The sequence below is a fragment of the Hippichthys cyanospilos genome, chromosome 11, assembly GCF_059441005.1.
Source record: "Hippichthys cyanospilos isolate Australia breed blue-spotted pipefish chromosome 11, RoL_Hcya_1.0, whole genome shotgun sequence".
Classification (NCBI taxonomy): domain Eukaryota; kingdom Metazoa; phylum Chordata; class Actinopteri; order Syngnathiformes; family Syngnathidae; genus Hippichthys; species Hippichthys cyanospilos.
Window position 1 is genome coordinate 7,957,258 of NC_142379.1, and position 118,082 is coordinate 8,075,339.

Here is a 118,082-nt window from a genome sequence, read left to right on the forward strand (position 1 = left end):
ATCAAACACCCAAAACATTCAAAGTTCCTCTCATCAAACATGTCAGGAAAAGAATATTTTGACTAATTTTCAATGGAGTTGCACAAGATTCATTGCTATTTATTTATAGCTCAATTATGGAATGTAGTCTGCTGCTTGAGGAAGTGAACAGAATAAGAATTTCATTGTATGGTACAACTATACTTATGACAATAAATCTCTTGAATCTTGACATAGTTCTCGTCGATGATGGGAAGAAATGCTTTGTGTTTTTTTGCTTAGTCTCGTGTGTTTAACATGACACAAAACGGCGTTTTAAAAGGAGTGTGTACACGTTTTATCTATTGCACATAAATCAGTGTAACTGGTGTCAAACTGTGCTTTTTGCATGCAGGACTGGAAAATAGTAGTACTGGATTCCATAACATATTTTAAGCACACATAACACTGAGTAAGCAATATTTACTGTATGAGCTGCAATATAGCAAGTCAAGTGTAATGTATTAAGAATCAAGTGTGAAGGTTGCTACATAAAACAACGGAGGCAATGAATCCACTTTCAATGTGTGGTGAATTTTGCGATCAAAGAAGCTTACTGACATTAGTCTGTTGTAGCAAATGCAACTTTGATGCTGCAATCACACACTGCTGAAGTTAACTTTAGGAGCAATGAGAAGAGAAAAGCCTTGATAGAAGCTGACATTCTACTTATGCTGGCAGTTTGATAGCAAACTCTACTAAACTTACTAACACATGATATTGAATTAGATTTTTGTTTTACTTTCCAGACAGAGCGGGTGGAATGCAGCATTATGTAGCACTTAGCACAAAGGGTGCATTTTTTTTTGGCAGCACATCCGCAGGGGGCACAAACGAAAATCCAGATTTCCATGCAAGCGCAAGACCCGCTGCACTGTTTTGCCAATTTGGCCGACCAGTCTTCAAACAAGCTGGGCCTTCTGGCGGAAGATGATGTGACTAGCAGAGAGCCAATTCGGTGCGGAAAGGCAATCTAAATTTACACTTGCTCGGACCATGAGTCTAAATACTGGCACAAAAGAGAACACTAGTTAGAAGTGAAACGAAATCAATTGGAACTGGAAAATTGGTTTTTCATTTAACAACTGTGAGTGCATTGCATCAAACCGAATCCAATCATTCCGCTTGAAAAAATACGGTCTGCTCTGGCTAAAGAGTGGCAAGATATAGGTTTGAGAAATGGATAAAAATAGTGAGGGTGTTTAAAATGAATGAGTTGGAGATTCCTGTGAATTTTTTCAAGTCTCTAATTGCATTTTTCAGCAGGCCACAAGTTAAAATTCCCTTCAAGTGTATGAAATTCACACACGTATGTTAACATGTTTTTACCAGGCTCATAGTGAGTCTTGATGCACCTGCAAATATGGTCTTAAAATCCGCAAAATTTTTTCTCTCTCACATCAGGTCACAAATCATTTTGGCCGTTGAAGGCCTGCTGCAAAATGATACTGCAGAGGCCCCGTTCCAGCTCCAGAGAGACGGAAACGCAGCGTTAAAAAGACAAAATGAAGAGAAAACAATATAGCGATTAGAAAGTATTTAAAACAGTAAGGAGTAAAGACTAAAGAATGATGTACTTTGAAATTTCTTCTTGAATAGCTCCAACACATTGTTCTCGTCGGTATGCTTTATACCCTCCAGCTTTACCCCTGTTTTACATTTCTGTATACTAAAAACGTGTCGACTGCAATGGCCCAGTTTCTCACAGTAGCATTAACATGTTCATCCTGTTCTGTTTAACTTAATCTTTCCTTTAATGTATCTCCCCTGCAGTTTGAATTTTAGAAGTGACGTCCCTCCTTGAGCAGAATTCCAAATCACTGCAGATACACTCACTTTTTGTAATGACTGATTTTCTTGCAATGTTTAGGAAATATTTTATCCAAAAGCTCCAAAAACGACATAACGGTGAAGATGTTGAACCACTTTGTGAAATCAAACCAAAATGAACTTTGAAGCAATTTAGCAGAGAAAGATGACCACAAACGTGAAAGAAAAGTGTCGACATGGATAAATTCAAGCACAGGAGTTTTGAATCACTTTTGATCAGGATCCATAATAGTATTCAGTTGATTCCTAGGACAGGACCCTCCGTGGGGCACTGCAGTGTTGGTGATGGCGGTTGGTGCAGAGGTGCGTGAGGAGAGAACACCACTTGGAGAATCCAATACATTTGACTCAACTGGCTCATTGTCCAATACTCTTTTCCCATACACACATGCGGACACCAGGAGTAAAGCAGAGAAAGAACAAAAACCATAAAAAAAAAAAAAAAAAATGTGGCATGCCCAGTGGGGGTGGGGTGGGGGTGGGGGCAATGCATCAAATATTCAGCAGCCTACTTGTAGACCACAGTGGAGAAATACAATGGGGTCTTGTGTAAGAGTTTATTTTATAACAACACAACAAAACATTTACAGTAAAGCTGCTATAGGGTCTGTTTGTTAACTTTTTGAGATATTGAAGTAGTTCAATCCGCTCTGGATGGGGATTTCAGAAAAATGAAGAGGTTTAGACATTTTTGATTGAACAAAACTATCCCGTCTTATAAACAGACTTGGCTGTGAAGAGCAAGTGTGAGATTGGGGTCATATTCCGATCTACTAATCTCTGTCACAAACAGCAATGTTTAATAACAATTATGTTCAGCTCATTTTAAACCGCAAACATGTTTTACCTAAATTTATCACACGCTGATTGATAGAAAAAAAATGTTATTCAAATCTGGCATTGTAGTTTAATTACCAGATGACCAGCAGAGAGAGCAACATAACATGGAAATTTTACATCTTTAAGACACGGTTTCATATAAATGTACTGTCGAAGTTATTATGAAGCATATTGATTTAGGTAGAAATAAATATGATGTCACTGAAGGCCCAGGTTTGCAACTCACGGCCTGCCACTGAATTTACTGATCCTACTTCCGATTTACACATAGAATTTGTTATCACAAATTTGCCTTGCCATTGTGACTCTGTTGGGTGTTCAGCAGCAGGATGATCCTCCGATCATTTTATTCCATATCATGAAGTAAGAAACTATTGCATCACTGGAAATTAATGAAATTACAGGGCATTTTAAGGCACTGCATACATATATTAAAACAAAATACATCCAATAGTTAAAGGCAATAAGGAGTAGAATTTTTAGGAGGAGGATTTTTACTGGTCAGCCGGGAAAGTTTTTGTTTTCATTGTTTATGTTAGGCTGCGAAAGAAACAGACACAATGGGAGTGGTACTTGGAACAGAGCATTAATGATGCAGTGATGAGAAGAGCGCAAGTGTCACACAGGGATGGACTGGCTGCTGGAGTCCACGTGACGGAGGGGAGCGGTGTATGTAAGATGAAGATACTCCATAGGAGGAATTCTCGGAGGAGGATGCATTATCGGCAGCTCGGTGGAGCAGTAGTTAGCACGTCCGCCCCCCCCTGTTTGGGGACCCGATTTCAAATCCACCTTGCTCTGGCCTTCCTGTGTGGAGTTTGCATGTTCTCTTTGAGCCTGCGTGGGATCTCGCCGGGTTTCTCTCACTCTCCAAGAACATGCATGGCAGTTGTATCGGACATACTAAATTGTCCCTTGGTGTGATCGGGTGCGGGGATGGTTGTTCGTCTCTGTGTGTCCTGCGATTGGCTGGCAGCCAGCGCATGGATGGATGGATGGATGGATGGATGGATGGATGGATGGTTGGATGGAGGAGCTTATAAAATGTCAGCTACTGTGAAAATCCTATTTTGACAGTCAAAGGTAAAAATCCCAAACAAAATATGTAAATAAGATGCACATGTGTGTTAATGTTTGTAGAGAGAAATAAATGTAATGATAAAGTGTGAAAGAAAAATCAACAAGCAATGAGAAGTTAGATTTCACTGAAAAGCACACAAAAATGACTACAGAAATGCAAGTCAGTCATTAGTCACCGACGTAAAGCCGCCTTGTGTTTATGGCCGTGAGTGTATCTTCATTTCAGAACAACAGTATTAAATCGTACTTCTCTCGTGGCTCTGGGAGACTTTGGGAGGCTCTTTGCTCCAGTAAAATTGTGATACCTCTGCTCCAAAGCAGATAGAAAGCCTGTCCTCCTGTATAAGGACAACTCATATAAAGTGATTCCAAAATAGATTCCACAGGACCAATGAAGTACACTCCCATCTGTATTCCCGCCGGACATGACTGCAATCATCCTGCTTTTGAATCATGAACCATTTTGTGCATTTGCTGCTCCTGTCATTGGCAAGGCTCTTATTTTCTTGAGGAATCTGGAGTTTCAGCTGGTTTGGCAAAGCTTACACATTGTTCTGAATAAGCACAAAATAATAATAATTTATGAGATTAAGAATGACATAGCATTTCAAATGAAATTACATGGCGCTCTGGTGGGAAAAAAAAATAAAAATAAAAAACTCAATGAGACCCAATGGATGAATGGTGTATGTATGGATGGGATAAAAGGGGTGTCATTGTATATGTTTCTCTAATGTTATCACTGCTCTTTTTTTATGTATGTTTCATGTATATACTGTATACATATACAGTATATATATATATATATATAGATAGATAGATAGATAGATAGATAGATAGATAGATAGATAGATAGATAGATAGATAGATAGATAGATAGATAGATAGATAGATAGATAGATAGATAGATAGGAGAGAGTTTTGAATTTGATTAATTAATTTCATTTCAAATGAATGCTCAAATGATTCAACTAAAAACCATCTTTCATGATTATGTACCATTAACATGGGAGACTGTCTGAAAACAATATTTTCATTTTGCAAGCATCTCATTTGAGGACTGCTTCCCAGAGTTGTTGTATGGAGCTGTAATGCTGTCTGTTCTAAAAAATGATCCTTTTAAAGATGATTGGGGAGTTTTTCTTTTTTCAAACCAACTGAAGCCACCGCTTCAATTTTTTTATTTAATTGTGGGATGGTGTATTGTCTTCCATAACAATAATTCTTATACAAGAGCTCAAGATGATGCTCTAAATTTAAAGCAGGGGTGTCAGTCAGCCCTTTGTGTAATGAAAGTATACAGCATTGTAGTGAATAAATCTCTGACATTAATTCTATAATAAACTAAGAACAGCATTCAATTGAATGAAGGCCAAAAAGTGATTACCAGGATCAACAACAAATTTGCTGCTGCTATACAGTGGCACCCACAATGCATTCCGTCATTTCAGTCATCTCCTCAATTTAGTTTTTTTCATTGTCATACTCGCAACACATCACAACACAACAATTTGTTTCTTTTAGCGCCTCGACTCCCCTGAGAGTACATCTCCTGTTTTGTCTTGTACACGTTTCATGTTTTCGCCCTTCTCCTTCCCGAGCTCCCAAGGCAATTCCCCATCTGCGTATCTTACATCAGACCAGTTACAGTACTTTGTAAACGTACAGCTGAACACTTCTATGAAACGCTCGGCAATCTCACGTGCACTCTGCATGCAGGGCAGACAGAGTATTTCAACAAAGTCTTTTTTTCCATATATCTGCAGGCAGATTTACATTTGCTATCTTGCTATCTGCAAAACAAACCCCACTCGTGATCAGGCCCTGATCCTTTGGGGGTTCAACATGTTGGGTTCCCAGTGGAGGAACAACCAGATGATCCTGACAAGAGACGTTTTATTTAATCTTTTAACAGCGCTTCCAGAACCCCACCCTCATCCCCATTTGGTAGACTACACATGCATCAAAGTCAGACAGGCAGCCTCTCTGGCGGCACACTGACAGTCAACCCCTCTAGTGGCAGTAAGCACTCAAGATAATAAGCTCCTGGTCCTCCTTAAAGATGTCACTGGATTGAACTGGATAAAACCATCTTGTTGCTTCAGTAGGGGTGTGGAGGGGCTGCCATTATAAAGACTGCAACCTCCTTTTCAATGAAGATTCAAGCCCTCAAATGGCATCTTGCTTTGACTCACCACGTCACACACATTTGATTGCGGCAAGGATCAAAGACAATGATTAAAGGCTCTACTGAAGTTGTACACCCCCCTCAGCAGCCTTACTGCTTGATTATTGTGCTAGGGCTCCAGTTAGAAATTTGTAAGATATGCATTCACTTGCATCATCTCACAAGTTAAACAATTTGCTGTAAACATGAAATTATTAGATTAAATATTAATATCCATGTGTTGGGAAGCAGATGCTAATGAAGTTCACTAACAGTGAGTAGGAGAGTTTGTTTTTTCTGAAAGCCCAATTAAAGTACTCAAGAAATAGTGACAATTATACGCTGCAGTCTAATTTTGAAACTCAATATTGATTGATTTCTTGAAACTCTGGTCAAATAAGTGCAAAATCATACATGATGAAAGGTGCATCCAGAAGAGACATTTCAGACTGTGTGTTTGTCTAATGTATTGTATTGTATTGTATTGTATTGTATTGTATTGTATTGTAAAGTACAGTATAATACTGCAATCAAGAAATATATAAATCAGGGATTTACAACTAATTGTTCATAGGTGAGAATGTGAGTGTGAATGGTCCTAATGGTTATCTACAGTATATGTGGTAGAGTAAATGTTCACCTGGGAAAACATCAACATGAGCAAAACCTTTGCAAAGTCTAACAGAAGTCAGGTGAGAGACTGGTGGAACATATGTTGTTTACCAAAAAAAAAAAAAAATCTAGTAAAGTTTGCTATGGTGAAAGAGAACACAAATGTTTGACCCCAAAGAAGATTTCCGGCTGCCACTTCCTGTCCCAGTAAGCTTTTTGAAAACCAGAACTGCTGTCATCTGTGATGCAGGTGACGTGACAACCACTTCCTGTGCAAAGACAGAGCCAATGTCACCCAAACATACTTACATTGAAATGAACAAAACATTGTGTGAGCTGGATAGCCTAAGTCAATTTTAGCTTTTTCTAATAATACTAGAAGAAAATGCCGATCTGTTTGCGAAGAAAAAAAAAACGTTTTTTTTTTTCTTTATGTATATATGCTCAGTCATCCAGGTCAGGGAAAAAGTTTGACTTTGTTGAAAGTTTTATCTTTTGTTTTCTAAAAACATTAGAAAATGACTTGCTCTTTGATGACGATTTGTTTTTGTGCTGCTTTGATGTATTGTTTGAATCGCAATCATGACTTATTATGAGCAACTGTATATGAAGAAAACTGATGGCCTCTTTCATCATTGATACAATATTAAAACAACAACTCTATAAACTTTCACTTGGCTGTTTATTGACATGACATTTTACAGCTCATCGAAAATCTCCAAGTTTTAACAAAACATAGTAAGCAAAGTGGTCGTGTGCCACTGGTTACTCTGGCATGGCAAACCACAGGCGCAGTGTCATGGCACAGTTGATGGCGAGCGTCTTGGCAAAGACAAGGCGAAGGGCGAGGACGGCCAGAGAGAGAAGATTCACCGTCTTATCTGCCGAAGAAACGCATCTTTAGCGCACCCTGGCATATTGTGCGTCTGTGTCTCGTGTGTTCAACACCAACCTGGCACCAATGCGGCCTGGCACCGCCCTGGTCCACTGTCACCTTTGGCGGCAAAACATGACAAAGGCACAAGATGGTTGATCAAGCCTCAATCAAGGCTCCGTGAAGTTAGCCGAATTAAGCTAGCTGGAGGCCACACCCCTCACCTTCCTCACATGTGTCGTTGCGTGCGTCTGATATCAGCACCAATTGATTGTATAGCATGTCATCCGCTATTCGCGTAGCAGAAGATTTTCTGAACGTGTGTCCTTTTCCTGACTCCACTATGGCATTCTGTCGACTGAAGCCGGTGGCGAGACACGCAAACAGGTTGCTAGCCTCAAGTTCGTAGAAGGATGGCTCAAACTCCTCCCCTAATCCAACATCAAACAAATTCCCCAAATCACCACAATAAAACATACTGCAGTGACAATTGAGCAAAATATGAGCATTTTCTCTCCCTGGCGATGAAAGTCAGCACAGACCTGTTTCATAAATGTCTCTGTGATTGTTTTATAATGAGGGTTGTTTGAAGTGTGATTATTCTTTCCAAATTAGGTCCATGAATAATTTCTGTGAGTTTTAGTCTGTAAAAAGTCTCCCAAGATATTCACCCTTGTTAAAAATGCAATAATAACAATGAAATGATTTTACTACTTGATGCAGTGTAAGATCTCCTTGGCAGCAAACTGACTTATGTCAAGTTAATATTATCAAGGTTTTATACAGGTCACAGTTTTACCCACTGAAGGCCAAATGAACAATTATTTTTCAATATTTTCAGTAGCTATCACGAGAAGTTGGTGAGATAGGGTTTCAAACAAAACAAGTCACTTGAGGTCTGACATGGAGGACCCATGTTCTGCCTGAAGCTGAACAGCATTCTGACGTTGCCACTCACTAGGTTTCACACTCAATCTGGTTCTATGTCCAAACAGCACTGCATACATTCACGCAATGTAAAGCTCATGCACAAAGCTATTTTACTAGTTTCACTAATTTCCTGGTTCATCTTAAATGCAAATGATTTTTAATCAATAGATCTATTTTGATCTTGAAAAAGTTTGTTTCCACTTACAGGCCTCCACAGTCAATCTGGTGCCTCTTCCAAAACGTAACCTGGTGTTTGATGATGTCACACATCAGTTGTTTCCTTAGCAAAAACCTCATGAGATGTTTGAAGAAGCAAGATGTGATTTCAAGCATGAGAACCCTTAAGAATCGGCGTGGTTCTGCTGGTAGATTGGGAGCTTCCCAGCCTGAAGAATGTGGGTCCAATTCTGAGCTCTGGAGACCACGGTTGAAGTGTTCCTTGGGCAAAATTCTGTTAAAGCTTTGAGTCCCGTGTGTCTACATGTGTTGCCATGGGACTTAAGCATTATCAGGAAAATACTGCAATCCAAGAAGAAGAATCAAGCAGGGAAAGAAAAACAAAATATATTCACAAACAATGACGTCAATAAAAATGATAGGAAAGAAAAAAAAAGCTACACTTCCTATGAAGAGTCTCCTGCTTTTGAGTGACACATGTCCAAGCCCCAAAACATCTTATCGCTCCATCCGCAACAAACTATGTCAAAATGCTACAACTTCTTTGGCCACGCCCACCAACTGTGCTTATTTTCTTCAACTGATGAACACATGTTGGCTCTGTTTAAAGTTCAACTCAAAAACCACTCACATATAACATCGTGTCACCATGTGGCAGTAGCATTTGAGTTCTTGTTTAAATGATTTCTCTTCAGGAATAGGATTGGTTTACAAATACCAATTACTGTATGTCATTATGAGTGGATAACAACATTGTGTCTTTAAAATTGAATTGGGTTGGACATTAATGATAATGGTTGCACTCGTCCATTATGAAGTTGTATTGAAACACCATGTCCCTTACAGATGGCTGACCGGCAAATATTCTAGAAATTTCTCAAATGATAAATACGGTGAAATTGCATTCCTGCTATTCTGCCTAATGTTCTGAATTACTAATTTTAACACGTACTACGCAAAAGACTAACATTTCTTCCCATGAATAATGGCTACACAACAAGACATGGATTCCCCCAAGAAATAAATATTTGTGTCTGCATCTATATCTGTACTTTACTACACTGTAAAACATAACTGTACTCCTCAATAAAAACAAAAAGTTAACACAACTCAAACCTTGAAAAAACATTTAGAATGACTTACTCCAAAAACTCAACCTGACACATAAATGCATGTTTGTCATAATAACTCAGTTGTTATGAGTATAATTAGTATTATTATTAGTATTATTCGTATTATTACGATAGAATCAAATTAATCCAAGTCCAAAATCTAAAACACTAAGTAGCAAATAAAAAAAAAAATGGTTCCAGATTTACATACAGGTACTTGACTATAAACTGGATTGTAACAAAAGTAATCCCACAAAGTCTGAAATTATTTTTTTAAGGGTTAGTTTAACTTTGCAACTATGAATCATTTTAAAACAATAATTACACAATTATTAAGCCTTTTTTAAATTTAATTTCGGCTATTTGAGTTTATGAACTGAATAAGCAAAGCCAGACTTCACAAAACCAGCCCACGACTGTATCAGGGAGGAGTTTCAGTTACATGATGATAAGCAGAGCAGACTTACAAGAAGTCCATTCAGCATGTTGCTGTCACCTTGGTTCCTTCTCGTCTTCACTGTGACAGGCAAGTGTGTCTTGCTCAAAAATCAAACGACCGAATGCTCAAACTCATTTGTCTCATTCTTCAGGCACCAGCAGTGAGCTGGTAGCGGCCAGCAGCGAAGTGTTGGCATTACAAGGTGCACGGGTGACACTGTCGTACATTTATGACAACAAACCCACTGTTTCTGATTCTTTCTTTTGGTTTCGACAACTTCCCGGACAAGCACCTCACTTCCTGCTTTCGCTTTTGGGAAACGGAAAACTGTTAACTGCCATGCCGGGAATGTCGGTAAGCATGGAAAGTAACATCAACCGAGTGAACCTGCACATCGAGGATGTTTCACTTGAGCACTCGGCAGTGTACTACTGTGCTGTGAAGCCCACAGTGACACAGGCACCACATTCTAATGACAAAAACATATCCTGCTCCTGAACTCACGCCTCACTCTGCTTTAGAAGAGGAATAACTTTACCTCGACCTTGTCTATAATCACCAAAAAATTAACACTATGAGTAAGGTGTGGGAAATTATGAGCACTTGGCATGTTTTTGTACTTCTTCCTACTCCCTTTGAACATGCAAATTACACACCTGCAACATCCATTGATGATCTTTTTTTCTTCTTCCCTTCTAATGTACTTTTTAAATCATGTACTGTATTTTCCACACTATAAGGCGCATCTAAAAGCCTTTTTTTAAAAAAAAAAAAAGCTGGTGGTGCGCCTTATAATCAGGTGCGCCTTATATATGGATCAATATTGAGATTGGGATTCGTAGATGGGGAATGAACTGATAAAATAAGCTTTACCTGTTTCTTTTGTGTGTTTACAGTTGAACAAGGTTGGTAATATTGACATTTCGTTATTAGACTTATTGTTATTACTTTAAGTATTACTATATTGTGATTGAAAAAGTTTTAAAATATGTCATTAATTGAGGGTGAGCCTTACAATCCGGTGCGCCTTATATATGGACAAAGTTTTAAAATGTGTCATTAATTGAGGGTGCGCCTTATAATCAGGTGCGCCTTATAGTGCTGAAATTGCGGTAATGTGTTTATCTTATGCAGAAAAAGAGTGGGCCCCCGGGTTACGAGATTCATCTGTTCCGCGGATAGGCTCGATGATTATATTGAGATATATTCTCTTTGCAAAACCCCAAAACAGTACTATAAATGAATCAGTGTCTTCCATACAGCATGAACATCATATCACAGTTTACACCGGAGGAAAAAAAAAACAATTGAAAAACAAAAACAGTTTCCTTTACAACGTGTAAAGTTAACAGGATCGACAACGTGAAAGGAAAACTTGATGGATTGTGGCACAAACGCTGCATTTGGATCACTAGCCGGCATTAAAGTGAAGAGTTTGAATCGCTTCCATCAAGCAGCGATGAGGACGGGGCTCCGCTGAGTGTCAAATCTCGCTGCTCCATCTCTGAGAAGCTTGCTGACAATCACTTGTACTAACATGTCAGGTATCATCGATGATGAAACACTTGGAAACTGCGCCCTCAGGGGCTGATCTGTACTTGGCCTCAACAATTTTAGGCTGTGAAAGACAAAGAAGAGGCGGGAGATAATTTAGTATGGAGAAAGTGGATATATTATAAGAAAACAAATGGGGATTAATAACGGAGAATAAGACTGGAATCTGGGTGAGAAAGCAAGATTCAGAGTCTCTGCACGGTAACTCTGTTGAAGGTCGGAAAGACGAATTTGATCTTTGAATAAAACAGTTTGATTGCACACAGGTAAAGTCGAGCTGAAGGTGAGCACCGAGGCTCTGAGGACCAACTTGATGTGTGGCAACAAGGTGGCTTCTGTCCCTGATGCGGGCCGTATTGACACTGTGGTCCGCAGCCTACTAGTGGAGGTCAGTCTTAGAACCCTACATCAGTTCAAGGCATAATCGAATAAAAGACAAATGGACTCCAAAAAATGGTCACAGAAAGATTATGGGTTTTAGGTTTTTGTCTTAAGAAAAAGCCAAAACAGGACCATTTTTGATAGCAAGTTGCAATTTTCAACAATACATATATTATTTGATCAATTCTTTAAAGTCAGTTATTATGCTCTTCTTTGTACATTAAAGGGACACTGTAAGATTTAGACTGTTTTTCACTAAGAAGGAATAAATGAAATGTTTATAATCTCAATGTCAAAAATGTGCAAATGTGTTCTTAAAGACCAACAGTATATTTTCAATAAAATCGTAGGTCTAGTTATCATTAATTTACCTTATTTTCCCCATTATAAGGCACACCTAAAAGCCTTAATTTTTTTTTTAAAAAAAGCTGATGGTGCGCTTTATAATCCAGTGCACCTTATATATGGATCAATATTGAGATTGGGATTCGTAGATGGGGAATGAATTGATGAAATAAGCTTTGGCTGTTTCTTTTGTGTATTTACAGTTGAATAAGGTTGGTCATATTGACATTGAGTTATTATGCTATTGAGAGTTACAAGTTATTATTTGAGTTATTGTTATTACTTTGAGGATTACTATATTCTGATTGAAAAAGTTTTAAAATATGTCATTGACTGAGAGTGCGCCTTATAATCCGGTGCGCCTTATATGTGGAAAAAAGTTTTAGAATATGTCGTTAATTGAGGGTGCACCTTATAATCTGGTGCGCCTTATAGTGTGGAAAATACGGTATGTTACGGGGTGGGGGTGGGGAGCACTTCTCCGGAGGCTGCCATGTTTGTTATAGCTACGGACAGTGGCAAATGCAGCACCCTCTGTCAGTAATAAAAAACGGTCTAAATATTACACCCTTTAAGTGATACTTCTTACTGTCATCAGGCGTAACTTGGGCAAACACAGTAGGAGATGGGACAGAAAAAGGAATGAAAATACTGCATGCCTAAGGGCCTACTTCTGTGTTCATAAGTGAAGTGGAGCAAGTAAAATCATAAGTCTTTTAAATGCAATAGCTGGCAAAATCCCTCTCAGTTATCAGAAGATGATAACTTCTGCATTTTTCCTCATTGAAATAGTCAATCTTTTCACTTTATTTCAAACGTCACCATAGGTACTGCATGCGTGCAAAAGGCAATAATTCAGCAAAGCCCGCCTGCTTTAGCTGCACCTAAATAGTCCCCTGATGGCGATGGGCTGCAGGTGTGTGGTTGGTGGCTCCGCCCCCTAATCTGCAGCCAGGACAATACATTAGGGACATGGACTGTGACAAAATCATTTCAATCATAAGAAGGAATTTAAATATAACTGACAGTAACAATTCAAGTGGAGTTATACAACATCATAATTATATTTCTTGCAATTAGCTTTAATACTTGTTGTTTATTGCAATCTTGATCAATATAGCACATATGAGTTATTTCTGTAAAGAATTTGAATTGTTAATGTTCCTGTGGCAGGGGGATCTCGCTACTGAAACTGAGAGACTGGACTGGATTCTCTGGAGGAGGAGATGACTGGGCCGGATCTGCCAGATTTTGGACTGGACTATAGCTCTGGCAACGTTCGCTGGCTCACACAGCAGCAAAGTCAAACATTTTAAAAGTGTTTAGGAGGTATAACGTCATCAATCAAGTGCAACTAAGCTATGCCTACCATCATGTAGTGCACAAGTGTCAAACTCAGGGACTGGGGGTCAGATTCGGGTCGCCACATCATTCTATGTAGCCAGCGGAATCCTGATTCTACTTCAGGTTTCTGGCAAAATAACCAAACTTGCAAGTTGTCTTCAACTTTTTAAAAAAATATGGGAAAAAAAAGCATTTTTTATAATTCCCAATCTCACTTTTCAATACTTTTTACCGGCCTCTAATTTCAAAACTAGGTAACTGTGGCAAACACACTTCAAATTTATTTGACTTCACTGTCATATAGGCCCTCTGACAGAAAGCTTGATTACAAGGTGGCCCACGATAATATTGAGTTTGACACCCCTGGTGCATATAATATGGATGTTACAATTACAATCCACTGCCCACAAAAATTAAGGGAACTCTTTTTTTTTTTATTGAGCCTGGCATAAATTAAGCCTCTCTGATCATTTTCTGGTTGGTTAAGCAGCCGAGGGCCTGGTTAATCAGTTTCAGCTGTATTGGTGTTCATGGAATTAACAACAAGTGCGGTTAAGTGGCAACAATTAGAAAACCCTCAAAACAGGACAAATGTCTTTGTTTCTTTAAAGTGCTCCTTTGATTTTTGTGAGCAGTGTATATATAAATAAATATAAATATAAGAACTGGAGTGAACAAATTTGTATATTATTTATCCACATTGATATGCACTAGGAAATATAAGACATCTAAACTCAACCGAAATTGTACGAAAAGATGCTGATAAACATCTAGTCATCAGGGCAAACAGAAAGACGCGATCAAAAGTTTCCTGCAGTGCAAACATTAGAACAATACTCAACACTTTGTACCATATTCATGAATAGGCACGTTCACAGATATGTATTTATTTACAAGAGTTACAGATAAACTCTTAAATCCAGAAAATGTATAGCATTGAAAGCAGAGTTGAAAAGAGTTATTTTGAGCCTTGGCAACCCAGAAATTGAGTGGCAGATTTCAGGAAAAGTTAATTTGACCTCATCTGAACTTGTGAAATGCACAGCCAACTGTTCTGTTGCCCTTTGCAAAAGCGCAAACTGGATGTCAGAATCCGCAATTTGAATCCATGACATTTTCCAATGATGTCCATTTCTATGACAACATGATGATGACACTGTGCGACACACTCTAAGCTCAAGTGACCACTCCTGTCTGAGAATATCCTGTTTGAAACCTATTTTCAATGGCGAGGTGATGCTAATCAAACAATAAGGCGTCGTCTTGGTCTTATGATGTCAAAATGGCAGCAACCTTATAAAGAGGACTGTTTCATTACGGCCTGTGACGGAGGATTTTGCTACTATCAGCTAGGTAAGAGCCTCTTCTGTTGTATTTGTGTCCATGCCTGTCATATTTTTAAGTGAAATACAGGCTCATAATTCAAACGTTCTTGTATAAAATATGTTGAACATTTTTAGTCCCTATTTTTTATCTTTGTGCTACTTAACCCAATATTGCTGCAACGCTTTAGTTTGCCCTTATGGCATCACTAAGGATGATCTCATTTTATCTGCAGCTGATGTGACTGTGACAGACTACGCTTCCCTCTGAGAGTAAGTCACATGGATCTGTTTTTTGTATGCTCTACTGGAACTCGAAACCCTGAACTTGGAATTTAATACATTTTAAGAGAAAATATGCTAAGCCGCTGTTCAGAATAATGCCTGGTTGAAAGGTTTAGTTGTTTTTTTGTTTTTTTTTGCCTCAATACAAAGTGCACTGGCTCCAGATGTAGTTTGGACCTCAATGCTAACTGGATAATCACAGATCATCCACTCCTGAACTAAACTATTAAAGATCTGCAAAAACTTTTTATTTATTAATACTTCTCCTGCCAATCCTAGATGATGCGGATGAACTCCAGTATGTAGATCAGCTCAAATACGAAATCACAATTGGTTTTGTTCCCAGCGTTTAATGCCACTATTTGTTTCTTCAACTCGGTTGCTTCCAAAGCCCTTACTACCTTTGGTCCAAATAGTTTCTATTTATCGATTTTAGTGCCAAGTGTTATGGGAAAAGGAAAGCTCTAGAGGGCCAGTATATATAGCATTTTCACTCATTGTTCCAGGCCAACAAAATATTGAGATATATCTATGTAAATATAGGTGGTATCGTATGAAAGATTGACTTCCATTAGTTTGAAGTGCATGTAGGTAATATCTGTGTTGTATTTGTGGAAACACTGCCATTCAATGGGCACAGTTATGACTACAATTCTCAGTTGGCCTATATTAGGTAAGCATTAGTCAAGGGTGTCAGCTACCCTCAATAAAAAAAAAAAAACACACAAAACGTATTTGACCAGAATTTTATTATCTATAATTATTCAATATGTCAAAATTGCTCTATATGTAACTTTGACGTCAATTCGAACCGTATGTTCAATCATCTTTCCTGGGATTTTGTTGCACAAATTTGAAAGTGTGTCATGGTCCACACTAGCAGAAGGGTTGTCTCAATAAAACCATTGATTCCAGCATTTTGAAGTCCTTGTCAGCTGTAATATTGCTATCCAGGCTTCCACACCAATGTATCTGTAAAACCTTTTTTTAAATACTACTTTGCTTTTGTAATGAGCTAAACCAAGATTTGATTTTGCATCACCCTGTTCCCAGAAAATTTTAGACCTCTGAAACCAACTTTTTAAATTAAATAAATAAATAAAAGCATTGTTTGAATGCAAACCGGCACAAGAAACGAACTTTATAATCTGCACAAAGACAAATGTGGCTGGTCCCTATTTAAACAGCCATTGGCTCTGTAGAGAAAAGAAAGTCAAAACCTGAAGGGGGACAATTTACAGTATACTACTTTTATTGTTTTAACACTTAATACTGGCTATAGTTCGAACCTCAATTTTAATTGGATAATCACTGATCTTCCGTGAGTTTTCTCTGCGCATGTATGAAAGAATTTCATAATCTCCAGTACCATAGGGGTTGTCCCAATCAAACCATAGAGTCCAACAGTCTTCAAGAACGAGTGTTGATAAGTTACCTTCAAACCATAGGACTGCTATCCAGAAATAAAACCTACCACAAAAAAAGAAACCCCTCAATGCTTTTTAATTGCTAAAACCTGTTGTGCGTTTTGCGCAAAATTACCCTCTGGTTTGCATAATTCAGGATCGCACAAGACTTTATTACTTTGTATGTGCAGCACTTGTGTACCTGAACTCGATTTCAACAACTAAATCATTTGTGCATAAGACCAATTCCTTTTATAAACCATTGCTTTTATAACCAACAATTCAGTATAGCTTTTGTTACATTAAGAAAATGGATTGACAAAATTCTAGATTACTATTCTGAAAATGTTGCCACGTGAACCACATTTGGCCATTAATAAATAATTATGGGTACTCCTGTGTTCCAAACGGATATTTATATATAGCCTTATGCAAGTCCATGGATGCCATGCCTTAAATTCAACAACTCTTACAGTACATGCAAAACAAAATGTGTAGCCTGCTTATGAGCACTTCTGCCTTCCACTTGATATCCACTATTTTACAAGGTTTTTTTTTGTTGTTTTTTTTTTTCAGAAGAATCATTTTTTTAAGGTTGTATTTTAAAAAAAGATCATAGCTATATGAAGGAGCACAAATGTGATATTCAACTGCAGGAGAAAATGGAGAATAAATCTACTGTGCATAAACAGTGTTAAATATCATTCTGCATTCAAAAGGGGAATTAAACGGCAAATAATTTATTTTTAATAATATATTCAAAATGCCCTCACTAGTCTCAACACGGCATTCTGACAATTACTGTATCTGCTTTGTGGATTTGGGCAATCAAATGTAAAATTGCCAATCCTTTTTTTTTTTTTTTTTTTTTTTAAACAAACACCAGGGAACTGCCTTAGTCCTGTATCGCCCTCTGCTGTCAACTGACACCAATAAAGTCCCCTCAGGTCGGACAAATGGGGAGCACGTGGAACATATTGCAAAGAAAAACTGGAAAAAGGTTTATACATTGCTAAATAGATCATTGTTCTATATATCATTGATACAACAAGGCAGCGCGTTTCCCAAAGAGGAAAAAAATATTCAAAGAAAAACATATTAGTAGTTAAATTAATTTGCATGCAAGAAAAACACATTAAAAAATGCTTACGGTTCAGGATGGTGATTCAAGCGGTGACGTCGGCCCTTTCGTTCAAAAAGTGGAAATCTACTCATCCACATAGTTCACGAGTTTCTTAAATAGAGCCTTTCGCACTATAATATGCGACCAAGTCTATGGATGTGTCTAGAATGACAAGTTCTGTTTGTTAGTTGATTGATTTTAAAAATGAATACAAAATTAATTAAAATAATTTTAATAAAAAAGCTTATTACTATTACCAATTTTGGCCCCATGGGCAAGGACTGGGACTTTCCCCACTGAGCAACCTGAAATCCCAGTAAGGTAACTGCAAATGCCAGCAAATCTCAGAGCCCACCATGTTAATTATTTGAGAATCCCAACTAGAAATGTCTAGAAATCAGCCTCAACCAGCTCCGTGCTGTGAATCAATACAAGACATTGTCTTTGGTGGCGTACACATGTGCTCCATTCTAGGGGACCTGAGGTGCTACCCACAAGGGCAATCAAAACTAAGGCGGTCAGTGACCGCCAGTCACTGATTAATTTTACTCCATTTCCCTCTGTGGCATGGATTATATTATTCCCTCTGATATACGTTCAACTTCAAATTAAAATCACCTCCTGACCAACTGGTGCAGAGACATTCAGCATACACAAACTCCTACATAACCCAAAAAGGATGCATGATAAACATCAGGCAATAGGCCCATCACTCACTCAGTGGGTATTCACCGACCCGGCTGGTCACACAAGCCGATCACCCTAATGGAAGATTTTGGTATGCCGGCATGCCTGCCTTGAAAGTGTGACTGCAAATGACTTGGTGCCCCAAGGCAGGGACTGGGACTTCATCTATGCGAGATCTCAATGCCTCGTGTGAAAGCAAGAACCAGCTGAACCAGAGTACCACCTAGATCAGGGGTGGGCAATTCTGGCCTTCAAGGGCCAGTGTCCTGCATGTTTTCCAGGCTTCTCTCCCCAACACACCTGCTTTAAGCAATTAGCTCATCAACAAGCGCAGCTTAAGCTTGAAAAGAATCCTAATCATTTGAATCAGGTGTGTTTGAGAGAGAAAACTAGAAAACATGCAGCACACTGGCCCTCGAGGGCCGGAACTGCCCACCCCTGACCTAGATTATGGATGTTTTTTGTTTTTTTTTAACAAAGTAGTGCTTGGCCTTTCTTTTTTCTGATGAACAGGCTGTTAAGAATTACATTCATTGGCCATTCAAACAAACCTAGTTTCACACCAACAAGCAATTGCAAATAACTTTTTGTATATAAATCATGTCTACAGGGAATCGTTGAGAAACGAAGGATGCCACTTGCGCGATATTACTGAACAATGACAATTGAGAGTCATCATACATCAAAGAGTTGATTATGAGTCAACTTTTAAGGGAGTTAATGCCAAAGGAAGATGCTATTGTACTGTCTGCTGGCTTCAGTGGTTTGATAGCACTTATCAGACGGAAGGAGCTGGAAGCGATGATGACAAGAAATGGTGAGAGCCCAAGATTAGGGTTGATTTAGTCAGTCTGAATATTGCCAAGAGTGAGTAGGGGGATATCCATTTTGTTCTTTTTATTGAAGGCACCGCCAAAACAGACAAAGTAACACAGGACTTATTAAAGGACTTGTAGAAAACTGCCTTGTTGGCATCATTCCCTTGGCAGGAATTTTTGGGATTTCCTTTCAACTTGACACGGTGATGAACGTAACCCCATCTGTAAAGTTACAGAGTTTGCATGTGAGTGACATCCTCTTTCTCAGGAAGTTGTAGATCCATGTTCGTGTCAGTCCATTCTCTTTTTGGTTCCTGTTATGTTCAAAACCTCTGAGACTATGACATTGTGCTCTATTGATTGCAAATACATAAAATCAATAATGCCAAACTGGAGTGTTCATTAGCTTAGTAAACCAGTTTAGACTGTCAGGGTGAACTCCTTAACCTGTAGTGAACTATTCTGTCACATGACAGGTCAAGCACAGACTATTTTAAATTGAGTAACCCGGCTGGGTCTTGCTGTCACCTGAGGCATTCGAGTCACATATATGTGAGGTACCAGTCCCTGCCCAGGGGGCCCAAATCATTTGCAGGCCCTCTGTTAAAGAAGGCCGGCTACGGATATTATCCATTGAGCAGATCAGCTTTTGTGACCGGCTAGGATGGCAAATGCCAACACTATCTTACATTTTAGTGGATCACTCTAGCACACACAACACCTCACATTTCAATAATTCATCTTAAAAAAACAAATACACCCCGAAACAAGTCTTTTTTTTTTCAGTAGCTTGACTGAGAGCATGCAAGTGGGTATTTTTTACAGTAGTTTGACTAGTTTACCTTAATTGGTACCTGTGTTGACCTGTCCGTTCATGAAGGGGAATTCCTCAAATGCACATAGTTTGCATGTCTCTTAAATAGAGCTTTTCACATGTTTAACTAGTCAGGTGACCAAGGGTATTATGGGATGGTCTGGATGCAAATGTTTATTTCTTGGTTGTTTGCTTGCTTTTACATTTAAATAATGCTGTATATGAATAATATATGTGCTCAGTGGCGCACTGGTTAGCACGTGTGCCTCAGAGTTAAGGGACCTGAGTTCAAATCCAGACGGCTCTGGCTTCCTCCCACAATCCAAAAACATGCATGGCTGGTGTTTTGGACATACTAAATTGTCCTTGGGTGTGTGAATGGTGTACTCTGTACAAATGAATTATGCAAAAATGCATTGTAATCAATGCATTTTTAGCCTGAAGGTGAAGGTTTTTTTTTCCCAAATTCGCCAAAATACAGTGAGATCAGAGGAGAAAAGTCTGAGGCAAAATGTTTTCTTTGTTGATATCTACTACAGCATAGATGAGTGCAAAATAGCACCAGTAATTTGACAAACTAGAGCAGAGCCGTAGTAGTGTGAATTTAGCGAAAAGAAATTACGAGGATTGAGAGTGGGGATTAAACAAAGCAGGCAAAATGATCAATCTATCGCCTAGCGATGCCTCTTCGACCTGAAGAGGTTAGGAGAGAGTATGTTGTGCGTGAAAGATATGCTTCCGCTACGCACAGTGGATTTGCCAGTGTTTTGAAACCTTGTCCGGGAGATCCCTGTTACAACTAGCAATAATGACAAGGTAATCTAACACTAATTTTCACTGTACAATCACTATATTCTATAAATAGTTCTGGTTAATGTATAGCAAGATGAAGCATACAAAAACTCATGTTAAACAGTAAATTAAACAATGACGATGATGTAGGCTAGAGTCTAATCTTAACCCTACCGAAGCTATTTTTGAAATGTCTGAATTTGAATTTTAATATTAACATTGAAATTGTGGAATGCACTGACTGCTTCTGCCTAAAGCATAAATGATGCATCACTATGTTGTGAGGCTATGTAACAAAGGGATTAAAATAAAAAAAAAATAAAAAAGGCTTTTTTTTTTTTTTAATCAAACAGCAGGACGCTGCATTCATCACAGTGGGTGACTTCAACTGCTGCAACCTCAGGACTGTTTTTTCTAAGTACTATCAGCACGCAAGCTTTCCAACAAGGGAAAATAACATCCTGGACCAATTCTACGGCAATGTGAAAGGTGCTTACAAGTCTTTGCCCAGACCTCATTTTGGAAGAGCTGACTACATCCCTTTTTTCGACCTGTAGGAAAGACTTCAACACAGAATAGACAGGAGCAGTGCAGTCATATCCAGCCAAGCCATACTGCCAGATGAGTTGAATGAGTTCTAGAGGAGGATGCTGTACATGGAGTGTGCGCATGGGACTGTCCTTAGTGAGACCAGCAGATGTGCGCATGGTTCTGAGCAGAATAAACCCACGGAAAGCAGCTAGTCCAGATGACCTCCCCAGCCGTGCACTTGGGGTTTGCTCATCAGGACTATCTTATGTGTTCGCTTTGTCTTGCATAAGCCTCTATCCCCACCTGCTTCAAGTCCACCACCATTGTGCCTGTCGCCAAAGACACTGTAACCTGCCTGAATGACAGTCATCATTTGGTGCAAATTGTATGTAACTAAGTGACTAAGCAGCACCGTATACAGTATGCATTTGCAACCAGTAATGCCATTGACTGATTACAAAATATACATATTAAATAGGTAAATTACACCAGGTACCTTAACTCAGTCAAAAAAAGACAAACATACAAACAAATTAGTTTAAACTTCATTTATTTCACATTAGCCAAGTTTTGCGCAGAACTCAATTGGACATGTGAAACGAACTTTATAATCAGAGCAGAGTCCATTCTTCTGGTCAGCATTTTTACAGATGAACCCAGTAGTATTGTCCAGTCTGCAGAGAGGAAAATAGGAGCAATATAATTAGGAGTATCAAATTGTTGCAAGTAACTGCTTTCAATTAGCCTTCACAGTGCCTATTTAGCTGAAATAAGACCAAATTGCACTAAATTGTAATTAGTGCACCTACTGCAACACGCAGATTCAATGTCTTGACAAGTGTGTATGGACTTAGCGCTTACGTAGCTATGACTTCCCCCGTTGACTCCAGAGGCTTTCCATCAACAGTTTGGACCTCAATATCAAGAGGAGCTGGACAGATTTGACGGGGGTTTTCCGCACGGAGGCTCTCAAGCACTTCATAGTCTCCAGTTGCACCGGGGTCGTCACGATTGAACCATTGAGTCTTGCAACCTTGGGGGTACGGGAAAAGAGTTTGATTCGGAAACAAAATATTTAACCTCAAACGATTAACAGGCATCCAACTGCCTAGGATTGGCTGGAATTTTAAAAAATACATCATGTGCAAAATTACCTTGTTGTTGGCAGAAATCAGCGGGACACTGAAAACGAACTTTATAATCTGCACACTGACCATTGTATGGCTGGTCACGATTTCTACAGATAAATCCTGTATGCGTGTCAGATCTGGGGCGGAAAAAAAAAAAAAAAGTCACTCTAAAGCAGGGTGGATTTCATGTAAACACTTTAGCTTTTACTCACGTATAAATGACATTGCCCGTTGAAGCAACACTAGCTCCAGATGTAGTTATGGCCTCAATTTGAAGTGGATTGTTGCAGATTTTCCATGGGTAGTATTTGCGTAGGTAGAAAAGCAATTCAAAGTCTCCAATACCAGAGGGTTTGTCCCAATCGAACCATGTAGTCCAGCATCCTAGAGCAATCATACGTACATAGCAAGGGTCAGCAGAATTTCTGTCACGGTTAAAGCTACATTTAGTACTTTGTTTCTTCAGGAGCTAAACAATGTATATATTTAAGTCGCAAAAAAGTCCCAGATGAACTAATTTATAAAATCAACGCAAATTCCACTGTGTCAGAACTTTGCAACCGACCCGGTTGCTGTTTGTGGTCAATTACCTTGTGGTTTGCAGAATTCAAGCGGGCAGGAGAAACGAACTTTATAATCTGCACATTGACCATGATATGGCTGGTCGCGATTCCTACAAATTAATCCTCTCTGCGGGTCAGACCTGTAGGGTTAACAGGCAGAATCAAAAATCAGGTCAAAGTGAGATGAGAGGACTAATGTTTACCTTATACTTACACTTCAATCACGTCGCCTGTTGAACTAACACTGGCTCCAGATGTAGTTATGACCTCCATTTGAAAAGGATGTGGACAGATTTTTCCTGGGTTTTCTTGGCGCAGGTCGGAAAGAGTTTCAAAGTCTCCACTAGCGGAGGGGTTGTCTCGATCAAACCATTGAGTCCAGCATTTTTCTGAAGAACAAGGGGCGGGAAGTTAACTGGAAAGTTGCATAAACTGATATCCAGCATTGAGTAATATTTTTGAATTTGATAATATAAACCCACTATTTTGTGCAAGATCAACATTTGGTTGGCAGAAGTCAAGTGGGCAGAAGAATCGAACTTTATAATCTGCGCACGGCCTATTATGTGGCTGGTTTTGAGTTTTACAAATGAATCCTCTTTGCACATTAGCCCTGTGGAGACAACGTATGAAAACCAGTCAGTAATTCAGTGAGCTGGAAGGACATTTGTCGGTCATCTTATATATTTACACATCAATCACGTCGCCTGTTGAATCAACACTTGCTCCAGATGTGGTTTTGACCTCCATTCTAAGTGGATATGTACAGATCTGCCCTGGGTGTTCTTTGTGCAAGTCAGAAAGTGTTTCATAGTCTCCAGCACCAGTGGGGTTGTCTCGATCATACCACGGAGTCCAGCATCCTTGGTCTTCTATTTAGACAGTGGTTCACAGTAAAATTGCAGGTTCAGTAAATTACTTTGACAGCATCTAGTTGCTTGACTCAGATTTGATTCCACATAATTGCCCTGTTCCAAGAGCCAATTAGTCAAACATTCAGATTTAGTCTTTTGATCAGTCGTACATAGCCAGGGTTGAGGTATACCATTTGCATCATTCATGAACCCTTCCTGCTAAATACATATTGATTGAGGCACTGACAAAGTAGGGGGAAAAATGATTGAATATTAGTTTCCACCAGATGAATTTTATTTGATGTCAATTGGGTACGGATGTTATTTTCTGTCAAGGTCTGGCACCTAGTGATTGGTAAGCCTCCTGAACCCCTTTGACATTTTAATTTGGCATCTTGGTATTGAAATCAATGTACTTACCGCCCTACCCTTTTATATTTAAAACAAAGAGCAATACCTAGTTTGTTTGTTTTTTTTTTTAACTAAAATAAAGTGGTTTGAGGTTTCATCGGATCACTGCTTCACCATCAATAGGGCCAATATCATAATGTGCATTAAGCCATGTAATGTTAACAATTAACAAATCGGCTTGCAATAGACTGTTAAATGTTTGGGCTCTGTTTCAAATTTATTGGCCTTTCACTTAGATTTTACTCAGTTTGTAATATGCAGGACATAAAACTTAAAAACAATCTAGATTACCTCTTGGTTGGCAGAAGTCAAGAGGGCAGGAGAAACGAACTTTGTAATCCTTGCATTGCCCTTGATATGGCTGTTTTTCATTTTTACAAATGAATCCTCTTCGCACATCAGACCTGTAGACAACGGATCAAAACCAGTCAGCAATTCAGTGAGCTGGAAGGACATTCGTCAGTCGTCTTATATTTACACGTCAATCACGTCGCCTGTTGAAGCAACACTTGCTCCAGATATGGTTTGGACCTCCATTTTAAGTGGGTATCGACAGATCATCCCTGGGTTTTCTTTGTGCAAGTCAGAAAGTGTTTCAAAGTCTCCAGAACCAGAAGGGTTGTCTCGATCATACCATTGAGTCCAGCATCCTTGATCATCTATTTAGACAGTGATTCACAGTAAAAATGCAGGTTCAGTAAATTACTTTGACAGTATCTAGTTGCTTGGCGCACCGATTTTATTCCACAATATTACCCTATTCTAAGAGCCAATGAGTCAAACATTCACAAATGTCTTTTTTGATTTGTCATTCATAGCCAGGGTTGAGTTATAGCATTTGCGTCTTTTAGAAACCCTTCCCACTAAACACATTTTGACTAAGGCCCTGACAAAAGGAGCAAAATAATGCGGAGCGGCCATTAATCCCCCCCCCCAATTAATTTCAATTGGTGACAATCGTGCATGGATTTTCACTCTGTGGTCAACATCTGGCACCTAGCAATTTGTAAATCTCATGAACCACTTTGACATTTTAATTTGGCAGTCTTGGTATAAAGATGCAGTAGAAATCCAATGCATTTATTGCAGTAACATTTTATATTTAAAACCAAGAGCAAAATGTGGTGCTGCAGTAATACTACACAATTCTTATTCTGTTCACTCCAGAGCAGATTACATAATCGAGAAAATAATCAAGTAGGCAATAACAAAACAACAACAAAATAACAATCAAGATTACCTCTTGGTTGGCAGAATTCAAGCTGGCACGAGAAACGAACTTTATAATCTGCACAAGAACCGTGTCGCTGGTGAGAATTTAAACAAACAAATCCTGCCTGTGCATTGGATCTGTAGAGAGAAAAAAAAAAAAGAAAAAGTCAGCATCTGAAAAGTTATAAGGGGGAAGGACTCGATATCACTTTTAGTCGTGTACTTACAGATAAATCCAATTGCCTGTTGAAGCAACACTGGCTCCAGATGTAGTTTGGACGTCCATGTTAAGTGGCTGTTTACAGATCTTTCCTGGGTTTTCTTTGCGCAGGTCTGAAAGAGTTTCATGGTCTCCGGAACCAGAGGGATTGTCTCGATTAAACCACGGTGTCCAGCATTCGTCTGAAGAACAAGGGATGATACGTTAGCTTGAACGCCATAAAACTGCTTCTCAGCATTTATGAAATTGACAAAAAGGTCATGGAAAAAAAAAAAAAAAAAGACGCGAAAATTTCATATGATCAGCCTGTTTGAGAATGAAATAACCAGCTATTGGGAAAAAATAAAAAAAGATTGCCATTCGATTATTTACATATAAACCAAGACAGGCATTGTGCAAGATTACCTTTTGCCTGGCAGAATTCAGGAGGGCAAAAGAATCTAACTTGATAATCTGCGCACTTGATGTTATGTGGCTGGTTTTGATTCCTACAAATGCACCCCCTTTCCACGTCAACCCTGTAGAGACAAAAGGATTGAAACCAGTCAGCAATTCAATGAGATGGAAGAGTATTTGTCGTTCATCTTATATTTACACGTCAAACACGTTGCCTGTTGAACTAGCACTTTCTCCAGATGTGGTCTGGATCTCGATTTTAAGCGGATGTCGACAGATCTTCCTTGGGTTTTCTTTGAGCAAGTCAGGAAGCGTTTCATAGTCTCCAGTACCAGAGGGGTCGTCTCGATCAAGCCATTGAGTCCAGCATCCCTGAACTGTCATAAGTGAAGTGTTAAAACGTGAAGTAAAATTCTACATACTGTACATCATTGTTGTGAAATTGAAAAAATAAAATAGCTTCTGTGTGCTTGACTCATTTGATTCACCTGTTTAAAGAAATCCAATGAGAACTGAAGCTCATGAGTAAAATTAGGGTATAAATTGGAAACTATTTAAAAGTTTCCAGTACTAGAAGGGGTTCCCATTCATATCAAGTAGTCTAGCATACTTCAGACGTAACCATGGCAGGAGTTGAGGCATAACATTTCCTACATTGTTTAACCCTTCCGGCGACCAAGACAAATGAAGATTGCTAATTGAGCAAAACACGAGTTTTCCCCCAGATTAATTTCATCAAGTCAATCATACATGGATTTTCGCCATTCGAATTCAATGCATTTTTAAGCACTTTAAACCAAGAGCATGATTTAAAAAATATAAACCTGGCTGCTTGTAAAAATGAACATTTGCACACTAATTTAAGTACCATAATAAATTCCATAGTATTCAAAGTCAAATGTTACTCACTTGTATACAATTGCAATGTAACTTCATAGGGAGCACAAAACTTGAAATAAATCAGGAAATCTCAAACTACTTTGCCAACTGGCACAAACAGGTGATTTCCTTTTTTTTTGCCTTTTTTACTTGACATGTTTGAATCAGAATTACACTGTTCCAAGCCTCTGTCAATTTGAGCTGATTTCGGCTGCTAATAAACAAACAAAAGCATAAAAAATACTAGGAAGGTAGGAATTACTGTAAATTTTCAAAACAAGTAGAGGTTCTAAATGTCACCGTATGTTCACTCCTAAATGCTCGCAAACTGAATTTATTTGACTGTGACCATTGACACAGGACATAAATGCCGAAGACCTAAAACCGAAGTGGATTTAAAAGTGCAACCAACTTAACGGCATTTTCACAGGTAGACCCAATTATGTTTTGTTCATTACCTTCCGGTTTGCAGAATTCATACGGGCACAAGAAACGAACTTTATAGTCTGCACAGTAGCCATTGTATGGCTGCTTACGATTTCTACAAATAAATCCTTTGTGTTCGTCATACCTGTAGAGACAACAGTCAGAATCAGTCATTGAGTGGTGTGTTAAAAAGGTGTATTTGTTAGTCTTCTACTTACATATCAATCACATTGCCTGTTGAAGCAACACTAGCTCCAGATATAGTTTGGACCTCCATTTTGATTGGACGATGACAGATCTTCCCTGGGTTTTCTTTGTGCAGTTCCTCGAGAGATTCATAGTCTCCAGTACCAGAAGGGTTGTCTCGATCATACCATGGTGTCCAGCATTCTGACCGGTCTTTTGTCATGTAAAAAAACATGAAATTGGCACACTTTTATGCTGATATTTATTCCTGTTGAACTCTCATCCATTTTATAGAACCTCTAAAAAAACCAGTTTGCAGCCCATGCACCTATTTCTGTTACAGCAGGCAAGTCATAAAATTGGTTAACATTGTAGATCAGCAGACTGAAAAGTAAACTGCTTTTGTATATTAAAAAAAAATGGATATTCTGATTTACAAATCAGATCCTTATGCCAGTCGAACACTTGTCCAAATGGGAGTTACCCCTTATGTTTGTGAGTTCTTAACGTATATGAAAAAGAAAATATTTACCCTGCTTACCACCTTTGGTGGCTTGCACTTGATATCCTAGAAAAACAAGTACAAATATATATGTATCTTTTTACAGATATGAGAAGCATTGTGCAGATCAAGGTAGTATTTATTAAATAATAAATCATACCAGCATGAAGGAGCACAAGTGTGATACCCAACTGTAGGAGAACACGTACAGTTAAAAAAAAAAAAAAAAAAAACGTACATTGACTATGTTCAATTTCATTTTGCATTTAAGTCGGAAATTAGAAGGCAAAGTATGTCTTTGCAATAATGAATCCAACATTCCCTCAATACTCAACATGGTACTCTGACAATTACTAATATCTGCCTTGCAGATTTGGGAATGGGAATATTAGTTTTTTTTTGTTTTTTTTTTTTAAGGATGCTAATAAAACTGTTCATCAACGCCAAAGCGCAGCCATTGTCCTGCACTGCCCCCTGTTGTCAATTGATAGCAACAAAATTCCCTCAGGATCATTTTGCAGACAAGTACTTGTAACATATTGCAAAGAAAATGTTTACCTCAAGTTCCTCTTTAAATTGGGAAAATATTCATACATTACCAATTTAATCATTGTTGGATACATCATTACTCCAGAAACTGAGGGCTTGTTCTAGAGAGGAAAATATGTTTAGATTGTTTAAAAAGGCTGAACAGTACATGTTAAATTTATCTGCAAGGGGGGGGGGGGGGGGGGGGGGGGGGGGGGAGTAAAATGCTCACAGTTCAGGATGACGCCGGAGATGTCCTGTCACTACTGGAAACGACCGGTGGATGCGATCTTAAAAGACAAGCATACAGAATTCACAAAGAATACAAAACATCCAATTAGAGACGGATAAGAAAAGATTAGCTATTTAATACGTCTGTCAATAAAGCTCAACACAGAGCCTGAAAATCATCACAAAGCATTGCATGGTTCAAAAGTGTCAATGTTAACAAGTGAAATTTCCATTCTTGAGTCAAAACCGCAAATATTGGATGATCTCAAAAGGACAAGCAGTCTCAGAAAGCAGTTTTCCCCCGCTTGAAAGCTTATTCAAATTGATTGATTTTTAAGAAGAAGAAAGCCACACTCTTGGGCATAACCAAACTTCAAAAGAATATTTTATCCATACCGTTGATCATAAATAAAATAAATAAAGACATCAATGAATTTCTCAAACTGATGACTTGAAAAGTTCTTCACAATCCTTAGATCAAATTAAACACTTAAAAAAATACAAAAATGATCAAACTGTGAATTATTAAATCCAATTTAAAAACGGACCAGATACAACCAGTTACCATCAGAAGTCAATTAGTGAAATGAAATGCACATGTAGCCAATTAGGTCATATGATCGATCATTAAGGAAAAATGTAACTTGTCAAAAAGAAAATGAAGACAACCAGAAACAGGTGCATCATCAATATTTCAACATCAACATTTCATCTCTTATTTTTTTCTTTTCTAAGCAAGAGTTTAACCCATAAACGAGAAAATGTATCATTTTTATCATTTAAAATTTCTGCTGCAACAGAGCACGCAAATGGCTAGTTTTACTGAACATCTACCATATTTTGACTGTGATTTACCTTCGAACCAGTGGTGACCATTCAAGCTATGCTTGAACGGTAATGTTGACCGCTCTGTTCAAGTAGCGGAGGTCCACTGACGCACGTCGTTAACGAGCCCCTTAAATAGAGATTTTCGCGCGTTTTACAGGTCAGGTGACCACGGGTATTTCTGAGTGGCTTTAAAATGCTGAATTTTGTTTGGTTGTTGAGGGGATCAAGAATGCCTAAGGGTTTTTTTTTTTTTTTTTTGTACTACTACTACTACTACTACTACTACTACTACTACTACTCATCATCACTGTCATCATCACATTATTATTATTATTATTATTATTATTATTATTAGTAGTAGTAGTAGTAGTAGTAGTAGTAGTAGTAGTAGTAGTAGTAGTAATAATAATAATGAAACCTATTAATTAATTGAGTTCAGTTTTGTTATGGTTCATGGACCGATTCAAATAGTGCAAATAAAATCATTTTTAAAGTTTTGTTTTAATTTTCTTGACTCAAATGTGAAACGGGGCATTAATCGTCGGGGGTATGATAAAGTAGGAATGAGACGTGACCTTCTGTGACGTCTCGTGTTAGTGGACATCCACTAGATGAGAAATGAGACCACGACTTTCGATTAACCGAATGGATACTTCAAAACTTCGGGAAATACCACTGCTGTAATGAATTAATTTCACTCCTTTCTCAATTCACTTACATATTAGTTTCACTTACACGGCCCATTCTCTCATTAAATGTGTTGTCATATTATAATTTGTTCAATGTTTATGATATAAAAAGTATATTGATCCTTCTCGAAATTAAAAGCCATTCCGTGCTCTACAAATTGTATCCATTTACCGATCAAACGTGTACTGTTTCAAAATATTCCCAATTTTAAAGGTGGAACGTAAAGCACATTTTTGGTCAATATTCTCTATGCCCATTGCACATTGTCACTTTCATTTGACAGCAGAGGGCGGCACTGAACCAGATGGCAGCGCCCTGGCACTGACAAAACGAATTTATTAACCTGCTTTATTATTATCCCATAAAGGAGATGATATGGACCAGATGTAGAGTGGCTGGGTAGTAAGATATAACGATGGGGGAAAAAAAAAAAGTCCTTCTAAATGTAGAATAGTAGATTTAACATGTTCCACAGCGACTGAACCATTTCATGCAGAACAAATATTAAATCAATAAATAATAATGAATGTAAATTGATCTGGAACACAAACACAGGAACAAAAATATCTTAAACATTTTAACCTGAAGGAAAAGGTATAAACCATAGTAGGGGTTTTTGTTTTCTAAATCACATCAATCATTCATGTGACTTAGGAGAAAAAATGTTCATAGTAATTTAAAAAGTTTAAAGATCTCATGCGTAGTTTGACAATGACACGGCCCCATTACCTCGTTAAAGGGTTACACGAACAGCATCCGGCATTACATGGTGACCCCTAGCAGGGCTCACCCCACTATTTGAGAGGGAATGGTCTCGATTAAGTGTTCCTCCAAATCACATTTTGCTTTGTTACAAATGACAATAAAATTGTCAGTGGCTGTACTTTCTTGAACAACATCCTATGCAAGATCATCTCTTTGTTCACCAACACGCAAAAAGCACAGCTTGGGGTGTACTTTTAAATATAACTGAAATATATCTTAAACAATACAGCAAAAGTAAAGTACTGGAGTTAATTAAGCAGAAATAAAACAGAAAAATCAAAAGAAACAAAAACCAGAAGAAAGATTTTGCCATCATTTTAATTTTATATCACAACATGTCCTTATTTTTGTTTTAACAATGAGATTTCTTAAAATTACAACATCACCTTTACATGATAGTTACAAAAACCATCCATACATTTTATGACAGGTTTATCAAACTTTCCTGGTGGAATGTGCCCCACCACAAACAAATCAACAATAAGAATTACCAAATGTGCCTTACAGTGTTGGATTGAGTTGCGCTGACCAAACCAGCCTGTCACACAAGCTGCCTGTCCAAAAGAAGACAATAGCATGCCAGTTGCCTCAGGACAGTACTGCCTTCCTGAGACAGTAGAGCTGCAAACAATCTTGGCCTCATGTGCAAGAACTGGGACTTTCCTCACTGAGCAACCTGAAATCCCAGTAAGGCGACTGCAAGAACCAGCAAAGCTCAGACCCATCCAGCCTTTTATTTCAAGAACTATGTTGCCACCTTTTAAAAGAGTCCGTGGGCCCATTTCGGTGGCTTTTGCTTTAAGGTCACTTACTTTTTTGTGCTTCATTCTAGGTAATCTGAGGTGCTACCTACAAGTTCAATCACTGACTTTTCTTATTCTGTTTGTCCTCTGTGGCATGCTTTACATTATCATAAATGATATGAGACCAATTGATTTTGGTCCACTTCAAATCAGTCATCTACAGATCAACTGCTGGGCAGAGAGCTTCAATCATAAATTAACATCTACGTTGCCCAAATGGGACACTAAGTAGTTGAAGCCCTACTCCAGCAGTGTGGGGGAGAGGCGGTGGTGCATGAAGGTATTTTTTTGATGATAAACATCATGCAAAAGGCCCTTTACTCACAGTGACGGACTAGGTTGGTAATCCCCCACCCAGCCAGTCACACAAGCTGGTCAGTCAAATGGATGACTCTGGTATGCCGATCTGCCTTGAACAGTTGGGCTGAAGATAGTTTGGTCCCCCTGGGAAGGGAGGGACTTCACCTATGTGTTATCTCAACGCCTTGAAGGAGTTCAAAAACCAGCTGAGCCTGCGCCACCAGGGTACCATTTGTGGAATCATCATGGACTCTTTTACCGAATTGAAAAAAATATTCTCTGCCTTTTAAGATGGCAGAATATTGCTACATGGGCTTTGATGGCAGATGGCGAGTGCTTAGAAGGGAGCAGTCCAAATATCATTATATTGAACACAAAGGTGAAGACCAGTCGAGGCTTTCATAGATGACATGCAGCACCATGTTGACTGCAAGATCCAGCGACCTGTTAGCCTGGTAGGAAAACCGCTGAAAGTTCAACAGGATACATGCGATGCTTTTTCTACGGTTCAGCACAAAACATTAAAAGGACTTTATAACCACAGTTTTTAATCTCTTTCTTGGAGACCTATACAAGGTAGAGCATTTGAAGCGGGATGGAACTTCACAAAGTAAAGATATATTAAACAAAATTAAGATTATGGATGGTGATGGTTTTTAACATGGAGTTTGGCGAAGCAAAGGCAATAATGAAGTGATGGATTTGGAAGTGTTGTGGAAAGAGGCAAACTAATATCGAATTGAAGTCCTCACTTCAATATCTTTTTATTTTCTAATCATGCACATTTAAAACACACAATCTTACACATGATTGGAGAACTTCAGTCTACGTCTGTTTGGATCTTAAATTGCCTGGCATACATGGGATTTTTTTTTCCCTTATTCTGCATAACATCATGGTTCAAACTTGTGGCAGCGCACCTAAAAAAATCATAACATGGACCATCTTCTCCACTAAAGATGTCCAGTATCAAATTGCACAGTACCCAAAACAATGTAAAAGTGATGAATACAAAACAAATTAGGGGGGTTGATGTTAAATTGAATTTAATATAACCTACAAAGGATTAGGTAAATGTTAATTCAGACTACCAATGAATTTGTGGCTTGTTTATTACCAAGATGACAAGTACAGAATATGTTACAGTTCAAATTACACCATGTTTTTACATTTTGCTCAGTGTTGCCACCTGGTGCCATGTGAGATGCGGCATGTGGAGAATGTACTGCATGTGCCTATATTTTGTAGGGTTTGAGTAAACAACAATGTAAAATGCCTTTTACCGACCTTTTACCTTGTACGGGTTTTCCCGGTCACACAAGCTGGTTCTGGCCAATGGCAGACATTGGTATGCTGTCCATCCACAAGCAAAGGGGCAACAAACAATTTGGGCAATCTGAATGCCTCTGGCGACTACATTCATCTAGAATGATGAGCACTGTTGAAAGAAGGAGGTTCACAAGTTGGTCAGCATTCCCATCAACATGTTTACACTCAGCAGAGTCACTCGAGAATTTAATTTGTAATATCGAATGCCTCTGGAATGATAATGTTGTATGTGGTAGTAGTCATCATGATTTATGCATATATCATGATGCAATCTCACATAGGGTTGACCTTTCGTCCCACCCACATCTCTACATCTCGCAAATTCCTCATTATTGGTGGATAGTCGGTAGCAGGATAATCCGGTTTGAAATTTTGGGTTGTGAAGCTTGTTTGACTGAAATTTCGGGTTGTGAAACTTGTTTGACAGCAAGGTGGAGAGGACAGAGAACGTAAAGGCAGTGGTCATGAAGGTGAGGGGTTGCGATGGATCAATAGAGTATAAAAGTCCAGTAGCTTTGCCCCCAATTCATCAGTGTCCTGGTGCAAAAACGCCTCTGACACTCAGGGCAACGTGCCGTGTGCGCAGTGCAAACATGGCACCTGTCCTCTACTCGCTAGCGGTCATATTTGCATCCGTCTTTCTGCAATGCGCATCGGCTCATCTCAATGACACGTAAGTAGAGTCTTGACCTGACTGATTTTGGTCATCACGACAGGGATGCTCGTGACGTATGTTCTGCTTTATTAAGAGTCCAAGTTTTGTGACAATGTGCAGCTTTCTATAATTATATATTTAAATGACGACCTTCCTTTAATTGTGCAATATCAAAGTGTGTGTTTGAACTTTTGAACATTAATACTTTATATAGCTTTTAAATTTCCATGAGACCTTTCACTATTTAATGATATGCTGTATTTGATGTCTAAAAACATTGTAATAATGTGACACTTGAGTTGTTTCCTAGCACAATGTTTGTATTCTCTCCATCTGTGCAGCATCTTTGCCGTGACCGTGAGTTCCCAGGCGACTGGGGGGTCGCAGGAAACGCTGTGTGCCCTCATCACTGAGCCCACGGAGCCCATCACGTTGACTATCACTATGGACACAGATTTGGGCAGTTCTCTCATCCTGAAGGAGGCAGTCAGAGGGGACTTTTACAAATGCCTGAAATTTAAGGTCTGTTTGTCATTGACTCAAGTACAGTATATCTTAATCCAGTCCAATCCATCCATCCATCCATCCATCCATCCATCCATCCATCCATCCATCCATCCAAGCCAACTACCTGCTGGCCCATTTCTTTATTTATTGACTTGTAGTTCAAAGACCTTTGTCTATTGAAGACCAGCAATGTATCTGCATCTTTTTTTTTTAATTAAATCATAGGTCCCAGAAGTGGAAACTGAAACTGAGGGAACCATAAATGTCACTCTTAAAGGGAGGAGTGACACCATGAACAAGGAAACCAAAATCCTCATTTTGCGTCCTGCTTCCATTCACATTGTCCAGACAGACAAACCTGTCTACAAACCTGGACAGACTGGTAAATACCACCACAATCGAAATGTTTTATTCATTGAGCAACTGTTATGGGGTAAAGCAAGAACGTTGGAATTAAAACTAAAAAAGAAGTGACTATACTTTGCTTCATTTGCATTGCAATGAGGAATGCACATTTTATTTCCTTTTCTGCAGTAAATATTTCCCCATAGTTTCAATAAACCTCCTGAGACCGAAATTAACAAAATAGCTTATTGAATATGTCAGCGCACGGCAAATGATTGAACATCTAATTAGTTGCATCTTTTGTCTATGATTGGTTGGCTTTCCTTGGGAGCAGTTACTTCTCAAAATAAAGGCCCTAACGGGACCAGAGAGGGCTATTTATTATTATATCTTCAAATGTATATTTTCACCCACAGACAATTTTGCTTATTGCGGCAGGAGCATACATTGCTTTATTCTGATATTTTACCTGTATGCAATATATTTGAAACGAACCTTGAACCTTTTATTTTTTGAATAATTTTCTAATTGCCTACATTTCATTACAGTGCAGTTTCGAATTGTTTCCCTGGATTCCAGTTTCATCCCTGTGGACCGGCTGGTAAGTTTCCAATTAGTTTTGAAGATATGACACAATATTTGTACTAGGCTGACAAAAATAAAAAGCATGAAAGCAGGTGAGACAGTGTGAGCCTGAACAAATGTGCTCAAGTCAACTGAGACTTTAACAGCTTTTTGAGAGTCAACCAATCAGACCCGTCGGCTCGCTTGCTTGACACTCAACATTAAGCGATGGAATTAGGGGATTAGATGACCAAATGATTCTCCAATGCAGCACTGCTACTCTTCACCGTTCCCTCATAAGAAGGTGTCAAATTTTAGCACGTGTATGTGTGTGTATGTGTGTTTGACAATTAGTGGTACTTTAAAGGGACAGTGTGTAAGATTACGGACAGCAGGAGGTGCTGCAGGCGCTGCATTTACCATTGTCCGTAGCTATAACAAACATGGCCGCCATCAAAGAAGTGCCAGCCCCCATGTAATATCATTAAATGATAACTAGACCTACGATTAATTTTAAAACAATACTGTTGGTCATTAGGAACATATTCATTTGCAAGTTTTTGAAATTTACAATCATCTATTATATTCCTTTTGAATGAAAAACGGTCTAAATCTTACGCAATGTCCCTTCAACCTTTGTCATTAAGTCTAAATGAGTTGAAATGCAGGACAGTACTAAAGCAAACATTGATTATTTATTTATATGTGTATTTATTTATTTATTTATGCTTCAATCCCTGCAAATGATAGTGTAACTTTCCAACAAGATTACACTAGAGTCGTTGGCACCGCATGCTGCATGCATACATGAGCAACTACTGATTTTAACTTTTGTATTTGTTCTCTTTTCAGTACACTTTAGTGGAGCTCCAGGTAAGAATCCCATTTTGAGCCTCTGCTAATTTACCTCCACGCATATGCACAGTTAGACTGCGTTTTGCGCTAGACTTATCACTTGAGTGGCTGAGGCTATTTTGCCACTTTTGAATCCAAATATTCTGAATAGGGAATGTGTTGCTTGAAAAGGAACTTTACCGGTCAATAAATACACTTCTGTCTATCTGTTAATGTAGGATCCCAATTCCAACCGAATCGCTCAATGGTTGGATAAATTTGTTTCCGCTGGAATCCTTGATCTTTCCCACCCCATAATTCCAGAGGCACCGCAAGGAACCTATGTCATCACTGCCACCACAGACAAAGGAGAGAAAATCTTCCACAGATTTGAAATCAAGGAATATGGTCTGCTATAGTTGTTGTGCTTGCTTTTCTGTACCTTTTTGTTAATTTTCATTAACTTGTACTGTATATATATCTTTTTAGTTTTGCCCAAATTTGATGTAACCATTCATCTCCCAAGTGTGATTTCAATCTTGGACAAGGAGATCACATTTAAGATTTGTGGAAGGTAATGTTTTAAAGATAAAAATACATTTTAAAAAATGGTTTTACAAAATGTCTCGGAAATAGTCCAAAGATCATGCTATATTCCAAGAACTAGAGTTAGAAATCGTGAAGATAAAAACATCCGCATAAATTAACGTTGGCTTCTCCCTGCAGATACACTTATGGAAAAACAGTTGTTGGCTCAGTCCAAGGGTCGTTTTGTAGACATTCTTATGAGTATTACTGGTCTTATTCAACAAAGCCAAGCCTCTGCAAGGCATTTCAACTGATTGTGAGTAGTCGAAACTCCTATCGTGTTTCGTCATATGAATCCACGAACCCTTTCACGTAGTCTAAAAGTGATGCTTTTACAGACCGATGGCAGCGGCTGTGCGACAGAAACAATCAGCTTGGCCGACTTTGCCCTCAAAAACACTACGTATGCTAATTTTGAGTTAGAAGCTGAACTCGAGGAGGAGGACACTGGTAAGATGGTAAAACGTTTCACCTATTTCATGTTACTTGTACGACTTGATTTCTAGTTATTTACAATCATATTTCCCATATAGGGGTGGTCCAAGTGGCTAGCAAGGAGGCAGGTTTCAGTGCTGTGGTCAGAGCAATCACTTTTGAAGATGTACCGCTAACATACAGGCCTGGGATCCAATTTCAGGGAAAGGTAGTTACTCTTTTGTCTTGTTTTTTCTTTGTTTCTTTTTATAGAGCCAAATTGCACTCAAAATCTTGGAAGTTTTATTTCAAAAGTTTAACTTGTTTGTGGGTTTTGATGCATCACTTCAGTCTTCAGTACACACATCCATTCATTAATTACTTTAATTTCCCCTCTCTGATCAATAGAGAATGATTTTATTTGGAGAAACATGCTTGACGATTATGAAACTTCTGCAATAGCATATTTGTTGTTTAAAATCCGTCGTGGTGTTATATTTTCATGATTTGGTCAATTTTTGAGAATTTGTGGGTCAATCCTACTGAAATGTTCTGCTGCTTTATTTTGATTTTTAGTTTTTCAAATTGACATTGAGGTGTAGTTGCAACATATGGAATTACCATGCGATTATAAATCATTAATGGGAGTCTCTAGAGGAGTTAGTTGGTGAAAAAACAACAATTAATATTGTAATGTTGTATTCGCTGCTTTTTCTAGCAGCTCATTAGAGTATCCTGCTCCCACGATACCAAAGTACCAACCAGGCCGAGCCGTACATTACTTAAAGTTCTAATATTAATTATTGGCATGCGTGACATGGACGTGTTTCATTTAATTTGCTATTCATTTGACTATTTTAAGGCTGAACATTTTCATCGTGTTTGCAGGTCAAAATGACGGGTCCACACGGGGAACCTGTGGCCAATGAGCCCGTGTACTTATTCATGACGGGCTCAGACAAAATAAAACTCACCACAGACTCAAAGGGCGTGGCTTCATTTTCATTGGATACCAGCGAATGGAAAGATAATGTCATTCTTGAGGTTTGTGACTATGCTGTTGTTAGTTGTTGGGGACTATGGTGCTTACTAGGGGAATAAAATCTCTTTTTAAAACATGATTAGCTTTATGTTCAATCAAAATAGGAGGGGAAAGAGAATGATCCACATTTTTGCTCTTTTTCTTGTCAAAGATCATACCAGCAACTAAATGTTTTGTTTTGTTTTTTTTAATTTTAGCATCTATGCTGATTGGAATCAAGCAGTCTCTATAAATTTGTCAAAAAGTCACGATAATCTGTAAAATCTATCATTCGATAATAATTTTCAGCATTGTCTTGTTTTTGTCTTAACAGGCCAGAGCCAAACTGGTCGATGACAAAAGGCCATACAATCCACTTATTTTGAAGCCGAAGTACATATCAGGCTACCTGAATGTTCCTGCCTTCTACTCAAAGAGTAGTAGTTTTGTGAAGCTCATGAAGGTCAACAAGGACATCGCCTGTGACCGAGACACCACGGTTCAAGCTCAATACATCATCCAGGGACAGGAGCTCAGAAAGACGCTCGACTTTTTCTACTTGGTGAGTTCAACTGTTCTTACCATTGGAAAATATAGTCTGCACTACAAATTCTATCACTGTGTAAAAAGCAAATTAATGATACAAGTTAGAAAACTCTTGCATGGGGAAAGTCACATTTGTCTTTGATTTCATATGCGTTTCATAGGTGCTGTCCAAAGGAACAATTGTGGAGCATGGCCGTCTCCCAGTGACTCTTAATGTTGGTACAGGTAATCTCATTTCATTTTAGTATACTTTTTAATGTAATTTAATTTCAAAACCGTTCCGAGTAACCAATTGTTATGAATGAAATATTGTTAGTTTCATTGTACAACATGTGACCTTTTGTTCTTACCTTTGCCAGTGAACAAGGGAGAGTTGAGCATCCCCCTCCGTCAAATGGCGGACCTGACACCCTTCGCAGAGGTTGTAATCTACACTGTGTTGCCTGGTGGAGAGGCTGTGGCAGACACCCTGAGCTATCCCATCCAGCTCTGTCTCAAGAACAAGGTTTTACCCTGTGATTTTCAAAAACACAATAAACAAATGATATTTATCCATGTTTTAATGAAGTTATTGCAGTAAATGGTGTCAAACATTTCAAATCATGGTTTATCATCACTGACCGCTCTATTGTCTTCTATACAGGTTTTTCTTAAGTTCTCGTCCCTCGAGCAGCTTCCATCCGAGAAAACTACATTGAAACTGCTGGCTCAGCCTGGCTCTTTGTGCTCCGTTCGAGCCATTGACCAGGGCATCCTATTGCTGAAGCCAGACGAGGAACTTACTATTGACAAAGTAAGATAACTTCAACGTCAGAGCAACTCAATGTATCACATACTGTAACTTCTGAAAATACTCATAAAACGCTAGTTTAGTTTAAGGTGGCACAGTAGCCATGTTGCTACAAGAAGAAAGGTTTGGTTGTAATATTTTGGTTTGGCCCTTTCTGTGTGAAAGTTTGGTACTACTTACACTGTACCAGCTAGCTACTAGTGCTGTGGAGTTGCTCCTAAGACAAAGATCATCAACTCTGTGTTCACTTTTTTCTCAAGTATCATTCTCACAAAAGGTTAAAAATAGAGAAGCTATGCCAAAAGCTAAGCTAACCTAATTGTGACATGTAATCACTAAAAAGCGGAATTAAGACTCGGTGATCAAGTGCGTTTCTTACAGAAGTCTGACACTGAGTTAAGTGGAAAGCTTTGAACAGCAAACGAGTAGGCAATTTATTAAGTGTCTGCATTGTGGAAGAAATGTATTGGGAATGTATGAAATTCTGTAGCAGGGGATGACGGCCAGGAAATTTATTGGTTTCTCAACAGAGTCCCAAAAGAATATTTTGACCCTGGATTTAATATTGTCTTTAACTTTTGCAGATATACAATCAGATGACTGCGCAGAGACGTGTTGGCTACTCTTATCAGGATTATGATCCACATCCCTGTATATCTGATCCCATACCGCTCCTTGAACCTGTGCCGGAAGAAGAACGAAGGCGCAAGCGCTACATTAACTATGAACTCCTCGATCATCAGGATGACATTTCCAGCATCTTTAAAGTAAGGCTTTATATATATATATATATATATATATATATATATATATATATATATATATATATATATATATATATATATATATATATATATATATATATATATATATATATATATATATATATATATATATATATATATATATATATATATATATATATATATATATATATATATATATATATATATATATATATATATATATATATTTCATGTTTTGGCGTGGCTATACAAGCTAAACCAGCTGCTAAAGATTTGCTTTCATGATCTGAATATCTTGTGACAAATGTATCTCTATTTAAGGAGATTGGAGTCAGACTTGTGACAAATGCTGATGTGAAGAAACCCGTCAATTGCTACAATGTTCCAGACACCTATATTGGTAGGTTTATTATAGTGTATATTTTAATTCCTCACTGTATTGTGACTTTGCTGTTTTGATGGTTAAATGAAGCCTCGTGAACCATTTTTGATATTTTTTGCTCCTCAAGATGGGGCTCTTGATTTAAAAATCCAGTGGTAATTTGATGCATTTCTATTGCACTTTTTCATCACAAATTGAATGTGTTTCTATGACTTGTCGAATCAGTCAGACATGGGGGGAGGATGGTATTTAGAGGGATGGGTAAAGAAAGCCTCATGAAACACTTTTGATATGTTTTTGCTCCTCTAAATGGCACTGTTGGGTTATAGATAAAGACATGTGCAATGGAAACCAATAGTGTCATCTAGAGGAGAAATTAAACAAAGTGTTCATAAGGCTTCATTTTCCTGACACTATCTTAGGTGTCACAAACAGACTACAGTACCCATTTGGCATTCTTGTGTTGCCTGCAGAATCACATGGTGCAGCTCCTACTATCATCAATTTGACGGGCTCTGGTGCCAATGCGGGAATTGAGAAGAAGGAGACCATTAGGACAAACTTCCCCGAAACATGGATTTGGGACCTCGTTTCTGTTGGGTAAACATGTTGAAATTGCAGATGATCAAAACTTTATGGAAATGTTCTCAAGTATCACTGCGTTATATTATTTGGCCTCGAAGCAGTCTGTTCATTTGTCTCGTTTGTGTGTGTCCGCATGCGTGCATGAGTATAGAGACAATGGCACAGTCAATATGGAGAAGACAGTCCCAGACACCATCACCAAATGGGCCGCTGGAGCTTTCTGTGTCTCCCCTGTGGGCTTCGGTCTGGCACCCACCACGGCGCTGACTGTTTTCCAGCCCTTCTTCGTCAGTCTCACGCTGCCCTACTCTGTCATCCGTGGAGAAGAGTTTACTCTCAAAGCCACTGTCTTCAGCTATCTCTCTGAATGTGTCATGGTAAATATCACTGAGTCACAGATGGAACTAACAAAATGAACTGCTATGTACCTCCTGCTTTGATGGCACCCCTCTAGTGCCAGGTCTTGCTAATCTGTTTACTGACTTGTATACATATGACTGAATTGTATTTCTCCCCATCCCAGATGCAATGATATATCAGATACTCCTCAGTGAATGGATGTATTCAACTGTAGTTGTTTTCTTGCAGGTACTTGCAATATTTGTTGTGTGTGTGTTTGCAGGTGAACGTTACACTGGTTCAGTCTGACACATATACATTTAGAGACTGTGACGACTGCCAATACAGCATGTGTCTTTGCGGTGATGAGAGCGAAACCTTCAGTTGGATCGTCACTCCAACTACAATTGGTAAGAATCAGTACATTACTTAAAATTTTGCCTTCTTCGTCTCACTTTGAATTCTATGATCTTCCGGAAATCATGCTATTAGAATTTACAAGTCCACAATTTCATTCGATCTTGAATGAAGTGGAATTTCAGTGAGCACTCTGCTATACATAAGTTTCATCACATTTGAAATATCATCCATCCATCCATCCATCCATCCAATCATCCATTTTCTATAGCATTTTCTCCTTGCCTCATCACCAGTCATACATGCACCTCACAACCCTGCTCAGTGCAGAAAAGCTGCTAAATACATAATATCTTCCTCATATGTACAGTTGCCTCTAGCAATCTACTCTGTAATATGCTCAGAATGTAAATCTATTCATTTATTAGTGGTTCACTATTACTGCCATTACTGTTTTTGTTGTTTTTTTTTGTTTTTTTTTGTTTTTTTTTTCTTTTATTGCCTACCTTATTATTTGCTCTCCAAAGCTCCTAATCTCCAAAACTTCTTTTTAATTGGCAAAAGGTACATTAGTGGAGGCAGCATGAGACTAGGCATCCATTAGTCTAGTATAGTCCAAATTAAACATGGCTTACCCATGTGTTAAAAGTTAAAATGATCACAATCATTTACAAACCTAAGCTTTTTTTTCGACTGAAAGAAAAAAACTAACTATCTTATTAAAAACTGCTTGCATATAGGCAAAATTGACCTGAAGGTGAGCGCCGAGGCCCTGAAGACCAACATGGAGTGTAGCAATGAGGTGGTTTCTGTTCCTGAAGCGGGTCGCATTGATACTGTGGTCCGCAGCCTGCTGGTGGAGGTCAGTACCGCTCACACGCAACATGCTGCACTCTTCATGATTACGTTGACGTAACATCAGCGGATCTGATGGTCACTTCATACGCAAATCAAGTCCAATGTGATTTGTGGTCTTGACTTGGTGTGTTGTCTAATTCATTGCAACTGATCAATTTCTGTCTTGTAGGCTGAAGGAACGCCTCAGTCAGTCAGTCACAACGTGCTCCTCTGTCCTGCAGGTACATTTTAATGGCTTTATAATTTTGCTCAAGCCTCTTTTGGAGCTCTCTGTTGTATTCACATGGAGAGTTTGATTAAATAATTTTCTTTTTTTACTGCACAATTAAAAAAAAAAAAGTTCCTCATGACAAGTTTGTCTGTATTGTGTGTAAGCAAATTTTTATTTATATAATATATAAGCAGATTTGGTATTCAAACAGAAATGTGAGGTCATAATTCATATTTTGCAGGCCACATAAAATAACATGGCGGGCCAGATCTGGCCCCGGGGCCTTGAGTTTGACATGTGTGATATAAAGAAACAGAAAACCCACTTGAATGTAGAACTTTGGAAGTGAAAGTTGGGGATGGATTGACAACAACGGTAATAAGACCCAACATTTTTTTGCTTCTTTTTGCCAGAGGGACCAATGGAAAAGAATATCTCTCTTGCGCTGCCAGAGATGTTTATTGAGGGATCACCTAGAGCTACTGTGTCTGTAATGGGTAAAACAAAATATATGTATATATACACCTGTTGTTTACATCATCAAACTGCATTTTCATCAAAGTCGTCCTCATAGGCATCTTTCTAATGAGATTCTTTTACTGAAGGTGACCTGATGAGCCGAGCCATTCAGAACTCGTACAGACTTCTAGGAATGCCGTTTGGCTGTGGAGAGCAGAACATGTTTTTCTTTGCGCCCAACATCTTCATTCTCAGCTACCTGAAAAGCACAGGTCAACTGACTGCTGAGATTCAGAAAAGGGCGACGCGTTTCCTTGAAAGCGGTGAGTCGTCAATGCCAACACGGAAGAGGGGCTCACAAAACAAGAATGGGACAGTAAAATGCCATGCAATGCCAAAAAAATAAAAAAAACGCCGGAGAGGTAAGGTAGTTAGGTTACACCTTCCAGCCAGTGAATCCATGTAAATATAGATTTTGCTACTTGTTTGTACATGCTCCAGTATTTAGAATACATAGTGTATACTTACCAAAGACACATTGTTTACAGCAGTGCTTCTCAATTATATTTTGCCAAGCCACTCTAAGATAGAAACAAAGTTTTCACACTCCTCCAATTGCCATTCCGACCGTAAATAGGATTATTATTGATGAAAATTGTATAAGTGTACCTAAACCTGTATCCTTTTTAACTTTATCAAAAGACAAAAGCAATCGAAATCAATTTTCAACAACTTTTAATTATTTTTACAGCGTTTGTGTGAAAATTGTGTGAAATTCCGCTACCACACTTAGTAAACGAGGCCCCATCAGGGCTAATAATAAATCCTCCTATATGTCTTTGGGCACAATGAAGAATGTGATGTATATTTGTGCATGTGTGCCCCCCAGGATATCAAAAGGAGCTTCTGTACAAGCATGACGATGGCTCCTACAGCGCCTTTGGGACGAAGGATGAGTCTGGAAATACATGGTTAGTAGTGTGCAAGGAGTGTTGGCTAGCTGTAGTGGAATAGCTCAAGGGGGGAGTGCTCATCTCATGACCTATAGGTTGTGAGCTCGGGGCCATGTTGAAGTGTCCTCGAGCAAGACACAGAACCCTAATTTGCTCCCAATGGACCTGGCAGCAGCCTCCATTGGAAGATAAATGAAGCCGTCGTGAAGAAAAATCTCAAGTGGTTCATGAGGCTTTTTTTCCCACAATTAGGTAAACGTGAGCCTTTGTAAATTATTTTGTAATTATGGGAAAATTAAGCCTCATGAACCACTTGTTTTGGTTGTTTTTTTTGCCCCTCAAGATATTGCTTCGGTTTCAAAGATAAGAGCAAGTGCAATGGAAATGCATTAGATTTCCACTGCATCTAAACATAAACCAAGAGTGCCATCTAGTGGAGAAAAAAATGTCAGTTTCAGTCATGTTTCATGAGGCTTCATTTACTCACCACGAGTGTTTTGAGCACCATATCGTATAAAAAGCACTACTATAAATCCATTAGAGGATCAATTTTAAATTTTAAGCAATTTTAAGTGTAAAATGTATTTGTCATACAAGTTTTACGTAGTTAAACAAACATCACATCTTAATGAAACATGAACTTGTGAATAGTTCAAATATTTTACTACTTCACATTAATCTGAAAAAAATCTCTGTCATCACAGCTACTGTGAGAGGTCGTAAAACTGAGGTTTTTTTGTGACGTAGCGCAAAAATGCCCAAGAATGTGTACAGTAAACCATAAAGCAACAGGAAGTAATATCACGGCTTGTATTTTAGTTTGCACGCAAAACATTCATGCTACTCTCTGTGGTTCAGCTCTAGCCTACAGCCTTCATATCACACACAAGATTTTGTAATCAGTTCCTGGCTGCAGGTTTAGCCTCACAACTACTGTGTATTTAATTTGTGCTTTGTTTTTAAATGTGTGTGTACTTCATGTATTTGTAGGCTGACCGCCTTTGTGATGAAGTCATTTGGTGGAGCCAAACCTTACATCTTTGTTGATCCCAAGTACATTAGCGATGCCAAGACTTGGTTGTACTCAAATCAGGGGCATGACGGCTGCATCAGATCCGTGGGGAAACTCTTCCGGAATGCCATGAAGGTGATGATGCCAGTATAGCTGTTGACATGCCCTGTACACTGCAAATGAAAAAATAATATCTGAATGCATGTTTTAATGTCCCATCAGGGAGGAGTAAGCGACGACGTGTCCCTGACTGCTTATGTCGTGGCCGCCCTGTTAGAACTGGACTCCGACATTGAAGTGAGTCAGACGGCACTCCAATTTTGCATCAGTTTTGGAGTTATTACCACCGCGTTTGCAATTGATCCTCTTCATGTTTTGTGACAGGATCCCATGGTCCAGAAATGTCTGGGTTGTCTGAAGGAGGCAGCCGGCAAGCTGGAAAACCTGTACACCATAGCTCTGATGTCCTACACCTTCACCCTGGCTAGGGACACGGAGATGAGAATGAAACTCATCACGGACTTGCACCAGAAGTCCAGAATAACGGGTACATCATAACATTAGCCGCAGAATTCAATGTCGGATCCTACTAAAATCTCATTTTGTTATTGATGAATGTGCTGCGTAATCATACTCCACTTTGAATTTACTCCCCGAAAAATTAACACAATATAATTGACCCTATCACTGATTGACCCTATGACTTATAAATCAGCACATTACTGTACTTGATCTTGCATTAAGCGTATTGTTGTTTATTGCAATATTGACCAGATATTTCTGCAAATGAAATTTGATTGCAAATATTCCTGTGGCAGAGGGAGCTCGCCACTTGCACCGAGAGGAACTCTCTGAGAACGGAGTGAATTCTCTGGAGGTGGAGATGACCTCCTATATGCTATTGGCACTGCTATCCGGGCCATATCTGCCAGGATTTGGACTAGACTACAGCATCGGCATTGTCCGTTGGCTCTCGCAGCAGCAAAATTCGTTTGGAGGTTTCTCCTCCACACAGGTAGTCAAAGCTGCGAGCAGGACTTAGGAGAAGTTTCTACTATCAGGACAGACCTGATGACTCCGTACATATGTTCTCCTCAGGACACGGTGGTGGCGCTCCAGGCGCTGGCCAAATATGGGGCTGCCACTTATAGCGAGGAGGGCAGAACTAAAGTGACTGTGACATCATTAGGAGGTATGAACAAGGAGTTCATAGTGGACCAGAGTAATCGGCTCCTCTACCAGGAGGAGAAGCTGAATGATATCCCCGGAGAATACACCGTTAAAGCAGAGGGAAAAAGCTGTGTTCTGGCACAGGTATCATCTTGCTTGGCAACTTTAGAATCAGAATCATCTTTGTGGACAACCTTTTGCATTTTGGAAAACAAAACCGAAGCCTGTCTTCTACTTGTGGGATGGTGGACTTAACGGCTGATTCCTGGAATCATCTAAAGTGTGTTAGAAATAGAATTTGTAAGATAAGAATATGTAGTTCATGAGCACATGTTGGTCCTGTCTTCTTTTAGATCTCCATGAATTACAATATCCCCCCTCCTCCCGAGTTTTCCTCCTTCATCATCTACGCTCATGGCATTTCAACCTGTGACCCTATCAGGACGAACATCGAACTCACTGTCCATGTCAAGTAAGACACACACTCTCTCTTGTTCTATCACTCTCTAATAAATAAATAAATATAACAATTATTCAATATTTTTGACTATGTTGTGTTACCAGAAATAATTGTAGAATTCATATTGGTGACAGCTGACAGTAAAAATGTCCATATTTTGAATTGGATTCATATTCAAGACCGTTTTGTTTTTGCAGTTACCAGGGCGAGAGAGAAGAGACAAACATGGTCATAATTAACATCAAACTTCTGTCCGGACACGTTGTGGATCATACCTCTCTAGATTCGGTGCGTTCATTTTTTTTTTGTTTGTTCAATTCTCAAATATTTGTGTCACCTGTTATCATTTAAATGACAATGATGGCGGTTTATTGTGAAATGTTTTAGTTAAAGAATGAACACTTGGTGAAGCATGTGGATGTGAATGACGGCTATATCAACATCTACTTGGACGGGGTATGAACTTATTTGATTACTTATTTTCCATCTATCTATCTATCTATCTATCTATCTTTAAGTGTTTTGTTGCAAATTCAGCTATCACCTTACACAGACAGCAATAGAAACGCAAACCCCTTCAGCGGTGTGTGTTGTTTGTTTGCAGCTGAAGCAAGGGGAGAGTGTGGAATATTACATGACGCTGGAGGAGGAAGTCCCTGTCAACAACCTGAAAGCAGCTGTGGTCAAAGTGTATGACTTCTATCAACCAAGTAAGGGGTTCATATGTTGCAATTTTGTCCATGCCTCTCATATTTTCAAACAGAACCCTGGCTTGTAATTCTAACATCTTTGTATACAGGATTTTACAGGAGATATTTTAGTCCATTTAATTATTGCTGTACTGCTGCTTTACTTGAATTTGCTCTTTTGGAATTACTAAGGGGTATCTTATTTGCAGGTGATGTGGCTGTGGCTGAGTACATGTCCCCCTGCGCATTGTAAGTCACTGATATGAAACTTAAAATCTCTATTCGGCCATTAGTAACACACCTACACAGTTTCAACTAGTCATGGGGGAATGAAGCCTCATGAAGCATGTGATTTTATTTTACTCCTCTAGATGGTGCTCTTGGTTTCAAGACAATTGAAATGCATTTCATTTCAACTGCATCTGTAAACCAAGAATGCCATTTAGGAGTAAAAAAAAAAAAAAAAAAAAAAAAATCACAAATGGATCATGATGATTGAACATTTTAAACACTCCTTACACCTAATAAATGTACATTTTGCAAAAGAATGAGGAATAAGGAAAAAGACGATGAGACGGAGGCTAAAAACTACGTCAAAGTTTTACTTAATCTTAAAATGGTTTATTTTCATTTTAATCCTGTGTTGCATTGTAGACAATGATAAAATTGCTGGTGGTTTTACTTGTCTAGATCCTTGTTTCTGTGTAAAATCAAACCAAGTTTCCATGACTGATTTTCTTTTTCATTATCTTCTTCCTTTAAAAAAAAGGCACAAACAAGTACAGACATACAAAGAATATTTTAAATCAAATAGTAATACTAGTTAAACATACCGGGTGACTATACAGTGTATGTAATAACAATGGTTTTGCTTTGCAGGTGTTGTGATGAAACGTTGTTTTAACATCAAGGAAACGACTCAGATCGCTATCTGGAAAACTAGATGCTCATCCTGATTTTATTTCCTTTAGTGCTTTGATTTGAAGGGAATCCCTGTCATTGCAAAAGGTGTTTTTTTCCTTTCTTTTTGATGTGGAATTCATTTTAAACATAGCGGAAACAAGAAAATCAGACCATGCTCTGTAACATTTTTATTAGGGTTGACAAACCCATGTTTGAACTCAAAGTGAAGAATGATACAGATAAGATAGCAATAACTGTGTAAAAACACAGTCTGTAGAAAAAAAGAGTGCTGTGTATGTGGGGGTATGGGTGTGTGTGTGTGTGTGTGTACCTTTTTTTAAAGATCAAATGTATCACTACAGTACCATACGATATGAAAACGTAACAGTCATGAAATAAAATTGACAAAAATGAAGAAAATAATGGTATTATAGTGTTTCATTCCATCCAGGCACATCTTTTATACAGTATATTTTTTCCTTTCTTTTCAATATAGATAACATCAGCATGTCATATATCAACAAAGAATTTTGCAGCCTTGCCATTATCGAATTTGGTTTGCACACATAAAGCGTACAGGAAGAGTAAAGGCAAGAAAGACAATATATATTAAGGTCTTTAGACTACTTTTAGGAGGTAAACATCACTATTCGAGGCACAACAACCTTAAATTATCATGACCAACCTACTCAACAACACGCTGTTCTAGATCCTCCTCCCATGCTTGTTACAAACAACAGTACATTCATGACGGATCTGACAACTCACAAATTCACCTTGTTTACCACAGTTGCAATTTACAATAACAATCATTTTATAATGCGCTGTGATGCTGAATGAGAGATGACTGATGTGATCAGTAATAATCCATAGCTCCTTTGTTTTGATTGTTGGATTGGTTAAGAGCACATATCGCATTGAAGAATATAGCTTTAGTAAAGAATGCTATTCTGTATTGCATTATATACACCCCAAAAACGCCTGTTGTAAACAAAAGCGCCTATAAGTTGACACCAATAAGTGTGGTAAAATACTTTAACTTAATTTATCCTTGGCCTGTAAAATATATATTTACTATAAGCACTTCATTTTTCCTCTGGGTTTAAAGCTAAAAAATTGTGCAATGGAAACATTCCATTTCCACTGCATCTTTAAACCAACAGTGCCATCTTGAGGAGCAACAAAATATCAAATGTGTTTCATGAGGCTTCATTTACCCATTACTAGCTCAAAGACACTTGGATATGCTCACAAACATCCGGGAATTGAACCCACAACCTTTGTGATGGAAAACAACGACTCTATCAATGAACCATGCATCTTAAAACACTTTGTATGAAAGCAGATGGCCAAAGTGGAAGAATTACTACAGACTTAAGGGGAAAAAAGGTTGCTACTTAATATTTACCCTACAGTTATCACAGTTTAAATAAACTAAATCTATGAAGTTTGCAGCGAATGAGACTTAAAGATATCTTCAGGTTTCCGGTTGAAGTTACATGGAGCTCGATAAATAGTCATCTTCAGAAATTCAAATAAAAATGTACCTTGAACTTCAAAGCTATTGAATAATTTTATCATGTTGGCTTTGAGGAACACCTACTCATCTAAATACACACACGTTGTGTGAAAGTCAAGTGACAGTCTATATCGATCATATCCTAATATGCACCGCTGAATAAAGCTGAATGGCTTCAAATACTGTACCGAAATCTAGTGATGGGTAAATAAAGCCTCGTGAACCACTTTTGATATTTTTCCTCCTTTAGATGGAACACTTGATTTAAAGATGCAGTGGAAATTGAATCCATTTCCATTGTATTATCTTTTATCATTAGAACCCAGAGCACCATCTAGACAACTAAAAAAAAAAATAGCAAGTAGTTTACGAGGCTTCATTTTCCCATCGCTTACCTGAAGCTGACCTGAAACCAAAGATGCAGCTTTTAACCAAGACTGCGTTCTAACGGAGCATCACATGAGCAAAGTAAGGAGGAGGATGCAGAGCACTGCTTGCTATTTATTGTAAATACAAGGGTACCTTTCACTGAGCAATAGTAGCTCAATCAAATACATAGGTTGTTGACATTTGGCAATTTTTTTTCCAACAGAGTAAAAAAAAAGTAATATAAAATATCTCCATTTGGCAATATAGAAAGGCTTTCTAAAGTCTTTAAAAGGTGTACATTTTGGTTTATATACAGAAAAGTGTAAGTGTATGTGTGTGTGTATACTCCAGGAGCTCCCTTTTTCAATGAGTGACGATGAAGACACAGTGACATTTTGTGACTTAAAAAAAAGAAATGAAATTGTGGACAAAATTGGGGGGGGGTGTCTAACAGTGTCCCTGCCGAAAGTGAGCTTGTCACCACTTGTGGTGTCAGTTCAGAAATTGAGTGTACCCCTCGGCTCCTGTGACTATTACATCCATCCAGATCCTCATGGCCTCTGCCGAGGGTGCCACCATGTAATACAGGCGGTCGTGGGTCTTCACGCAAAACGTCAAGGCAGGGTTTGGGCTCTGAAGGGCATAGACAAATGAGGGGGAAAAAAACAGACTTTAAATCGGTAATTGGATGATGAAGCCTCATGAAGCCTCGTGAACCAATATATATATATATATATATATATATATATATATATATATATATATATATATATATATATATATATATATATATATATATATATATATATATATATATATACATATATATATATATATATATATATATATATATATACATATACATATATATATATATATATATATATGTATATGTATATGTATATATATATATATATATATATATATATATATATATATATATTTTTTTTTTTTTTTTTTTGCTTCTCTAGATGGCACTCACAGTTTAAAGATGCAGCGGAAAATTAATACGTTTCCATTGCACTTGCCTTTATATTAAAGCCAAGAGCATCATCTAGAGGAGTAGAAAAATATCACAAGTGGTTCACGAAGCTTCTTTCTTCATCACTACTTTAAATCATCTTTTGCAATACCAAAAACAATTAAAAATAAATAAAATGTTTTGTTGCTTTCTCGCAGCAACGGGAAAATGAAACCTCATGAACCACTTTTGATAGTTTTTGCTCCTCGAGGTGGCACTAAAGGTATAATGATACAGTGGACAATTAATACATTTTCATTGCTCTAGCCTTTATTAAAAAGAAAACATCTTCGGGAGTTAAAAAAAAAATCATTAGTGGTTCATGAGGCTTCATTTTTATGATAACGGGAACAAATAATGGTTAAACTTTATTCACACTACTGTTTATTTCTTTACAAACAAAACAAATATTCCTTTTGATAAATGTTGCGATGTATTTTACGCTTCATATCAATAAATAAACAGGTATTCTACACATAGCACACTCAAGTGGAACCCCCTGAAAAGAGGGAGGGGCTAAGGGAACAAGCAGGATTGGCAGATCAATCAAAACACACTGACAGAAATCCAACCGGATTATTTTAGGTATCAGTCATTCCCATTCACCGGCAGCTTTCGAACCACAGGGATGAGTAAGATTAGACAGGTGAGCAGGCAGTATGGTGGATACATACACTGGTCAGATTCAAGTTGAAAAAGCCCCTCTACACGGGAGCGCAGCCGGCCAAAGCAAATGTGAGGGGGAAAAAAAGCGGAGAATGGTGTGTGCAAGAACAGGTTGAAATGAAAAAAAATAACCAATAAGATAAATAAGGAAATGAAGTTTTGTTTGAGATGACAGCATACCTTTGTGGCGCTGCGGAGGTGATCGTAATAAACCTCTTCGATAGCTTGAAAGTATATCACACCCTTCAGCTTGGTCTCATGTTTGTCTAAAGGAGAAAAAAAGCAGAATGCTTTGATCTAAAGCGTAACTTTTCATTGAGAGTCATTTGTTTATTAATATCATGACTGGCTACACCTTTTGAAAACAAGTCCAACTTTCATGATGTTTGCAATGATGGATGAAAAATGACAAGCGCAGCACTTTTCAGCCCGGTCTTTTCCAAGCAAAGTTGCTCTTATTGTATGTTCAGATTTGACTGGCTTCTTACGCTACTCTGCTACATCATTGCACTTTGTTTCATCAGCCACTGCAGAACTGCAGTAAGGAACCGGTAGGGAACTCAACACTTCTTCCTCCAGGCACAAACACTCCACAAGCCAACTTAAAGACTTGTTGGTTGAGATGCTGTGCTTCATTTCGAGGAATACTTTATACACTGCTATTATCTGCTAATGACCTGTTTAGCATTCAAATAGCCTCATTTGATTAAGACCAAAATATGACGTTGTGGTAAGTGGGAATGAACAAGCCTCACCATTTGGGGGTGTCACTTCTCCTTACTTATTACTCAAGGTCAAGAAATAAGGGCAAGTGCTGCATCTCAATCAGCATCCTCGGAAAGCGCTGTCGCGACTCGCATTTTAACGACAGAGCGAGTAATCGCTATCCGCCTCCTCACTTGAAACAAGTTGCGCTTTAATAGGCTTTAAGCGGAACCTACAGTGAACTTCAAAGGGCAGAAGTGTCCCTTAGCTCAGTGCCGCACATTGAAGACTTGGATGGAGCATACCATATTTTCCGCACTATATGGCGCACCTAAAGGCCTTAAAAAAACATTTTAAAGCTGACGGTGTGCCTTATAATCTAGTGCGCCTTATATATCGACCGCATCATGTGCTGACTGCTACATAAACTGCTGACTTCTCTGATCATCGAGTTGACATTGCCTTGAGCGCAGCTCCATCTAGTGGATACATACCAGAATGCAAGCCACAGCCACCACTGTACCTTTGATTCCATGAAGCTTTGATTCCATGTGCCTTATAATGCGGTGCGCCTTATATACTACGTTTTTGTTTTGTTTTTTTAGGTAGGACGTTCGTTTGGCTGCACCTTATAATCCAGAATGCCTTATCGTGCCAATAATATGGTACATATTCTGACTATACCGAGGAAACAAATAGTCTGTCATGGACATGTCTGAAATAAATTTGAAGTTTATAGTGCACATTTGAATCCGGTTTATGCCCGGTCCTTCCCAAATGTCGTGATGCACAAACCAAAGTCTTCAACAACAATTTGGATACTTTTGTGCAGGATATTTCCGTGTGGAAGTAAAATTTTCTGATCCCAAATTGTTGCAGCCACTAAAATATCTTGAATCTGACACAAATAATCATATTAAAAATCTACTGACCATTCCAAGACTTGTGTGTGCATGTTGACTAATTGAAGTTGAAAGAACTGTTTTGATCATATCCCTCAAAAGGTCTTAGAATTAAACACAAAGCGATCATTTTGTGTGTATTTATTTTTTACAATTTGGCTGACTCCTTCCCCTATCTCACCAAAAAAAGTCTCACTCGATAGTTAATGTTTATTGATAGTTTTTAATGTATCAATACTGTTGTCAATTCAAACTTATTGTGCAATGACTTTTTTTTTTTTTTTTAAAGACTATTCCTGCATGCACTGTAGATTTTTTGGTAATGAGATTTCGGTTATTGGATACATCGCCTGAGAAAATGAGTCGGGTTGCAAACTGAATAACGCAGTGAGTTTTCCAGAAAACTCTTCTTACCGACATAGTACGAGAAGGTCCTTTTAAGGCGGTCAAAGACGAACCAGCGTTTCTTCCACGACTTGATCTTGCCTCCCATCTTAACCAGGTAGCCCTTGCACATCTTCTCAGTGAGGATAATGTGGTAGCAGGTGTCCACGTTGTGCCCCGATGTCTCAATGTGCGCTCGAAGGTCAAACTCTTCCTTCCTGATTGGCAGGTAGCGTGTCATCGGACGGGCCTGGACACAGGATACAACGAGAAGGGGGAAAAAGCAGGAATATGAATCCAATGTGAAAATCGCATGTGCCATGTAGTTTTTTTTTTAATAACTGCTCAATAAAGTACTGCGTTTTCAATTCCGTCTCCTTTTACTGACCTGAGAGAAGTTCTTGGCCCTCAACTTCACTTCCTTCTCCACCAGCTGCTGTCGATGGAGAGTTTCTTCCTGCAGTCTTTTCTCCGCTTCTTCCCTCCTTTTCCGCTCTTCCTCCAGCATCTGGTGGCGAGCAAAGCTCTCCTGTTCCTGAAGGCGAGCGTTTTCAGTCAATATTTTTGACCGGAGTAAACAATAATAAATGCGTACATTTTGTTTTTACCCTGCGGTCCTTGTGTCTGTCAAAACACTTGTTTATTTAGACAGGAATTTCAACACTGTATTTATACTTTTATGAGGCCAATTTTTAAAAAAGGCCAATTGAAATGAATGTAATGACTTGTTTACAGAATTGATTTCTTCCTCATTCTTGATCATCAATCACCGAATTGTGATTCTAAGCAATCATAAACACAATCTCGTAACGGCACTTACCCGAAACTCAATAAGTCTGGCTTTCTCCATCTGTGCCTCCTTCAGCATTTTTTCCATCTCTTCAATCTTCACCGAGTCCGTTCCTCCAACACTTATGATGGACAAATACACATTCCTATTGATCTGGGGTTTTCTTTTTTTTTTTTTTTTGCAATAATGAGCAACTTTGTTAAAGTGTACTTGTCAGGGTTGAAATACGGTAAAAAAAAAGACAAAAAAACAACCACTTTTTGTCCCCTTTCAAATCAGATTAGAGGTGCTCGTGCATGTTTTTAATATTCATAATACGGTATTCATGAGGACAGAATGCTTTTAGAGTGAGGTCGGAAACACAGTATTAACATTTTAATAAAGGCAAATACTGTAGTGAAACATTCAACAAATGTTCTTAATGACTTTGAAATATAATGTTATGAACGGGTTTAATTATCTAATCTCAAAGATGTGTTTTTCAAGGGTTTAAAAATGGCTATTAGTAAGTAATTGATGATTTGGGGTAATTAGGTACAAAAGTAATCAAATATTTAGTTAAGTACTAAAGTAAGAATGACTAAAATACTAAAGTACAGAAGAAATTGATTACTTAATCAATCAATTACTAAAGCCATCGGTTAGTTGATTTAGTACCAGCCAAATAAGCCACTCCTCTAGCCTAACTTGAAAAAAAAAAAATAAAAAATGCAGCTGGAGGTATTGACATTTAAAAAAAAAAAAGAGTTTAAAATCTGTCTTTGGTATGGAATGAGATAATATATCGTTATGTATGGAATGATGGGTGTGTCAAAAACTGAATTAGAATAAGGTCCGATCCTAATTGAGTGGATACATGCTGGGTTCCTCTCATTATTTTGCCCTTTGATCTCCGAGGTGTACTTTTAATTAAAGCACAAGTGCTATTAAAGCTATCCAAAATATTTTACCAATACAGTTCTGTCTCCTGTGACACTTTTGTAATAAAAGCGCACACCCACGTTACACCAGATAGTCCCCGCATTAAAATGTGCTGATAAATAAGGCCAGAAAATGGTGCCTGTGTGTGCTTTTTTCTCTGCACCTGACATGAATGCTTTACAAAACGGCTTAAATGGAATTTAAAAAAAAGGGCCCTATTTTTATTAATAAATGTGTTGCAGTAAAACTGCCTCTGAGGGACTTATACTGTATATTGAAGACATTAATGGTTTGCTACTCACAAAACGCTATTCACAGAGCTTTAAATTTTAATGGAATTTGCTAAAAAACTGCTGTTTTGCATTCTTTCTGAGAATGCCTTAAAACGCCACAAAATTGTGCCAAAGCTCTGTCTAATAGAAAAGTAGCCATATATTGGCGCCACCAATGATTAGTACTGTATAATCGGGTGAGGTGGTCAAGTGTACCTGGACAAATTATCTGGCGAGCAGGCGGAGTTGTTCCCTGTGGACACACTGGTATCCATACTGTCAGAGCTCTCCAGGCTCAATGTGTCATAAGGCTGGTCTCCGGCTGATGCTGGATGGTGGTGAAGGATGGAGTGTTGGACCAGGGGGGGCCCTGCAGACTTGTGACTTAGTGCGGGACTGTAGGTCATTACTGGGGAGTAGGAGGGCGCGGGGTTGATGAGGTGAGGCTGTGAGCCGTGGAGCGCCTCCCACTGGCACTGAGCCTCTGCTGCTGCTCTCTGCTTGAGTTCAGCCAGACGACGCCTCTGGTCGTCAATGACTTGTTGACCTAAAAAAATGTGATTGAAATAGCGTGTTTTATTTTATTTTTTCTTTTGAACATTGTTAATATACCTTTTATCCTACAAGCAAAACAGCCGTTAATTCTGCAGACATCAACAAAAGGATCAAAGGCAGCCTAGTAGATCAACATGTAACGGGATCCCCAAAAGCTTCCTATGTTGAATTATTGCAATACTGGCAAAATATAAGCAGCGGAAACATCACACAAGACAAGAACCACACTATAAATCATGCACCACACAGTGTAGGCTGCCTATATTACATCAGATTTGATTACATATTTGATATCATGTTGCTGCGATTTCATTTGTTAGACTCATCTGAAGTCAAGAGACACTGTGACCCATAACCTCAAAAAATTCGAAACATGCATAATTTCTTCCTCGCCAACAAAGACAGGACAGTCAAGGACAGAAGATGAAATAATCATCTAAGGGAGTTACCGACACACCAGGCACGGAAAAGAATGATCAGAGGCATAAATGAACTCCCACCGACAGTCGCCATATGGTTAAACATTGTTATTGCCGGATAAGACAGTAAAAGTAAGACCATGGTAGTTTTGAGGTCACGCTGTTTCAAAGGCTACCTGCTGATCTTGCCTCTATGGATGGCTGACTGGAGGTTTGAGGATCTGGAGTCCGCAGACAAAGACAGACAAATGTAAATAACTTGTACTTATTTCTGTGCAGTGGGTAAAAAAAAAAAAGTCTACACACCCTGTTCAAATGCCGGCTTTTTGTGACGTCAAAAAATTAGACTAAGATCACTTCTTTTTTTTTTCACCATATTGATCTACTATAAAATTTGTAAAACTCATTTGATTTTTTTTTTTTTAATTTTTTTTTTTACCACTTGTTTGCTCAAACAGCAGACAGGATTGAATCACATGAAGTGCTGGCAAGAAAAGCACAACATGTGTTGACATGGAGAAATTATGCAGGAGTGTTAAGATGACTGATATCCTTCAAAATACCCTCGTAGATAGGATGGTGAGGAAAACAGTCATGACAAAAGCACCTCAATATTTTGAAATCACCTTAACTGAATGTTATTTGTCCAAATCAATTTAGTATTGAGCTAAGCTGATTTATTCCAGTCTCCTGCAATTTAGATACAACTGGACATAAATCGAAATTATTCAATATTTTCATCACATAATGTTTGCTTATTTTCATAATATAATGTTTGCTTTACTTGAATAAACACAGGGCGTTGTTCTGAAAAGCTGTCTCTATCTGTAAGTGTCCAGAGAATTATAGCAGGGGCAGATTATTCTTCTTCAAACAAAAACCCAAGCAAGATACCAGTAGATGTACTTTCGAATATCCCCGATCCCTGATGCTGGTGTGTTAAGTTCATCATCAACGTAACATTCACTTTACGTGAATTTATTAGAAAAAAAAAACATCTGGATATTCACATCTTTACCTTTCTGCTGCAGAGCGAGCTGTCTCTTGCTCTCGATGCTCTGCAGGGTGGCTGCCAAGTTCCTGGGCAGGCTGCTGGAGCTTTTGGGGGTTAGAAGAGGGCTCTAAAAAGTAAGCGGGGTCAGGAAATATGGTCAAAAGATAACCGGCATGAGAGGGAGTAAGATACTGCTGAAGACATCTGTCTACCTTGGAGCTTGCATTGCGGCCCAATGTTGCTGCTCCTTGCTGCGGACTAGTTCCAGCATTTGCTAGATGAGGATCACTGTCAAGCTTGGAGCGGAACACCTGACGAGTACAAAAATGTATGAGAAGCTGTAGTTTAATAAGTCTACTGTAATGTATTAAGGATCCATTGTGATGGTCGCTAATAACAGAAGTCGCTTTAAACACTCCCATGGCGGCGCAAACCGCCTGATTCCAGCTCCACATGTGCTTGAAATTCCAAACGCCAGTGTAAATGGCTTCTGCCACTCAGTCGCACCACCCACCAACCCAAATCCATGCTCTCAATTGAAAATAGGGCCTTATGTGTTTTACATAGAGCTACATTTTCAACAGATATGAAACTGCAGGTTTAACCTTGTAAATAGAGGTACCAATAGTGGTCAGAAAAGACAAGATGAATAGAAAAGAGAAAGACGAGCCCTCTACCTGAAGCGCGGCCCTGCGGCCTGACAGCGACTTAGATGCCAGTGAGGGAGACCAGAGCTGGCTGGTACCTGCCAACAGCTCCTGGTACCACTGTTCTAAATCTAGTTTGGACAGAGGAGGCCTGCTGCCCTCAGACTGGAACGGCAGAGCCAACCGTGCAGCAGCAGCAGCAGAGAGAAGGAGATGCGGCACAGAAAAGACATGCAAATAAAGACAGAACATAATGCAGATTAGAAAGCATTTAAAACAGTAAAAAGGAAAGATGAAACATTTTCTGCACTTTGAAATTTGTTCTTGAATAACTCCAAGACATTGTTCCTATCAACTGCAGTATGCTTAGTTTATACCCTCCAGTCAATGAATTTTTGTTTTAGGTTTCTATAGTCTACATGTCGAGAGCAATGGCCCAGTTTCTCACAGTAGCATTATCATGTTCAGTTCTGTTTTACCTAATCTCCCCTGCAGTTTGAATTAAAACGTGGAATCCCTCTAAGTGGAGTTACAAACTACCGCAGGCATAATCGTGATGACTGATTATCTGACTATGTTCAACTGAATGCATTGTTTCTGAAGACTCTTAAAATAAATATAAAGGTGAAGATGTCCTCTGTCTTTAAGGACTTGGTAGACTGTGTGAATTTGGTAATATTCCATTGTGCTTACATTATAGACTTAAGTCTCATCTTTAAGTCATATTTGCACTTTCTACTATTTCTAAGTTAGCGTAGTGAAAGGGAAAGGACAGCACACACCTCCACAGGGAAAGACAAGGAGGAGCTAGAAGAAGAGGGGAAGCAGGAGAAGGCGGTATCTACACCTCCAGGATGCAGGAGATGGTCAAGTGGAGAAGTGGGTGAGGACTGCACTTTTGACATCCCATAAATCTGACTCAATTGATTCACTGTCACATACTCCTTCCCATACACACACGTAGACGACAGAGGAAGGGTAGAAACACCGGAAGACAAATTAGAGACAAACCCACTCAGGGGAATATGCGTTAAACAGACTTATACGATGCGTCAAAAAGGAGAAAAAGACAGCACTGAAAAAGCACACTAACAAACCACAATTATTAGTCACGCTATCTTGTGTTCATGGGTGTGGGTGTAATCTTTCATTGAAAAATGGCAGTATTAAATCTTACTTCTCTCATGGCTGTAGGAGACTTTGGAAAGCTCTTTCCTCCAGTTAAACAGTGGTACCTTTGTTCCAAAGCAGATAGCTTCTCCTTTTCCTGTACCACAAAGATTTGGTAATTCCCAAATATTTATTAAACAAGACCAGTGAGCGAAGAACATTCAAAACTGCTACAGAAAGCTAGCATATGCATCATGAACCTTTTGAAGCATTTGCAGTGTGATGGTCCTGTCTTTGGCGAGACGCTCGCATTCCTGAGATGCCTGGAGGCCCAACTGGTTGGCTTGGTTCTCCAAAGCGGACACTTTTTCCTGAATAAGCAGAAAATAACATCATTGTGAGCTAAGAGAAGGTATAGCTTGTCTATTGTAATTATATGGAACTTCGATGGGACTTAAGGGCCACCTGGTAAACTATAATACAATATGACCAGAGGAAGAAAATTAAGCCTCATGATTCTTTTGGATTTTTTTTTTTAATCCTTTAAATGGTGCTTTTGGTTTAAAGATAATATCAAAAGTGCTTCATGAGACATCTCCCCATCACTAAACCAGAGCTTTTTTGATCTTATGGAGAGATATTCGAGCTATGTACAGCAAATTCATCCGCCTCAAAAAAGTCATTAGAATTGAAGGAGATACTATTTGTGACTAATCGCACAAAATGTTAGCTGTTTCAATAAGGTAATGGCCTTTAGAGATAAGGGTAGATGTTGTAGGCCTCATACCTTCCTTTTTGCCACAGTGTTGTGGTACTCTGTTCTCTCTTGCAGCAACTGCTGGCTCATTGTCTCCCTTTCCTCCTCCAGGCTGCTTTCCCTCTCAAGTTGTTGAAACTCCAGATCCTCAAACTTCTTGGTTCCTGCTTCCAGAGCTTCTCCATCCTAACAACGGCCAAATGTGACATCCTGGGTTAAATTGCCACCAAACCAGTATAAAGCCATTTTCAGACAGGATAGGCGCCACTGGCAAACAATATGGCAGTATTTTTCAAGACGTTTGGATAAAAGTAGCTTTGAATGCAACTCAATAAGTTCTTTATTGTATTAAGATATTTTTAATATCTAAAACTGCTGAAATATTTCTATTCTGCAGTCGAGTTTAGAAATTGCGGCTGTCAATCTGCTAGACCTTAATATGGACGTTTAAAGTGTCTTGAGTGTAAACAAAATGTCACTGACATGCACAACATTATTATCCTCTTAGAGAAGGAAAAAAAAAACGTGTTTTTCCCTTTTGAACCAATAGTCCTTTAAATAACAGGATGAGGAAAGACAAAGAACGGCTTTAGTCTTGGTCCATGTTAATTGATTAGTGAGCAGTTAACACACAAAAGCCAGCCATGACAAACTGCTGGGAAAATGCAGATCAGAAGCACGTGTGCAGTGCAATGCGACCATTCACAAGAGCAACATTTTACCCCCATACCTCAGCAGGAGCTGAAGTTGCCAGGAAGCGTTTGCATGATTCCCTACCAATATTGGAGTTGCACTGACATATTGGTATGGCACAAAAGGGGGAAAACGTCCACCGTGTGTTATGCGGCATATCCATGAAAACCACTCTGAGGAATTCTCATGAAGAAATTGTATGCAGTGTGTGGGACACCATTACAATGCTCCAGTGCATGTTATAACACTCGATTATTGTTTGAAGCAGGCATTATGCCATCTCACAGGCATGATGCCCCAAAAAAAACTAATTGCACTTTGTGTCATCCTGACTTCTTTTTAGACACACTTTTATTCACATCGTGGGTGAGCTACAAGGTCCTCAGCAGTTACTTTGAGGTTAACACATAAGAGTGTGTTATTTTCAAAAGGATATGTCAAAGTTGGGGGTGGGTTACTTTGTCAACTGTGCTTCAAAGTTCAGCATTCAGACTACAAAGCCAAAGTATTCTTTTAGCTTTTTAGCTTTCATCTTCATTTGTTTTCAGTTTTTTTTTTTCTTTTGCGATTACGTTTTAATGCCATACAGTATTCAAGACTGCTAGTTAGTCTGAACTTAGCAGGGCTGTCTTTCATATTTGGACAAAAACATGGTGGACAATATTAATGTAGGGCACTGCTAGCAGTTCAGCAACCATTTTGTCACTGGTGTCATTATTTTTCGGCAGACAATTTGATTTGCATGTTCCTGATTTAAGAAGTGACAATTATCCACATGTTGGATGTATACACGGACCCACATTATGAAAAGATTTCTTCTCTACTGATGACCCACCCTTTTGAACTGTTCCTGCAACTGTTCGCGCAGGGATTCGGGACAGTTATGCAGCTGGTTCTTCAGCTCAGCATGGTTCTCCTGGAGTCTCTGCAAGGCCCGACGCTCGGCCTCAACATTGGCCCTCTCCTAGAAAGACATCGTGCACACACCCACACAGAGCACGGCCGGCCGGCAAGGGGGTTGGTGAAGGCATGTGGAGAGAGGGTGAGGAAAAAAGTAGTGAGAGAGGGAGAGAGACACACAATGCTCAAATTTCACACCATGCAAATTTAAAAAAAAAAGGACACACAATGTATATACCAAATATACTTGATGGATCATTCTCATACTAAAACTGAATACTATTTATAATATGTTTTACCAAAGATGACTTGGACATAAATATGAAAACAGGAACTTGGCAATAATAAAAAAAAAAGGTGTTTCAAAAATCATTCTCGTCCTCCAAGTGTTAAAAGTGGCAGAAAAAAAGCTGTTTTTCTGTAAGTTTCTGTAACTCTCCTTAACCCCATTTGCAGCACAAATGCGCAACAGAAATAATGCCTGTCATGCAAGTCATGAGAAAACAAAAAATAAACACGGATCAGACAAGCAGCATGAGAACTTGAAGAGATAGATTAGAGGGTGTTAACAAATGTAAATGATGCAGCTGTTAAAATCCGAGAAATTCAGCAAAGTCTCGAGGCCATGCAAGCCGATTTTCAGACCCTCAAATGCCTTGAAAAATCTTACATTTACAGTATCCCATACTTTGAGATGTTTGCAACATCTTATACAATGAAGTCGTCAACAGCAATAAACCAACAAGAGCTGTAGGTTTATGTCATGTGAGAAAAGCACTGGTCAAGTGTGTGGAGAAAAAGGAGTACTCTAAAACAACCAGTACCTTGTCTTTCTCTCGCTGAACGGCAATTTCCAGCTCATCGAGCTTTCGCTGCAGCTGACTGATGATGTCCGTCTCCGCCTCGATCTGGTCGAGTTCCGCCTGTCTCTCTCCCTGCAGCAAGGCACGCTCCATCTCAGCCTGGACAAGTGAAAAAAAACACACATCAAGTTTGATTTTTTTTTTTAATTCTGAACATCCAATGATATACATGCAATTTAAAGTATATGAACAATAGAATAAGAGCACATAATAACAGTAAAAAAAAACAAAAAAAACAGCACAGTAATTTCACTAACATGTCCAAAAAGGCCTCTGCATATATAAATGTAAACACTAACATACTTACTTACACACAAAAGCACTTTAATTTCTGAGTATTTCTTGGTAGTTTTATTTATTGCATTTAGCAGTTCAATGGTGTCTTTTGCTTTGAATAAATTTGTAAGAATAATAAGTTTGTGTGCTCCCTATAACTTGCATTACGAATTAGCGTGATTGCTTTTTTTGGAGGATGATTCGTGGATGTCTTGAATTGCAATACTAGCACTGTTATGCATCTTGATACTGTGAACTGTATGTTTAACATATATTTCCACATTCATCTTGTCATCTATTGTCACCACTAAGAATATAGTTTCAGTAAATCACCCAATCCAATCAGATGAAATTTCATATAGTTTATAAATTTACCAAGTTAGATTCTTAGTTTTATCCAGGTTTAACACCAATTGATTTATACGACACCAATATTTTACTTTCATCAATTCTGTATGAATGTCATGTGTTTGCAAATGACTGCCGGAACAAAAGCTTCACTACCTCTTGTTTGGACTCTTGGTATTGTTGCTCGAGCTCCGTCAGCCGTGTTTTGAGTTCATCGAGCCGCGACAGAACACGAACCCTCTCTTCCTCCAAGTAACCCAACTCCATTCGATCTGAACTGGAAACATCCTCGTGCTGCGAGGAGAGGACACAAAGTTTGATTATGGTTGGACAGTCATCCAATGTCCAGAGGATCAATACTTTTGGGAGTGAACCTCTCCCATTTTTTTAATATACACTTTGTATTGACTGAGCTTAACAGAATATATGCATAAGATTTCTTTACACCTGCCTTGTAAAAATAATGGAAATAATATATACCGGTACTTATAATGGGAAACAACTAAATACAAAGAATTAAAGTGATGGATAATTGTATATACAATATGCACTATCTATGCTATCATATAAAAACACATTGCTTGCACACCTTTTAGCATGCACACACATAACACACACACACACAGATATAAACGATTCCTTGTATGGTATTACTATGGACACTTGAATTGTAATGTCTTTTTTTTTGTAATCTTTGTAGTAAAACGAGCAATACAAGAATACCAGAAGACCTTGGTGCTCTCTTTTGCAAAAGATTGTTTTGACCCAAGTTATTTAATTATTCTTTTCTTATTGATAACTCTAAAATTAATCCACCTAATGTCATTATGAATAAAGAGTTGGTGAAACCAACCTGAATTTCACATAAGCAGCCAGTATTTCTGTCGTTTGAAAATGTACTGTGAACCTTTGACTGAGTAGCACAACTAGGGATCTATCAGATGTTGCTGTGTGACATATCCTGTCATTGAACTGTGTCTATGACGGAGCATAACTAACACACGATTGCAAAGATCAGTTTTGCATTAGTCTTCAATCTGCATGGAGTCAGATCATTTTTGCACATGCTGGGGTTGCGCTGCGGCATGCCGGGCTTACGTGAACAAAGCTTTCGGTCTGACCTGTTTGTCGCCATTGAGCAGTGCTGATGGAGCCGGAGATGTCCTCACCTCCTGATGAGTGCTCTCTGTACTGCTACACTCCTCCTTCAGGTTCTCGTCATCGCTCTCCCTCTGTCTCCGCGTTAGACGCAAAGAGGGCGAGGAAGATTTTCCTCCGAGGACGTTCTCGATGGATGCACCCTGCGCTGAGCCGTCTGAAAAGCCCGCCGGGAAATTTGTCTTCCCAAAATTGAGAGGGTCCGGGCTGGTGATCTCGCCTTTGTTGTACTCAGCACAGAGGTTTAGGATTGTCTCCAGTCGTTGTCTCTCCTGTGGTCAAAGAATAACATCAGATGAAGGTTATTTACAGTACAAGCTGTTTGAACACCGGTCATATCATATAGAATTACACATTCACTGTGTGCTATGCCGTGATGGGAAAATGAACTATTTTGATATGTTTTTTTGCTAATCCAAATGGCACTCATGGTTTTAAGATGCAGTGGAAATTAAAAATATTTCTGTTGCACTAAGCATTTATTTTTAAACCAAGGGCACCAGCTTGAGCAGTAAAACAAATATCTCAAGTGGTTAATGAGGCTTCTCAACATCATCAACATTTTTCATTGATCTACTCTATGTCATATAGTACTCTCGAAACAGAGAAAAGAATTTTTGGGGAAAAAAAAAAGACTCAAAACAAAGTGCTATCAGTACATTTACTGTTTAGTAGCATAGATGTTGTAGATATGGATAGATTTTCTTCAGAAACTTCCAAGGAAAAATCAAGTTATAATAACTGTTTTATTTTTTGTTTGTCTGCCTGAAAAATGTGTCACAAATGACAACAAGTGTTTCTATAAGACTTTCAAAAAAAAATTGCTATTTATTTGAAAATTCAACACAGCACACAGTGTAAATTTGACCTCTGAGTATTAGGCTTCTATAACCCGTTGCTGTGGACAAAGCTGTGCTGAGCAATATTCAAGAAGGAAATAACAGGGTTTCTAATCCCATCCCTAGGCTTTAAATTTCTTTTAAACATTGCAACAGCACTTTCAATTTTCAGCTGATTTACCATCTACTAAAAGTGAAGCAACATTGGGTATCTATTCTTCACCACTCATATGAGTAAATTACATTTTACTCAAGGATGTAACAATTTGGGATGTTTCAATATATATCAGCTACTGGTAGATTAATTTCACATTGACTTTTGTTTTTAAATAATTTTAATTCATTCATTTGTGATATATATTTTAAATGCTTTGTTTTTACTATGGTCTTAAATATCTTAATTGTCTAGTTCAAGTATTGTGTAATACAGGAAAATAAAGTGAAATTCTTGAATGACTGAAATAAATAAATAAATACATCTGACCCAGAAGCAGAAGAAAGTAGAAAAAAATATGTACACACAAGCACACAAAACTTCAAAGAACTTCAGAAACTACAACTGGATTCGGACTCAAAAGCTAAACTAAGAAACTAAACTTAAAAGATGGAAACTGGACTTGGAATCAGAAAACGCCAAGTACTCTAAAAAAAAAAAAACTCAGAAAAAAAGTTTAAAGCAACTGGTATCACAACATAGTTCTGTTCTGGTCAATCTAAAGAAGACTACAGCACATCATACTTATACAGACAAATATGATAAAACATATTTAAAATACTTCCCTGACCACAAAACTAGACTTGAAGTGTGCTAAATGTATTTCATCTATTTTACAGCATTCCCCACCCTCTTTAATTTCTATATTTATAGAGAATTGATTGCATGCTTTATCTGCAGATGAATACCTTCCCCGATGCTTGAGAGTGAGAGAACAGCTGCATGTGAGCCTATAATCTTGTGCGAGTAAGCGTTGAAATGAGTGGATGGGAGAAAAAAAAACACCCCTTTTGCTGTAAATTGCAGTATTCAAGCAAGAAGCATTTAATGGCAAGTCCAAAGCTAGTCGAGTCCTCCCACACAACATCTGCTGATAGATTAGACCCCTCAGCGCAGACACCTTGCATTTATTGTTTCTTTTTTAGGGTCCAGGCGCTTCACCAAGCCTGCACTTGCATTATATTGATGCGCAGAAAGTCGTAAGAGTGCAAATAAAACACAAAGAATATGAAGATCAGGCTGATTTTCATCACATTAACAAAAGCATGTTCAAAACGATTTAAAAAGACGCCTCAAATTAGACACATTCGCTCGTTGGGGGACTTATCTGAATCCCACATTTGATGTGCTTTCGCTGAAAAAGCTATTTCTTTTTTCACAGGGCACAGATTGTATCGCTGCATATATGCAAAGAATTTGCAAACTTGGCTTTTGATAATAATCATCAAATCCGTCAAATCACAAATGAAACCCATTAGCCTTGTTTCAGGCTTTTTTTTTTTAGTTTAATACCCTCTGAGACCCTGTCTATTAATTTGTGTCCAATGTCGTGCCCATTTTAACTCAGTGGAAAACAAAGTTAAATGCACCCTACCAAACATGAAACATCATTGTAAAAATTGAGATGTCTTCAACTAAGCAAATAGAGTACCTAGGACAATTTATAAGATATAGATCAAGCACAAATGAATAGGCTGGGTCTCAGGAGAAGATGCCACCTATGTCACCAAAATAATTCTGAGCGTGGTGGGAGCAGAAACCACGCTGTTTCATGTGACGTTTGCATTGACGACGGAGGAGCCGCAAGTGCAGGATTAATGATGCATTGAAATGAATTTTGTTTCTAAATCGTAAACCGCTTAACAAATCTTAATCACGGGAAACAACAGTCAGCCAGCGAAAAGTTAAATGTTTAATTGCTCTACAGGTATTACTTAGGTCTAATTTAAATCTATCACCTATAATTAATTACGTTTGCATACATTTTTATTGACAAATAGGACATAAAACACTCATTACTATTACATGATAATTTAATAATTCAACTAGAGCAGCGAGATATTTTCCAAACTGTGTATTGCGGATATATGTTGTACCTTGATCATAAAGAGTCTTTGTTTCACAAAGACAAATAAATCAAGAGAGGCAATGCTAGTAAAACATGTCTAAATATTTAAGCATCCTTTTCAGAAGAATTTGACAGCTGTCAACATGCCTTCCAACTATGAAGAAATTCATTAAGCTGTCTATAAACAGATCATAAAGTAGCATGCTTGAGCAGCAACGCCAGGCTGGGAACCAATGGCGTAAATCCGCCACACGTGAGTTTTTAGAAAAAACGTGTGTTGGGTCAGAGTTCAGAGTCTGTCCAAGAGCCTGTGGTGCTACCTAACAACCAAGACGTCGTGGAGGAACGTCTCATTCCACCCCGCAGCACCAGTTCATGTTTCCCCGCCTCTCACGTCTTCACTTATAAGTGGTTCAAATGACAGCTGAGCTTGACAACATTTGGACTTGAACGCAAATGTTGTTCTTGTGTCCAAAATCCAAAAGTCTGCAAAGAGTCAGTTGGATGGCAGGTGCTGTAAATAAGAGCTGTAGCACACAGCTTAAGTATTTTGGTTATCGACACATGCCGCTCACCTAGAAAATCAATAGGTAATAAAAGAGTTTTCCATGTAAAAAGGTGTGAGAAATACCAATGACTTGCAAAAAAACATGTAAAATCTTAATTTGCATTGTGGTGGTCAGAAGGAAAAATACATACGTTTCATCGAGGGAAACATTTTTTTGTTTGTTTTTTTATTGTTTCGCTGGCTGTATTTGTGCAGTATCATTTTCATCCTCATCATTTTTGTGGTATTTTAGCCAAGGAATGGCATACTCTTGGTAGTGTGATTATTAAGTGGTTGTGCCATGTTCAACTTTGACCTGCTGTCATCAACTGGGTGAAATTTCAGCTCCCTGGTGTCTTCTTCCAATGCTTTCCCTTTGATGTGAAATGCCTTTGATGTAAAGATCAAAGGATTGGATGCCAGAAAAAGGGTTAATGAAGCTTAATACATGTTGAGGAAATTAATTGTGGAGACAATATGCAAAGATTAGGACTGAATGGTCTCCTAAATGTAGTCATTTTTGTTTTCATATTCGCAACACTTAGAATAGAAGATTGCGCCTGCTGTTTTGTCTTGTACACATTTTGTGTTTTCACCTTTCTCCTCCCCAAGCACCCACAGTAATTCTCCATCTGCGTAACTTCCATCAGACCAGTTAGAGTACTTTGCAAATGTACATCTGAACACTTCTGTGAAACTCCCGGCAATTTCGCATGCACCGTGCATGACAGGTTACGGTCAACAAAGTTGTTTTTCGTATATCTGGAGGCAAATGTAAATTTGCCATCTCACTATCTGCAAAACAAACCCCACTTGTGATCAGGTCCTGCTCCTTGGGGGGTTCAACATGTTGAGTTCCCAGCAGAGGAACAACCTGATGATCATGACAAGAGACGTTTTATTTAATCACGTATCAGTGCTTCCAAAATCCCGCCTCCATTCTCTCCCCCTCTGGTAGAGCACACATGCATCAAAGTCAGACAGGCAGCCACTCTCGTCGTCAACCCCTGCTGGTCCTCCGAAAAGAAGTCACTCTCACTGATGTCAGGATAAAACCATGAAGTTGTTGCTCCCATTGCTGCCATTTAAACCTCCAATTCAACTGAGATTCAAGTCCTCAAATGGAATCTTGCTTCCAGTCACCACGTTGCACACATTAGGATCAAAGACAATGATTAAAGATGTCACTGGAGTATTTTTTTTTTCCTCCATTCCCTAAACACCTCTTGAGAAATACGCAGTCTTACTGCTTGATTATTGTTCCGGGGCTTCAGTGAGAAGTTTGTAAGATGTTCATTCAGTTGCATCAGCTTGCAAGTTAAACAATTTGCTGTAAACATGAAATTATAAGATTAAATATTAATATCTGCATGTTTGAAGCAGATGCTAATGAAGTCAGTTATCAGTGGGTAGTCAAACATTATTCAGCTTCAGATTTAACTTTATTAAACTTGTATTTTTTGCTCATATGTAATCATGAGTAGAAAGAGGTAAAGCACCTCCAATAGGAAGGAATTTGAATTAATAATAATTTTAATTAATATTTTTTTTATTATGTGTACCTTATAATCAGAAAAATATGGTGCTTTGTGAGGAATTTTGTAATACAAAGAAGTCATTCAATTGGGTAATGTTATTTTTACGTAAAGGAACACTGTTTAAAACCATGCTGGCTATCATCTTTATGCGATAGTACATCACACATCACACATTTAAAATTGCATTAAATAAAGCTGAATTATAAATGGTGGCAAAATGGATGACTAATTAGCATGTTCATCTAAAAATTCAGAAGTCACAGGCTCGATTATGGCTCCTGCTTTCCTGTATAGAGTGTGCATGTTCTCCCCATGCCAGAATGGGATTTTTTTCCTTTTTTTTTTTTTTTAATGGATTAATAACCTTATTATGCTGGAAAATCAGAATACCACAAACAGGGTAAAGGGAATTAATCATCCTTGGTGTGTAGTGGGTTAGTGGGTGGGTGGTTGTGGGTTGCGGGCTAGTTTAAATCCAACCACAGTACAACAATCAGAAGAGCAATGCATTCAATTACTGTACCTTTATCAGTGCCGTCATGCGTGTAAGAAAACCTGGTTTCTGTTTTGGCAAGGCAAACAGATAAAACATGGCCTGCTCCCTGTTCTGGCCTCTTCTCAGTACAGGTAGTGTCTTGTTACAAATACAATACAGTTCCATGGCAGACTGATGATCCAAAACTAACTCAGCAAGAGTTATTGTTGCTTCTGAGTTTCTGTCCACAAAGCTTCCAGAGTAAAATGACTGAATTCAATATGCTACATAAGGACATGTGAAGAGCTTGCCTTGCCCCCACCCAAATATGCAGATACTTCCTTTAGTGGGAGGGGTCTTGTTGATTGGTCTAGATCAGGGATGCCAAACTCAGGGGCCACATGGAACAAAATCTATTCTCATGTGGTAAAATCATGGTATATCACTTGAAAGTAATTTGTGTGTGTGTGTGTGTGTGTATATATATATATATATATATATATATATATATATATATATATATATATATATATATATATATATATATATATATATATATATATATATATATATATATATATATATGAATCTTAATCTTTTTTTTCTCTAATAAATCACATAAATCCCTATTGTATTGTCTTTGCTACCATTTTAAAAAATGGCTTTACAATATTCTGACCGGTTTTTACATGAATTCTTCGAAATATTTTTTGCTTCAGCAGTGCCACGAATGTGTGAACAGGCAGATACCTCCCTCTAGTGGAAAAACCCTCAAATAGCAGCTAAGTCATTCGCTACAAAAGTGAAACTTTATCAGATGTGTCACTGTACAGTATGTTATGGAAAAATAAGAACTTTATGAACCAAACTGGGTGATACCTGTTACATCACTCCAACAAAACTGAAATCAATTACTAATAAGCTTTTGTTTTGACAAAGGCTCATCGCCACCACCAATAAGATTTATTTTCAGTGAGAGGTTTCATACAGAGGTTATAGATATATTTATCTGTCAGTGTGCAATAGATGCTCGATATATTTGGTTGTGTACGGGAACGGGCTGCAATGCATTATGTCATGTTCTGTATGAGAGTGTGGAGGTATATTTGGTTTGCTAATCTTAATGGGTGCCATCATTAGTGATGTCATTATTGGGCTGAAAACTGAAAAGACTTGAATTGGAAACAAAAAGATGGGTGTGTGCTTCAAGATGAACATCAAGACCTGGATTCTTTTGTAGACTGACCACAATGTTATTTTATTAAATGTAAGAACTATATATTTGTTTATTTAATTTATATCTTATTAGCCCGCCGCACACACACACACACACCACACACACACACACACACACACACACACACACACACACGCACACACATTCATGCACACACCAGACTCGTTGTGTAAACCAAGAGTCTCTGCCAGGACAGGGTGTCAGCCAGACGGTCATGTGGTGAACACAGGAGCAGACAGACAGTCGGCAGCTGACGGGCTTAATCTTACGTACTGTAGTCCATTAACAAGAACAGATTAACTCCATGTCCAACAAAGGATAACAATAAAAATGTTACTTTCTGTTAAATCCCCATATGTTAAAGAAGCAGGCTGCAGCAGGAGGAGCTTCTGTTTACTCTTAACAGTGTAGAATTTTAAATAGCCTCAACTTCAAACAACTTTCCTCCTTTCATATTCATATTCAATAAACAAATATTCCCAACCAAGGTTAAATGATGCACAAGCATGCCAGAAGAAATCAGCAGGGGTTCCGAGAGAGCTTTTTCAATGTTTAAAATTTGGGCAGAAAAAATGTTATTCATCACAAATAACTTTATTCCTCAGTCTGTGCCAGGAAATGAATGACCTGTTGTTCAAATCAATAATAATAGTTAGCCTGACAGAAAGAGCTGCCAATATCCCTTGCTGCATTTCATACTGAGTGTTAGCTTCATGTTTCATAATGTATCACAGACTCCATACAGTAAGTTGGTGCATCCATCTAAGAAGAGCCCCCCTGCAGTCCTCCTGCCTCTCAGATGTGTACTCCCACTGATTTCACAATAACAATAACTTTTGTTTCTTAAACAAACCTCTTTGAAAAGCCCATCTAACGTGTTTTGGTAATCAGTTGTGTGGGGAGTCACGGGTCTGTGTGAAATGACTTAAATGCATACGCTCCGGGGCAAGAAAACCTCTCATGACAGTGAATCAACTATGACTAATTACAGGCCCCGCAGCAGCTCCGCGCCCTGCTTTCTCGAAGAGCTTCGAGTGTCTGAGGTAGAAAAATACAATAACAAAACATGCTCTTTATCTCAGGCAGCCGTTGCTAGTCCCGTTATCCATCTATACATGATATGTACAATCCTAGTTTTTGACCTTTTAAGCACTTAACTTTTTACACATATCTATTCTCAATATTTTGCATTGATTGCGCAAGTCTGAAGGTAGGCATGACAAATCATTTTTCATTGTGTCTACAGCAGTGACTAAGTTTTGAACTGAGCTGAATTGTATTTCCTGTCATGGCAAAATTCCAGAGCGCTGAGAAACTAAAGGTTACACTCTCAGTCCTGAAGTGCATTCCAAAGACTCCCGAGTAGGCTTTCTATTTTATTTGACTAACTATTTGTTAGATTGAATATATCGATAGGATAATCCATTTTTAAAAACTAATCAAAACCAATCACCGATTTCGCATAAAACACCTAACCTCAAACTAGACCCTAAATGCTGTTCAGGATGAATACTCTGGAAATGAAATATACTGAAATTCCTGCAAAAACAGCTCAAAAGAGTTTAAAACATTGTTAAATTATATATTATTACATCGATACTTCCTTCAATTTGTTAACATTTCCCTGACTTTCAAAGGCAGACAACACTCTGATCTAATCACCAATCACAGCAGACAACTCACATTCACACCACCACAGACCGAGAACTGAACCCGCATTGCCAGCACAAAGGTTACGCCAGTAAAACACTACTCCTTCTGTGATTCTATATAAGAGCCTTCACGCAAGTAAAAACCTTTAACTGTTGCTGTTGTGTTTTTCTTTCATTGGCAGCCGACAAGTTCAAGATGTCTACCATCCTTCCCTCCCCCTTGCAAAGCTTAGGGAAACAACAAACAATGTGGTTACTATGGCAACATCCTGGCGCTCTGAAGCCCGAGGCTGGATGTCAGAAGCAGTTTGGCTAGCTAACAGCTAAGTGACAGACATTACTAAGCTTCTGACTCATCCACTTTGTGAAAACATCAGATGTGACCTGAAAACAATACGCTATCCTTCGCAAGGAGATTGGAAAAGAAGTCCAAATAGAACATCAAATATCAAATGTGCTTTAAGAAACCGATCTTGGATTCGACTCTAGGTGAGACTGCATGCAAATTCCTGATCTGACAGATGCAGAAGAGCCTAATTCCAATAATTGATAATATCTGAGCCTGGTTGATATGTAACAATTCCAGATGTTTCTCAAAAAAAATGTTCGGCACTCACCAGTCTCTCCATTTCCTGCTCCCGAAGTCGCTCCTCCCTCTGTCGCCGATGGTACTCCAACAGCTCGTCTTCATTGTCGCTAATTTCGGAGATGCTGTTCTTCCTCTCCCTCATTCCCGGTCGCCCTGTTGAGATCTTCCTGTTGCTTCTGGGACTGGACATGGGAGATGAGCCAGGAAGAGAACCAAGACTATATGCAGATGAAAGTGAACTGCCAAAACCGGCCTTTCGAATTCCCGTGCCACTTTCCATCATGAGAGATGTGGGTGAAGGACTACGGGCTCGCATTCCCCAGCTGCCAGTCAAATCCGCAGTTGTGGTTCCAGTCTTACGCTGAAGCCTGGGACTCTCTGAGACTAGCTTGCCCATTCCTGAGGGACTCTCCGGTGTCTTTAGAGTTGTACATGGTACCGTTCCCGGAAGTGCTCCTGGGAGTACTGGGACGCCTCTCCGAACAATGGAGGGGCTCAGAGGTGGAAGTTCTCTCATATTACTTCCTGCGCCGTTCAGTTCCAAGTTTCGCCGCACCATGCGAGGACTTTCTGGCGTCTGCTGTAATGGTGAGCCTTGAATGATGTGGACAACAGGATCGAGAGGAGGCTGAAAGGACTTTGTAGGTTGGGGCAGGTGCCTGGATGAACTTGAGTTGATAGAGCAATCGGTTAGAGTATTCTGCTCTCTAAAAGGGCTAGCAGGCCTTTCATGAAGCACTGTGGTTGTCTTGGTCTTCATAGTAGGTGACATGGAAGGACATGTTGCTAACTTGGTACTGAAACCAGGGCTACTTGGCACAATATTTCTGCTACTGAGAGATTCATTAGAAGGTAAAAACGGGGTCTGTCTGGGACTCTCAGACCCATCTTGGCATAATCCTCTGCGACTAGGCTTGGGGCTTGAAGGAGTCTCCCCTAACGTCTTCCTTTGCAGCCTGGGGCTTTCTTGAACTTTCTGTCCGCCGCCATTAAAGTTGGGTAGGTTGGTCCGTGGCTGGGATACAAGTTGTGAATGGCTGGTGAAGTTGTAGCTGGAAGAGCGTGCAGGCACTGGTGGCAGAGAAGAAACGTTTTCCTGGGGTGCTCCACCAGGAGATGGGCTTGTAAAGCTTCCACTACTGGCTGCTGAAGGGGAAGAGAGAGGAGAAAAGGGTGGGGATGTATTGTCATAGCTGGAACCCATGGACATGGCCCCTGGACTCGTAGGAGGGGACAGCAAATACCTGCCCCCACCATTGACCATGGGTAACAGGGGTGAAGGGGTAACTGTTTGGCCCCCAGGAGGCTTTTTTTCTTCAGAGGAACAAGGTTCGAGGTCATCCATAACTAAGGAGTCCATGATGTCCTGGAGGTCTTTTTCAATGGAGCTTACAATTGCACTATGCTCAGACTGGACCCTCTCGCCACTTTCTTGGGAAGACTGTGCTGGACACGCCTGATGATTCCCATTGACCAAGCTCTCCGTGTCTAAAATAGATCATATGAAAAAAAAAGGTAGAATTTAGCTTTGTCGTTTAAAAAGGACAATGTCTTCTAAAAAAAAAATCATTATTTTTTATTTTGACTCGCTGTGCCTTAAACTGGTTGCCAGCTAATCGCAGGGCACACGGACAAACGACATGATCTCTTTAGTATCAATACTCAATTTTCCAATTTTGAGCTTGTTTCGAGTGACAGGTAAGCTGACTGTTAGTGAGAACCAATCACCAGCCAACCACAGAGACATACAAACAAATTCATGCCAATATTCACATAATCTATGGACAAAATATTGACTTCAATTAAGCCAATGAAGCTAATATGTATGGTTTTGTAATGTGGGAGTAAAACAATTTGAGCATGTGGAGACCATGCAAACTCCACACAGGAAGGAAGGCTGGAACCCCATTTCAAACCCAGGAGTGGCTGTACTAAGCCAACAATGTTGCAGCCCCAAGGTGAGACAATAAAACATTTTGCTACGACAAAAACAAAAATCACAAGCAAAAGAGTCATCATTTCTAAACAGCCTCAACACAGTTAAAGAAGAAAAATGCAGCTGGTTCAAGACAGATGTTGTAGTTTTTTTTTCAGGTGAATCAGAATATTGTTACTTCATTTTTCAATAATGAGAATTACAGCCATGTTGTAATTATGATGCGGTAATGATACTGTGGCAGGCATAATTGTACAGTAAACTACTGTAAGTATATCTTAATACTATATGTTCCAAGCTTTGGCTTTTGCCTCCCAGCATCATTTTGCACCATTCATTTCTCAGGTTATATGAAATTCCTGGTTACATCAGGAATCATGATGGATTGCCTGAAAAAGTAAGCGTTTCTTTTCAAGATTGTGTCAAACATATTTCCGACACAAAACATAGTAGCTTCACAAATAATGCATTAGCTTGTTCTGGCACCGCAGGGATGGGAGTAGCTTCCTACTGTCATTGCTCAGCTTTACGACCACAAATGAATAAAAGTACTTTTTTTGACAGCGTTAATATATATTTATATCGGCAAGGTGTTACAATAACACATTCATACACGGATCTTCGCACGGAGACTAATGTCACGTCATCGTTAGCACACAGCAAGGGGTGCAGAGGCAGAAAAAAGGGGGTGAGGGGGTGGGAGGGGGACAAAATAAAAGCAGATCTTCGCAAGGGGAAAGCCCGTGAAGTGATGTCATGGTGTTGGGTGCTGAAGGGCAGCGTTCCTAACTTCATTAGGAAATCTGGTTAATACGCAGCGTTGCTCTGTTACCGATATACCAGCACTTGTGATTGCCCAATTTCATGACTGTGTATGTAAAGATCGCAAAATGCATGCATCCGTTTTGCTCTATTTGAAGTGATTTACGGAGAAGACTACTCACGTGACTGAATCGAACTCGATCAGCCTTTGGCGCCGTCCACCTGCTCTTTTGACAAACTGAGGGGTAGATCCTCCGGGCACCAGTGGCACACCGGTTGTGACTGAGCCCGGAGGATCCAAGCTGCGCGCACATCGGTAAAGACTGCAGTTTACTGGAATGTTTGTTTTTACTTAAAGGGATCGGGGTGCTACTAGGAACCGCTGCTGGTTGTGGTGGCAGTTTGTCAAGTTAACGGATGGAAATCGTTTTCCGGTCCAAGCATTCGCCCATAAACATAAATGAACTCGTTCCCAAGTGAACAACGCGCTGTGACATTAGCCACCATCTCAGACGGTATAAATAAAAAGACGCTTTAATGGCAATAGACAATGGGAAATTTCCAAAATTACAATTCAGGTGCGGTAATAGGTGTCTTTTATGTTGAAGGGTAAGCTGCCACAGTTTCCGGAAACGGAGACGTACACTTTACTATCACGTTAAGCAGTCTGTTTTGCTGCTGTCTTTGTACAGTATTGTGTTTGACAGTTATTGCCCACATCATCGCCATTCGTCTATTCCTGGGTTTAACCACGATCACATTTGTATTTGTCCGTATGAAAAATAAAAATAAACATGTGTCTTGTTGTCTCCCAGTTTCAGGTATATAAAACAAGCTGGGAGAAATTCACGGTTGTACAAAAATACTGTATTTCATAACCAATCCTTTTTTTTAATTACAGCAGAGTTCGATGACATATGGTAATTTGGTATTTACATAAATATGGGTATTCTTTAAATGTGCTTTAAATAGCAGCCAACAGTAAATATGGCAGCCAGTAACTACAGTAAGTGTGTTTTCTTGTGCCGCATGATTGTCACATTCTTAATTGTTCTTTGTGTGCTGTTTGTAACGTGTCAAAATATCATGATCATCAAAAACCAAGAACCTCCATACAGTGCACATATTTAAATACAGTGTCTTCTTGCACAGTAAATTGTAGAAATTGTAATTCAATACAGTACACAGTACTACTGTATATATGTTAGCTGTTAACATGGAGCAAGAAGCTGACAAGAATTACAGAGCAATGGCTTGTGCCTGAAGTGCAAAGTTTTAGATCGTAGACCTTATTGATTCAATATGGTCAAATATTAAAGCACAAGGGATACAAGGATGGAAAATGTGGATTTTTTTTCTGGTCTGGAACAAAAAACGAGGTTTGCAAAACTTTATATCCATTTCATTTTTATTGACTGGCAGTGTTTTTTATTTCCTTCGGAAAAACAGCAGAGGACAGACAGCAATGTCGTGGCATGATGAAAAGTGAAACCACCACTGTCTCAAAGAACTTCTCTTTGCAGCAAGTAAAGGTTAGACCCGCTATATTATCCAGCCATTTTGTATACTGCTTGTCATTAATAGGGTCACAGGTTATTGGATTTTATCCCTGCTGCTTTCAGGCAAGATGCAGGGTAAAACATGGATTGGAAGGAATTTCAATTAATGTGGGAGACATATACATTGTGATGTGTGAGAAAACAGATGTATTCTGAGAAAACATGCAAATAGAGATTTGATCCTGCACCTCTTTCACAGTATGCACTCCAGTCATACTACAGCAAAAACATGAAAAAACCTGAACCTGAAAAAAACATTTGCAATTTAAAGAATGGGGAAACTCAAAAATAGAAATGCAAAATAAGTGGACAGGCTAGAAGGTTGACAGCAGAATGGAAGCGCTTTATAAATAGTTTTTGTAAAACGATACGGTAACACCAGCCTAGATTATAAACACATAGTTGCAAAGCCACCCACTGGCCTGGGACAGAGAAACAGGAAATGTCCATTAGGAAAGAAAAGCTGGTGAAGCTCATTGGCTAATGATTGAAGAAAGGTGGCTTGGCGGAGCTTTGCAAGTCAAAATAAGATAAGTGTTACTATAATTACAGAGGTGCAGTTGTGTTAGAACACCAATCCAATGGGAGAAAATTTAATTTTATTTACTGTATGAATTTCACAGGCAAGCTCACTGGGTAGCACATCACTTATCACATCCTTATGGCATTTTAAACCAAGTATATACTGTATCATTACTTCCCAACTACAGTACACTTGCAATAGGTGCAATTGGAAATTTTCTTTTTCGTTGATTCCTACACGAAATTATTACAGAGGCCTGCAGCGATCCCAAGTGGGTACACTGCGTTTTTAACAAAAATGAAGAAAGCCAGTTTCCTGTTTTCACAGTTTATGAAACACTCAGCCCAAAAACATGTGAAACCGTCTGCATACACAGCAGTTTTATTTTAAAAGAACACATTTCCAGAAAGAAAATGTTTTCCTTAGGGCTACAAGAGATTCTTGTCTGGAACAACAAAGAACACCAAATAGAGATCCTACTGCGTTGGAAAAAATCATTTGCAGCTCCAATCCATCTGAGAAACTGATTTGAGGGGAACTGTTTAGAAAAGGTTATACACCTATAAGACATGTGTGTATCTTGTGTATTTTATTTCTCATATTTTATATCTCGACTTGAGGATACTGCTGGAAATGTGAATTTCCCTACGGGGATGAATAAAGTATCTATCTATCTATCTATCTATCTATCTATCTATCTATCTATCTATCTATCTATCTATCTATCTATCTATCTATCTATCTATCTATCTATCTATCTATCTATCTATCTATCTATCTATCTATCTATCTATCTATCTATGTTGCTGAAGTTAGTATACATACAGCATGGAATTTTGGGGGGGAGTTAAGGATATGAATGGTGCAAGTAAAAAACATAATACCCGACTCCAGGTTTCAATTCCATACCAGACACGTAAAATCCAATGACGGATGTTCACACGTTTTATACTTGCAAGGCAAAACCCTACACGCTACATTAATGGCCTATAAACATGGACATATAAAAGTTACTTGTGCCTTTTTATTTCGCGGTTCATATACATGGGACTCAAAGTAGTAAGCATGTTTAATAAAACATCAAATACACCTGAGAAGCATTGACCCCATCTTGGGAGGAAACTCACAAACGTTACAACAGACGAAGCCAGATTTTGGTTACAACCAATCTATTCATTTTTCAAGTATCTTGTCTGATAATAATCAAGTTAAAATACTTTTTCGGGCTTGCCCTACTATAATAGTTGTGGTCCACATGTTCATAAACAGATAGCGTAATCTCTGTCATTTATTTATAAACAGACAGAAGATATGCTAGGATTATCCTGGGAGTGGTTCCCTGTGCCTTCATCTGCATGCAACCTAGGAATGTATAATTAAGGAAAATAGTGCTTCTCTAAACAACGGAAGGCTTTCATTACTGGATCAGGAAGTCCACCCCAAGTGGCTTGCAATACTCCACAGTGGCAGACAGCCACTGTCAAAACGAGGGGAAATAACAAGATGCTGCTGAGACAAGGCCCTGATAGCTGAGATAGCTAAGAAAAGATCTGCTTCGAGTGACGTGCTTCCCAGCTGGAGCACTCTGAATGCAAACGCGCAAGTGGCTGAAAAGTTTGCCCGGAGACGCTGAGGAATGAGATGCACATAAAACAGGCATGGTGTAACCTCTGGCACCAGGTCGCAGCTGAACGGCTTTTAAGCATCAAGAGGTGGACAGCTACTGCATTTTAAAGGACAGCATTAACAAGCTGCAACAGAATTATAAGTATCTACAACTGAAAACGTTTAAAATGTTTTGCACAATAATGAAAAGAGCAGCAGGTTTTCTCGTGTGGCTGTGTGATCCACCTGGAGGTTTACTGCTAGACAAACAGCCACCTGTAAAACCTTTATCTACTATCCACTTCCACTGTTGCTCTTTGCACAAAACACGGCTATTCAAGAATAGGCCCTTCAGCTTACCCGTGTGAAAAGACAGTATTCACACACACAAACCAAAGCTAAATTGAGTGAACATTCAGGAGTGAAAGCCTCTTTGAGACCTTTTTATGGGTGGAACAAAGGACCGATGTGTTTCTAATCAGGACCATGCAAGTGGAAGGAAGACATGATGTTAAATCGTGGCATTATAATATACAAACCAGTTAGAAACAAGATCAGGCAGTAGAGTGCAGACCTCCACCAAGGCCAGAGTATAATCAGATAGCCAATTAAATCTCTTTGCAAGGTATTTAGTGGTAATATTGTCCATCTGTCTATTAAATATATAGCTTATCACCCTTGTACACATACTGAAACACAGCAAGGCCTGAGCAAACACTCATGTCCGGAACCTTTAAGAGGCAGACGTGCTAACCACAACTGTACTGTACTGTAATGTAACACCATGAAGGCTAGGCCGGCCTAATTTTTTTTTTGCCCCAAGATGTATTCTTCAAGAAGCCCTCCTACGTGAGCTAATTGAATGATTGCCTCGCCAGTCTTGTCCAAGCTGTTGACTGTTGACTACAGTACCTCCAGTACTGAATGAAGCTCACACGCGAGTGAGAGTGTGCGGCTGAAGGACTGCGGTGAGGACAAAGAAGGACGTTGGAAAGATTTTACAAAGGCTAATAAATTAGAATTTCAAGTGTAAACTGCTTTTCTGTTCATGTTTGGCCACCTACGGGCTCCACTCTAGATGGACATCATTGGAGTACCGTTGGGCATGCGCGAATACAATCAACTCGTTTGGCATGTTTATATATATATATATATATATATATATATATATATATATATACATACACACATTTTTTTGGGGGGGGGTTAAATGAAAAAAAAAAAGCAAAGCACTAGTGCAAAAGATGCAGCGCAAAGTAGCGAGGGAACACTGTGTACATTCAGCTACAAAAAGACATGTTGTTTGATTGACACATTAATTCTTGTGTAGTATTGCGATCATTTTTGGCAAATTTTCTTCCACATCATTCTCGCGGTATTTTACACAAGGCGTAAAATGTTCATAATGAGCAATTTGTGAGTGGCATATACCTGCACATCGTCTGTAGTCCCCTGGGGAGACGCTGCCTCCCGGGGGCATCATGCTCTTCATCCTTAAAGCTTCTTCAGGGTGGTTGAAGCGAAAAAAGGCTGACTGACCAAAACACAGCATACAGCCTGTAAAAAAATCACATTCATCATTAGAATTCCATAATGAAGTCATCAAAGAAATCGAGGCAGGATATGGTGCAAATGTAGTGTATATTCTACACAAAACGTATATAAAGAAATGGGCCGGGATTCACTTAGTACACCGCCCTGAACGCCACCGTGCCTCTCACCACAACAAACATTTCCTACCGCTAATACACCCAATTAGAAAGATAAGATGTCGTTGCAGTACAGTAGCCACAGTAAATGTAAGTATCCTTTAGCTGATTTGGGGTTAGGAAGTTATTTTAGGCCTTTCGCTGCATTCCTATTCCTCACATTAAATTCTTTCGCTTTCTTTCGAGTTTATAACAAGGGACTCATGAGAGCCTTGTGAACTTTAACAAGTCAACAATCTTGCAGTGCCAGTAACAAAAACTGTTAGGAATAGTTTAATAAGAAACATATATTTCACTTTAATTCCTGTATTTACTTGGCAAGTAACGCCATTGCACTTGGAGAATTGAGCCTTCAACATATATGAAGTTAAAAAAAAATACACCCCTTTAAAGTGTGTGCCACCCTAAAGAACGTTTGGGCAATAAAAACATATTGCAAACGAATAAACGAATAACATAAGCAAGCACGTTTACTGTACAGTCCTGCTATTACCACTGTTTATGTGTCAGCCTTATCAAGCAAGCCGAAAGTGACATGGGCCAACTCATGCCTATTCATCCCCATGGCTACACAATCTACGTTTGAAATGTCCAAAGACATGACGCACATAACTAATTCAGTCCAATCATGGTCCACCATCTCCACGAGAGATAAGCATGTTTATTGCTTTTTCAATATAACCCTATTTACCCTGCCATGATTACGAAGTGAAAGGACTTCCTGTTGGAGCAGTGGAGCAGAGATTCTCCATCAAACTTGAGCAATGGTTTATGTTCCACATTCTGACATCTCATTTGTTTTTGCTAGGTGTTTTCTGTTTCTGTTTTATTTTTTATCTTGTACCTTACATAAAATTGAGGAGACAATATTTTTTTTATATGTTCTCTGGGGCCCGCACTAACCTAAACATGCCATTCTGATTAAAATTGTGTTTGTCAAATATAAATTAATCAGCAAAATCCACCCAAGGGGTAGCCATTTTGCCACTTTCCGTTGAAACAAAATGACATCCAGTTGCTCAGGTTTCACGTGTTTTGTGGTTGTCAAATGATTAAATTCACAAAATTCGTGAGCTAAGAGTGATCATTGGCAAATATTATGCCATTTTCAGTCAAAATCAAATGGTAAAATGGCCACCCATCTGAATTCATCTTCCACAAAGTCAATGTTAATCAGATTACATTGTTTAGACTATTTGAGCTGCATACAACATATCATTTAGGAAAAAAAATGACTCAATTTCCCAATGAATTTGTAAAGTTGCTACTTTTTTATAATCTTCACACAAGATACTTGGATTTAGAAATTGTAATCTAATTAACCGCGTGTTTTTTTTTTTCCTTTAGATGGTGCTCTTAAATTTGGAAAAAATGTATTTTTATTGCGCTAGCCTTTATCTTTAAACCAAGAGTGCAATCTCAGGAAGCAAAAAATATCCTAAGTGGTTCATGAGTCCTCATTCACCCATCGCTATACACACTTAAGAAAGGTGATTCTGTTTGAAAAAACACAGTAGCAGAAATATTTCTTTATTGAATTAAAAAAAAAGTAAACATGGGAATCAGGATATTCATCAAGCCAGTCTACTGTTTCTATCACTAACAATAAGCGCGATTGCGTTAGCAGTCTCTGAGTTCCAACTAACACTCATCAGTTCTGCTACTACTAAGTAGACGAACGTCAGCTGATCATGACGGATTCTCTCACCGTGATGGGAGCATGACATAACTGATCTGACTACAATGAGTTGATTTACAGTCTAGTGAGTTGCGAGCCATGTATCATACGCAAAGCGAGATAAATCATAACTAGCACTTCATTATAGAATACTCAAACAATTGTTGAGAGAAACTGCGGTAGTTCATCTTGAAGATACTGTCCATTTAATGGCAGCGAGAACATAAAATTCTTCTACTAGAAGGATAGGAGCCAGGAATTTGTCTCAAGGTTATCTCCGCAGTTAAGATGATGAAAATAGTGTCTGTTAGCTGTCAGATGCCAAAATCCACACAAACTGTGGGTGGTTCATTCCTTATCTCCAGCACAGGAAAAAAAAAAAAAAGTCAGACATGCCATTGCCAGACCAAACAGACAAAGGCCGAGCAGTTCATGAACCCTAACCCGCACCTCACCTTAAAATACACACCTTTTTATTTTATGGCTGAAAAGAATTTATGTGAAAGAAGTCCAGGAGAGCAAAAGATCACCACCCGGAGATGTAAAATTATTTTAAAAACACTATAATCTGTAAGATTTGGAGAAGCGTGGAAATTCATAATAATGGGAGAATGAAACCTAATGAACCATTTTTTTTTCTTTTTACCGCTCTAAAAGGTGTTCTGAGTTTAAAGATGAGGGCAAGTGAAACGCATGAAAATTCTCCTTCATTTTTATACAAAGCATCCCATCTAGAAAAATAAAAAATATATCAAAAGTGAGGCTTATATTTACCCATCAGGTTCAAGTAAGGTCAAACAACTACTCCGAGGAAGTTGTTTGGTCTTGGATTTATCCTAGTTCAAAACAAATTTTGATTTAGAAATAGGATAATAAATAATGCACTCCAGGGCTGGGTGGTATTTTGATTTTTTATGATACATGATACAATTTTTAGGAAAATAATAATTAATGATGGCTAAATAAAGCCTTGTGAACCACTCATGTTTTAAAGATGCAGGAGAAATTTTATGTGTTTCCAGTGCAGTAGGTTTTATATTAATATAAATCTCACAAGTGGTTCATGAGGCATCGTTTTCCCATCACTAAATAAAAATACCTTTCTGATCAATGCAGAAAAAATGAAGGGTTTTCTTTTTCAGGAAGAGGTTGTTTTCCAAATGTTATTTTTTCTTGATATTCTCCAAGTTTGAAACTTAACACTTTCCAAAGTAAAACACCAGGATAGGTTATTAGATACGACACAAAAACAGTAGTAAATAGCAACACACGCACGAAGACTTATAAAGTGTGGTGTTAGGTTCCTTCCGAAAGGTAGTTTGGATTAGTTCTCTCAAAAGCTGAGCTCAGCAAAACCAGCTGTGGTAGAAAATGAAATCTGTTTAAGCAACGAGCAGCACTTTCCAACAGGAAAATCAACACATTGGCATTTTAATAATCACACTGCGCTAAGTAATATCACATCGGACTTGCACTGTTGGGATTGGCATCACAGAGTGGAGGAAGAGTGGAGATGTGTGCAAAAAGAATGAGATCCGACCCAGTAATTAAATGGATTTCCTGACCAGTGCGGTGGAGAGTAATGTCCTCCTCAGCACTCCAGAAATGATTCATGTAATCTCCCCTGCATTCATTGCAGTGAGTGCATGCTGAATAACTTAGCATCATTCAGCACCGTGATGTTCCACAGACTCTTTTTGTTTGAACCAACCGAAGCTGAGCTTTCCATTGGAATACGTCAGCGTTCCACTTGATAGATCTTCTAAGGACACGTACGGGGCAAAATTTTTACCATGAGGTTGGATCCTCCCACAAGGACGCTACAACCCCAATCTAATAAAATTCTTGGACCATCTAAGTGTATTAGAGAACATGCAAGGTCTGATAAAGTCAAGGTGAATATCCATTACCCATATATAGAACACGCTTGTCAGCAAACTAAAATTATGTTCGTTTTGCCTTTGAGAGGGACACTGTTGGGTATTACTCATTTCAGATGAGAATTTTGGACAAAGAAAATAATGCTTTTTGATGAATATTGTGACAACATATATTGTATTTTTTGTCGAATGTTTGGAAGCTGTCTTGGTCATTTTGAGTTAGATTTATTACTATGAAATATGTGGTTAACCATATCCACACACATCTCACTTATCCAGTCATTTGACAGTCAATCAAATTCTACAATCAAACACTTTGTTGCAGATCCCAAAAAGTCTCTGCGTGCGGAATATTTTGGTGTTTTTCTATTATTAATAATGCACACAACTTAAAAGACTTTGAGGTGTTGTATTTCACTTGAAGCCATTTCATATTTTCATAGTTTTGACTACTATATTGAATATGCGATGGCAGTGATTGAAAAATGAATACCACAGTGTTTGAATTATTATGAGGAAAATGTCAAGTTGAAAGTCAACGCTGGCAAGCTTAATCAGAGTAAAACGTTCCTTTAGGTACAAACTCATACTATGAGAGTATAGGCCACTTTATGCCAAGAGCTCGACGTGGCATTAAAAGAACAGCTGGACCAATTTGGAATGCGACTCTGGACCAGATTTTCCATCGTTTCTTACACAGCATCTCTGTGCTCCAACCGCTGGACCAATCTTTCCCGCACGTCAGCTTCGCCTCTAAAATATTTGCTTGAAAGCTTAGATGTGTGGAAGCAGAAGTGGTTAGAAATAGAGAGCTTCGCATTCTAGAACAGTGAGCTCACAAGTCAGGAGGTTCCTCACAGTGTTGCATGTATGGAATATTACATAAGGACGTCGTTCCATTAAATCATACGGGTCATTGCAGACTAAAGGGCTTTGTGAGATGTCTCTGTGCCTTGCAGTCAGCCCCTGCCTGTTGTCACAAGTTATTCCCTCTGCACCGTGTTGCCTGTCACATGCTGCAAACACATTTCATCCAAGGCAAGGACTTTCAAACTGTAAGCGATCCTTTTTGTAAGCAGCTTCTATAGCAGTTACCCCATATGGATTGCCCAAGTCCTCCTAAAACTGGTCGCAGTTATGGACAATAGCATTCATGTTTCATAGGGAAGTGGCAAAAAATAAATATTTATATCGGAAAATGATTTTTATCGTATCGGGTAAAAGTACATCGAATCGAAACGGATTGAATTGTTTCAGTCTAAAGTGTGTCGAGATATGTCTCGAATTCGGTTTTATTGAAGATGTAACGCTTTGAAAGAAATGGCACAGTCTGCCACGGTGGCAAACTTTGCAAGCATGCCCAGCAAGCCTTGCACTTAAACGAAATCCAAGATCCGCCCACATTTGTGCCCTTTAACAGAAAGTGGAGCCCTATGTCTCTCAGCTGGGAACGCATTGGGATTCCCTTGGAAAAACTGAGGACTTTGGCTTTCCCTGCTTATGCTACCACACCCCGTGACCCAACCATAAGTGGAAGAAGATGCATACATAAATGGTTGGTGGATTCACCCAACATACTCAAGAACATCTGTCGTAAGCGGTGGATGAATTTAAAAAAAAAAATCCTCAATGGATTCCCTATGACAATTTATTCATTCCTGGTTACGTAGAAAGAAGTCTTTCAACATCACGCAAGTATCGGAGAAGCTGCACAATAGGGTGGCCATAACTATAGTTGACAGTTGCTATGGAAAACTTATGGAGCCTAGACAGAGGTCAAGAAGTCAAGCCCCCCAGTTAATCAATGGGTGTTTCAACAAGCCAGGGGCTATCAAACAGGCTCAAATACCAGAGGAAGACTGCTTTGCAAAGGAGGGGTGTGGCGTTTGACTCTATATTCCTGTGAGTAGCAGAGTAAAAATATTTTTAAGGTTCTTGGTGTTGGTTACCATTAAATCCTATTTCCAAAGTCCATAGCATACCAGAGCTCTAGTTTGTGTACTAATTATTTGTTGTATCAACCTTTACACATTTTGTCAGCAATATAAACTGGGGTATCTGAACTGAAACTGTTCCACTTGATTGATTTAATGCATGGCGGGATGACTGACCAGACTGCACTTTGCTAACGAAAGCACTTTCTGAACAACACTCAGATCACGGTGACCAGAGGCACAATTGTCTAGTTGACAGCTCACAATCAATGTAAGTGGGTTGTGTTGGTACGCAATTGCCTGGGCAGATGTTCTCTGACCACAACCCCCAAAGCTCTTTGATCCTTTTGTCCAAACTAAAACCAATCCCCCGCTAGAAAACATGTACCTTCAGGTATAAATGGACGCAGCCCCGATCATATCAACAGTGTCTATAGCCCATTTGTTGTAGTCCTCAGGGTGGGCTGGATTAACTCAGCAGCACAGTCTAGCGAGATGTGTTCCCTCAAGTGGGTTTCGAGATTATGTCAAAACATGTTCAGGTAACCCTGTACACCTATTAATCTGCTGTTAACTGGGTGAAACTGTGAAAATGGTAGATGGACTTTCACTTTTATAGCACTTCTCTATCTTAGGTATTCAAAGCGCTTTACACTGGCTACTTAGTTACCTACTGATGACGCAGCATCAGGGACACTTTTACATGGTCAGGGAATCAAAGACATAGCGTCTCAATTGGGAGATGACCATTCTATCACTGAAACATGCCGCCCTAGGGTTAGTTATTCCCACAAATTTTGCAAATAAGACAAATCATCAAATTCTAATCATTTTCAGTAATGATCTTCACGGACACTTTATTTGCTGCTTTTCCGTCACAAGTACCAGTTTAGCTTAGCTATAAGCTTTATTCACATTGTGGGGCTTTTGTTATTTTTGTTTCCTAAATTTTACTTCAGAGATGTGGAAAATACAACCAATTGAAACTTAGGACGGTCCTCAAAAGTTTCAAACAGCAGCAAAAAAAAAAAAAAAAAAAAACTTTTTGAAGCCACAATCATTTAAGTGAAGCTTGTTTCTACTCCTGTCACAAGGCCTAGCTGGGTCACAGTGGTAACCAGGAATAGCAATGTAACAGTAGACAGAGACAGTGAAGTCCGCTTATGTCAGTAGGTGGTGGTGGGGAGGTGTCTGCAAAACTGGACCTGTGTGTGCTGACTGTCTATAAACAGAACTCGCATACATGTGGGGGCAATGTCTGAGCCTATGTAAACGTTTTAAATCAGGTTTTATTTGTACTTCTTTTGGACTTGAGAAAAGTTTACTGGGGGTCGAAGGTATATGAAAACACATTCAGTTGGGATAGGCTAAAGCTATCTGTGAACTCTAAAATGGACAAGAGGTATTTAGAAAAAAAATAGATGGATGGATGTACAGTACCAGACAAAAGTGTGGAAATACCTTAGAATTCAGAAGGGTTTTTTTTTTCATTTTTAATACTGAATTGTAAATCATTGTCGCTATGAATATAGTAAATATTGATGAAAACAGTTGGTAAACAAAAAAAATTAATACAAAATATGAGTTTATATTCTTCAAATTAGGCCCCCCAGATGACAGCGTTGCACATTATCCTGTTTTTTTTTTCAAACATCTATACGATGTGGATGATGCCTTGTGAGATGGAATGACAGTTTGCAGATGTGCATCATCAAGTTAATATTTTGAATTTCTTGGCACCTTAATGTGTTTGAGGGCAGTTGAATTAGGAGGTGTTTCCAAACTTCTGACTGGTGCAGCAGTTGAACAATGATACCGTCTTCATGATTTTGCCTTTATATAACACCACAGAGGATTCGAAACAACAGTAAAAAGGCAACAAGAATGAGAAAGAGATATGTGTGCTTTCAAAACAATGGTTAAAATATTTTTGGGACTTAAATGAATGCTGACAATACTAGTGAAATACCCGAATGGGTTGCAATTTATGACCATCGGAAAGAAATTGGAAATGTACAAACTTTAATCAGAAATTTTCACGGAATTTTTCACTCATCAATAGCTTTTAAAATGTAAAAGTGTCAGTTTTATAAGTCTGGTTTTCATAGTACTGTACCCTTACTGTACAGAGACAAATTGATCTAGGTGCACACATCAGCAAAATAAAAGTCTGACATCAGAAAAACAAAACGTATAGCAGATAAAACACCCCTACTTACTTTAGGTCAAATGAATGAAAGTGTGCTCTCCCGCCGTCGTTTCCATCGCTTCTGCAGCTTTTCAAATAAGAAAAAAGAAGCACGTGTCTTCTGATATGTTGCAAATAATTTAGGCAGCAACAGCAGTATTTATGGTCTTTGTCCTCGGGTTCTTTTGTTATGATAATCCCACTTTAAAAAAAACCTATTGACTAATGTATGCCGCAGATATCAGAGCGATCCCAAAAGCAGCTGTTGCCTTGTTTACTTGTTACGCGCCGAGTTTAATCCAGTGATGCATGTGCTGCATCACACCTTTAACTCTATGAGATTAAAAGTCCTTAAATATTGTTTTTAGTCCAAGGAGCAGCAAACGCTGTCTCATCCAGAAAGAACTAATGTGACTAACAGCCGGCTTTCAGCCTTCCTTGAGCCTGCACAGACTCGAAAGAGACGCCGGGTTGTCAAGGGAGGAGCAGAGGGAGGACCAAGAGGAGGAGTCATTGGAGGGTGGGGGGAGGAGGCGTCACCAGCACAGGAGACCCCACAAGATGAGACTGAGTCATGGAACCGTGCATATTAAAGAAAAATATGCAGCTTCCTGTAATTTTGTAATATATCCATTCAATATGTATGTTTTGGGGCCTTTATTGTCAATATAAATTTTATTTTTTCTTATTCCGCTATATTTTGACATTTAATCCATTTTCATTCATCCATTTTCTAGAGCCGCTTATCCTCATTAGAGCCTGCTGGTGCCTATCCCAGCTGTCTGTGGCCAGTAGGCAGCGGACAACCTGAACTGGTTGCCAGCCAATCGCAGGGCACACAGAGACAAACAACCATTCATGCACCCAATCACACCTGAGGACAATTTAGTATGTCCAATAGACCTACCATGCTTTTTTTTTTTGTTTTTTTTGGAAAGTGGGACAAAGCCGGAGTGCCCGGAGAGAATCCACGCGGGCACGGGGAAAGCATGGAAACTCCACAAGGGAAGAGCAGATCGAGCTGGACTATCCTGGGCTATTATTAGACCTTGTGATCCCCACACAAATTCCATACATTTCACCAACAATTTGCACTTCAATATCATATTTTTTATTTTCACTCTTATTTTGTCTTTCACACGTATTTTCTCAACCAAACTTCACCTTTCCAACACTAACCCGAACCCAAAATTCACACCCATCTTATTTGCGCACATCTTTTGCATTTACCGTAATAATTTCTCGAAGCAATCATTGGCCATATTGCAAACCACCAGCCAACACTGAAGGAAATTGGAGCATGTAAAAGATGCATATTGTGCAGGGTAAAGGAACAGATAAAACCTTCCAAAAGAGTGAGATTAGGCCAACAAAGAATTCTTGTTTATACCCTCACTGGACACAAAATTGCTTTAGTGAGTCCTTTAAGCGCACTGTGTTAGTCATCAAATAATTGAGTAACCATTAACCATCAATGTCTGATTTGCTTCCTGTACTATAGGCCATGACACTACATTGTCAATGACATAAAACACCTCCTTAATGACACCCCTTATCTCTTCAAACAGAGCAACGGTTTTGAATCTGACAGTTACAATAAGCTTTCTATGGAAGCAGTACACCATTGTTTGCTCACTTTGATTACCAAGACAGGTTGAAATTTGCACTCATCAGAGGCTCTTCGGTTATTCACATGTCTCCATATTGACTAAATAGTAATTTAAAAAGTGGAAAATACAATCATGACAAAGTTTTCATAACAGAGAAAAATTCTACAGTATTACATGGAAAAATTCACCCCCTGCAATCAGAATGACTAATGATGACCATTCCTACATGTGTAAATGCTCTAAGCTCTGACGTAAATGCCGAAGAATTTTACATGACTATGATGAAACATAAATTCATCATGAACTAATATAACATTTTCCCTGATGGACAATGGTCAGCCATCACTTGAATATTGATTACCTGCAAAATCCTTGACAAATTTTACGTTTGTAACAAGTAGGTAGATAGGTAGTCTGTCTGTCTGTCTGTCTGTCTGTCTGTCTGTCTGTCTGTCTATCTATCTATCTATCTATCTATCTATCTATCTATCTATCTATCTATCTATCTATCTATCTATCTATCTATCTATCTATCTATCTATCTATCTATCTATCTACAGTATCTAGCTAGCTAGCTAGCTAGTTAGCTAGCTACCGTATCTGTGTCTGTGTCTACTCAATCAGTTTACCTATTCATACATACATTGATATGGTTCTGCCTGAGCATGTCCTTTTCTATATAAATATAAAAGCTATAGATGAATGCATTTGCACTACTTGGAGGCCTGAAATGTACACATTTGTCTGTATAGTCCATGATCATTTTATGACCCAGTAAAGGGGTGGGATCTATCTATTCATTAATCCAGCCAGCCATCCGCCCATCTGTGAGAAAGTGAAAATATTTTTTCTCCTCTATATGAATGTAATGCTTATTAAAGTCATGCGACCCTTTAGTCAATAACAACTTAAATGAGATTTGCTGAACTAACACATCTTCTACGCATGTTAACCATAATGGCTTTTCTCTTCTAGTGAATGTAAGCCACATTAATGAAAATCAAATCAAGCAAAACAGTGATCATTTACAAAAACGGGGAGATGCTAAATGGGCTGTATAGACCAACCATAATGTCGCCCTCAACTGCACTTAGATAGCAATATACCAAAGGGTCAGGATGAAGGCGATTTTTTTTTTTTAAAACAAGACTCCAAAAAAATCTGATACTTGCAGTGTTGAAAGCAGCTTGCAGTAGAGCGAAGTCTTACCTTGGGACAAGCGGATTGGTTGTGTCACTTGAAGTCCATCAACAGCACACAGGTTCCCGCAGGGGTGTAGCATGATGACCCCTGACCGGTTTTCTATGTAGCAATGTTGAGCTTCCACCCCAGGGCCTTGGATGTTGATGTCCATAGGACCATGACCCACAGTTGTGCGGCCTGTGGCAAAGAAGGAAGCATTGTACTGAGTTGCTGGAGAAAATGTTTTTGGAGCACATACAATAGTATTGGGTAAATGAAGGAATTGCATATTTTTAGTTACATATACTCTGCATCTAATTCAGTATTGTATAGTAAGAAATGCGGCTAAAGAACCATAATTTTGTTGTTTTAGACACACCATGTGTTTATATTGGACATCTTTGTGTAACCGCTAAAGTCAGGGGTAGACTTATACTCGAGTTTTTGTATAATTCACCCAAATTGGAAAAAAAAATGGTTTAGAATGCTTGCTTCTTCTTTTAAAAATAATGCTGTAACAACATCAGCCAGCACAGGCTGCTGTTAGATACAACAGACATCAGCTGCGAAGAGCCAACTGATTTCCATCCTCTTGCTTGTCCCGTTATGGTAATTATTATAAGTAAAAGTAAGGCCAATATAAACATACACATCTGTGCGTCAAAACTCTGCTTATGTGGCTGATGGATCAATTTAAAACTTTAACCATTTATCGGACGCATCCATAATTTTGGCCTTCATTTTTAGAAAAAAAAAAGTATTTCTTATATTTGTGGAAATACAATCGCAAAGAAATGCACACAACAGGCACACAAATACATGCCTCAATGGATTAAAAAAAAAATACAGAGCACAAACTCTTTCATTCATTGAGTGGGGGTTTGAGTTTAATTCATACTATGTAGAATCATATGTTACTTGCAATCAACTGAAAGATTGCTGTATCAGTCCAATACAGAGAAAAGTAAGATTGCAGGGCTTTGACCTATAGCCTCGGAAAATGTCTCAGGTATGTGTCAAGAAACACACCCTGTTACCAGTCTGAATAGACACAGGCACATAAAGGGAAAGCAGGAGAGAGGCACGGAGGAAAAGTATTTTAATGAAAAAGGACAAGGCCAAAATGTTACCAATGCAGAAACCCGCCAGCAAACACAGAAAGAAATCTGATAAGCATTCCACTCAAGTATCTGACTGGTGTGTTAGGTAAAGGAGGAAATGACTTTCTGAAGGCAAGATAGGAAAAAAAAATAGCGTACTCACCCTCAGGCAGAGGCAGCAGAGTGATGGCGACACTCAAACGTCCACTTCCTAGGCTGACCAGATGTGGGCGCTCGGCCTGGAACTTCAGTCCCTTTCCGGTCTCGATCAGATCCAGAGGTGTGCTCTGTTGAGGAAGACCAATGTGAGAAACCTCTATAATTATAATTGTACATTCTTGATCATTTTAAAGGTAAATTTAATAACAAACACACAAAAAAGTAGCCGATAGTCTCTTGAAATGTCTTTTATGATATCCCATATCTTAGTGGTTCATCACCTGGTCTAATTTCAGCAAACATGGAAAATGATAGGCCATAAAATGATACAAAAGACACTCACAAATAATAACTGAGCACGCAAATAAATAAACGCAAATGTGATACTAATGTATGAAGAACATGTTTGTGGTATACATGGCATACTAATAAAAGATTCTTATTTGTCAATTGTTCTCATAATTGGCTAAAAGTGGTTAACCGTGAGCACAATGTCTTTTTACAGGCTTGCAAATGCATCACTAAAACATCCAGATTAAAAAAAAAAAAGTTTGCTCAATATGCACAGTAATTAAAATGGACCAGTGGTTCACAACTTTGTTTTCCACTGATGCACCACTTGAAATATGTTTCATGCTCAGTGCGGGGAAAAAAAACATAGTGCTGAGAGATCCATGTGTGAATTATTAAATTTCAGACTTCAATTTGTAGTGATATCTCTAGGGGCTGGGTGTAGGAGTCATCATAAGACATTTTAGCAATAGGTTTCTTCATGTTCCAATTAGTGTACTCTTAATTTGAAAAGAAAACTGCACTGTTCCTGTTTCAGCAAAAACATTTAATAAGATGTGTTAATAACTGCAGAAACCCTGTCAAAATATCACTTAATGTTGCAGGGCTTTCACACACTCAATTAATAGATAACCGCTCTCATTATTTACACATTTCTCGACACTAAAGAAAATTGGTCAATGAGTTGTATAGTTGGAGTCACTGTCATTACAAAAAAATCAAAAACATCTTTGGTCTCACTTCACTCTAGTCGGCACATTTCAGAGCACCACCCGTGTGTGGTCACTGACTTTGCCTGTGTGACCTGTTAAGATGTGATTAGAACCTGATTGTCACGGTGCTGGTGATAGAGTGAGATCATTCAAGCCTAAGAGGATTACTGAGACTTGGCAGGTTGGTGGCTGTTGCAGGAAAGGGGTTAAAGGAACACGCCTATTGTCTTATCCACAGCGTGCTGCTGCTCCCATGTGGTACACTATAAATGATCTTTTCTTTTGTGCTCGATTCAGCCACAATATGTTCTACTCCCTAATTTCAATACATTAGAGTAAAAATGTAATCATGATAGATGTATTTCTTCCCCTCTAATTACCAACATTAGTCTTTATTGTGTCAGTTCATTGTCTTCTAATATCTCATTCATCGGATTTTATTAAATAAGGAATGAATTAGGCTACATGGATGAGAATTAATGAAGTGTTCTTATCTCCATATTTTCAAGATGAATCATGTGCCTTTATCTATTCAAATGCCTCACTGTCAGCCGCTTTGAAAAGAAAGAAAAAGAATACGCGGGGAATAGGAAATGAGACATTCAATTTCAGGCGTCAACAAATTACTTGGTGGAAGTGTCCTGTCTTACAACATGCTGACTTACAGGATGTTGTCAGCGCACGTCCTTAACTGCTCTAACTGGCTGGCCACACGGCGTAATGGGATTCAGTCAGTTAAAATAGGAATAGAGATAATAGTGTACATGCATGAATGGAGATGTACAGTACTGAACTCTGAACTCACACTAAAAAATATATATACAGTATATATAACTCACCTTTAACATCTGACGGGTTTGTGTGCCACTTTCCGGCGCGTTCCTATTCAGGCGGTCCATATCCATCGAGATGTCTGAGACTCCCTGACTCACATGAATATCCTGAGTGAGGAAATGAAAGTTTATTTTTCATTACATGTTTTACTGTTTAGAAAATCTGAATTCAAAAGGAAACTCGAAAGCGTGACTTCTGTTTTGCATTATTGGGTCTTTTTGGGTTGCGAGACATATTGTATAACCACCTGTCTGAACGGATATGTTTATAATGGGAAATGCTTTCAATTCTCTAACAAATACAAGAATGCTGAAAGAAACATATTCATGGATCAATATTAGTATTAGTAATGGTATTCAGTGATATGACTGGACAAAGCCTCGATCTCAACCACATCAAACACATTGGGAAGAAGCTACAGTATAACAGATATTCAATATTGTAAGTCATCCAAGAAAAAGTGGAAACTTACTTTTTTTTTTCAAATGTGTTACACATTTGTGACCTGCTCTGGTAAAGTACACATGTCTGTGAATAAAGTAAAATTTTCATTCTCCTACATCCAAAGAGTTACATTTTTCATCTAAGTGCATAAATATAGGGATGATGCCCATTGTTTCTAACCAACAGCACTATCCAGAGGTGTCAAAGAAAAATCACAAGTGGTTAATGAGGCTTCATTTTCCCATCACTGCCACACCTCCTACCCCAGAAGCATGCAAAAATGACATTTCAATCTACAAAAAAAAAACTCTCCTTTTTTTAACCCCATCAATGTATCTTTATGAAATTTACGCTGAAGTCACTTTTAAAGAATCCAGCTTCAACAACATAAGGATTGACTATAAATCAATAAAAATATTAAAAAACTCACAGACAAATACAAAATATAAAAGCAAAAGGTCTTGTGCATATAAATTACCATAAAAGAATGGTACAAAACTGCTTAGCTGCAAGTCAACAATCTAAAAGTTTATAACTTTCAGACATTGCTTGTCCTGCGAAAAAAAAATCTACATACCAAAAAAAAAATAATAATAAATTCAAATAGTTTTATTGACAACTTGACTTTTTACCGTACGTGAATTTCCCTAATGAATTGCCTACTCTAGTGAGTTTAAAACGTGAACCAAGAATAGTATATGTTTTCATTGTCTTCATGTGTCATATTGCTATTTCAGTGTTTTGGGAAGTATTCGCACTTCTTGCTTCATCTCATCAGATGTGATTCATGCTGACAGGACACACGCACGCACACACTCATGCTCCATATGGTATAGGGTATTTAGCGGCATGTTCTTCTGGCCACCGAGGAGGTAACACGTCGACTCGTTTAAATCCCTTGTGCTAGGTCGCACATTGGCCTGTTCATTTGACTCCAATATGAAAACACATAGAAACTGACACGCTGTACAAAACCCCATTTTTCTCCATCACCGTATTTCCATAATGTCAGCATATAAAACGTGAGCATTCATAATCCTCTCTAGAGTACTTGTAAAATAGTGTTAGTCTGTTTGACGATGTGAGACAACAGTGATTTGTGGTTGAAACTGAGGAAGGTTAGAAAATTGATTGATACAAACAGTGAATGGGAGTACTGAATTTCCATGCCTGAAATGATGTGCGGCAACGTAGGAAAGTATGTTTCGAATGTTCTCTGCCCTCAAGATAACAAAACCCTGATGGAACATCAACATATTTCCTCTGCAGGCAGGCCCAAAATTCTGTTGAGTCAGCCTTGAAGCATTAATCTCAAAAGAAGTTTAAACGGTTCCATAAGATGAACTGCTTCATACAGGAAAAAATGGGAAAAGAGGGTAAAAAGGAAAAGAACATCATGGAAGCACTCAGGTTTCATATGATCCTAGTCATCTAGTCTATAGATAATACATAATTACCTTCTTCCAATTGTCCAGCAAATGCAATGCCGTCATAGATGACCCGTTGCCGGCTCAATCCTTTCTGTATGACCTCGATTCAACCGGACACTTGAAATTAAACTCAGTGCAAAGCAATGCTGCCCCTTTCCCACGAAGTTGAGATTGCTGGAAATGCCTCCTCTTTGTCTCAAAGTGTTATCACAGCAGTGTCCTCAAACTCTCGGGAGGTGGACCTGTTGCTGCTTGCTCCACTTTACTAAGACAACCTACATTCCTGGCTGGAAGCTTCAAAGACGACCGGAAGAAAGTGACATATGTGCGTGCGTGCGTGCGTGCGTGCGTGTGTGCGTGTGTGTGTGTGTGTGTGTGTGTGTGTGTGTGTGTGTGTGTGTGTGTGTGTGAAAAAGAAAGAGAGAGAGAGAGAGAGACTATTGCATAAAAAATGAAGTAAACAAAGTCAAGCAGCAAATCACAAAAGTCACCAACATAACAGGCTCATTTTGACTCATGTAAAAGGTGGAAAGCGGGGTGGCTTTTCTCGCTAATTCATCACATATGGATCGTACAATCAGCTGTCTTGAAGTAATGGATTACTTCAGTACCGAGTTAGCTAAAATAATCAATTATTTTGTACTTTACTAACTAAAGTAATCCATTAAATTTGTACTTAATCTATTGCAATAACTTAATTCTTACTAATAAAATTGTATATTCAATTATTTTGTACGTTACCAATTAACGTAATCAATTGCTTTAGTACTTTGTGTAACTGATTGCCTAGTTATTAATTATGTAAACCCTTTAGTATCTAAAGTAGTAAATTACTTTGTGTGCTAAAGTACTAAGGTGCTTTAAGGGACACTGTGAGATTTTCATTATGGACAGGAGGAGGTGCTTCATTTACCATTGTCCGTAGCTTAAACAAAGATGGCAGCCTCTGGAGAAGTTCCACTTCCCCATGTAATATAATATAATGATAACTAGTCTTACAGTTATATTTATAACATACTGTTGGTCGTTAAGAACACATTCATTTGCAAGTTTTTGAAATGTATAATCATTTAATTTATTCCTTTTTAATGGAAAACGGGCCAAATGCCTTTAGGTAATTAATTACCTTAGTACCCAATCATCTAAAAAAAATCAGTTACTTTAGTACATAGAGTAATGGATATCTTTGGTACTTTTAGTACCTAAATACTTTGTGTAATCAATTAATCAATCACTTTTGCAGTATTTGTGCCTATAGTAATCCATTACTTTAGTATTTAATCACCACTCAATTACTTCATTCTTCCTAATTCACATGCCCCTTTAGACCCTCTATTAGTAAACACACACACTCATATGTGAGTGTGTATACTGGATGGATGGATGGATGGATGGATGGATGGATGATGGATGGATGGATAGATAGATAGATAGATAGATAGATAGATAGATAGATAGATAGATAGATAGATAGATAGATAGATAGATAGATAGATAGATAGATAGATAGATAGATAGATAGATAGATAGATAGATAGATAGATAGATAGATAGAAGATTCTAGGATTGAATGGGCTCTTACAAACAATAAAAATATGTCTTTGGGATGAAATGAATTAATAATACATAAGACAATCATCAATTTAGTGCTATGTGGGAGGTTTGTTCCCACCAGAGCAAAGCTGTCGGCTCCCAAACTGTGGGAGTTGATTTCAACAGCTTGTCTCTCCCTCAGAAACCCTCCATCACAATATTCTTTTCTTTCTCTTTCACTCCATCTCTGCTCTCATGCCAGCCCAGAAAGCCTCACATTGTTCGCAGAGTCGGCCTGTTTCTCCTCTCATGCATGAGAAAACCTTTTTTTAATTTGGATTATGAAAGCGAGGGGGAGGCTCAGCGTTTTGCCGGAATGCAGCGGAGAAGAAGAAACGAGCGAAAGAAGGAGGATGCGCTGCCAACAATGTGGAAAGGCTGATCTGTGGATACAGCTGATACTGACAGGTTTGAAGCCAAAACAATTTTAGTGACAAAAAGACTAAAGTGCTAGTCAAACTACAGTCTCTACAGTTACTATGCACTTCACACGTGTTGCCTTTGATAAGGATGTTTCTAATTATCTGTGTTCTTGTTGAACTTGAAAAAAGTCTGGAATAAAAAAAATTAATTCGAACTGACTCAAGGCCAAGTCATCTCTCCTTTGGTTACAGTTTTATGTGGTTGGATGAAGTTGGACAGGAATATGTGACTTTTTCATTTCCGCTGCTGCTTCCACTTCCCATTCTATCATTGATTTTTTTTTTTCAATTCATTTTTCATATTCAAAAGGTTATGGGTTTTAAACTCTTTTTATTTTCTCTCCAGGCCCTGTGCTTTAAATATAATAGGTTCTGGCACTCACATTATTTGTCTGTTGCTAGGTAAATTAGACAATATTTTATAATAAATACATGTATAACATAGGAAAAAGCAAAGATGAATAAATTAATCAACAAATAAAATAATCAAATCTGCCTAGGTTTGAAATGTCTGAAAGCATTTGAATGCATCACACGTCTCGTGTGCTTCGCTGGACGACAACATTCCAGTAAATTGTGCTGGCGAGCTTGTACCATATCCTACAGTCTGATTTATATTTTTTAATTAAATGGGATACCAAAAAAATTTATCCAGGATGTCCTCTGCTTGTTCATAGCACATCAAGGTCAGGATGATAAGCGTTAACATTTGACCAAGTGAATTGCTTTTAGAGCAAAGCTCCCACATTAAAATTTGTTTTAAGAGAACCAAACTGGATGTCATCACAAGCAACATATTTAGTGCATAGATGGTTTTAAAAATAACAAACACACACAGAAACTCGTAATGTCTGTTGTTTTGTTTTAATTGGACAACGTGTCCGTTATGTTTCAAATAAATCGAAATTAGAGAAGAAATACGGCGCCAGTGAACAAAACGGAGACAAACAAATAAATTACCACTGGAATGGATGATGAGGGACAAACAGAACTGCAGTGCCTTGCCACAAAAATGTGTCATTCAAGGCACATTTTTGGTGGCCTTCTTGAACATCATATGACTGCGCTGGTTCTAGAAACGCAGCAGTAGATGGTTGCTCGCTGCTGTTTTGACCAAAATTATACATTGTTTTTAGAATGCAACCACCGATATGCAGTAAACATTATGTGAAGGTTGATCTACATAACCACACATGACTATATTATGTATGGTGGATATGGTGTCCATACAGTTCTTCTATTTAAAGTAAGAGTACAATGGATTTTTTTTGTTTTTATTTCCACCGCATCTTTAAACCACGACTGCCATCTAGAGGAGGTAAAAATATCAAACTGGTTCATGAGGCTTCATTATACAATCATTAGCATTTGCTATCTAGTGGGGTTCTCATTGAAGGCCTAGGTCCAAAACTCACAACGCACAACTGAAACCAAATCAGACAAAACACCCTCAGGAGTTAATCAGACACACAGGAAGCAACCAAAATTCCCGTTCCTCACTTTTTAAAGATTAATGTAGCATAATGGAAAACTAAACGTCTCTAATAGACATGCTAACCAGAGGAAGAGGATGATTTCTATCAACAAAAAAGCAATGTGCCACAGGCCATTGCGTGTGTCTGTTGTGTCATGCTAAATCAAATAAATAATTTTAATTGACACAGGAAATTTCACAGATAACATGAGAAGCATTTTCTAAAAGTAGTATTGGAAAGTGGAGGCACACAAGATATGAAACGAGCAGTGGTGGTCCCCCAGGGTCATAATCACAATAAATTATATATATATATATATATATATATATATATATATATATATATATATATATATATATATATATATATATATATATATATATATATATATATATATATATATATATATATATATATATATATATATATATATATATATATATATATATATATAAGTGAATGGGCTCATATAGTTAATAGATAGTTGTGATCAGATCAGATCAATCAGATCACAAGTTGGCGACAGTGAGGCCAGATAGAAGGCCTCACATTGAACGTGCCCTGTGATTGGATGGATTGGTTAGCAGCTATGCAGCTATGCAGACCAACCAAGCCACACGGTGCAACTTGGTTGAGCTGCGTTAACGGACATTAAAGCCAAAGTGCTATCTTTAATAGCATGGAATAACAAAACCATATACAAATCCAACGTTCAAAAGATTTATGAATATCTGTAGTCAGACGCACTCACTCTTGTGGCAACCTGACCACAAGTTGCCAAAAGAACTTAATTGATTTTTACAGACAATTAAATAGTTCAATATGTGTGTAAGTGTGTGTGTGTGTTTATAAATATCACACTCTTATCATAATTTCTTTTAATGTGATTTGTATGTACTCGTTTTTGTCTATGTTTGTCATTTCGTGTCACAATATCCACTAAAATAGCAATATTTTTGCGAAATATGTTTTTCCTCTATAGATTCATAGTTTTCCAGGTCATGGTAATCTGCAAGAGTCCAATAAAAAATTAAAATAATCAACTTCTGCTCATTTAATTAATTATGTTTTTTGTGCAAAAAAATGCCTTTATAGCATTATATTTATTTATGGATTCAACTTCCTTGTTTGTTAGTCCACTGTGTGATACACAGGATAAAGTCTGTGACAGAGGAAGAAGACGACTGTCACTAAATGTAGACTTCCTGTGGTGAGAACTGCCAGGGACGAATTTCCTGCCAGTGACACGCTTTGAGGTCAATGTCCATTGTGGGCAAGTGGTTACAAAACTAGGCTTCAGTTTTTGTCCAGATGTGTTTTTAAATTCTTTTGCTTCCTTTCAGCAAAGATGATAATAATTGACTGGAGCTCAGTAAAAAGTAATATAATAAGTGCACTCTGTGAAACAACGCAACACATTTTTGGATGATAAAATAAAAGATTTAAAACAGAGTGCTGTGCCATCCATGTTTAGCTTATTAAACCTTTGAACTATATTTGTATTTTATCACCAGACATTTTTTATTCAGAAATCCAGAAAACAGGTTATTTCTTTCTTGGTTGTCACTGATGACAACGCACACGCATAAAAGACTATTAATAAGCATAGAACATTTTGCATGAGGATCACAATTTAGTTGCTTCATGTTCCAATTAATTTGCTGTGAATTTGAAAATGAAATGAAATGAATGAAAATGAGCTGTTCTTGTCACAGCAATAAAAGGCATGAAATTACATTTGATTAGACATGCAAAAACCCTGTTAAAACACCCACGTCCCCACCGAAGCGCCATCATATACCCCCAAGGTACTTTGAGCCACATTTGAAAACCACTGGTCTAACTCTCAGAATTTTGTTTTGATGTTTTTGTAGTAAATAAAGGCATAACAAATGACTTTTCCAGTTCAAACTGTAGGTCAAATGATACAAATATGCATGCGTTGTTGATTACAGATTCAAATGATCCTTTTATGTGAATAAAAGTGTGAAAACTTTTCTTCTCTATGCTTCCCCTGCAATTTTCTGGCAACCAGTCCAGAATGCCTGGGATGAGCTCCAAGTCAACCACAAGCCGATGTGAGGATAAGCAGTATGGAAAATGGAGGGATGGATTTTCATATGCTTTTGGTTAAAGACCTAGATAATAATTTGTTTTTTATAATGACAATTTCCCAGTGTTTGTTTTTTGAAGCCTTAAACCGAGCACACTGACAGTCATTTAGTCTAAGTTCAGTGTGATTACACGCATGAAAGATGTGAGACAGTGGTGAGAATGAACTTTGTCAGCAACCCGATTCATTTGTGCACGTAAACACAATCAGGGTTTCAACCAAAGCCCAGAGAAGGAATAAACACAAAATCATTACATTCATGGGAGTGGTGCCACTGTCAACATCTTAACACACCAGCTGTTATGTCTCAAACACACACAGAATGCGCACATGTACACATACAAAAACGGCTGTGGCTAATCTGCTATATAAATGGAGCAATTACTACAGTCCACTTCTGCCCAATGCTAACTTGTGAAGAATTCAAAAATACCCTTCCTGAAAAGGTTTCTAATAGGCTGACCTGACAGCCGGCCTTTCTCACATGTAAAGGGACCGAAGAGTATGTGTAGGTGGTAAACCTGTTTTCACCTACTACTAATTCAAGCTGTGAAATAACCAGTTAGCGCATGTGAAACAAGCGGAGAACCAAGATGGTCTATCATTAGTAGATTGTGGTCTCTGACAAAGACGAAATTAGGGCTGATTGGCTCAGTGATAGAACTGTTGCTGTCAAAATTAAAATGACTTCATCTCAAAACTTCGACTTGACACTGAGCTAGTACCGTGACTCAATCTTTCTTTTTCCACCTCTACTCTCATGAGGTAGAACCAGTTGTAAAATATCAGGAAATGTGTCATGCTCACACATTGTTTATATGCTCATACAGTTTTACCATGACAACTTGTGTGTTTTTGTTTTTAGACCTAGTTTGTATGCCAAATTACTCCTTCAATATAAAAAGTATGCAAATACCATTTTATATAGACATTCTAATAACTAATTTTAAACCATTTAATGCAGTGTTTCTCAAATAGCAGGGCACGGGGGGTCAGCAAATTACCCCAGGGAAAATGCTTTGTTTTTGTAAATTATTGCAACAAAATGAGAGTTTTCATCTTTTTTTTCACACACTTTTATTTTTATGCACTTGTTTTTTTTTTTTTTTTCAGTTTTAGACTAGGCTGTAACACATGTTAACACTGTAAAAAAAATCATCAACAGTTGCGGAAAGTTGTTTTGTCAATGTTAAAAAGGATACAGATTTAAGTATATTTTTACAATTTTTATAGATAAATATAGATATACAGTAATATAATAATAAATATAGATTATAATATAGATAAAAAAATACAGATGGCACAAACAATGGGCTAAAATATACTATTAATTTCATCAAGAGCACTACAGCACCTTTATGACATGATGGCTGGTGTGTGCTACGTTATACGATTGTACGTTGACGTCATGCTACGCGCGTGTGCCCCCGTCTTGGCCATTGTCAATCCGGACGTGCCGAGGTAAAACGCTAAAATCGAATCAAATCTTGCCTAGGGTGCCCTATCGACCATGGTTAAATTCATATGCTCCAAAAGCCCATATCATATTTGTAAAGCCACATATTGTAAATGCAGCTATTAGCTATCATTAGGCGATAATGTTGTTGGTATACAATTGTACATGTATATATGTTCAAAAACTGTATCCAAAATGATATTCCATTCAAATGTATATTGAAGGACCAGGCCTGAACTACTTGACTAACCTGACAAAATCCTGAGGCACTGAGTGCATTAATAAGTAGGGGATGCTAAAAAAGAAGCCAGTCAACGTGTTACATTCCCTTCATCCACTCCACTGTTCACAAATCTAATCAAAAAATACTTTTTAAAAATGATCTGCTAATTATGTAAGCATATAAATTGACTTCACTTGTCTTGCGATGACTTGACAACAGCTTTCCCTCATACAAAAAAAAAATCAGCTCGCTTGTGTTCTTTCACTTACCCTAGTCCCTTCTTTACACGGCTTTGAGCTCATCCTGGGTTTAGTTCACCCACCCAGTATCCATATTTAGCCCTGTAAGAGTCCCTCCAGCTTTGTCAGATGCAGGATTGAACATTGTTGGCAGTAAACTATATGAAAGAAGGAGGGAATGGAGTGGAGGTGGGAGCATGAGCGGGGCGGGGAAACAATGCTGAGAGGGAGGCAGCGTGGGATATCCTTTTGAGTCATGGAAAGTGATCCAAGGAGCACACTTGCTCACAGACTCTTCTCTGTGTCTTGACATTCAGCCCAAAGATACTGGGTGGATACTAGTCAGCCCCTGGAAACACTTACTCAATACTTCTTTGAGGGAATATCAGGATGGACGCTCACTTGTTCTGTTTTCAGCACTTCCTGCCCATGGTGATAAAAGCCACACCTCAGCAGTTTGCACATGCCTCAAAATAAATTTGACATCATACTTAAGCACTCTCACATCACATTGACCAACTTGTGGAAGCAAGCGGTAACAAAACATGTTTTCTTTATTAAGGTTCCTATACTAACATGTTGCAGACTCTATTTACAGTTTTAAGAGTCATAAGCATAATTCATACCAAATAAAAGTATCCCTTTTTTGGTCATTTACTCTATTACACACTTTGAGTGACAATGTGGTTAAGCAAAACGTAGTAGAAATGCTTACATGAAGCCTCATGAAGCACTTATGATATTTTTTGCTTCTCTAGATGGCACTCTGTGTTTGAAGATGCAGTTCAAAATCATCACACTAGCTTTTATCTTTAAACCAAGCGCACCATCTAGTGGATTAAAAATAAAACAGTCACAGGTGGTTCATGAGGCTTCATTTTACCATCATTAAATTTTAGATGTCTTTCATTGCATTTGTATTTTTTTAATAACTTAGAATTTACTTACTTTTTGTTTGACATGAGTTACAATATTCTAAAAGAAAATTATTATTATTTCTTTACAACCTTTTTGGCTCCTCTATTCACAACTCATTGAGAGTTGTTGATGATTGCGTCGAGATAAAAATCAAAGTACTTAATCATTCTTTTTAAGTCCTTTCAAATTTTGGGAATAGCAAAGATCTGATACATAAGAAACACAGAAGGCAGAATGCTGAAGGAAAACAAGATGACTCTCCAGAATGTTTTTTTTTTTCAATGGATGAACAAAACTGCAAATGAGCAAAATATGTGGTGAAGTGTCTGGGAGTGATTATTTTCTTGTGGGGTGCTTGGCCAAAGATTTTCTGAAGATATTGTGATGACAAAACCAATATGAAGGAATGAGGGGACATTAACTCTGGAGTTGTGTGCCTCCAAGCTTAAAAGATCACATTGATAACGTGTTCACATTATTTAATGTGCCGCTTGTCACATTCGTGCACTGGCCATAACATACACAACGTTTATATATATATATATATATATATATATATATATATATATATATATATATATATATATATATATATATATATATATATATATATATATATATATATATAGTTGGCTACAGACATTAGTAAGCTTTAAAACTTCCTTCCACTTTCATTTAATGTATGCTTACAGAAAACGACTCCATAGTTGTATTTCATAACAAATTACTACATGAAAACTTCATTTCTGAGGGCTCCAAAGTCTGATCCTTTTAAGGATGTTAATTAGTGACCATAGAAATGTCCACACAACCAAAGGTGCATCAAGGATCCAGCACAAAAGAAAGGTGAGTCCGAATGGGTTATAGAGTGCCAGTGTACTGGCTCAATGACGCTTGTAACACAATGAAGTCACGTAACAAATAATTTATTATCAGCAGTTGGAGAGTTGCCACCGTCTGGGAACTTGGCACAGTCAAATTCTTTGGCAGGAATGTGAAAAAATAGGTCTTTGCTCTGCTGTAATCAGGGCCCCATGTACAGTAACAAACAGCCATACACCAGTGAGTATTCTTCCAAAAAAATGTTTTATACACAGAAGTAAAAAGGTCCTCTGCTTATAAAACACTATCGCGAGACTGCTAACACATTTCATCTAGTTAAGATAATCCAATAGGATGACTGAATTATTCACTACACTTTATCCGACGGGACTTTTGGAGATAATCACTGATCAGCAAGTTAAGGAAAATATGATGCACCAGTCAATGTAAACACCTTGTTTATTTACTATACAGTCAAGCAAATCTATCTAAGGGGGATTGGGGAGGAATTCCATTTTCTCGCAACAGATATTTACCAGACAAAATTAACGAATTAAACTCAAACGTCACTGTGAGAAAGATTGTGTCCAAAGCCTCTATATCTTGTGTCAAAGCAGTGATGAGAAAATGAAGCCTCGTGGACAACTATTGATATATTGTTTGCTCCTCTAGATGGCGCTCATGGTTTAAGATGCAGTTGGAATTAATACATCTCCATTGTACTAGCATTTATTTTCAAACCAAGCGTGCCATCTTCAAATCTAAATGCCTGATACTGCTTGATACTATCAAGCAGTGATGCGTAAATGAAGCCTCATGAAACTACTTTTGATATACAGTTTTTTTTTTTTTGCTCTTCTAGATGACACACATGATTTTAAGATACAGTAAAAGTGAAATACATTTCACTTCAGTAGCCTTTATCATATAAACAGTGGCACAACCTTGAAAAGTAAAAAAAATAACACAAGTGTATCACGAAGCTTCAATTTCCCATTACTAGTATCAACACTAACCACACGACCATGCCAAAGCCCGTCTTATTTTCATCATCAGAATTTATATCTCTTCTTCTATAATGGATGGATGGATGGATGGATGGATGGATGGATGGATGGATGGATGGATGGATAGATAGATAGATAGATAGATAGATAGATAGATAGATAGATAGATAGATAGATAGATAGATAGATAGATAGATAGATAGATAGATAGATAGATAGATAGATAGATAGATAGATAGATAGATAGATAGATAGATAGATAGATAGATAGATAGATAGATAGATAGATTGACTAAATTTTTATACCCTCCCCAAAAAAAGAAAACAAAATCTCAACCATTACACAAGTTCAAAGGGTTTAACAGAAAGACTCTTCTGGAGAAGATTAGCTTGAACTGTTGTGTCTGGACTGCTGATAAACTAAGTACACACTTAGTCCTTGAGGGAAGCAAAAATCTATCATTGGTTTTCTGTGTCAACGGCGTCAACTTTACCTGATGAAGAAGACAGATGATGAACAGATGCTAGATGAACACGTCACAACGCAGTTGGGAGTCAAAAATGTAGCTGATATCACAAAGTTATAGAAATAAAATCATCTGAGACCCCAAAAGAAGATTTTTAAAGCATGTGCGTTTCCCCTCGCCTGTCATCAGGTTTACTTCATTCACACACATCGATACACACGCACACCGTCTGTTGCTGTCAAAACACCAACTATTCTAAAGCCATGTGGCCGTCGCATTGCTGACACACACAGTCTAGCTGCTGCTGCTCTTAGTCTCCTCCCTCTCAATCTATTGCTTTCCATTTGCTCTGTCACATACACACACACACACAAATTCATGAATATATGGAGACTCAGCTCTCCCAGTTTTCCTGTTCGGTTCGCCTCGCCCCAAAATTGGGACACAAGGCACTCATTCTTCTGTATAAAGAGGCCCTGTGTCCGTTAAGAAAAAAATATCCTCCAACTGGAACTCCTGTGTGAGGTAAGTTCATATAACAAATCAGTAACTTACAGTCTCAGGCATGAAAACATGGCTCAATTCTGCTCAGACTGGAGGTTTTTTTTCTTTGTTTTATCTCTCAGGCTCTGGTGGTGAACGTCAGAGGAGCTCCATCTATTCTGTCCTTCAATAACTTGCAGCTATTGTTTACTTCCTGCGGCCAACAAAACTGCCAGCACTATTCCACGCAATTCCAAAATAAAGTAAAGCAAAGTAAAGCAAAATATAATGTTGCGCTGCACTTTTCATGGTTCGCAAAAGCGCATTGAACAGTGCAATAATCAAGCAAATCACATTTCATGTATTAGAGCAGTGGTTCAATTTAAAAAAAAAACATACAAAAATCCTTTATTGAATAATTATTGAATTAAATAAATTTCAGGAAAATTAAAGTTCATAAAACCCAGATTTTTCATCCCATACTAGAAGATTTCATGTTAGAAACTTGACACATGCCACCTATTAAGTTAATGATTTATTTTTGTGAACAGATCTCTACTATGGTCACAAAAGAGGACACTTTAAGTTGAATAATTTTCTGTGAACAAATATTTATTTTAAATTGTTTCATTTTGAGTACAGGTCCCACGCTTGATGTTGATTATTTTTTGTGGGCAAATATTTATTAAGAATTAAGTTAAGGATTTATTTTTGTGAACAAATCTCTACTGTGATCACAAAAGACGGCACTTTATGTTTAAAATTTTTCTGTTTATTCATATATTTTTTTTATTATGATTTCTCTTGAGAACAAGTTTCAAGCTTTATGTTGATTATGTTTTGTGGGCAAATATTTATTAATAATTAAGTTAATGATTTATTTTTGTGAACACATCTCTACTGTGATCCCAAAAGATGACGCTTCATGTTTAAAATCTTTCTGTGTACAAATATTTATTCATAAGGATTTATTTTTTAGAGTAAATCTGACACTTTATATTGATTATTTTTTGTGGGGAAACATTTATTAATAATTAAGTTATTTCTTTTTAATAACAGATCTTCTTTATGATCCAAACAATGACACATAATGTTGATTAGTTTGTTGGCTAAAAACACTGAAAAAAAAAGGTTGAGAACTTGGCCCACAATGGTGTGATTGGGTGCTTGTATCTGTATCAAATTCAAAAATAATATTTTGGGCTATTTTAGTCCACCCTCGTCAGAATAAACCAAAATAGAAAGTGCGCTAGTGTTTCCTCTATTTTGACCAAACTGCACATTTGACTCACCGCAATGCGCTGACGTCCGTGGCTGTTACTTGCATAAAAAGCCATGAATTATACGCTTACATGCTTAACATTCCTTTGAGAGTGGGCGGGTTTTAGGTTTAAGCAAACACATCCACGTTGCACTGAGATCACACAGCTGCAGCCGAAACGACCCCCGCGGACTGAACGACCATGAAAAAGATCCAAAACAATCTAGATCTTCAAGGTCAAACCCCATCGGTTCCGCTTCCATGGTTGACCTCCTTTTCATCCTGAACCATTTCCACAGGAAATAAAAATAACCCCAATATATGTGAGGTTCAAACTGCCGCTATCATAAAACAGAAAATCGCCTGGCATCGTAATTCACATTTTTAAGAAACACAAGACCAGCAAGGTATTAATTAGTGAGGCTCCAGGTAGCTTCAAACCTCTGCGGACTTGTGAGGTAAAGTCCTCATTTTAATGTGAATACAGCTATTTAGACTTTGCATAAAGCGACATGTGAGACATCAAACACTTTTCATCTTTAATGAAAAACATATTTGGTTGCGCTCCCCTCCTAGCAGCTCCTCAACCGCACCCACGCAGCCAATCAAATCCTAGCGCCTTCACTGAGATATGCAAAGTTGCATAACCTGAGGGCAGATCACAAGGAAGCGCTCATTTTAGGCCATCAAAGGCCCGAACGTCTACTGATATGATAGCTTGCGATTAGACTGGAAAATATCACTTGGACGATATCAATCGAATCAGCCGACAGAGGAATAAAGAAGTTAACCACCGGAGGAAAATTAGTAATCATGTGTATTTATTTTACTATGTTTTTGCATTTGATGAGTGGGGAATCAGACTCCCACGTTTGGCCAACTCCATCCCTACCTAACCGAGGAGCCTACAGGCTATTGAGCAGGAAGTGGCAGCTCTGGAATGGGGCCCACAAATGCATGTGCCACACCAGAGAGATGTTTTAATCCAACAATGGCTTCCAAGTCAGCTTTTATGTCACACTCTGTCATTCAACTTTAAATGAAGCTACAATTATTTTTAGGTTATTTTCTGTTTTGGGGTGGATGGTAAAGCTGGTTAATGATGTTTAGATGTCAGATGGAAGAACACTAGCGTCACCTAGTGTCAAATTCTACATTCTGCAGAGACTCGTTCCAGAGTTTTCTTATTTTGCGACCCCCCCCCATCCCACCACACACATATACCAAACACGCACACACACAACGTCGAATAATTCATGAAAATGATAGAAAAACGTTCGCTTTCTGAGTAAACTCAACTTTACACAACAATCATAGTGTATGAACCAGCTTTTTATTTTAATTCTGTTGGTATGTCAATTTTTTACACACACAATTTCAGTTATTATTGAGTTTGTTAGTCAAAATAATATGTCAGGGTAAAACAACGAAACAGGGTTCTGTTACATATATTATATAATAATATAAAAAGATACTTGTAACTACTGTCAGTCAGACTTTTGACATTCTCACTGGTGAGCGCATGAGTGAGGCAATCAAAATATGATCAAATATATTTAGATATCGTAGTAAATGTGCAAAAAAAATTGTAAGCAGATCTACCTTTTAATGAAAATGTGTCATCCAACTTCGTCTACTCCTTTCTAATCAGAAAAGAAAAGTTTGCTTTGATTGTTTGCCAAAATCAAGCAATGAATTACAATACTTTTTTTAAAGACCAAATTTCATGTTACTTTATTGTTTTACTGTAACATATTTCAAAAGTTTAGCCTTAATGGATGATTTTGAGACATTATCTAACGTGAATTTCGGACTATAACCCGCTACTTTTTTGTGACGCTTTAACCCTACATTTTATAGTCCAGTGGGACATAACTGCTGGTTTTTTTAATGACAAGCTCCTTGAAAAAAAGAAAGAACAAAGAATACCTATCAAAGTCTTAATTTTGAGTTTAAACTACTATTTAACTTGCCACTAGCAGGCACTGCACCAGTAAATGCAAACAGGGATGTTACTGTTATGTTGGTGCAGTATTCTAACAATCTCAGTGTGTCCGTGTAATGTTGAAATTATGTTGGTGATGCTCTTCTTTTAAATGTGCAGGCATGTTCAGTATGTAATGAAAATTTGAGAAGAAAGTTTTAAATAAAAACAAAAATTTAAAAAACTTCCATCTTTCTGCTTAAATGTCTGATGTTCCGGCCTGCGGTTTGTATGTGACAAAATTGAGTTTTCTGTTGCATTTTCGATAGTGCATCTTACACTAAGCCTGAAAAATACGGTAATATGATCATTTTACTCCCTGCTTTTCTTAAAATTAATTAAAAAAAAAAAACATAATAAAACAAATGGTGCATTATTCAAAAATGTTGACCCCTTGACTTGTCCGCCACTTGTCCGAAAATTGATAAAATATTTTTTAAATTTTAAAATATTCATTTTATTACCAATTTGTGTGTTTGAAAAAATGACTTCACTGTTCCCTCAGAACTCTTCACTAACTATTCCTCACTGGTTTCTTCACAGAAATAGTTTGGACACCGATGACACTGTATGAAATGAACTAAAGGTGAATGTTGGCAGACAGAATGTCACGGGGCAGCGTGAGAAGAAAAAGCTGCAAGAAAGCATTTAGATGGAAAGTCTTCTTGTTGCTGTTTGAACGGTTACTGAAAGCAAATTCCACACAGGCATACAGAATTTTCGCCTCGTAGGTTGACGATTTTCTCACATACTTTTCGCCCGACAAATGCTTCCAAGATATGTTTTAGGATGATTTTATTTGACTGCACAAAACAATTTAGAATTAACTGGCTTGTGTTAAACTTGCATTGTTGTCCTACATATAATGTTGCAATAATTTTGTTTACATTTTTCACAAAACATTCAGTTTCTTATGATCTTTAAATGCTTTTTTTTTTTCACCAGATAAGAGGGTCTTTCCTTTCATCCAAAATGCTTAAAAAAAACAGTACCAATTTTTTCCTTCCTTAGATAATTTCCTTTGATAGGCTCATTTGTGAAATTAATTATTGGTATCATTGATCTAAACAGACCAAAAATGTAATTCTTTTTTTATCTTGTTTTGCAAATGTGTAACACTTTTGAAGGAATGATGTCATGTTTCGCTTTTTTAGAATAACTTCCTCTAGTATTAACAATTCAGGCAGGATGATGATGTCTGTCTGTTAAATTGTAGTTTATTACGAATGTGTTTGATGGGGTTGAGATTAGGGTTTTTGTCAAGTAATTAAAAAAAATGTCCCCAGTACACTGACAACTACTGTAGTCGCTGTGTCTGTATCACATGCAGTAAGCAACTGCTACAAAAAATAGATGTTTTGCGATGATGGGAAAATGAAGCCTCATGAAGCACTTGTGATTTTTTTTTATCTCCTCTGCTTTTGGTTTGAAGATAAAGGCTAGTGGACATGGAAAGATTACCAATTCACCTTTTAACACTTGTGCGGTATTTTGCTCAATCATTTGATCTTTACATCAAGACTATTTCACATCAAAGGGAAAGCATTGAAAAAAGACACTGGGGAGCTGAAATTTCACCCAGATATTAAATTTCAACATAGCTCGGCCGCTTACCAGGAGTGTGCCATCCCTTAGCTCAAATATTGTGAGAATGATGTGGAAAACAATGACCCAGAAGTTGTGGAAACTACTGCAAATGGGTTAAACCAAGAGTGCCATCTAGAGGGGCAAAATAATATCACAAGAGGCTTCACGAGGCTTCATTTACTCATCACAAATTAGGGTAGCTGCCATTATCTCTCATTCTCCCTATGTGATGCACAACTTGGGAAAAGGGTCACCTCTGAGTGTAGGACGGGAACAGCTGACAACAACAGGTGAAAGTGGAACTGATGCAGAATAACATCAACGTCAGCTCGTGTTTTTTCCCGTGCCCTCAGATTTTTAGATTGTAGCTCTCTTAACAAAACTTAATGGCCCGCATCGCAAGAGCCTAGTGGTAATAAATCACTCATTCTTGTCCCAGCTGTGAAACCCCTGTGGCGGTAATCTATCAAATCCATCATGACTGTACCTCTAAAGTATTTCTTTTGAAAAGTCTCACACACACTGTATATACAATGATAATACAAAGACAACATTTATGCATGTTTTTTTTTCATGTACACCACATATCAAATGAATATAAACTATGAGGGTGCATACTTTTCCTTTTTTTTCACTTTTTTTCCTGAGACACTAACAACAACAGTAATTGAGAGGGAACCAAATGTCGAAATAACAAAGAGCAGCAAAGTGGAGATGGATAAGCTAATGTTAAAAGTATGGATGGATGGGAGTCAGATGTTGTTTGTTGGTAAATGAAAACTAAGTAAATATGCTACAATAACTGAACAACAGTATACAGAAGTATTGACAATGATAGTTTAAGTCTATCAAAATGAAGAATGATAAAATACCCAATATGTACAGTGTTATGAAACATCTATTGTTAAACACGATTTGAATGTGTATTCGTATCTCAGTTACCATAAAACTTCAAGTTACAAATATATTTTTACAATAAGGTGTTCCAAGATTAATATTGCATATTGCAATCCCCAATTTTGAATATTTTGGAGCAGGCATTTTGCTGCTTGTTTTCTACTGAAAATGTCATTATTGTTGGTCAGAGCCCAGATAGGTAAAAACAATCACGGCTCACCTGTTTTCTTAGTTTGGTAATGCAACATTCACAAGCTGAACCACGATTTGTGACAGCAAATGCCAAAATGGCCGCCCACTGAGATGGCTATGAGGTGGATTTTGTTGCCTAATTGTTCTTCCGTTACTGCAACAATAATAAGACTGTTATATAAAGACTTGTGGGGGTGCAGAGAACATATTTTTGAAGAGAACGTTTTTTTAATTGACTTCCCCTTAAGAAAATTTGAAAACAATCAAATAATCAAAGGTGCTAACCAGTTTATGCTATTTATCGTATATATGACTCCAGAAAGTATGAATATTTATCTCTGAGCATTCACAGTTACAATAAAGCTACACAGTATGTAGGTACAAGCAAATGTGAGAAGAGTGTGGTTGTGTGCTTCTTAGAATAAATCTTTGATTAGTCGCGGAAAATCGTTCTGAGTCAGGAGCTACGTGAACTCTTGTTCCTGTCCCTGCGCTCAGCTGTAATTATCGCCTTAGTGTCATTGGCCAGATGGAGCGTTTTTTTCTCTTTGAACTGCAGTGCCAGCAGGACCTCTAATGAAGAGCCAACAAGCACCAAGTCAGCTCCGCTCGGTCGCATTCTACGCTTTTCCCGAGGTTACCGAAGCTTGTGACTTACAAGAGGATTAAGATCTTTAGCGTGGACCATAAGCTCTCTTTTAAACAGTTTTTACTGACCCCTGATTTCAAAACTATTTTAGTGTGAGATAAACTTAAAAATGTATTAGTCTTTATTTCCCAATGGCAGAAACTATAGCGACAATGAGTTTGACACCCCTGTAAGATGAAAATGGCCCAAAAATGGTCAAAACACTGCAAAAAGTGTTAAATCAAGAGTGCCATCTAGAGGAGAAAAATAATATCACAAGTGGCTCACGAGGCTTGATATTTTTTGTATACATTGTCCCGTTTAGAGTAGCTGCCATTAAATGGTCCGAAAGTGGTCAAAATACTGCACAGGAGTGAATGACGAAGGTCATTTTCACAGAAATGCATTCGATTTTTACTGCATCTTTAAACCATGAGTGCTATCTAGAGTAGTGGTTCTCAAATGGAGGTACGGGTACCCCGGGGGTACATGAAGGAACTCCAGGGGGTATGTGAGATTTTAAATAAAACAAACAAACATGCAAATTTCTTTAAAAATAATCATTGAATTAGGTTATTCAATTTAATTATTTTAAAAACACAGATTCTCTCCCATACTAGAACAGTTTGACCCATCTTGTCACGTGCCACCTCTCGTTACCTGTCAAGTTAATGATTTCTTTTTGTGAACACATCTCTAATGTAATCCCCAAAGAGGACACTGAATATTTATCTGTGAACAAATATTAATTCATCATAATTTCTTTTTGAGAACAGGTTAGACACTTTGTTAATTGTTTGGTGGACAACTATTAATTAATACTGTAATAAATTGATTTCTGTGAACAGATCTCTACTGTATTCCCAAAACAGGATGCTTTACGTTTAATATTTTTCTGTGGACAAATATTTATTTAAAATTATTTCTTTTTGGGAACAGGTCCCACACTTTGTTATCTTTTGCGATAAATATGAATTCATAATTTAGTTATTACTACTAATACTACTAATACTACTAATGCAGTCTCGTCCGAGTAAATGTTCCTACAATTATTTATCCACACTATTGACAGAAACCATGTTGATCTGGACAACCAGAAAGATCATGAGCATTCTCCTACCTTGAATCGCACCTTCTTCAGCATCATCACAGAATCCAAGAGAGTAGCCGATGCTACCGAACTTTCCAACAGAAATGGCCTTTGCCCCGAGTCGGAACGGCGTAGCGGTGGATTGTCTAGTTGTAATTCCAGTCAAAACATGCACTCTGACTCAGCGGCCCCTCCAAAAAGTGTGTTTCTCACAAGCCAAAGACAACAGCGCTGGCCGGCTCACCCCTCTCCCTCTCTCTCCCTCTTGTGAAACCCTTTCAAAGCTTATCATCCTGTTCATTCATTCGGAAAACAGACACGCCCTCTTTTTATGAGGGGGATGCTACGCCCCCTCCTCTATAACAACACCCGCAATCCAAGTATGGGTGCTGGTAAACTCACTTGAACTCCTACCCCTCCCCACCACACACGGCGTCTTCCTGCTTTTCCCCATCTGTTAGACTGCAGCGTCTCAACGGATCTTATAGTCGCCCCTTGTCATCTTCGGGTCTGTCCTCTCATGTCATAAAGAACTGTATATACAGTATGTGCTGTGTTAGCGGAAACAAGAGGGAATTTTTGTTGTGAAAGAAAGGCTTGTTTGACCTATGACTAATGAGACCACAAACTCGAACGGCCAAGCCCTGTCTGCGGGTCGCTGCCAATAAAGCGGCTTATGTTTTGTGGTAGTTGGTGCTAATTAACTAATGGCTCCTCAAAACATGCTGGCTTAAGATGTTTTTCAATGTGCTGTGGGAGTCTAACTTCCCAAGACCATAGGTGACTTTCACATGATTATTATTTCACATTTTCCTCAATGGTAATCATGTCAAGTGAAGTATTTCGCTCAAAACATTTCAAACAATGTTTGAGGTATTTTTTAACTATTATTGTCATATGAGTATAAAGACACTAGTTTAAAAATACACCAACAATTAAGCAGTATCTCACGCCCTCTTTTGTTTTAAGAGCCACTTGGTTGTATGTAAAAATGACGTTTATGCTAAAATTATCCCGCAATAAAAACTCAGAAGTGATTTAAGATGTTTTTTGTTTCAGCTTCCACTTGGGATGAGTCACTGTTTGCGATGGGGCTTTTACCTCTTTGAAGGGATCTTTTCACTTAAAAAGAGATCGGTTCGTTTATGATTTTAAAACATAAATGTTTCACTCGTGAAATAAAACAAACACTATTACTGATACATCGCACTTCGCGCCATACTATAAGTTTTTAACTTATGGGGCATTTAACATTGTTGTCTAAAATATTGTAAATAGTCAGTACAGTACACGTTGGGGATTGAGCCAAACATGGCTTCGTTTTGACATATGGAAAAGTTGAATATAAATAAACATT

The 118,082-nt window shown here is 38.3% G+C and overlaps 4 protein-coding genes and 1 long non-coding RNA gene across 17 annotated transcripts; 2 read left to right on the plus strand and 3 right to left on the minus strand.

Annotated features, from left to right (window-relative positions):
• Positions 1-7,210: 7,210 nt before the first annotated feature.
• On the minus strand, positions 7,211-8,471 carry LOC148415705 (uncharacterized). Of its 2 annotated transcripts, none has more exons than XM_088427713.1 (3): positions 7,655-8,471; positions 7,500-7,541; positions 7,211-7,428 (listed from the first exon to the last, which is right to left on the minus strand). In XM_088427713.1, the coding sequence occupies exons 1-3, from the start codon at positions 7,896-7,898 to the stop codon at positions 7,313-7,315; spliced, it is 402 nt and encodes a 133-aa protein (XP_088283839.1). In that variant the 5' UTR covers positions 7,899-8,471; the 3' UTR covers positions 7,211-7,312. The 2 variants fall into 2 exon arrangements, with proteins under 2 accessions (XP_088283839.1, XP_088283838.1); XM_088427712.1 differs by having other exon boundaries at positions 7,646-8,023.
• A 1,651-nt stretch (positions 8,472-10,122) lies between these two features.
• Positions 10,123-16,005, plus strand: LOC148415706 (uncharacterized). Its single transcript, XR_015867204.1, has 4 exons — positions 10,123-10,166; positions 10,231-10,433; positions 11,900-12,021; positions 13,533-16,005. It is a non-coding gene; the product is annotated as an uncharacterized LOC148415706 (long non-coding RNA).
• A 6,035-nt stretch (positions 16,006-22,040) lies between these two features.
• On the minus strand, positions 22,041-39,630 carry LOC148415707 (mucin-5AC-like). 2 transcript variants are annotated; one of them, XM_088427451.1, is made up of 22 exons: positions 39,559-39,630; positions 33,693-33,843; positions 29,021-29,078; positions 28,860-28,910; positions 28,421-28,451; positions 28,291-28,326; positions 27,791-27,971; positions 27,605-27,717; positions 26,467-26,644; positions 26,277-26,389; positions 25,879-26,053; positions 25,680-25,789; positions 24,918-25,098; positions 24,731-24,843; positions 23,866-24,046; positions 23,657-23,787; positions 23,389-23,563; positions 23,202-23,314; positions 22,824-22,995; positions 22,636-22,748; positions 22,343-22,514; positions 22,041-22,155 (listed from the first exon to the last, which is right to left on the minus strand). In XM_088427451.1, exons 4-22 carry the CDS (start codon positions 28,884-28,886, stop codon positions 22,041-22,043), a joined length of 2,430 nt encoding a protein of 809 aa, XP_088283577.1. In that variant the 5' UTR covers positions 28,887-28,910; positions 29,021-29,078; positions 33,693-33,843; positions 39,559-39,630. The 2 variants fall into 2 exon arrangements, with proteins under 2 accessions (XP_088283577.1, XP_088283578.1); XM_088427452.1 differs by lacking the exons at positions 33,693-33,843; positions 39,559-39,630 and adding an exon at positions 29,875-29,980.
• LOC148415708 (alpha-2-macroglobulin-like protein 1) lies at positions 34,328-49,602 on the plus strand. The gene is made up of 36 exons (XM_088427449.1): positions 34,328-34,407; positions 34,731-34,911; positions 35,122-35,278; positions 35,790-35,842; positions 36,658-36,678; positions 36,879-37,047; positions 37,129-37,213; positions 37,366-37,483; positions 37,566-37,677; positions 37,761-37,870; positions 38,530-38,685; positions 38,997-39,224; positions 39,370-39,433; positions 39,568-39,713; positions 39,852-40,001; positions 40,583-40,765; positions 41,066-41,144; positions 41,600-41,726; positions 41,863-42,088; positions 42,334-42,460; positions 43,148-43,269; positions 43,435-43,486; positions 43,890-43,973; positions 44,082-44,258; positions 44,825-44,906; positions 45,879-46,035; positions 46,123-46,197; positions 46,285-46,447; positions 46,719-46,915; positions 46,999-47,214; positions 47,424-47,542; positions 47,728-47,818; positions 47,918-47,986; positions 48,135-48,240; positions 48,429-48,468; positions 49,099-49,602. The coding sequence occupies exons 1-36, from the start codon at positions 34,328-34,330 to the stop codon at positions 49,121-49,123; spliced, it is 4,347 nt and encodes a 1,448-aa protein (XP_088283575.1). The 3' UTR covers positions 49,124-49,602.
• A 1,748-nt stretch (positions 49,603-51,350) lies between these two features.
• phldb1b (pleckstrin homology-like domain, family B, member 1b) lies at positions 51,351-108,822 on the minus strand. 11 transcript variants are annotated; one of them, XM_088427440.1, is made up of 25 exons: positions 108,631-108,822; positions 96,000-96,101; positions 94,161-94,284; positions 92,925-93,095; positions 82,148-82,273; positions 74,360-75,819; positions 65,355-65,663; positions 64,390-64,527; positions 63,571-63,708; positions 62,682-62,810; positions 61,184-61,339; positions 60,657-60,767; positions 60,464-60,553; positions 60,069-60,230; positions 59,317-59,451; positions 58,852-58,950; positions 58,664-58,766; positions 57,822-57,866; positions 56,888-57,218; positions 55,509-55,599; positions 55,077-55,223; positions 54,719-54,938; positions 52,878-52,963; positions 52,706-52,735; positions 51,351-51,643 (listed from the first exon to the last, which is right to left on the minus strand). In XM_088427440.1, the coding sequence occupies exons 2-25, from the start codon at positions 96,063-96,065 to the stop codon at positions 51,503-51,505; spliced, it is 4,608 nt and encodes a 1,535-aa protein (XP_088283566.1). In that variant the 5' UTR covers positions 96,066-96,101; positions 108,631-108,822; the 3' UTR covers positions 51,351-51,502. The 11 variants fall into 11 exon arrangements, with proteins under 11 accessions (XP_088283566.1, XP_088283565.1, XP_088283562.1 ...); XM_088427439.1 differs by lacking the exon at positions 108,631-108,822 and adding an exon at positions 97,896-97,946 and having other exon boundaries at positions 65,403-65,663; XM_088427436.1 differs by lacking the exon at positions 108,631-108,822 and adding an exon at positions 97,896-97,946.
• Positions 108,823-118,082: the final 9,260 nt, after the last annotated feature.

Excerpts from the sequence above, each read along its gene's own strand:
- phldb1b (XM_088427436.1), bottom strand. The coding sequence starts at position 97,931 with ATGACGGCATTGCATTTGCTGGACAATTGGAAGAAG. Across the intron at positions 75,820-82,147 it reads GGACTACAGACGATGTGCAG|ACACGGAGAGCTTGGTCAAT; the intron begins GTATATGCCACT and ends GATCTATTTTAG. Across the intron at positions 61,340-62,681 it reads TGCAGGAACAGTTCAAAAGG|GATGGAGAAGCTCTGGAAGC; the intron begins GTGGGTCATCAG and ends GGCCGTTGTTAG.
- LOC148415708 (XM_088427449.1), top strand. The coding sequence starts at position 34,328 with ATGGCACCTGTCCTCTACTCGCTAGCGGTCATATTTGCATCCGTCTTT. Across the intron at positions 42,461-43,147 it reads CGTCACTCCAACTACAATTG|GCAAAATTGACCTGAAGGTG; the intron begins GTAAGAATCAGT and ends GCTTGCATATAG. Across the intron at positions 43,487-43,889 it reads CGTGCTCCTCTGTCCTGCAG|AGGGACCAATGGAAAAGAAT; the intron begins GTACATTTTAAT and ends TCTTTTTGCCAG.
- LOC148415705 (XM_088427712.1), bottom strand. The coding sequence starts at position 7,898 with ATGTTTTATTGTGGTGATTTGGGGAATTTGTTTGATGTTGGATTAGGG. Across the intron at positions 7,542-7,645 it reads CAACGACACATGTGAGGAAG|GTGACAGTGGACCAGGGCGG; the intron begins GTGAGGGGTGTG and ends TTGCCGCCAAAG. Across the intron at positions 7,429-7,499 it reads CCAGGCCGCATTGGTGCCAG|ATAAGACGGTGAATCTTCTC; the intron begins GTTGGTGTTGAA and ends TTTCTTCGGCAG.
- LOC148415707 (XM_088427451.1), bottom strand. The coding sequence starts at position 28,886 with ATGATGTATCCAACAATGATTAAATTG. Across the intron at positions 28,327-28,420 it reads ACTTGTGCTCCTTCATGCTG|GATATCAAGTGCAAGCCACC; the intron begins GTATGATTTATT and ends TTGTTTTTCTAG. Across the intron at positions 24,047-24,730 it reads TGACTTCTGCCAACCAAGAG|AAGACCAAGGATGCTGGACT; the intron begins GTAATCTAGATT and ends CTGTCTAAATAG.